This window comes from Musca autumnalis, unplaced genomic scaffold (assembly GCF_047663935.1).
Source record: "Musca autumnalis isolate F117 unplaced genomic scaffold, ASM4766393v1 scaffold_3, whole genome shotgun sequence".
Taxonomy (NCBI): domain Eukaryota; kingdom Metazoa; phylum Arthropoda; class Insecta; order Diptera; family Muscidae; genus Musca; species Musca autumnalis.
Window position 1 is genome coordinate 222914984 of NW_027411866.1, and position 144179 is coordinate 223059162.

The 144179-nt window shown below is 36.5% G+C and overlaps 4 protein-coding genes across 12 annotated transcripts; 3 read left to right on the forward strand and 1 right to left on the reverse strand.

The window, feature by feature from the left end:
* The first annotated feature begins 396 nt into the window (after positions 1–396).
* mys (position-specific antigen beta subunit myospheroid) lies at positions 397–42458 on the forward strand. Of its 2 annotated transcripts, none has more exons than XM_073976970.1 (9): positions 397–657; positions 20642–21264; positions 21339–21567; positions 28473–28557; positions 37083–37253; positions 37319–37582; positions 37655–38406; positions 40742–41216; positions 41300–42458. In XM_073976970.1, the coding sequence occupies exons 2-9, from the start codon at positions 20778–20780 to the stop codon at positions 41363–41365; spliced, it is 2529 nt and encodes an 842-aa protein (XP_073833071.1). In that variant the 5' UTR covers positions 397–657; positions 20642–20777; the 3' UTR covers positions 41366–42458. The 2 variants fall into 2 exon arrangements, with proteins under 2 accessions (XP_073833071.1, XP_073833072.1); XM_073976971.1 differs by lacking the exon at positions 28473–28557 and adding an exon at positions 29597–29681 and having other exon boundaries at positions 406–657.
* Positions 42459–47610: 5152 nt separating this feature from the next.
* Positions 47611–70239, reverse strand: Upf2 (UPF2 regulator of nonsense mediated mRNA decay). Of its 4 annotated transcripts, none has more exons than XM_073976978.1 (6): positions 70033–70239; positions 54714–55563; positions 54005–54656; positions 52795–53781; positions 48848–49163; positions 47611–48786 (listed from the first exon to the last, which is right to left on the reverse strand). In XM_073976978.1, exons 2-6 carry the CDS (start codon positions 55312–55314, stop codon positions 48091–48093), a joined length of 3252 nt encoding a protein of 1083 aa, XP_073833079.1. In that variant the 5' UTR covers positions 55315–55563; positions 70033–70239; the 3' UTR covers positions 47611–48090. The 4 variants fall into 4 exon arrangements, with proteins under 4 accessions (XP_073833079.1, XP_073833078.1, XP_073833080.1 ...); XM_073976977.1 differs by having other exon boundaries at positions 54714–55607; positions 70081–70228; XM_073976979.1 differs by having other exon boundaries at positions 54714–55545; positions 70012–70217.
* Positions 70240–71568: 1329 nt separating this feature from the next.
* On the forward strand, positions 71569–76611 carry LOC141397154 (tektin-3-like). 3 transcript variants are annotated; one of them, XM_073973103.1, is made up of 7 exons: positions 71569–71751; positions 72562–72645; positions 72725–72993; positions 73057–73432; positions 74225–74436; positions 75950–76258; positions 76333–76611. In XM_073973103.1, exons 1-7 carry the CDS (start codon positions 71644–71646, stop codon positions 76559–76561), a joined length of 1587 nt encoding a protein of 528 aa, XP_073829204.1. In that variant the 5' UTR covers positions 71569–71643; the 3' UTR covers positions 76562–76611. The 3 variants fall into 3 exon arrangements, with proteins under 3 accessions (XP_073829204.1, XP_073829203.1, XP_073829205.1); XM_073973102.1 differs by having other exon boundaries at positions 71575–71969; XM_073973104.1 differs by lacking the exon at positions 71569–71751 and having other exon boundaries at positions 72408–72645.
* A 275-nt stretch (positions 76612–76886) lies between these two features.
* GCS2alpha (glucosidase 2 subunit alpha) lies at positions 76887–84746 on the forward strand. 3 transcript variants are annotated; one of them, XM_073976973.1, is made up of 6 exons: positions 76887–77053; positions 78607–78753; positions 78980–79121; positions 79188–79282; positions 82161–84153; positions 84216–84746. In XM_073976973.1, the coding sequence occupies exons 2-6, from the start codon at positions 78653–78655 to the stop codon at positions 84642–84644; spliced, it is 2760 nt and encodes a 919-aa protein (XP_073833074.1). In that variant the 5' UTR covers positions 76887–77053; positions 78607–78652; the 3' UTR covers positions 84645–84746. The 3 variants fall into 3 exon arrangements, with proteins under 3 accessions (XP_073833074.1, XP_073833075.1, XP_073833073.1); XM_073976974.1 differs by having other exon boundaries at positions 76893–76940; XM_073976972.1 differs by lacking the exon at positions 76887–77053 and adding an exon at positions 77480–77502 and having other exon boundaries at positions 78605–78753.
* Positions 84747–144179: the final 59433 nt, after the last annotated feature.

Sequence of the window (144179 nt, forward strand, 5' to 3'; positions counted from 1 at the left end):
GACAAATAAAAACAATAAAGAGAAAATCGATTTTATCTCCGCCCTCAATCCGTCATTTTCATTTTCGCAAAATTAAATCTCGGCGCTAAGTGGGTTAAACGATAACAATTCTTATTGTGAGGTCGATTAGTGGTCTTCTATAGATCGAAAAATGCCATGTTGCTGTCCAATTCCATTCATAAACCTCGTATATTTTCATTGCTTGTAGTTGGTTCGTGAGTTACGTTGGCGAGTAACAGGTTCGTAGCAAAAAAGAAGACAAATAAAAGCAACAAATAGAAAATCGATTTTATCTCCGCCATCAATCTATCATTTTCATTTTCCCACAAAAGAATCTCGGCGCTAGGTGGGTTAAACGATAACAATTCTTATTGTGTGGTCGATTAGTCGTCTTATATAGATCGAAAAATGTCATGTTGTTGTAGTCGATTTCTAGATACCAATTCCATTCATAAACCTCGTATATTTTCAGTTGTTCATTGCTTTTAGTTGGTTCGTGAGTTGCGTTGGCGAGTAACGGGTTCGTAGCAAAAAAAGAAGACAAATAAAAACAACAAAGAGAAAATCGATTTTATCTCCGCCCTGATGGCATAAAATCGATGAAATTCTAATTAATAGTTAAAAAATTATTAATAAAACTAAATAGAAAACGAAAGTGTAAGTGTTAAAGTCAATAATTGACTACAAAATTATATAAGAAAATATGAAATTATTAAAATACTTACATATGTGAAATATTAAAAATACATACACCACGATAAAAAAAAAAAAAAACAAGAAAAAAAAGTGAAGCAATACCTCAAAGTGACGAAGATGATGGTGGTAATGGATGATTTCGATGATTTCATCGTTATTAATTTCTGACGGAGAACAAGAAATATCAGAGAAATGATGGAAAAGAAACAAAGGAATTTACTACTTTAAAAAAAATCCATAAAAAAAATTGAATTACAAGAGATAATAATTAAAAAAGGCTACTTTAAAAAAATTTATCAGAAATTGCCTTATTCCAATTGCCATTATTAAATACATGTGTGTGTGTTTCTATATTGGAAAAAAATTGAAAAAGAAGAGTGAGTGTGTATGTATACAGAGATCATTACCAGCAAACAATTGTTGTTGGCGTATTTGCTAACTTTTGTGAGAGAGTGTTGCTACTCCTTGATTTACTCGTCCGCTCACACTATTCTACATTATTGGCTGAGATGATAGCCTCAAAAACAAACAAGTTAGAACGCCCACGTTTCACCCCCCTCCTTCAGCCCGGAAAATCAACGATCACAGTTTGTTTTGTTGTTGTATTATTAGTAATCGTACTGCTGGCTGGTTGTTTTTTGATGTTGTCTTTTATGTTTTTTGGCGTACTCTTTTTTATGTTTCATATCATATGGTACGGTCCATAATGCAAATCCGCCTCCTCATTTTTTATTGTACGAGGGGTGGACTTCAATAGATGTGGAAATATTTTAAAGGATAATTAGAACAATTGTAAGGTTTGTTTTGTTTAGCTAAATCCAATTTTTGAAATGATTCATGTTACTTATTGGAATTTATTTATCTTTCTTTTCTTAGGTTGCTTGTGAGTCACGTCTTAATATGAGTTCATCATCATTATTACTTTGAGCTTAATCGAAATAATATACATATGCTGATAATTTTGTAATCTCCCCTTCGATAAGTTTTATATTGAAGTTATCAGTTTTGAGTTTTAAAGTAAATTTATCATTTTTAGCAGTAAAACAACAAATTAGCTGTTTGGTTAAAGAGACCCCCATACATAAGTCAAGTTAAGGGGCGGCTTAAGTTGAATTGGTGTTTTAAGTCCAGATTAAGCAGACTAAGAATACACACTCAGCTGGTAAAAGTGGGGTTTCAAAATATTGTGTTTATTTATTAATTTTCTCAAGGTCTGTGACTCGCAACAGCGATGGAAGAATCTAGGAACCATCAAAAAGTGAATAGTATCGTTGAAACTACCTCTGTTCCTTTACGTGCAAGAATCGTCAAGTTTTACCACTTGTTACTCGAAAAGCGTTACTTTACTTTAGACACCATACAATACGTATGGGAGCAGTTTACAACTTTTACTACTTTTGCCGGTTTTACCATTTTCAAAAGTAAAGGAACAGACCAACTGTTTCAACTGCAATCCCACGGCAGCGGGTTCTTTCGTACCGGATTGACCCGAAACCATTGTGTTTCGGCCAGCGGCTGCCAACCCAGCATCAAACCTACGGTTCTACATATGTAAGTTTTTATGCTGCTACAACAACAACAACCAACTGTTTCACTTCTACCTTTCTGAAATTGCATACTCTCCGGACAGTATAGAGATCGTAATGTATGTGGGTGATTTGCACGATCATGGGGTTGTTGTTGTAACAGTGTGGCTCTAGGTCTATTTCCCGTAACCACAGATCCATTGGAGTTAGATGAGTAGGTTTGGCAGGGCAGTTGAGAAGGTGCAGTGTGTCGTGCGGGCCCATGCCACATGCTGGGCTGGAGCCTGTGTGAACGTGCATGGGGGATGTACTCCGAGGACTTCATACACACTATAGCTGCTTATGGCCTTAGTGTGAACCCTATTTAAACCTGCTTGATATGCCTGCTGGTCTAGGGGTTGGCTGACTTTCGTATTGTCAGTTGCTTAGTATTCGTGCATGAAACTAGGGGTTCCTTAATCGAGTTCCATACTAGAGAAATGTTATGAAATTGCAGAAGTGGGGAAATCGATTTAAGAACCCCTAGTTTCATGCACGAATACAAAGCAACTGACAATACGGAAGTCGGCCGTTCTCTCCCTCCTCTAGAGCATGAATATCCTTCCAGATGTGCCTGGATGTGTCTGGCCTATCCACCAAATGGTGATTGGGATGGCTCTCACGGTAACACGGTAACACCGAGAAAGTACTGCAACGAAAGCATCTAATTGTGTTGCTGTACTGGAAGAAACTTTGCCTCCTCATGTAGGTGGTTCACTGAAGACATGAGGAGGCACCCTTTTGCTGTTTTCAGGGCGGCATTCTGACAGGTTTAAATCTTTTTCCAAATAGTACCACATAGTCTCGGGGACCAAACTGGAGCCAAATAGTTCACCACAGACCGACCTATCGCGTTATATGTGGTCAAGAAGGTTTCTTTATCTGCAACCAAGTGCTAGGCTAAGGACTTGAGGAAATTGTTCCTGCTTTTCAGTTTGTCGCATATAGCTGAGGCATGCGCGCACGACTTTGACGTAGTGTCGAATGTGGCCCCTAGCATTTTTTGGAAGTTTGTGGTCGGAATTCTGCTACCATCGACCACGTCATTCAACTCTTTTCCAAACTGCGCCGTCCATATTGTGAACAGAGTGGCCGGAGATTTAGTGAAGGAAATCTGCATATTCCTCTCGTGGAAAAGACTGTAAGATCAGTTAAATAGGCTTGGGTCTCTCACAGACGTCACCAGGGAAGGTGACGCCAGGATCGTACAATCATCCGTATTCATTACGTTCACAATACAGTCTGGAGGGGGCGGAATACAGTTCCGGAGATATCACCCCACCTTTTGAAACTCCCTATTTCATTCCACGGGGTTTGGTCTTCTGGTTCTGGTACGACTGGCGTCCACACATATAATTGACATTTGAATATTGGCCGGAGGCTTGTCTTCTCAATGTCCTCAAACAGCGTGGAGTGCCTGTATTAGAGAAAGCGCCACCATCACCGTTCTATCACACGGTGGTCTCTGGTTGAGTCCTTGACAAATATATGTAGAGATGGCGCCCAGCGTTGTTGTCGCGTTGTGCGGCTTACGGAATCCATGCCGATGATCGGTAACTGGATAGCTATTTCAGAGGCTGGGGATGACTAAGGCCTCAAGGGTCTTTGCTGCGGGCAACAAAAGCGAAATCGACATGTACGATTCACTTTTGCTGGCATCCTTGCCTGGATTCGGTAGCGGGACCACCTTGCCCATTTTCCAGGCTTCGGGAACAATGAGGGTAGTTAGCGACAAGTTGAGAACTTTAGTGAGATACTCCACTCCCGGCTCATACAGCTGTTTCAGCTTTACCATGGAGATTCCATCAGGGCCCAATACTTTGGATGATTTTTTGGTGGTTTGTCCTCGGCAGAAAGAGGTCTGATGAGACGTAGTACTCTTCTCTTCGACCTGTCACTCCCGGTGTGCTCGACAAAGTGTCGATTGAAATAACTTGCGCTCCTCTTCGGGTCAGTCAACGTAACGACGCCAAACGTGACTGAGGTCCTATCTTCCCTCTTTCCAGGGTTCGATAGTGACATAATCGTTGCCTCCAATTCACTTATTCCGGCTCTAATGTTGCAACTCTTCAGATGATTTAGCCACTTGTTCCGCCTATGCTTGCTGACCAGCCTGATAACTTCCAGAATCAGCTCCCTGACTCATTTGGATTTGCTCGAAGAAGCTTGTCCCTCTCGTTTGCTAATCCCGTCGCTTCTGCTGGGAAGTTTGGTCTCACTGCGGCCTTCTGAGGTAATAAAACGGGGTCGGGTCCTAACGGTGATGTAAACAAATGTCTATAACAGGTGTCGTTTTGAGACACCGCTCGGATCAAGTTGTCATTTTTGCTTAGGTAGACTTTGGTACCCTGATAGCAAAGATATATAGTTTTGCGGGGGAAGTCCACACCTTGCCATTACGTTGTCTAAGGGCGATTTGAAATTCAACCCGATATGAGCGATATTTAAGTGAAATGTATGTCCCGCTAACTTCCACTCTTTTCACCTCTTGAACTGCTGAGAACTAGAGGCGCTGACAAAAAATCTTGTTGCCTCTTACAAAGTTTAGGCCGGTATGTGGAAATGTTTATGCAGTCAGTGTGGTATACAAACGTTATAGCACCCCAGTAAGGAATTTCAGTTGTTCAAAAATAACTGCATCAAGAGGTCTTTGACTTCCATTTATAACTGACCTTCAATGTGACCATTGATTACGCAATGACCTAAGGATAAATTCATCAGCAATTTCTCCAATTATATGTCCATCTTGCATTCAAAGTGCTCGCTATACCCAGCATGTTTTCCAATATACTTCCTGATATACATTGATATGTGATATGAGAGTAAGTAACAATTTTTAAATCAAAAGGAAAGATAAGATTGGTATGGACCGATTTTAAAACCTATACGTTGAAACTTATTTCTAATTCTTATTAGAAAATTTAGTCCCAAAGATAACTAAAACCATTTTTCAAATAAAATTTGGCGGGCTATAGGTATCTTCAAAAGGATGATATTTCCGACGAAACTCTTTGGTATGTCGTCGTTGCCTTTACTTTTCCAATGCCTACATTTTATAAGTATTTCAAAGTAATCAAACGAATCCCTAACTGCACTTGATTTCAAATGAAAAACCTACAAATCCGTGTTATGTCTGTACATTCCAAACCCCCATATACAACCCTCGTATACTTTTATAAAAAAAACCACCAATATTTCTCATCTACTTTATTTTCAAAACGGCGACTATGATGCATGCATCCATTGAACATCAATTTATTTTATGCTTCTCTCGTATGCTATCGCCCGCACTATTATCAACATTTGTTTGGTCCAAGGCAGCAGATGTGCTTGTTTTTTTCTTCTTCTCAATTTGCGGGGGTTGCTATTTATAGAATGAATGAATGTTAACGTCACCACCTTTAGATTTATAAAGATGTTTTTTGGATAGGAAGTTTCATCAATTTTTCCATACATTTCAATATTACATTCACATATCTCATCTTTTGTTTTATACCTCGGTGGCACGTGATACGTGATGTTTGCATTGTTTACAGAGACGCTTTTTGTTTAACTAATGAACGAACACGTTACCAAATCAAGGTTTTGTACTTTCCAATGTTGATTTTTGTAGACAAAGGAAATGTGCATGGCTTAAAGTTTATTTGCCGTTGTAAGCGATTGCTTTTTTAAATAATGTGCACCACAGTGCATGTGATAGTCTAATCAGTTTGGCAATGCATTTGTGACTACGGAAGAGATTTTGTTCTTTAGTATTTGAAAAATTTGGATGAAACATGGATTGGTTTGAAATCTCAATTCCATTGTATATAGATCAAATAAATCATAATAAGGAGGTTAATCGGCAAAAAATTCGGATGTAAACATATAACAAGCTTAATCCACCTACACGTACCAAAAATTGTCTTCGAGTTTTCAGAGACAAGGTCAATGTTACAAGCCTACGACATTTGTTGTGACTACAGATGCAACAATGACCTACGACAACATCTTATATTCAGAAAATATGTCATACTAGAATGTTTTTAAACATCTTTCCTGTCAACAAGATACCTTGTCCGCAAAGATATGGTGCAAAAGATAAAGTCGTTTGATAGCAACTGGTCAAAGCCTTCAACTTGTTCTTAGAAACCATGATTTTTTCCAAACTTAGATAGTCTTCGAAAATGAGCCATATCAGCCCATCTCATTGTACATTTATGTAAAAGGTAGGATAGGTCCGTAGGATAAGTTCGCTTAACATATCCATCATGTCACCTGGCCTGACCGTAATTTGCCTTCGGTCGGCCCATCTTATTTTCATCTCCAACAATAGACTACCCGACATAACTTCATAACCTCTGAACTCCGTACTTTTCTTAAACAGGGTAAACGAAATACCTCTGGTTTTCGGTTAGCAGAGAGGAGACATCTCACTGCTCCGCCGCTCGCCATATTCCTGCTGGTCGAATAGTTGAAATAAAAGCTATTTTCCCAGAGGCGAAGGAAATAGGGAATGAGCGTAATAAGCTTCGCCGTGCGACAATAGAAGTGAGCACAAGCGGAAAAAGTGCCTAGAGTGAGCTAACATTGGAACCCGTTGTAGTAAATTGTAAACAACGGTTAAAGCGAAACCTGGTAAAAAGGATGATCGGATATCTGCTATTTTTAACGGCGTGGTTGTGACATATTCGAAGAAGTGAATTTATTGAGCACACCAATAGTGACGGGGCGTAGAGAAGGGTTATACGTCGTTTGCGAAATCTTGTAGCCGAGAAGGAACCACCACAACTTACAATAAGTAATGTTGCAGATGTTATCCGAGGCGCAAAATCATCCGAAGCGCTTGGACCTAACGGAATTTCAATAGTGATGTTAAAGCAGCTGGATGAACCAGGAGTCGAGTATCTGAGAAAGGTCCTCAACCTATCGTTAGTCACCCTTACAGTTGCCGAAGCCTGGAAAATGGGCATGGTGATTCGTTACTGAAACGTGGCAAAGATGCCAACAAGGCTGAATCTTACTGGCCGATCTCACTTTTATCGACAGTAACAAAGATTCTTAGGGGCCACCGTGGTGCAATGGTTAGCACGTCCGCCTTGCACTCAGAAGGTCTGCGGTTCGAATCCCAGGCCAAGCAACATCAAATTTTCAACGGTGGCAAAATTCCCCCTCAGTAATGCTGGCGACATTTCCTGAGTATTTAAGCCATGAAAAACTTCTCTACAAGTGGTGTCGTAAGACACGCCGTTCGGACTCGGCAATAAAAAGTAGGTCCCATATCATTGAGCCAATAAGAATCGGCGTGCACTCATTGATATGAGAGAAGTCTCCCTTGTCCCATCTGGGATGTTTGTGGAACAATTATAAACAAAGATTCTTGAGGCGTTACTCTGGAAGCAGCATAGTACTATAACAGCATTGCAAGCCACTTCCAAACATATTCGCCGAGGTCTCAACCGGAACAGACCATGCCACAGAACAGAACGTTCAGCCATGCTATGCTGGAGAGGATGTGGAGAATACTACCATCTTTGTTTGAAATGTTGGGTCAGTAACTATATGTGTGGTCGCCAATTATACATGGAATTTAGAAACAAGAAGTCCAAAGCCCGTAGAGTGTACAGGGAGTTCCTCAAGAAGGGGTGATATCTGCGGATCTGGTTAACCTCTACCTTTATGCATTTCAACGCCATCTTGACGGCATTGAGTTAATTGCGTACGCGGATGATTGTAGGACTAAGGCGTCAGGTCCCACGGTTGATAACATTTGTGTGAGGCTAAACGCCTATCTCATTGATCTTGTTGAGTTCTAAGTCAACAGCAACTAACTACCCCTGGGAGTCACAATTAACAGCTTGTAAAAGTCGTCCGCGCATACCACACCTTTCTGCAAAAAGATGAGGAGTACGAACAAGGTACTCAAGTCCCTAGCCGGCAGCACTTGGGGAACAGATAAGGAATCCCTGTTAACGACATACAACGCGATATATCTACAAAATCCTGTTGTGAACATTTTACGGCACATTTCGGATCATGTTGAAATTTGTATAGCGGGTAGTTAATGTGATAAGGATTACAATATAATACCTGATATCATAAACCTTCACTGTGGTTCAGAAATAGCTTTTTCTATTTAAAGTCTCATTTTTTGTTGTGCTTGTTGTAGCAGCATAGAAACCTGGCATAGGTTTGATGCTGTGTTGGCAGCCGCTGACCGAAACACTTGTCGTCAACCATTGTTAATTTCTATATGGTATTCGATAGTAACCACATTGAATCTAGGGAAACAAAATTGGGTCAAAATATTAGAATGTGTGGAGGTGGTGTCATTTTTGCAAATGTCTGAACGAAGAAATAGCTCTTTCTTGGAAACATAATATATATTCTGTTTATTATTTGGTCTGTTCCAGAGCTGCAAGAATCTAATAATTTTTATACCCTCAGCATTTACATATCGTCACCATAAATGCCGGAAGACGTAACCCACAAAAATAAAACTTTACAGGAGAAGCAAAAAACGTTATAAAATGAAAACGGTGTTATAAAATATCGAAAAATTTTAGTATCGTGGTTTAAGACAGAGAAGAAATATAGTTTTTGAAAAAAATTACATTTTTTTCCAGAATGTTAGAAGCTGTGTGGGTTACGTCTTTTGGTATTGTATTTTTCTGAAATACTAAAAGACGTAACCTACAATTTATTGAGTATACATTTGAAGAAACTAGTATAAATGAAAAATTATAAACAAATTAGGACTGGTTTATTGGCCTACGCGGTTAAGCGAACTTTAAACTAGCCATCTGACGGTGTTGGGTTTAATTCCCAGTCTTGACGTTGATATTTCAATGGACCACAATTAGGTGAACTGTTTATTCCAACCATCACTATAGTTACTTATAATTTCAATTGTATTAGACGATATTAAATCTGGAATATTATATTTATTGTTGTATTTAAGTCAATTTATTGACAGAATATAGTTCATATAAATTAAATGATCTGTATCAGTTTAAATGTAACTTTTAATTGTCATAAGGAATGTTGTCATAAAAGTAATGACAATCACTTGGAATTAAGCGTTTTAAGTCTTGCAGGTGTTGAAATTTCTTTCTTGAAACTTTTAGCCTTTGTGTGTACATCTGAGGAGGATTCACTGCCTCAAAATTTGTCGGACTTCTCTATGGTAGAATCTGCTACTCGTCTTTGATATCAAGTTTAAAAAAAGATTATACTGCTATGATCAAAAGCCAATGCTCGCAGTGACTGTAGGATTTCCTGTCTTTTTGTATAATCCAAACCAATACAGAAAATTTGCGTTTTGTCTGGACCTATTCGATTATTACAATCAGTTGATCTCTATTAAACCATGGGTTAGTTGACCAGACCATCTTTTGCAAATTTACAGCCTAATCGTATCCGTATTTAAAGAATACATCTTTGTACTAGAACGACGTGAATTTTGACCACTTACACGTTTTCGTATCAACGTCTCAAATTTTGAACATTTCCGTTCGTTCTTTCTCTTGCAAAAATGAACTATATCGGGACGAGCATTGCCTTCCGAATAACCACTTCCTTTTGTCCGGTTAACATATTGTTTTCCATACGTGCGTTTTAGATGTTTATTTAAATCAGGGTATAGGTCTACTGTCATCATCTTCTATTATTTCAATTATGGATTTTTTCTGTAAGACCAGTAAAAACCGTCTAAAGTCAAAGTTATGCCTTAAAAATTAACTAAAAGAATGGTCTTTGTGATTTTTGAAAAAAGCTACCATTCTTGAGATATGATAACCTAAGAGTCAAATTACACATATGGAGAAATAAGCCGAGTAAAAGACAAAACTGTTAAAGTAACTACACCATGTGATAGGTATTTCCATAAGCTTTCATACCTTACCCATTTTGTAGTAATCGGTTCAGTAGAACTGGGTCTAACCCGGTTTTGAACCTGGACTTTCGGGTCAAATAACCGGTTAACCGAATCCGCCCCGTGGAAATTATACATTAATTCAATAAGCCCTCCCTCTGGCATTATAATTGCTGCAAATATCAAAGAATACCTTGGTTTGTACTGCTGTTTAGTTTTGAAATAATGTGGGTTACGCCTTTTGTGTTCTATGAAAATTACAGTATGCTGTTACGTCTATTGGCATTTCTTGAATAGGATCGTTATTTTTAAACGTAGAAGCTTGAAATTTTGCCAGAGCATGTATTTTAGCTTAATATATCAGATTCCATCAAAAAACGAATTTCCATTTCCATGTCGGTTACGTCTTCCGGCATTTATGGTGACGATATGCTAACGAGGGTATATATATACACTTTCATACGGGCAAAATGTGCCTCATCGAAATAATGGTTTTAGACCCCAAGTACATACGTTTGGACGAAATGTGTTTCAGACAATTTGGAGTCGATTGAGCAAGGTCCGTCCGTCTGTCTGTCTGGCTGGCTGGTGTGCACGATAACTCTCGAATGGATCAAACGATTTGATCCAAAATTTGGCTTTCGTAATATTTTGTCCAAACTTAGTTTAAGTTAGAAGATAGGTTATATCGGTCCACTCCTTCCGGTACCTCCCCCACAAAAGTTCGAAAATGTTCGGAAAATTTGTACGTACGATAACTCTTGAAGGGAGTAACCGATTTGGTCCATGTTTTGCAAATCGTGAAATGTCTACCAGACTGAGATGAGGTTCCAATATGGACTCAATCGGTCCACACCTTCGGGTACCTCCCACACAGAATTTGGGATAAGTTCAGTTTAGGACCTGCTCTCGAATCGATTTGATTTTTTTTAGCAACTTGCATTCACTGCCCCCACACGACGGTACAAGTTTCATCAGGGTCAAGTCCACACTTCCCGAGAAAATAGCCTGAAAGTTGCAAAAAAAAACCCCTATGACACCGTGTGAGGTGGTTGGAGCGCAAGATAACTTTCGAACGGATTTGCCGAAAATCTTGAAGGGAGTGGCCGAATTGGTCCATACTTTACACATCCTAATATAACACACATCCTATATATAGATCAGGTCCAAATATGGCCCATATTTGTCCACTCCATCCGGTACCTCCCACACAATATTTCGGATAACCCAGATATGGCCAATGTCCTATATATAGGACACAAAAAATCTTGTTTTCCTGACATACCAGCTTTGGGGTGGGTTGTTGTTTGCTGAAAGGAGAGAAATAGAATATGATGTTGTAGAAGAAAGGGAAATATTTAGGAGGATAGAATTGAAGTAGAAGTTGGGAAAGAAAAGCTTAATTGTTCATCGTGGTACTGCCAATTCTTCTTGCTGCATCCATTTCAGACTCTTGGCATAAAGAAGAAGACTTTTTTGGTTCGGTTTCACAGAAGGATGAGAGAGACTGGATCGTGTGTTCACCCGTTATCCGTAGTCTTTTGCTAGTGAGCATTGGATAGCGGCACAGTAAATGTTCGATTGTCTGTAATTCCTCCTCATCCTCCCAAAGTCTGCAGTAGTCGGCGCCTTCGGTTCTACCCCATTGTGATTAGACCAACTGTTAGTCTGAGTTCGATCTTTTTCAATGAAAGTAAAGATGATGTTCTGCGTTTAGAAAGGAGTGGCCAGATTGCTTTGGAAACCCTATAACCAGGTTCGTTTTGCCAAATCTGGCTAGCTTTATTCCGATAGCCCTGTTCTAACAGCCGCATGAAGTAGCACAAGGGTGGCTTGACTGAGTTTTCGATTAAGATATCTTGTGACTCTGATCCGCGGCGTGCCAATTCATCCGCCATTTCATTTCCTACAATATTGCAGTTACATGGGACCCAACACAGTGTTACTGCTGTTTTTAGGTCACTTAATACTTTTATACAGTCCAAAACAACTGCAGACTTGATGGAATAGGACATTAGTGATTTGAGGGCCGCCTGACTATCGACGTATATAGTCACCGGTCCATCGATGTCCCCTTTAATGTTCTTAACTAGTTCTGCAGCTTCTTTGATTGCAAAAATCTCTGCTTGAAAAACGCTACACTCTTTATTCAACTTAAAAGAGAGTTGAAGGTTGAGAATGTGAGTTATAGGTATTTACACAAATGTAAATTTTTTAAATATATGACTTTTTATATGAGTTATACCTACATATTTATGAAAACCCATGGAGTATTTTTTTAATTTCTGAAAAAAATTTTAATTTTGTTGAAAAAAATCAACAAATTTTTTGAAAAAAAAAGTTATATTTTTTTATTTTAGTGGTTTGTTTATTGGTGTTTGATATTTTGTTAAAAATTTGAACATACATACATACCTGCATATGTATCACCTTGATGCAAAATATGAAAATACTTAAAATTTTAACTTTAACCTTGAATTCCTCTGCACCTACTGGACCGAATTTGATCGCTTTTGGTGTGTCGGAAAGATGAATGTGTTATCAGTAAAAAAAATATGAAAATATCGTCACCAAAAATGCCCGAAGACGAAACCCACACGCAAATCGAAATTCGTTTTTTGATGGGATCTGATACATAGAGTTAGAATACATCCTCTGGCTAAATTTCAAGCTTCTAGGTACGTTCAAAAACAACGATCCTATTCAAGAAATGGCATTATGGAAAATGGGATAATATTGCAGATTTTGTTGTAATGACGGATCCCAAAACCAAGCGTTTCCGCTGTTTTGGTTTCATTTATTCCTGCCATTCGTATAGGATTCATAATATCCCGAATACTCGCCCTCATAAGAATTATATTCCATAAAACAGTTTTTCATTTTATAACATTTCACTTCAGCTCGTCTATAATGGCTCATTTCACATCTTCCAGTTTCTGTTATGAAGATTCCCCATGTATTACCAATCACATCAGTTATTTCTTTCTAATATCGTCTTCTGTTTAGTAAAGTTCATCCATTACCTTCATATACCTATTTCTAATTAAGATGGTCATAAATATTCTGTATATAATATTCTAATTAATAGCCGCTTAAGTAAAAGTGCTATTTTTCTAACACCATTGCCCGTCATAGCGGCGACAGAGATATCAATTTGCTATTTGAAATTATTCAATTTCTACAATCGTTTATGGCTGTGATGTGAATTTCAAGGAATTTCTATAGAAAAGCTATTGTTTATAATATTACAAACTTATAAATATTCATTAAAACCGGAATGTATCTCTGTATTGTCGTTGTTGTTATTTAACGGAAACAATATGACCAGAACAAAGAGTGTCGAAAGAAAGGAAGATCAATGAATGAATCAATTTCATGATTCATGATGTGTGTCACACAATGCAGCAACAAACATCATATTGGAAATACATTTTTTTATTTGTTGATTTTATCCAATACCTATTGTTGTAGTGCTTTTGTGTTTTTTCAATAAGGACGACCACCTCATAAAAAGAATAACAAGATTAAATCCTCCATTGACCTGCTTCTAAATATGTATATACTTTTAATTAAGTACATTTGTTACTCCTTCATTGTCTTTAGTGCTAGAATGTTTGCCGAGATGATGTAGAAATTTGTTTGCCATATTCCAAACATTACGCCATTGTGTGTGCTTTTGGATTTATTGAAGTAATTTTCAGGTCAAATGCCTTCACCCCAACAGCCATCAACCTCAAAATGATAAAAATCACTTCAATTCAATTAAGTGTTTTTCCTTGGGCTCCACAATTTCATTACACACACCTTTGGGGGGATTGTTCTATGGGCAAATCGATGTCCGTCCGCCTGTCTGTACTCCATATTCTTCCATAGTTTTATTCACCATTCATGATTTCATTTCGGGTCATTACAATAGTATAACAAATAGATTTGGCTATTTTTTGAAGAAATTATTTTCTGCTCATCTGGTTTTTTTCGGTGCTCTGTATATTTTCTGATTTCAATGGTTGTGAATCTTTTGTGGGTCTGCCGCTGTGGCGTGTGCTCTGCCATAGATGTATGACTCATTTTGGTGGCTATACGTACATATGTGCCTTAATGTTAGTTCATACGAAATCTTGATGAGTTTACTGGCAGCAGCAGCAGCGTGCAAACAAGCAAAAGCTGAAATAAGAAAAGTAAACAGAAACAAAAAATAATTCATACGACAGAAATGAACATCAGCAGAGGTAACATTGTCCACATACGATGGCCTCGTCACTATAATGCGATAAAATAATACAAAAACATACATACAACAATATACACCTCTGGTAAACAACTCAACTCACGTAAATGTTTTAGTTTGTCTTATGTCTCTTTTTACCTTTCTTTTTACTATTTTTTTCCTTTTCAATTAGTATTAACTTTAAGTTTGGCAAAGGAAGATATTAAATAATTTTTTGCAATATTGTAGGTATTAGCATAAAATCCATAATGGGATTATACTAAAATGGAATAAGAATACAATTTTATATGTTCAAAAAGGCTATAATCGGCAAAAAGGCCTAACACTATTGGTAATTTAAATTATGGATACGATTTGTAAATAATGTTTTATGTGAAGGTTATAGACTTGCAGGAAATATGAAAACAAAATTCAGCAAAATTATGTATTTTGTACATTGATTACTGATTTACTTCTTATTAGAGTCCCAGTCAGCAACGGCACAAGGGAATAAGCGAGATGAGCTTTATATTCGAACCCTGTCACAGAGAGTAAAAAAACTGACATTGAAATCATTTGAAAGGTCGATAAACACAAGCAAAATAAGTTTCTAGAACAGTTAACTGCGGCAACGACGCTATCTAACCTTGAGAAAAAGGATGAATCGTTATGTTCCTCGACGTAAATGTGAAAGATCCGATGTCCACGTCATCGCTATTTTCTTTAACAATTTGTAGAACAACCAAACGAAGTACAACTTTTTTGACCTTCGTAATTTCTTCAAGCCAAGAAAGCATTACCAAAAGATTGCAATGGATTATGTTGAAGCACAAAATCATTTAAAACGCTTGGACCAGACGGAATGGTAATGGTGATATCACAACAGTTGGATGGACCAAGAGTTGAGTACTTGACCGAAGTCCTCAATTTGTCGTTAGCAACCCCTTTTCAATTCAAAATTGCCTTGGCCTTCTTTATTCATTTACCACAAATGACAGACCTATCTCAATTTTGTTGTTGTTGTAACAGTGTTTATTATTATGTTTGTATGTTCGTTCTTCTGTTCAATCTGGCTCTGGGTCTATCTCCAGTTCCAGGAAAGTGGCTGCTCCGATGGGATGTAACCACAAATCCACTCGAGTTAGATGAGTAGGTTTGGCTGGACAGTTGAAAAGGTGTTTTGTGTCGTGCGGCCCATGCCACATACTTGGCAGATGTCTTGCACCGCGCGGTCGATTTCCGCCCAATAAGAATTTAGGCGTCTGCAATATCCCGAGCGTAGTTGAGCCAAAACTACTCTAGTTTGTCGTGGAAGCTGACGCTCCTCAGCTGCAATAGATGGGGGATGCATTTCAATAACTTTATTCGCCTTATAATTGCTTAAGGCCTTGGCAACTGCATCCGTGTGAATACTATTTAAACCTGCTTGATATGCCTGTTGATCTAGGGGTTCACTCCTGTATGGTTGGACCTCTTCCTCTAGAGCATGGATATCCTTCCTGATCTGCCTGAATGTGCCGGTCCTACCCACAAGATGGTGATTGGGATGGCTCACACGGTAACATCCAAGCAGGTACTGCAACGAAAGCATCCGTTGCTTTACTGCAAGAATCTTTGCCTCCTCATGTAGATGGTCCACTGAAGACTTGAGGAGGCACCCTGTTGCTGTTCTCAGGGCGGCATTCTGGCAGGTTTGAATCTTTTTCCAATTCGTATCACATAATCCCGGGGACCAAACTGGCGCCGCATAGCTTACCACAGACCGACCTATCGCGTTATATGTGGTCAACAAGGTTTCTTTATCTGCACCGCAAGTGATGCCGGATAGGGACTTGAGGACCATGTTCCTACTTTTCAGGTTGTCGCAGATAGCTGTGGCGCCTAAAATTTTGGGGCAGTTTAAAGGTCGGAATTCTGCTACCGTCGACCATGACATTCAATTCTCTTCCAAACTGCGCTGTCCAGTGAATATTCCTCGAATGGAAAAAGTGGTAAGATCGGTTAAATATTTGTTTAGTCTCTCACAGATGTCATCAGGATAGGTACCTGACACCAGGATCGTGCAATCATTCGTATACGTTACGATCTCGATGCCGTCTGGAGGGGGCGGAATACAGGAGAGGTAGAGTTTAAACAGTTCCGGAGATATCACCCCATCTTGGGGAACTCCCTGTTTCACTCTACGGGGTTTGGACTTCTTGTTCCTGAATTCCACGTACGGCTGGCGTCGACACATATAATTGACTATCCAAAGTTTGAAGCTTGGCCGGAGGGTTGTCTGCTCAATGTCCTCAAATAGCGTGAGTGCCTGACTGTATTAAAGGATTTTGATAAGTCAAGTCAAGCGCCACCATCACTGTTCTATCGCACGGCCGTCTCTGGTTGAGTCCTTGACAAATATGTGTGGTAATGGCGTGCAGCGCAGTTGTCGTGCTGTGCTGCTTACGGAATTCATGCTGATAATCGGCAACTTGATAGGTATTTCTGATACTGGGGAGGACTAAGGCCTCAAGGGTCTTTGCTACGGCCGACAAAAGCGAAATCGGCCTGTACGATTCACTTTTGCTGGCATCTTTGCCGGGCTTCCGTAGTGGGACCAGACTTCGGGAACAGAGAGGGTGGATAGCGACAAGTTGAGAACTTTAGTGAGATACTCCACTCCCGGCCCATCCGGCTGCTTTAGCATTACCATGGAGATTCCATCAGGGCCCAATGCTTTGGATGATTTAGCGTTCCTGATGGCATTGGCAACATCATCCATTGTAAATTGTGGAGGGTTCTCCTCGGAAGGAAGAGATCTAATGCGACGTAATACTCTTCTCTTCGCCCTGTCACTCTCGGGGTGCTCGACAAACTGTCGATTGAAATAACTTGCGCACCTCTTCGGGTCAGTCAACGTAATGTCGCCAAACGTGACTGAAGTCCTAGCTTCCCTTCTTCTAGGGTTCGAGAGTGACTTAACCGTTGCCCACAATTCACCTATACCGGCTTCAATGTTGCAACTCTTCACATGATTTAACCACTTGTTCCGCTTATGCTCGCCGACCAGCCTGTTAACTTCCAGTGTCAGCTCCCTGACTCTGGGTTCATTGGGGTTGGTTGACGAAGCTCATCACGCTCATTTGCTAATCGGGTATTCGACCAGCATGAATATGGCGAGCGGCTGCAGCAGTGATGATGTCTCTGAACGTCCTTTCCGCTACCCGAACATCCGAAGGATTGGGTAGTTCTCTGAAGCGGTGATTGGTGAACTCTCTGAAACCCGGCCAATCAGCTTTCTTATGATTGACGAATGTGCGGCGTTCAGAGGTAATGAAATCGGGTGGTCTGCTAATGGAGACAATTATGGGGAGATGGTCTGATCCAAGGGAAATGACGGGTTGCCAGGTAATGTCATTTGTAAGACCAGGTGACACTCTCCTCTAATTCTGGTAGAGGCTTCCTCATTGACCGTGCAAAACGTAGAGCTGTCAATCTGCTCAGCCAGCGCTGTACCTATGGTCGTTTCCGAGGGCCGAATGTCACATCCGATGATGCGCATTAAAGCCCCCCCAGGACCAGACGATTATGACCTTCCAAAAGCGGTCTAATGTTAGGCACGTAATCTGAGATACAGCTATTTCTCGGCGGGATGTATACTTTCAGCAACTCTATCTCGGCAGTTCCACACCTTACTGCTACCCCCATACATTTCATGTACGGGTCATTAGAGACAGACTCAAGCGAGATAGGTCTGTATTGGACAGACTGGTGCAATAGGAAAGCTTATCCCCCACCTTCACTTCTGGTGCGATCCTTCCTTAAGGGCTGTTTACACCATATATCAATGTCATATGAGCTGTCATTTCTTTCATCCATTCGACATTCTCTATGTTTGTCAAAATTGACGTCATCCATACAACTTTCAATTTGTGCGTTCATACCTACAAGTGTTATTTTCGTATGACATAACCTATAAATATGAAAACAGCTGTTTTTGTCATTGTTTACATTTATTGTTGAGTTGCAAATTTGGGCAAAATTTAATTTTGGTTGAAGGAAAATGAATATCTAGCATGTTTGTTGTGGTAGAATAGGTTTTTGGGGTTATAGAGGCATTCATGTTTTTGCCACAAAGCAATCATTTCCAAGACTGCTTCTTTCGACCAATCGATATGAAAATAACATTATAAACACCCTTGTTTTACTTTTCTAAATATTTTAATATGCATAACTTTCCATTTTCTTTTTTAAAATATTTTGTTTTTCATTTTTTTTTTTTTGAGAATGCCAGAAAACAGCTGATAAATTTATGTTTACATACGAGAATGCCGTATCAAATAGAGCGCTCCCTAAATGAAAAATGTACATATGAGTTGCCAAATCATTTTGATAGATGAAAATTTTCATAGTGGTCACACTATGTGTACAACATTCGCAGGTAGAAAATTTGACATCTCATACGACATTGATAGATGGTGTAAACAACCCTTTAGCACGTTGTAACCATCGCAACGTTGTAAGCTACAGTTGTTGTTGAGCTTAGTTTCTTGCACCGCAGCGACCTTGATATTCTGCCGACTCATGAAATCTACTATTTCCTCGATCTTACCTCGGAGTCCATTGCAATTAAATTGCTAAAAGGATGCATTTTCCGGGATTGGGACAACAACGGCTGGTGTTAAAGGCTGCATGTGCGGTTGTTGTCGAGGGGACTTCGAGGGAGTCTCATAATCAGACGACGATGGAATTTCGTTATCCGATGACGACTCACTGGGGACTGTATTCACACAGCATGCAGCAACATAGTCCATGTCGTAGTCCCTCACGTGGACATGTCCAGAGCATCCCCTTAGATGCACCCACTCCTGACATCTATTGCATCTCACCGATGGCTGGATGTAGGTGAAGATGCGGATGTGACAAATCGAGCACAAATATATTGGTCCTGGGTTTTTCTCCGTCCCAACACGGACCAAAAAAATTCGGAGTAGACATTCCGGGATATACTGCTCCCAACACAGAAAAACGAAACAAATACAAACATATGTACACTGAGGTGGCAGCCGCTGGCCGGAACAATGATGTTGTTTAGTTCCGTGTCAATCCTGTACGAAAGAACCCGCTGCCGTGGGAATGGTCTCAATTTTGTCGTCGGTAGCGGCAATGCATCGAGGCATTACTTTTCCCCAGGGTTCACATTCGATAGTATGTAAATGACGTCAGCGCATGTCACAGCTATCTGCGACAATCTTAGGTGTAGGAACAAGGTCCTCAAGTCCCTAGCTGGGCGCAGATAAAGAAACTTTGTTGAGCACATATAGCGCGATACGTCGCTAGTATGTTCCGCGAATATAAGTGCAAAAATATTCAAACCTGTCAGAATGCCACATTGAGAACTGCGACAGGGTGCCTCCTGATCTATATAAGGAAACAAAGATTCTTGAAGTACAGCAGTATAGTATCCTTTCGTTGCAGTACTTGCTCGGATGTTACCGTACCGAGTCATCCTAATCATATGTTTATATTCCGGTATTTTTTCATCATTGGAGCGGCACTTCCAGGCTTACTGCGATAGGAGTCATGTTGCAGCTTGTTAAGCCACAACATATTCCAGCGTGTCTCCAAATTCATCGTCCAAATCATCATCGTCGTCGGAATTCGATGCCACCGCAGTTTCCTCAACGGCAATAAACAGGCTATTACGCGAACACAGCGGAAAAGTACATCATTGAGTCAATTGTGGGCAATGGTTAAAGAAGCGTGATAGAATGACTGTTACTTTCAACGGTGTGACAGAGACAGATTTGAAGATTTTTTTTATCCGGCAGTTTATAGACCTCTCCGAGAGTGACATGGCAAAGAGGAGTTACCACCAAAATTTACTATGCTCAGATGTCGTCTTAAAGACGAAATCATTCAAAGCGTTTGTCACACTAGGAACCAGAAGTTGAGTATTTGGCAAGGGTCCTCAATTTATGGCTAGCCACCCATAGTGTATCAAACACTATCCTGTTTCCAATTTATATTAATTTCGTTGATTACTCATATTACTTTTCGGTTTATATTTGTCATCAAATTATAACCTCTGCGAGTATTCCCAGAATATATTTCTTAACTTTTATTCCATACAATTTCGTTTGCAGTTTTTAAAAATTCAAACTTTATCTAAAATATGATTAATAGCATTTCTCGCCACTCCAAAAAGTCACCAATAGCAGACTGATTATGATTAAGTATAAATGACGTCATTTGTATGACTGCATATTTTCTACGAGTTTGACCATTTAATAATACAAAATTAGTAAATAATATTTCACATATATTTTTCTCTCATTTCAGTTAACGAACGATTTTAATTTAAGCAAGTTTGTTTTTTTGCAAACTATCTCCGTCGAACATAAATAATAATTTTATTTGCCAAAAACAGCAGAACACCACACTCAACGCACAGACAGCACACAAAACACATAACACAATGATCACTTCCAAACAACGCCTGCCATTGCTGGCGTTCATTGTGCTCTCATGTTTCATCTTAAAGGCTGAATGTCAATTGGCCGGCAAACTTACACAAAATCCCTGCGTTAATAAAGCCACCTGTCACGAGTGTATACAAACATTGGATTGTGCCTGGTGTTCGGAGCCAAATCATGGTGACAAACCAAGATGTTTCTTAGAATATACAAATAATTTCTGTGATCCACAATACATACAAAATCCTAAGACTGTACAAGAAATACTTTGGATGCGTGAATTAAGTCGTGGAGGTAGTGCCGCAGCTGGTGGTCAAATGTCTGCCGGAGGTTCATATTATGCTAATTACTCATCAAGTGGTTCCTACTCGGAATCACATAGTTCTTCATCAAGTTCGTCGGGATCATATGGTGCAGCGGGATCAGCCAGCAGTGCTGGTGAAATTGTACAAATTAGTCCACAAAGAGTCAGTCTTAAATTGCGTATAAGTAAGTATTTGAAAATAAAATTATGTACTTTAATGAATATTCCTTAATAATTTGAAATTTGTTTTATTTTCTAGATGAAGTCCATAATTTACAATTCCGTTATTCCCAAGCCGAAGATTATCCCGTTGATTTGTATTATCTTATGGACTTGTCTAAATCTATGGAAGATGACAAAGAAAAACTATCCGCTTTGGGTGATCTGTTATCAGAAACTATGCGTAACATTACCTCTAATTTCCGTCTAGGTTTCGGTTCTTTTGTCGATAAAGTACTGATGCCTTATGTTTCTACTATACCCAAAAAGTAAGTATTATTTTTTGCTTTATTTAAAATTGTTTTTAAATCATGAACATTTTTATTTATTTAAGATTTCAATAACGTTTTTATTAATTTGAGAGACTAGTTTAAATGAACAAAGAATTTTTTATAAATAATTTTCTTAAATTAAAAATTCAAAAATCTTCAGGATTGTTAGGCTTTTTAGGCCGTAAGTTTGGCCGAGCATAAACTATTCTACATAACGGAATAAATTATATATTTTCTAGACTAAATTTATTTATTTATTTATTTATATTTCATCTACCGAGCTTGACTCTTGATTCTTTGTTCATTTAACCTAGCTTCTCTATATTTTTTACACTTATAAACTTTATACACATATTCAATAGTTTTATGAATTTAAGATTTTTAGGTATTGTTATATGATGTTCCTAAATATTTATGTAGTATTTTTTATTGTAATTATAAGAATGTTGTTAGTTGTTATAAAATTGTTTTGTTTTAATTTTTTATAAGAAAATTTTGCATATTTTTTCCCGATTTCAATTAGCTATTTATTTTTGTTGTGTGTGATAGCGCATGTTTTGTGTTTTCCGTTTTCAGTGAAATAATGGGGGTTATCATGAATGAAATTTCCCCGTGAGTTTTGTTTTTTCCGCCGTTGCAACTTGAATGAGAAAGTGAAAAAATCACGGGGAATTGCCGTTCATGATAACCGCCAATGTGTTTTAAACTGCAGTTTAAATAAGGTTAGGGTTTAAAATCCAAATCTTTTTTGCCTCAACAATATATTACTCAAATATATTTACTATTCGTGAGAGAACGCTTTTTTATGTCAGACATTTTAGTGATGGCAGATTGAACGATAAAAGTTTGACTAGCCAAAAACTCCAATATGTTTGAGGGTACCAAGTTGCTACCCAATACCAATAGACGTTTCATGCAGTAGACCTAGCATTTTTTAAGAAAATACTAAGGTAACACTCCAAGGCCACATAGATGACTGACATTGTTGTTGTGATAGTACGACTTCCATTCCACACAAGACATGAAGAATCAGAAGACGTGAAGAATTTTCTTCTCCTGTTCCATGGAGTTGCAATTATATTTGAAGACAAAAAGGTGTCATAGTTACAAAAATGCAGCATTTATGCTAACGAGGGTATATACACTTTCATACGGGCAAAATGTGCCTCATCGAAATAATAAATGTGTTACAGACAATTTGCAGTCGATTGAGCAATGTCCGTCCGTCTGTCTGGTTGGCTGGAGCGCACGATAACTCTCGAAGGGATGAACTGATTCGGTTCAAATTTTGGCTTTCGTAATATTTTGCCCAAACTTAGTTTAAGTTCGAAGATGGGCCTCCCACACAAAAGTTCAAAAATGTTCGGAAAAATTGTGCGCACGATAACTCTTGAATTGAGTAACAGATTTGGTCCAAACTTTGCACATCGTGAATTTTCTACTAGACATAGATGAGGTTCCAATATGGACCCAATCGGTCCACTCCTTCGGGTACCTCCCACACAAAATGTCGGTAAAGTTCAGTTTAGGACCTGCTCTCGAATTGCTCTGATTTTTAGCAACTTGTATTCACTGTCCCCTATACGGGGCAAGTCCATACTTCCTGAGAAAATAACCTGGAAGTTGCAAAAAACCTCTATGACATGGTGTGTAGTGGTTGGAGCGCAAAATAACTCTCGAACAGATCTGTCGATTCGATCCAAAATTTGGCCATCGTAATATTTTGTTAAAACTTAGTCGAAGATAATACATATCGTCCACTGCTTCAGATACCTCCACCACGAAAGCTCCAAAATATTCGGACAAATTGTGCACACGATAATTCTTGATGGGGGTGACCGATTTGGTCCATACTTTACACATCCTAAAAAACATCTACCAGATATAGACCAGCTTCGAATATAGACTATATTTGTCCACTCCTTCGGATACCTTCCACACAAAATTTCGGATAAGTTCACTTTAAGACCTGCTTTCGAATCACTTTGATTTTTGTTGAAGCAACACTGCCTCATTTACGACGATAAAATATTTTTCAGGGGCAAGTCCATACTTCTTGAGAAAACAGCCCGAATGGTGTAAAAAAACCATATGGCACCATATGTAGTGGCCGGAGAGCACGATAACTCTCGAATTGATCAACCGATTTGGTCCAAATTTGGCCTTCGTCATATTTTGTCCAAACTTAGTTTCAGTTCGAAGATGGGCAATTCTGGTCCACAAACTTCCGATACTTCCTACCAAAATTTAAAAAATTTCACTAAAATGGTATGCACCTCATCTCTTGAACGGGGCAACCAATTTTGTTCAAACTTTGGATCTCCTAATGTTTTGTCCAAATTTTGTTTAAATTCTAAAATGACCCATATTGGTCATCTCCGTAGGGTACCTCCTCCACAAAATTTTTTAAGTGCATTTTAGGGTCTGTTCGAAGATCCTTTGAAAATGTATACCGATGCCACAACGAAGGTCCTGTATAAAGTTTAAATTCACACAGGCCGAGAGTTATATCTCTGTCGGCAAAGCCAACTGATACTTTTTTACTTGTTTTTATTAATATTCATTAACCAAAAGCCTAAAATAGCTCTCGAAGGGACTAACCGGATTGGTTATAGTTTCGAAAACTTTTTTGCAACAAGTTCTTCTTGTGGGCCCTTTTAATACGGCGCAATTTTTTCGGACCAAGTCCTTACTTCCAGAGATAATGACCCAAAAGCTCCATAAAAAGCCTAGGTTAGGTTAGGCTTGGGGATGAGCAGTAGAAGTAAATTTTAGAAGGGAAAACTATTTTTAAAGAAGAAAAAGTTTGATGGTAAAGACCCTGATAAAGCAGTGTCCAGTGATAACTCCCGTCAGTACTCTAACTTCAGCATTACTCAGGTTCAACAGAGATTTTGTTCTTTTGACTGACAGAGACGGCCAAATGGATGTTGACACAATGCACCTAGGTTCATTATAATTCATTGGCTCTTTCGTCAGAGAACGTTTCAATTCTTTGGAAAAAGTGAGACAAATGGGTGGTTTGAGGGAGTCAGCGATTGCTAGATCTGTAGACTGCGATGCTCGTCTAGCTAATTCGTCTGCTCTTTCATTACTCATATAGTCGCGGTGTCCTGGTACCCAGCATAGCCGATAGCCGTTAGTTAGCGTTCCTAAAGCTGTTCTACACTTGAGGACGACATCGGACTTGATGTTGCAGGATTTTATGGCTTTAAGAGCCGCTTGACTATCCACAAATATAGTCAACGGTTCAAAGATTTCTGCATCCAAACTTTTTAACAATTCCCCTGCCTTCCAAATCGCGAAGAATTCAGCTTGGAAGACACTACAGTTGCTATCTAGCCTGTAAGCGTACTCAAGAGATAGCCTTTCACAGTAGACACCAACCCCCGTTCCTTCCTCCATCTTGGAATCGTCTGTATAAAAAGGTCAGACCGTCCAGAGGGGGGTTACCGCGGTTCCAGTCGTCTCTACTAGGTATAACGACATCTATATCGTCAAATCTCAAGTCTGGTGATATATAGTCGCTCAGTTTTCCACGTTGGTTCACATTGATACCTGATTCAGTCAGGATACATCCATGCCCATAGGCACAACAGCGCCAGAAATTCTGTTCATGTAGCCTTAGGGCACTACGAGTTGCCTGACACTTAATGCTGAGGCTCAGAGGTCTTAGGTTCTCAGCATTGCGTTCAGAGCAGCTTGGGGTGTGCTCCTGGTAGCTCCAGTTATGAGAATCGCGGCAGTTCTTTGCACCTTGTCTAGTTTGCTGGATGTCGATTTTTGGCGCAGTGAGTGCCACCAAACAAGAGAACCATAGGATAAGATGGGTCTAACCACGGTGTTTTACAACCAGTGTATAATCGCTGGGTTTAGACCCCAACTTTTCCCAATAGAATTCTTGCATGAATAACGTGCAATCAATCCTCTCTTCGCCCGCTCCTTAGCATTCCTGTTCCATCGCAATTTACAGTCCAGGATTGTGTCAAGGTAAAAAGCCTACCGCACCAACTAAACTGTGTAGTACCACGGGTTCTCCCGATTTGGTCCAAATGTTGTGCATCTTATTATTTCTTACGGACTTGGATTATGTCCGAATACTGACTACATCGGACTACTCTTCCGGGTACCTCGCACACAAAATTTAGAATGAGTGAAGTTTAGGGACTAGTCTAGATAGTTTTTAATTTTTTGGCAACATGTTGTGTAAGCGTTCATAATTACGACTGTACAATTTGTTGCAGGGGCAAATCTATGCTCCCTGAGAAATTGACCCAAAAACTCAAAAACCCCCTATAGACGTCAGAAGTATGTATTGTGTTTATTTATGTCAAGTTATCTTTAGTTCTGGGTTGTGTTTTTTGATTCGAAGGCTTCAGATAATGAAAAAAATTAAGTAAAAAAGGAGATAGATAGTCTTAACTCTAACTTTTAATGTTAACTTTTTGTTTTTGAATCCCTCTATATTGTTTATTTGGCAAGGTATTTAATTTTTTTGGATAGAAAGGAAACACGAATAGTTTTTGCTTAAGCTCTCCATTATCTAATTGTATTGACAGTGATTTTTATATTTTAAGTCTTTTATTTTATTTATATTTTAAGTATTTTTTTATTCTAAAATTTTAAAAATTTTGAATAACAAAAATGCAGCTTGTATTTGGTTAAATAAAAATTTCCAAATTTATTCCATGAACACCTAATAAATTTTGGCTTAAACTCTCAACAAATTATGCGCATCAACGTTCGTCATTTATAATGTTTTGTTTGGCAATTAGTTTCTAAATTATTGATTAACAAAAGTGCAGCTTATGTTTGGTTAAATTAAAATTCACAAACATTTTTTCATAAACATTCCATCCATAGCCATCATCGCCAACACTACTACATTGTAAATTTCATAAATTTAAATAAATTTTAGTAGGAAAAAGTAAAAAAAAACTAAATTTTAAATTTTAATTTCTAAAAATTTGATTGGATACAGACCTAAAAATTGGATACAAAACACTGTGCAACACGAAAATTATTAACCATATTCTGACACCGCAGTGTGATACAACACCAAAAATGAAAAGACACGTGTTTCGCCGTTTTTCCCTATCCCATTAACTTTCTCGGTTATGGCCTCCAAAGGTTTGAGGCTTTGATGTAGAAAGCGTCATTTAGTCAGGACTATATCTTCCAAACCGTTAGGAAATTTGAATTTATCTCGGAGGCAAAGTTGAACCTCTTGTCTTAAAGAACAAAAATTTTGAATAAAGGTCAAAGGTCAAAACCGCCATGGTCAAATTTCTTTTAAAATTTTTTCTCAAGTTTTGTTTTACAGCTTTCAAACCGATTAAATTTGAAGCAAACAACCAGCCACAAAAATGTACCGCAGATCTTTATAAACATCTTTCTAGAATATACGAACTCTGTAGAAACGGATCTTAATGGTCAAAATAGCAAAACAATTGCGATTTTTATCCCTAGAAACTTGCTTGTTGAAATCTAAGGTAAATTTTTGTAGTTGACTGTCTCCTTAATTCTTGGGCGGTTGCGTATCTTTGGACCAGAGTCGGAGAATATTATAAAAATTGGATATTTTCAAAAGATTTTTGCTATTTTTACCATTAAGAACCGTTCATAGACATTTCGCATATTCCAGAAAGTTGTTTATTGAAACCTTTGCTATACTATTGTGGTTGATTGTTTTCTTGAATTTTCAACGGTTTAATATCTATGGAGCAGGTTCCGAGAAAATAGGATAAAAATCGCAATTGCTTTGCTATTTTGACATTAAGACCTGTTCCTTCAGGGTTCGAATATTCTAGAAAGATGTTTATTGAGATCTGAGGTAAATTTTTGTTGTTGGTTGTTTGCTTCAAATTTGATCGGTTTGATAGTTGTATAACAAAACTTGAGAAACATTTTAAAAGAAATTTTACCATGGCGATTTTGACCTTGCAGATGAAGTTTGATGGGTTATATGTGTTCATAATTTTTGTTCTTTAAGATAAGAGCTACAACTTTGCCTCCGAGATAAATTCAAATTTCCTAACGGTTTGGAAGATATAGTCCTGACTAAAACTTTGGAGGCCTATAACCGCGAACGTTGATGAGATAGGGAAAAACGGCGAGACACGTGTCTTCTCATTTTTGATGTTCTATCAAACTGTGTCAGAAGTCAGAATATGGTTAATAAAACATGACTCAAAAAATTACACACAGTGAAATTGAAATTTAAATTACATATTTCATTAATTAATTCCCATTATTTAAATTTAAAACCACCTTCTGTCGACTCAGACATCTATAAAAATTCATAAATTAAATTTGAAATTCTAACAATTGGATTGGATACAAGCCTAAAAATTGGATACAAAATAGTAATTTAAAATTTTTATTAATAATTAATTAAATTAATTAATTTAATTTTTTAATTAATTAATTAAATTATTATTTTTAATTCATTAATTAAGTTAATTTAATGTAATAATTCCTTTTATTTAAACAACCTTCTGTGGAACTTGAAAACAAGACAACAAACACTTTTTAAATATTGATAAAATTATAATATTAATTATAATTCGTCTTTTTATATAATTTGTAATATTTTGCATATAATTATATTTTATTTATAATTCTTTACAAAATCCCTTGTTTTTCTTGTTATATTTTTCTAATTCTAATCAAAACTTGTTTCTCTTTTATTTTTAACATGAACAAATTAAAAAAAATTACCACTAACATCAAATCAACTGAACAACAACAACTACAAAAAATATGTAAAAAATATTTTTCTACTAAAAAATTGAAAACCCCCTACTACCTCCAAATGCCACATAACAATATCATCACCAATAATTTTGTTGCACACCAAACCACCATCACCAATTAAAAATTAAAAAAAAAAACAACAACAGACTCCAACATCCCTGTGATCAATGTGAAGCTCCTTATGGCTATCGTAACCATATGCCTTTGAGTACAGATACCCCCAAATTCACTGTAAGAATCCAAAAACAACAACTTTTATTTCTTTAAACATTTATATATACTCTACATACATACATAAATGTCCTACATCTACCTACTTACATTCTACTACTCTTGTTAACATTAATTTTTTGTTGTAAATTATTTGTTGTGCTTTTGTTTACTAACGTTTAAAGCTATTTTTTTATTATTATGTTTTATTACAATTATTGTTGTATGCTTAAATTATATGTTTTTGCTTGAATGCATGTCAGAACGTGTTGCTGTTTGTCATATTTGTTTGCTTAATTATTCCTCATATATGTGTACGAATGTGTTTTAAAGTAAGGGTAAGATAACGATTTGAAATTGTCATAATTTTTTATTTGTTAAGGTCTGTCTTTCAATGTAGTTTTATATAAACGTATATGCATAAATGTTGAGTCATAAACTTGCATACATATACTTAACATTTAGATACAAATTATTTTAATTTTATATATTTTGGTCTTGCTCTATTTATCATTATTGACATATCACAACTTTGGCACAAACACAAATTTGTAAAAAAAGTTGTTTTTGTTGTTATAAAAGTAATGGTCAGATTGGTCAAATATTTGCAAGACATTGTAACCTTAGGGTAATTCATGGAATGATTTTCAAAATTTATGCGCTTTTAAATATTGTTGCAATGTCCATGCCAAGTCATCAATTGAGTTAATGGAGTAAAATTATGATCTCTCAAATTAAAATCAACGAAATATTCAAACCTAATCTGGCCATATCTCAACATGTATGTTATACCTTCTAGGTTAGTTTTATTTATTCGTTTCTTCTTTCCTATTTTTTCATTTATTTAATTTTGAAATAATTGAATATTTTGTGTTTGTCATAAATCATTTGTTATTTATTATTGTACTCTTTCTCTCTTTTCTTTCCATTATAAAAAAACTCTACACATATACGTATTTTGTGTGTTACTCTACTCTCTGCATATGCATCAATTTATATATTATATCCATATATAAAATATAAACGTATAAACCATTGATAAAAACATAAAAAATATTAGCATGATAGAACCATGTCCAGGCTGTGCTGCACCCTATGGTTATAAAAATGCCATGCCACTTAGCAGGGACACCTATCGGTTCTCAGTAAGTTTTTTGAATTGTTGTCGTAGTTAGTTTGTTTCAAAACAATTTTCAAAATTTTGGTTTGGATGTATTTTATTTTATTTTTATATTTGTGCATGCCCATTTAGAGAAAATGCTTTTAATGTCTTTGTTTTAATACTTCTTTTTTTATTTTCTGTTTAATTGACTTGGTTATTGGCTGTTTATTTACTTGCATGATCTTGTTTTATGACTATTTTGCACGTTGTTTTTTCCTCTAACACACACTCTAGTCATTGTTTCCTTAATATTTTTGTCATAATAACACGGTGCTAAAGACAAGAAATACTCGTACTCAGAAAGTGAGGTTATGATTGAAAAACACTGTGCGACAATAAAAAAATGAGTAGATTATGAAAGTAGAGCTAAAAATATGAGACACGTGTATCGGCGTTTTTAAAGTTTACGACGGAAAGTAACCAAAAAAGGCGGGACAATTTCCGCCCATTTTTAAATTTTTCGAAATATTCGAGTTTAGATATCTTGGAATCCTTGCATTTCAGGTATATAGTGTCTTTGGCGACTTTACTAAGGAGGGTGTGGGAAATATTTTTGTTAAAAATTTTAACCCTCATGTGGTTCAACAAAAGGGGTCTTTTTGTCCTTTTTTTCGAAAGTCTTTCAAAAACTCATTAAAAATGTGATCGTATCAAATCCGAATTTTCTACAAAATTGTTCACCATAAAATTTTACTATAGGTCTCAGAATACACCAAATCTGTAACTCTTCTCCAAACGCCAGGAATCTCTAAAAATGAAAAACACGTTTTAGGGTTAAAGTCGGACTTCATCTGAGTTTATTCAAAATTGTCCCACAAAACATAATTTTAGAGAGATGATGTCAGAGACAAAAATATTCTTCGTCAAATTTCACCATAGGTCACCCAAGAAATGAAATGTCTACTTACATTCTATAACATTAAAATATCAGTATCAATTTTGCTGAAAAAAAAACATGAAAATATTTCCCAATTTTTTTGATGAAAAATTTTTCCTTCTTTTTTCTGGTTGATACATGGAAGTAATATAAAACTTGTTTATAGGTGAAAAGTGTCAAAGGATGAAACATTCTACACAAAATTTCACTAAGGGTTTCAAAATAAACCATAAATCTATGTACACTATTTCCTTAAAAAAATAGATTACAAATTTATATATATTAGGATGAAATTATATGTTTTAATTTTGGACTGTTAATTTTACATAATCAAAATCTAGCAACATCCTTTACTTTTTGGGAATATTGTTAAAGAGAAAAATGTTCCAAATGAAATTTCATTATGAGTCTCTGAATAAAAGAAATCTGTAACCATAACATATAACATTCTTAGCAGCACTTGTTTTTGATATATAGGTTTTAGGGTCATATTTTCCAATTTTCATACAGATTGTCGTTGTGATTGAAAAATATAAATATCTTATTGATGGTTTTTCGTTATAAATTCATACAGAAGATGTTGTGCGTTCAATTTAAACAGCTTTAAAAACATTTTTGGTAAATATATATTTGAAAAATATAAAGAAACCCAGATCGGACCTGCCAAATTTGCGTATTTTTAATACTTTCAACTTAAATTCCATAGTTAGGATAAGCCATTGGTTACTTATATTGCATTAGAGGTCTACGGCTATGGTCCAGTGAAAATATAGGTGTCATACACAATGATGGGACTCACTCCTACTTTGGTGGCATGTAATTTTTTTTTTTAAGGAAATAGTGTACATAGATTTATGGTTTATTTCGAAACTCATAGTGAAATTTTGTGTAGAATTTTTCATCCTTTGACACTTTTCACCTATAACCAAGTTTTATATTACTTCCATGTATCAACTAGAAAAAAGAAGGAAAAAATTTTCACCAAAAAAATTGGGAAATATTTTCATGTTTTTTCAGCAAAATTGATACTGATATTTTAATGCTATAGAATGTAAATAGACATTTCATTTCTTTGGTGACCTATGGTCTCTGACATCATCTCTCTAAAATTATGTTTTGTGGGACAATTTTGAATAAACTCAGATGAAGTCCGACTTTAACCCTAAAACGTGTTTTTCATTTTTAGAGATTCCTAGCGATTAGAAAAGAGTTACAGATTTGGTGTATTCTGAGACCTATAGTAAAATTTTATGGCGAACAGTTTTGTAGAATATTCGGATTTGATACGATCACATTTTTATTGAGTTTTTGAAAGATTTTAGAAAAAAGGACAAAAAGACCCCTTTGTTGAACCGCAAGGGGGTTAAAATTTTTAACAAAAATATTTCCCACACCCTCCTTAGTAAGTTGCCAAAGACACTAATACCTGAAATGCAAGGATTCCAAGATATCTAAACTCGAATATTTCGAAAAATTTAAAAATGGGCGGAACTTGCCCCTCCTATTTTGTTTACTTTCCGACGTAAACTTTAAAAACGCCGATATACGTGTCTCATATTTTTAGCCTTACTTTCATAATGCAATCGGTTTTTCCATCATTTTGAAAAAAATTGAATTTTGTTGCACAGTGTAATTTTCATCAGAAAATGAGGGTATGACTAAAAACATTCACTAAAAAGTAAAGTTTTGAACTTTCGAAATTAACTAAAACCTTTTGAATAATAAATTAAAATTTTTTGATGTTTATTAGTCAATTGTTTATCTTCTAAATACCGAAGCTACTGAGTAAGAGTATTTTTCAAAATTCTCATAGCACCCGTGTTATTTAAGGGTACACTCTTGTCACGTTGTTTTTATTTAGCAATTAATAATTATTGTTTTTGGCTTTACTAAAGATTCTAATTCAACATTTTATATTTATTTATTATTATTAAAATCCCCTTTGCAATACAAAATTGAAACGAGTGTATCACATACCTCTTCTATATGTACGGGTATGTTTGTATTCCAATCATGTATTTATCAAATCGCCGGTCAATGTGTCTGATAAGCTTCATTTTTATACCTCAGAATTCCTCAAAAGTTTTTGATAGGGCAATACACATTAAAAACACTACTGAAATATTGATAACCACCCAATGATGAATGGTTCCCTTACAAAAAGATATCACATAGTGCCCTTGGGGAAAATGCAATTATGTTGATTTCCCCTTTCTGATAAGGGTAAAGAAGTAAACGGCAAGACAAACAAAAGTAAACGCAAGAAGAAGACAATGCTGCTACCAACAAAAAACGCTTACATTAAAAAATATGTCCACGAATACCTCCAAATGAAAAATGGGGAGGCCTCCCTACATAAAACTTTAACGTAGCCAAAAAACTCAGCTGTTGCTGAATAGTGGAATGTTGTCTAACAAAACTTTTACGCCAAACTCCCCAAAAGAAAGACTCTAAGGACTAGGTCTTGAATTTATCTGAACAAGCATATTCCTTAATTACAGTTGGGTAATCAAGTTCCTAGTTCAACGCACTAGTTCCAAAACGTATGAGTAACGTAATAAAATTAAGGTGTGCAATTACGTATACGCAGTTTGTTCTTACAAATGCTGTGGGCCATTGGAACTGGATAGTTCCATATAGTTTATTTGGCACAGATCTAGCCTCAATGGTTCCAAATACTATTCAACTATGTCAACAAACATTTCAGAGATGATCCGTTCTATGCAGAGGAAACTTCATTCAGGGGTCGTCACTTCAACAATTGTGTTTGCCTGCTCCGAGTTTTGTCCGCGCCGATATAGAAAAGAACCCCAGGCCATGCATGTGTTACGTATTCCATATCCGTATCCGCCACCTGTGTACATAGGTGAGATGTTGTATTGGTTGTAGGGAATGGATGCACTTCCGTGGCTGTTCTGGCTTTGGTCGCCTCCAAAACTACTCCGTAGGAGTTGCGTTGCTGTACCAGAATATCTCCCAGCGTGTCTTCAACTTCTTCATTGTCGTCGTCCTCGGTATACGAGACACCCATGCAGTTTCCCCAACAGAAACGCATCATCTCACACCAGATCTTCTTGTTCATTTTTGCAATTCAAATGCAACGGTCTCCGCCACAAAGCCATGCAGTTTCCCCAACAGAAACGCATCATCTCACACCAGATCTTCTTGTTCATTTTTGCAATTCAAATGCAACAGTCTCCGCCACAAAGCCAGCGAAATAGTAAACTTTATGAGTCGGAAAAACATCATGCTCACCGTGTTGCAGGAAACAAAAGCTCACCGTCACCCGTACCTTGCAACGTTGCCATGGTTACAACGTTGTGCGGAACGTATGTAGGTTCAGAAGCGGAGAAACAGGACTTGCTTCCTTATACACCAGACTACCCAGTACAGATATATATAGTTGGAGCCTGACCCTAATGACCCATACATGGAAGGTAGAGTTGCTGAACGTATACATCCCGCTGATAAATAGCGGTATTGCAGCTTTGAAGCCTAACATTAGCCCGCTTTTGGTAGGTCATAACCGAATGGTCTTGGGGTAGAGGTAGAGTTACTGAACGTATACATCCCGCTGATAAATATCTGTATTGCAGCTTTGAAGCCTAACTTTAGCCAGCTTTTGGTAGGTCATAACCGAATGGTCTTGGGGAACTTTAATGCTCATCATGAGGTGTGGCATTCGGTACTGGGAAATGACCAAAGGCGTATAATGATGGCTGATCAGATTGATAGCTCTACATTTTGCACGATCAGAGAGGACGCCCCTACCAAAAATAGCGGAGAGTGTCACAGTTCGCCAGGCATAACCATCGTAACATCTGGTCTGACAAATAACTTCAATGGCAACCCGTCGTTTCTCTGGGATTAGACCATCTCTCCATAATTATATCCATTAGCAGACCGCCCGATTTCATCACCTTTGAACGACGCACTCTCATCATTCATGGGAAGCTAATTCGCAGAGTTTTCGAGAGCTCACTAATCACCGTTTCCGAGATCTACCAATTCTTCTGACTTTCGGGTAGCGGAACGTACGTTCCGAGACATCATCACTGCTACAGCCGCACGCCATATACCTGCTGGTTGAAGACCCGAATTGCACAGCAGAGTCGACGGCGTGATGAGCTTCGTCGTGCCCAGTGACCACAGAGCTGACACTGGAAGTTAACACGTTGGTATGTGAGCATAAGCGGAACAAGTGGCTAAATCATCTGAAGAGTTGCAACATTGGGGTCCGAATAAAGCTGAAAACACATCCAACGTTTGAGTAAAGTTTTGTGTTGGGTGTTGAGAAAAAAAACAACAACAACAACAGGGCGACGCCGACACCAAAGCCAGCGCTGATATGTTCGCCGGCATATATTTCAAATGAATTTGATTTTTTCGGCATCATGCCGAACAGTGTAAAAACGGCCAAAACGACACAAAACTTTACCCAAACGTTGGATGTGTTTTCAGCTTAAGTGAATTGTGGGCAACGTTTAAGTCACTCTCGAAGAGGGATGATAGGACTTCAGCCACGTTTGGCGATGTTACACTGACTGATCCGAAGAGATGCGCAAGTTATTTTAACCAACAGTGGAGCACCCCCACAGAGACAGAGCTAGGAGAAGTGTACTAAGTCGAATTAGATCTCTACTTGTCGACGATGAACCGCCGCAATTCAAAATAGAATAGAAAGCGTTGGGCCCTGATGGTAATGCTGAACCATGAGGCGAGAGTCTAGTATCACACCAAAGTTCTCAACCTGTCGCAAGTCACCCGAAGTCATCGTTCTTGAAGTCAGCATGGTTCCGCTACTGAAGTCATGCAAAAGTATGCCAGCAAATATGAATCGAACAGGCCGATTTCGCTTTTATCGTCCGTAGCAAAGACCCTTGAGGCTTTAGTCGTCCTCCCCAGTGTCAGAAATAGCTATGCAGTTGTCGATCATCAGCATGGGTTCCGTAAGCAACACAGCACTACACGCATTCAGGGACTCAATCAGAGCAAGCCGTGCGATAGGACATTGTTGGTGGCGATCGACTTATAAAGAGCATTTGATACTGTGAAGCACGTTGAGCAGATAACCCTCTGGCCATGTTTGAAACGTTGGATAATCAATCATATGTGTGTCGTATGGGGAGTTTAGGAACAAGAAATCTAAGCCCCGTAAAGTAAAACAGTGAATTTTAAAGCGTGGGGTTATATTTCCGCAAATGTTGTACCTCTGCCTCTCTTGTATTACACCTCCTCCAGACGGCATCTAGATCGTAACGTATGCGGATGATTGTACGATCCTGGCGTCAGTTACATTTCTTCACGTCATTTGTAAAAGGCAGAACTACACGCGAGGAATATGCAATTATCCGCCACTAAATCTACGACCACTCTGTTCACCGCATGGACTGCTGAGGTGAGCACTATTCAACTCAGTGTCATGGTCGATTTTAGCAGAATTTCGACCACAAACTACCTCAAGATTGTAAGGGTTACATACGACAGCGTGTTCGTAGCTATGTATCTGCGATAAGCTGAGATGTGTGTCGTATGGGGGAGTGCAAGGTCCTCTAGTACCTAGCCGGTAGCACTTGGGGTGCAGATAAAGAAACATTGTTGACCACATATAACGGTATAGGTCGTTCTGCGGTAAGCTATGCAGTGCCAGTGTGGTCCGCAGAAATAAGTGCAACGCGATGGAAAAATATATAAACCTGTCAGAATGCCAACTACGCTCGGGATGGTTCAGCCGTCTAAATTCCCATAGATCAATGATTGATGATAACGTGCAAAATATCTGCCCAGAATGTGGCACAGGCCGAACACCATACTGTACCTTTTCAACTGCCCTGCCAAACCTACTCAAATAATTCGTAGAAGTAGAGATAGACCCAGAGCCAGGTTAAGCAGAAGAAGGAATTTACAAACATCTATGCTGTTACAACAACAACAATTACGAGTGCTTTTACACAATTAAGATCCGGACGGTGCGCGGCCTCAATTAGTATTGGACCCGAATTGTCATCACGATACCCAACCCTGCATGTATGTGGGATTAGACCTCACGATACATTGTATATGTTGTAACAGCCCTACTAAAGCCACTAACCGATCTCCTGATTCTTTATGGACACAACAAGTCCAAAAAGGCAGAGTTTTTGAATCTGGGCACAGACGAACCAGATATCTGATCACGGTACATGGACGAACATATTTACGTCGCTACAACAACAACAATTGAAACCTGTAAAACCTAACCTAGATCTTGTATTGCATTGAGGATTTTCAGTTCATTTCGCTACAAAACAACATTTTTCAAAATTTAATACATTATTTTTTTAACCTGCATACAAATTAAGGTTTTTTTGTTCAAAATTTCACACAAAAATAACAAATTTGGTTTTGAAAACAAGAGTGTACCCACAAAGTTATTTTAAAACTCTCTAATTACGCCCTTTTCATAAATTCCAAAATGATAACAATTTTTTTCTCTTAATAAATCACCCTATGCTTACCCCCCAATAGACTGAAGTAAAGAAAGCTGCTGTTTCTGGTAATTTGGATGCTCCCGAGGGTGGTTTTGATGCCATTATGCAGGCCATTGCTTGTCGTCAACAAATTGGATGGCGTGAACAGGCTCGTCGTTTGTTGGTGTTCTCAACAGATGCTGGCTTCCATTATGCTGGTGATGGCAAGGTAAGATTTTGGATTTAAATTTTTGGTATTTAATTTTTAAATTATGTTTTTTTTTATTGATTTAGCTTGGTGGCGTTATTACACCCAACGATGGCGAATGTCACTTGAACTCTGCTGGTCTCTATACCCATTCGGTTATTCAAGATTATCCCAGTATTTCCCAAATCAATCACAAGGTCAAACAAAATTCCATTAACATCATTTTTGCTGTTACCCAAAATCAACATTCGGTATATCAAAAATTATCCCAACACATTGAGGGGTCTTCCAGTGCTGTCCTATCCAATGATTCTTCCAACGTTGTCGATTTGGTTAGAGAGGAATATAGTGTAAGTTTTGCTTAGAATTTTTTTCGAAATTTGTTTCTCATTACATATTCGTTTTTTGTCCGTTTCTTACAGAAAATCTCTTCTTCCATTGAAATGAAAGACAATGCCACTAGCCATGTTAAGATTACCTATCACTCGACCTGTTTGAATGGTGATACCGAATTGGCCACCTCTAAATGTGATGGCTTGAAAGTTGGCGACATTGTTACCTTCAATGCCAAAATTGTTGTAACTTCTTGTCCCGCTGATCCCGCTGAATGGAAACAAACTATTCAAATTTACCCTGTGGGTATCAATGAAAGTTTGGTTGTTGATTTGGAAATGTTATGCTCTTGCGATTGTGAACGTCCCGGATCGGCTGGTTATGAATTGAATTCGCCACAATGTAATAACCACGGCAAGCTGATGTGTGGTATTTGTGATTGTGATGATATGCACTTTGGTCACTCGTGTGAATGTTCCAACAATGAAATACACCCGGAGAAAATCAATGATTACGGTTGTCGTGCTGATAACACTTCGGCTGTCGATTGTAGTGGTCGTGGTACATGTTTGTGTGGTGTGTGTGATTGTGAAAAACGTGCCAACCCCGAAGAGGTTATTTCGGGACGCTTCTGTGAATGTGATAACTTCTCGTGTGAACGTCATGAACAACAATTGTGTTCGGGTCCTGACCATGGTACCTGTGAGTGTGGTCAATGTGTGTGCAAACCAGGATGGTCTGGCAGCGGCTGCAATTGTAAGACATCCAATGAAAGCTGTTATCCACCCGGTGGCGGTGAAATCTGTTCGGGACGTGGTGAATGTGTGTGCGGTAAATGCGAGTAAGTAGATGATCAAAAATGTATATATTATAGATATACAACATTCACACGATTTTAACAGGCTCACGGACGCAAAAACATCCAGAGAGGTGTACAAAATATACACAATTATTTTTGGCTTTGGAATTTGAATGTCATTGCATTCACGCCCGTGATGTTGTTAAATAATGGCCCAATAATCATGAACGAATTGTTAGTGTCTGTTTTACGAGTACGAAATGGGGATTTCATGTTGTGAAACACCCTTTTCCGAGTATTAAGACGCAGTAGAAATATGTGTTGCCGGGGATTGATTTGGAGGAGAGCGTTGCTCTTCATTTTTCCGCTAAATAAAATCTTCCCTTCTTCCCATGAAATGTTTGTTTCTGCATTTAATATTTCATTATACCCTACACCACCCTGTGGTAAGGGTATTATGTGTTAGTGCATTTGTATGTAACATGCCTAAGAAAAAAAGATAGACCCATAGTTCCTTCTAGGGATATGCATAGAATCACTTTCTGAGTCGATTTATGCATGTCCGTCCGTCCGTTCGCAACGTACAGGTCGTATTTATTGTTCGATTTGGCTGAAAATTGGGGAAGATCATTTTTTTCGCCTAATGAAGAACGCTATTGCTTTTGGTGAAAATAGGTTCAGATTTGAATATAGCTCCCATATATATTTTCGGCCGATTTGAGGTATTTCATGCACCAAACACGCTGTATCTGTCCAATTTTGATGAAATTTGGATTGTGTGATGGAATTAGGTCTATAGATAAATGTTCCAAATTATATCGAAATCGCTTCAGATTTGGATATAGCTCCCATATATATTTTCAGCCGATTTGAAATATTTGATGCACCAAACACGCTGTATCTGTCCAATTTTGATGAAATTTGCAATGTGTGACGGAATTTGGTCTAGAAATAATTGTGCCAAATTATATCAAAATCGGTTCAGATTTGGATATAGCTCCCATATACATTTTCGGCCGGTTTTCGGTATTTGGTGCACGAAAGACGTTATATATGTCCGATCTCAATGAAATTTTAAATATGTGACGGAATTTGGTCTAGAAATAAGTGTGCCAAATTATATCAAAATGGGTTCAGATTTGGATATAGCTCCCATATATATTTTTGGCCGATTTTTGGTATTTGGTTCACGAAACACGTTATATATGTCCGATCTCAATGAAATATGGAATGTGTGACGGAATTTGGTCTAGAAATAAGTGTGCCAAATTTTATCGAAATCGGTTCAGATTTGGATATAGCTCCCATATATATTTTCGGCCGATTTTTGGTATTTGGTGCACGTAAAACGTTATATATGTCCGATCTCAATGAAATTTGAAATATGTGACGGAATTTGGTCTAGAAATAAGTCTGCCAAATTATATCAAAATGGGTTCAGATTTGAATATAGCTTCCATATACATATATTTTGGCCGAGTTTTGGTATTTAGTTCACGAAACACGTCATATATGTCCGATCTCAATGAAATATGGAATGTGTGACGGAATTTGGTCTAGAAATAAGTGTGCCAGATTTTATGGAAATCGGTTCGGATTTGGATATAGCTCCCATATATATTTTTGGCCGATTTTTGATATTTTGTGCACGAAACACGTTATATATGTCCGATTTCAATGAAATATGGAATGTGTGATGGAATTTGGTCTAGAAATAATTCTGCCAAATTTTATCAAAATCGGTTCCGATTTGGATATAGCTCCCATATACATTTTCGGCCGATTTTTTGTATTTGGTGGACGAAAGACGTTATATATGTCCGATCTCAATGAAATTTGAAATATGTGACGGAATTTGGTCTAGAAATAAGTGTGCCAAATTATATCAAAATGGGTTCAGATTTGAATATAGCTTCCATATATATTTTGGCCGATTTTTGGTATTTGGTGCACGAAACACGTTGTATATGTCCGATCTCAATGAAATATGGAATGTGTGACGGAATTTGGTCTAGAAATAAGTGTGCCAAATTTTATCGAAATCGGTTCGGATTTGAATATAGCTCCCATATACATATATTTTCACCCGATTTACGGTATTTGATGCACCTAAGACGCTATGTATGTCTAATTTTGATGAAATTTGGAATGTGTGACGGTGTTTGGTCCAGAAATATATGTGTCAAATTATATCATAATCTGTTCACATTTGGATTTAGCTCCCATATATATTTTACCTATTCTTCACAGTGGTGTAAGGTATCAAATAGTCGGCCCCGCCCGACTTTGATCGTTTCCTTACTGGTTTCTATTAGGAATATATCCCATCTTGATTGACATCGATTCCCTTCAAATTTTTCTTTTCTTATATTTCCAGATGTAAATCAACCGAAGAAGGTCGTTTCTCTGGTGACCATTGTGAATATTGTCCAACTTGTACCGGTCGTTGTCATGAACTTAAAGACTGTACACAATGTCAAGTCTATCGCACTGGCCCGCTGAAGGATGAAGAAGATTGTCGCACCAATTGTACCCTCTTCACCCCGATCGAAGTTGAAAAGGTGGAAATTGATGAAACCAAAAATGAATATTTGTGTATATTCTATGATGAAGATGATTGTAAATTTAAATTCAAATATCGTGAAGAGGATAACAAAATTATTGTAACCGCTCAAACAGAACGTGAATGTCCACCTAAAGTGTTCATGTTGGGCATTGTGTTGGGTGTTATTGCTGCCATTGTCTTGGTTGGTTTGGCCATTCTGTTGCTGTGGAAGCTTCTGACAACAATTCATGATCGTCGTGAATTTGCTCGCTTCGAGAAGGAACGCATGAATGCTAAATGGGATACGGTAAGTAAAGAGAAGGCGTCAAACCACTTTAAAAATGCATTCTAAACATTTTATAAAAATTAAATTTTTTCTTCTCATTCCAGGGTGAAAATCCAATCTACAAACAAGCCACATCAACCTTCAAGAATCCCATGTATGCTGGCAAATAAATTAAGGGAAACATGCCTGTATATTCCACCATATACAATTTAAGAGAACTGCGTTGGAAGCAAACTAAATAAAAACTAAGAAACACCGAATATGCCATAAAACAAATCCCAACAATGTTTCTTCTTCCTCCTCTTTTTTTCTAACCAATCAATGTCTTTGTCTAATATTCTAAACTTTTTTATTTCAAATTGTTAAAAAACAGTCTTCTTCTCTTAACTGCCATTACTAAGTCGAACTTAATGTTTATATTCTAAAAACAAATATCTACATCTTTATGCCCTCCTTGATTTATTTCTTTTTTTCATCTATAGATCTTTTTCTTAATTAGCCATTTATAAAAAACAATATTCTTGACAAAGTACTAAATATGTGCCTCAAAAAACAACATTTTTTACATACAAATATATTTTGTACTTTTTTAAATAGAAAAACAACCAGAAAAAAACGAAATTTTATTTAAAAACGATTTTTTATTTTTTAGTATTTAAGAAAAAAAAAACGTAACTTAAAAAGTAAGTCTTAAAAAATCAAACAACATACACGTATCGAACACAAAATAATGTCTTTAGACAAATTTGCATATGAAACTTAACATTTTTTTGTATAACATATACAAACCCCTCCAAAAAATTAAATTAAACGCAACATCATGCAATATAAAGCCAAAATACCCAAATAAAATGTTTGTATTATTTACGAAAATAATATTAGAAAAATCACATAAAATTTTTAATTTGTATGTTTTTTCTTTAATTTATTTTTCTTTGTCTCTCCCTTCTTTTTTGTATTAACAATTGATATATTTTATCCTAAAATTTTGTGTACGTGTCGTTTTTTGTGTAATATTTTTTTTGTTTATATTTAATTTCTTTAGTGTTCTCTACTTAAATATAAGTTGTATTTCTTTTAACATTTAAGCAGTCTTTTATATTGTGTTTTTTGTATGATTTTTTTAATTTAATTTAATGGAAAAGAAATATCTCTGTATATGTTTTTGAATTTAAGTTCATTTTTTATTTTTATTTTTTCAGTATGTAGTTGAACTGATTAATATTAACATTATTAATTAAATATACAAAAACTAAAAAAAAATCTTTAAAACCCCCAAATAATGCAATCGTTGTTTCAATAATGTTGGAGAGGGTATTTTGTGAACAATATGTTCAGATGAAAAACGCTTGACATGCATGTCGATGAATTCACAATTTCTGGCGGGGTTAAATGGTATTTGTGGAATGGAATGGAAAAAAGCTTAATGATTTGAGCGTTGAGGCTAAAATCATTGATCACTTCTTTTCGAACTTCAAGGTTGTTCTGGATGACAAAGAACTTTGGTCAATAAATGGACTCAAATCTGATCATTGAGGAGGTGAATGTATTTTAAATATCGACATCCGCAAAGAAAGCGATCCTAAAAAGGACAGAAAAAAGCGTGGATTTTTTAAATGATTTTTAGGACAATAAGCTTGGATTTTTAAAGATTCTTAGGGCAAAAAGCGTGGATTTTTTAAAGACAAACAGGGTTGTTTTTTTAGAGACAAAAAGCGTGGATTTTTTAAAGACAACAAGTAAGAAAAGCGTTAAGTTCGGTCGGGCCGAACTTTTTATACCCTCCACCACAAATTTCAGCCATTTCGGTGGATTAATGTAGCCACAACCTTCAAAATACTGAAATTCGGAAGGTACCGTTCTATGGGGCTATATGATGGCGTGGACCTATATCTACAAATTTCTGGGGGAAAGTTTTATACGCCTAGAGAAGACTAAATACCAAATTTCAGTCATATCGGTGTGATAATGAGGCTAAAACGTTCAAAATATCGAAAATCGGGAGATATTGTATTATGGGGGCTATATCAACACGTGGACCTATATAAACATTTTATGGTAGAAATGTTTCTTAGCCTCTGGAAACACAAAATACAATGTTACAACCGATTCTTTGGTCAAATGGGTCTAATACATTCAAAATATATTAAAATGACGCGTACTTTATATGGGGCCTTATATGGTGGCTATACCAAAACGTGGACCTATATAGCCCAACTTTGGTAGGAATGTTTTCTGGCCTCTGAAGACACAAAATACCAAATTACAACAAATTCTGTGGACAAATGGGTCTAATACATTCAAAATATATTAAAATGACGCGTACTTTATATGGGGCCTTATATGGGGGCTATACCAAAACGTGGACCTATATAACCCAACTTTGGTAGGAATATTTTTTGGCCTCTGGAGACACAAAGTACCAAATTACAACCAATTCGGTGGTAAAATGGGCCAAATATCTTAAAAATTCCTTAAAACGACGACGCGTCACGCGTCATTTTGTATGGGGGCTATACGAAAACGTGGACCTACATAGCCCGCTTTCAATACCAAAAGTCCTACGTAAATATAACATATTTTCCCAAAATTTCCTACGTCAATCCGTTCGGACGCTAGAGTGATTTCCACAGACGGACAGACGGACGGACATGGCTATATCGATGTAGAATTGCACGCTGATCAAGAATATATATACTTTGTGGGGTCTACAATGATTATTTCGAGTAGTTACAAACGTAGTGACAAACTTAATATACCCCCATCCTATGGTGGAGGGTATAAAAAGCGTCGATTTTTTAAAGACAAATAGCGTGGATTTTTTAAAGACAAAAAAAAAGCGTGGATTTTTTAAAGACAAAAAGCGTGGATTTTTTAAAAACAAAAAGCGTGGATTTTTTAAAGACAAAAAGCGTTAATTTTTTAAAGACAAAAAGCGTTAATTTTTTAAAGACAAAAAGCGTGGATTTTTTAAAGACAAAAAGCGTGGATTTTTTTTAAGATTTTTAGGGCAAAAAGCGTGGATTTTTTAAAGATTTTTAGGACAAAAAGCGTGGATTTTTTAAAGATTTTTAGGACAAAAAGCGTGGATTTTTTAAAGATTTTTTGGACAAAAAGCGTGGATTTTTTAAAGATTTTTAGGACAAAAAGCGTGGATTTTTTAAAGATTTTTAGGACAAAAAGCGTGGATTTTTTAAAGATTTTTAGGACAAAAAGCGTGGATTTTTTTTAAAGATTTTTAGGACAAAAAGCGTGGATTTTTTTTAAAGATTTTTAGGACAAAAAGCGTGGATTTTTTTAAAGATTTTTAGGACAAAAAGCGTGGATTTTTTAAAGATTTTTAGGACAAAAAGCGTGGATTTTTTAAAGATTTTTAGGACAAAAAGCGTGGATTTTTTAAAGATTTTTAGGACAAAAAGCGTGGATTTTTTAAAGATTTTTAGGACAAAAAGCGTGGATTTTTTAAAGATTTTTAGGACAAAAAGCGTGGATTTTTTTAAAGATTTTTAGGACAAAAAGCGTGGATTTTTTAAAGATTTTTAGGACAAAAAGCGTGGTTTTTTAAAGATTTTTAGGACAAAAAGCGTGGATTTTTTAAAGATTTTTAGGACAAAAAGCGTGGATTTTTTAAAGATTTTTAGGACAAAAAGCGTGGTTTTTTAAAGATTTTTAGGACAAAAAGCGTGGTTTTTTAAAGATTTTTAGGAGAAAAAACGTGGTTTTTTAAAGATTTTTAGGACAAAAAGCGTGGCTTTTTAAAGATTTTTAGGACAAAAAGTGTGGATATTTTAAAGATTATTATTTTTGAAGATTTTTAGGACAAAAGCGTGGATTTTTTTAAAGATTTTTAAGACAAAAGCGTGGATTTTTAGAACAAAAAGCGTGAATTTTAGGACAAAAAGCGTGAATTTTTAAAGATTTTTAGGACAACAAGCGTGGATTTTTTTTTTTAAAGATTTTTTTTTTTAAAGATTTTTAGGACAAAAAGCGTGGATTTTTTAAAGATTTTTAGGACAAAAAGCGTGGATTTTTTAAAGATTTTTAGGACAAAAAGCGTGGATTTTTTAAAGATTTTTAGGACAAAAAGCGTGGATTTTTTAAAGATTTTTAGGACAAAAAGCGTGGATTTTTTTAAAGATTTTTAGGACAAAAAGCGTGGATTTTTTAAAGATTTTTAGGACAAAAAGCGTGGTTTTTTAAAGATTTTTAGGACAAAAAGCGTGGATTTTTTAAAGATTTTTAGGACAAAAAGCGTGGATTTTTTAAAGATTTTTAGGACAAAAAGCGTGGTTTTTTAAAGATTTTTAGGACAAAAAGCGTGGTTTTTTAAAGATTTTTAGGAGAAAAAACGTGGTTTTTTAAAGATTTTTAGGACAAAAAGCGTGGCTTTTTAAAGATTTTTAGGACAAAAAGTGTGGATATTTTAAAGATTATTATTTTTGAAGATTTTTAGGACAAAAGCGTGGATTTTTTTAAAGATTTTTAAGACAAAAGCGTGGATTTTTAGAACAAAAAGCGTGAATTTTAGGACAAAAAGCGTGAATTTTTAAAGATTTTTAGGACAACAAGCGTGGATTTTTTTAAAGATTTTTAGGACAAAAAGCGTGGATTTTTTAAAGATTTTTAGGACAAAAAACGTGGTTTTTTAAAGATTTTTAGGACAAAAAGCGTGGTTTTTTAAAGATTTTTTGGACAAAAAGCGTGGTTTTTTAGAGATTTTTAGGACAAAAAGCGTGGTTTTTTAGAGATTTTTAGGACAAAAATTGTGGATATTTTAAAGATTATTATTTTTGAAGATTTTTAGGACAAAAGCGTGGATTTTTTTAAAGATTTTTAGGACAAAAGCGTGGATTTTTTAAAGATTTTTAGGACAAAAAGCGTGGATTTTTTAAAGATTTTTAGGACAAAAAGCGTGGATTTTTTAAAGATTTTTAGGACAAAAAGTGTGGATTTTTTTAAAGATTTTTAGGACAAAAAGCGTGGATTTTTTAAGGATTTTTAGGACAAAAAGCGTGGATTTTTTAAAGATTTTTAGGACAAAAAGCGTGGATTTTTTAAAGATTTTTAGGACAAAAAGCGTGGATTTTTTAAAGATTTTTAGGACAAAAAGCGTGAATTTTTTAAAGATTTTTAGGACAAAAAGCGTGAATTTTTTAAAGATTTTTAGGACAAAAAGCGTGAATTTTTTAAAGATTTTTAGGACAAAAAGCGTGAATTTTTTAAAGATTTTTAGGACAAAAAGCGTGGATTTTTTAAAGATTTTTGGGACAATAAGCGTGGTTTTTTAAAGATTTTTAGGACAAAAAGCGTGGTTTTTTAATGATTTTTAGGACAAAAAGCGCGGTTTTTTTAAAGATTTTTAGGACAAAAAGCGTGGATTTTTTAAAGATTTTTAGGACAAAAAGCGTGAATTTTTTAAAGATTTTTAGGACAAAAAGCGTGAATTTTTAAAGATTTTTAGGACAAAAAGCGTGTATTTTTAAAGATTTTTAGGACAAAAAGCGTGAATTTTTTAAAGATTTTTAGGACAAAAAGCGTGGATTTTTTAAAGATTTTTAGGACAAACAGCGTGGTTTTTTAAAGATTTTTAGGACAAAAAGTGTGGATTTTTTAAAGATTTTTAGGACAAAAAGTGTGGATTTTTTAAAGATTTTTAGGACAAAAAACGTGGATTTTTTTAAAGATTTTTAGTACAAAAAGCGTGGATTTTTTAAAGATTTTTAGGACAAGAAGCTTGGATTTTTAAAGATTTTTAGGACAAAAAGCTTGGATTTTTTAAAGATTTTTAGGACAAAAGCTTGGAATTTTTAAAGATTTTTAGGACAAAAAGCTTGGATTTTTTTAAGATTTTTAGGACAAAAAGCTTGGATTTTTTTAAAGATTTTTAGGACAAAAGGCCTGGATTTTTAAAGATTTTTTAGGACAAAAAGCTTGGATTTTTTAAAGATTTTTAGGACAAAATACGTGGATTTTTTAAAGATTTTTAGGACAAAATGCGTGGATTTTTTAAAGATTTTTGGGACAAAAAGCGTGGATTTTTTAAAGATTTTTAGGACAAAAGGTTTCGATTTTAGGACAATAAGGATCGATTTTTTAAAGATGTTTAGGACGAATAACGTGGATTTTATCAAACGTCTGGATGACGAAGAATTCTGGTCGATATATGAACTCGAATTTGATTATCGAGAACACGATTTTCTTTTAAACATCGACTGTTTAAAAGATAACTTCGTTATTTATTCTCTTCCAACTCATTAACGATGTTATTGAAATGTCCGAATTCATTGCTTTAGAGCAAACCACAACGCTCATATTCCTTTTTCGTTCTTAGCTTAGCAATAATAATTGTTTGAACTTACCTCGTCGTAACAATTTCGTTCTTATAACCCTTTTCTATAAATGATATTTCAATATATTAGTTTCTATTTTTGTTTTTTATTTGTTTCCAAAAAGTGTTTTACTTGATTGTTGTAACAAAAAATTAAAATCTCTCAATCGGAAGAACAATTTGAGAGCGAGGAGATACACACAATAATTACAATTACTTTTTACTTTTTTGTTTTTGTTTTTTTTTATATCATTCACATAAAATGATGATGGTTTCGTAAACTAACTGCAAAGTCATTCAAGGTTTGAGAGTATCAGCAATTATCCACAAGAAGCAACCACTTGATCAAATGCATCACATTACGCCCCTTGAAAGTCCATAGAAGGTGGAGTGAGTAAGAGTAACTCCCAGAGGAAAATAAAACTCAGGAGACTCACTCATTTCTGTTTCTGGTCGGTCTGGTCTCGGAAGCAACACAAATCCTTTTAGATTTAGAGAAAGAGTAACACGGTCGTTGTCATTTATACACATATTGGTATGATGTAGATATCCGAGCTCGGAGCCCTTTCAATGGAATATGGAATCAACATCTGGTGCACCCTTTTGATGTTTAAATTTCGGTTTACTTGGACGGGTATAGAGATTGGTTTGATTGCTACGTTGTGATTGCATCAGTGATTCTTGATAGTCTTCTTCTTCGATACGTTCGGTAATGTTGAGAGTTAAACGTTTCACTTTTTCCTTTTCTTCGCGTATTTTTTCTTCTTGCAGTTTCAAATTAATGGCCAACTGAGAATCCGAGGGTGCAACGAATTGTTTAAATTGTTGTTTTCCACCCTTACCACCACGTACCATGAGAACGAAATTAATGGGACCGCTTGCTGGGTTTTTGGCATCATTTGCCACCGAGGTTGAAGAAGTCGATGGCGTTGGAGTGGCACTTGAGGCAGAAGATATTTGTTCATAAGATTTCTTGTTATTGCGTACCATCATGGGTACTGGTATATCCTTGGTATTGGGTTTTATGGTTTCTTTCATTCGCTCTTGATAGGAATCTTGGGCCATCCGTTCAAACATTTGTTCAAATTCTAAGTCTTCTTTTGTTTTCTCGGGAATTTTGGGTATGTCGGGTATACAATCATCTTCCGGCATGCCTTCATTTTCTGTCCAATCTGTGGTGTTTGCTTGATTGCCAGCATCTTCATCATCTTGACACTCATCGCGAGGACGACGATCCATTTCGGAGGAGGAATCATCACTGGCCTTTGGAAGGAAATACAAAATTGTTTACAAATCAAAAGTAAATTGTTTGAATGCAACTTACCCCATCATCAAATTCACTATCCTCAGGTATGGGTTGCAAATTATTTGCCTCATCAGCATCTTGTTGTTGCTGTTGTTGAGCAGTCAATTCCTTTAGCTGGGGATATAGCTTCTCACGCAATTTTTCAATGGCTTCCTTGGCCTGCTCCAAATTTTTAAATAATTTTAATTTTGGCCTTACATTTGCCAAACAGTCACGATACATGTGATCCACAAGTATGGGGAATAAATCATGCGTATCCTGAACTCTACTAAAGATGGGATTCGATTTCTTGTACCAATAGTAATGTTGGAAGAAGATCAAAAAGTAATCTAACCTAGAAAAATAATGAGACAATAAAAAATAAGTAAAAGTAGATGCAAAGAGACAGACGATAACCGCGGATTTTGAAGATTTTAGGAGGACCTAATCTGGATTTGAAAGGCTCTAAGAAGGAATCAAGGAGGACATTAAGCGCGGATTTTTTTTAAAGATTTTTAGGAGAACCTAAAAAGGACAATGACGTGGATTGTTTTAAAGATTTTTAGGGGGACCTAAAACTGACAAATATGGTGGATTTTTTAACAAATTTTAGGGGCACCTAAACAGACAAATATCGTGGATTTTTTTTTTAAGATTTTTACGATGAATTAAAAATAACAAAAGCGTGGATTTTTTAAAGATTTTTAGGAGCACCTAAAAAAGGACAAAAAGCGTGGATTTTTTAAAGATTTTTAGGAGCACCTAAAAAGGACAAAAAGCGTGGATTTTTTAAAGATTTTTAGGAGCACCTAAAAAAGGACAAAAAGCGTGGATTTTTTAAAGATTGTTAGGAGCACCTAAAAAAGGACAAAAAGCGTGGATTTTTTAAAGATTTTTAGGAGCACCTAAAAAAGGACAAAAAGCGTGGATTTTTTAAAGATTTTTAGGAGCACCTAGAAAGGACAAAAAGCGTGGATTTTTTAAAGATTTTTAGGAGCACCTAAAAAAGGACAAAAAGCGTGGATTTTTTTAAAGATTTTTAGGAGCACCTAAAAAAGGACAAAAAGCGTGGATTTTTTTAAAGATTTTTAGGAGCACCTAAAAAAGGACAAAGAGCGTGGATTTTTTAAAGATTTATAGGAGCACCTAAAAAATGACAAAAAGCGTGGATTTTTTTAAAGATTTTTAGGAGCACCTAGAAAGGACAAAAAGCGTGGATTTTTTAAAGAAGGAGCACCTAAAAAAAGACAAAAAGCGTGGATTTTTCAAGATTTTTAGGAGCACTTAAAACAGGACAAAAAGCGTGGATTTTTTAAAGATTTTTAGGAGCACCTAAAAATGGACAAAAAGCGTGGATTTTTTTAAAGATTTTTAGGAGCACCTAAAAAAGGCCAAAAGCGTGAATTTTTTAAAGATTTTTAGGAGCACCTAAAAAAGGACAAAAAGCGTGGATTTTTTTAAGGATTTTTAGGAGCACCTAGAAAGGACAAAAAGCGTGGACTTTTTAAAGATTTTTAGGAGCACCTAAAAAAGGACAAAGAGCGTGGATTTTTTTAAACATTTTTAGGAGCACCTAAAAAAGGACAAAAAGCGTGGATTTTTTAAAGATTTTTAGGGGGAACCTAAAATGACAAAAAGCGTGGATTTTTTAACGAGTTTAGGAGGACCTAAAAAAGGACAAAAAGCGTGGATTTTTTAAAGATTTATAGGAGCGCCTAAAAAAGGACAAAAAGCATGGATTTTTTTAAAGATTTTTAGGAGCACCTAGAGAGGACAAAAAGCGTGGATTTTTTAAAGATTTTAGGAGCACCTAAAAAAGGACAAAAAGCGTGGATTTTTTAAAGATTGTTAGGAGCACCTAAAAAAGGACAAAAAGCGTGGATTTTTTAAAGATTTTTAAGAGCACCTAAAAAAGGACAAAAAGCGTGGATTTTTTAAAGATTTTAAGGAGCACCTAAAAAAGGACAAAAAGTGTGGATTTTTTAACAAAATTTTAGGGGCACCTAAACAGACAAAAAGCGTGGATTTTTTTTTAAGATTTTTACGATGAATTAAAAATAACAAAAGCGTGGATTTTTTAAAGATTTTTAGGAGCACCTAAAAAAGGACAAAAAGCGTGGATTTTTTAAAGATTTTTAGGAGCACCTAAAAAAGGACAAAAAGCGTGGATTTTTTAAAGATTGTTAGGAGCACCTAAAAAAGGACAAAAATCGTGGATTTTTTAAAGATTGTTAGGAGCACCTAAAAAAGGACAAAAATCGTGGATTTTTTAAAGATTTTTAGGAGCACCTAAAAAAGGACAAAAAGCGTGGATTTTTTAAAGATTTTTAGGAGCACCTAAAAAAGGACAAAAAGCGTGGATTTTTTAAAGATTTTTAGGAGAACCTAAAAAAGGACAAAAAGCGTGGATTTTTTAAAGATTCTTAGGAGCACCTAAAAAAGGACAAAAAGCGTGGATTTTTTAAAGATTCTTAGGAGCACCTAAAAAAGGATAAAAAGCGTGGATTTTTTAAAGATTTTTAGGAGCACCTAGAAAGGACAAAAAGCGTGGATTTTTTAAAGATTTTTAGGAGCACCTAAAAAAGGACAAAAAGCGTGGATTTTTTTAAAGATTTTTAGGAGCACCTAAAAAAGGATAAAAAGCGTGGATTTTTTAAAGATTTTTAGGAGCACCTAGAAAGGACAAAAAGCGTGGATTTTTTAAAGATTTTTAGGAGCACCTAAAAAAGGACAAAAAGCGTGGATTTTTTTAAAGATTTTTAGGAGCACCTAAAAAAGGACAAAAAGCGTGGATTTTTTTTCAAGATTTTTAGGAGCACTTAAAACAGGACAAAAAGCGTGGATTTTTTAAAGATTTTTAGGAGCACCTAAAAAAGGACAAAAAGCTTGGATTTTTTTAAAGATTTTTAGGAGCACCTAGAAAGGACAAAAAGCGTGGATTTTTTAAAGATTTTTAGGAGCACCTAAAAAAAGACAAAAAGCGTGGATTTTTCAAGATTTTTAGGAGCACTTAAAACAGGACAAAAAGCGTGGATTTTTTAAAGATTTTTAGGAGCACCTAAAAAAGGACAAAAAGCGTGGATTTTTTTAAAGATTTTTAGGAGCACCTAGAAAGGACAAAAAGCGTGGACTTTTTAAAGATTTTTAGGAGCACCTAAAAAAGGACAAAAAGCGTGGATTTTTTTAAAGATTTTTAGGAGCACCTAGAAAGGACAAAAAGCGTGGACTTTTTAAAGATTTTTAGGAGCACCTAAAAAAGGACAAAAAGCGTGGATTTTTTAAAGATTTTTAGGAGCACCTAAAAAAGGACAAAAAGCGTGGATTTTTTTAAGGATTTTTAGGAGCACCTAGAAAGGACAAAAAGCGTGGACTTTTTAAAGATTTTTAGGAGCACCTAAAAAGGGACAAAAAGCGTGGATTTTTTAAAGATTTTTAGGGGGAACCTAAAATGACAAAAAGCGTGGATTTTTTAACGAGTTTAGGAGGACCTAAAAAAGGACAAAAAGCGTGGATTTTTTAAAGATTTATAGGAGCGCCTAAAAAAGGACAAAAAGCGTTGATTTTTTTAAAGATTTTTAGGAGCACCTAGAGAGGACAAAAAGCGTGGATTTTTTAAAGATTTTTAGGAGCACCTAAAAAAGGACAAAAAGCGTGGATTTTTTAAAGATTTTTAGGAGCACCTAAAAAAGGACAAAAAGCGTGGATTTTTTAAAGATTTTTAGGAGCACCTAAAAAAGGACAAAAAGCGTGGATTTTTTAACGATTTTTAGGGGGAACGTAAAATGACAAAAAGCGTGGATTTTTTAACGATTTTAGGAGGACCTAAAAAAGGACAAAAAGCGTGGATTTTTAAAGATTTATAGGAGCACCTAAAAAAGGACAAAAAGCGTGGAATTTTTAAAGAATTTTAGGAGGACTTAAGATGGGTAAATTGTCGATTTTTGGGAGGAATATTTAAAGAGAAAAATTAAAAGAATTGTACTTACTTTTGTTTACTTGTTGAACTGGTAAAATAGGGTCCACATGTATCCAACAGAACACATGCCAATTTCAAACGGAATAAACTATCCGGAGGATCCAAAGGTGATATCACCCCCTCTTCTGTTGAAACTCCCAAAGAAATAATCGAGTAGAGAGTATTCAAAATATTTGTTGATTCCACTAATTTATAGTTGTAAAGTTCACCCAAATATTTCGCCATTGCAATACGTCTTTGGGCCAATTTTGGTGAGTGGATTTCCAAACCTGCTCTTATATCTTCAAAGACATTATCGATGACCATTGTAACGGCCCGTTCTTGATATGAACTAAGACCCGAAAGCAAATCTGCCAGGCAGCGAATTAATGGAAAACGTAATAGATATGCTTTGGACAGACATTTTATCACATAACTGCTAACGGTGGGATCATTCCAATTGATGCGTCTGAGTATTTTAATTGAACGCTCAACATTTTGTTTATTCAATTCCTCAAAGATCAAATGGCGTATATATTCATGGATAGGTGGTCGTAAAACAACATCTTGTTTCACCGTCTCTGGTGGTTTTACCAAATAATAGACATTTTCCACTTGGGCAGCATGTCTTGAATCTAAAGCTGTGGCAGTTTTCAGACGCATCATTTGATCAAGGAAAGTGTTCATCAGCCAACGAGTATCTTTGCAATTGTATAAATACACCCCGGCAACTTCAATAAAGGCACAAGCCATTTCAATTTGATGATGTTGAAAGTCACGTAGTAAAATTTTTAAGCAACTCAGAGCATCGAATTTCTTTAGCAGACCGAATTTTACCATTTCACCCATGAATCGAACCACCTTAATTTTTGATTCGATGTTTAGTTGGTTTTTCATGCGTATGTGCCATTTGAATTCTTTACGCAGTAATTCGCACAAATCCAAAGCCACATCTGTATTGCAGAGATTAATAATGGCCACAAAACGTGATAAAAATGGCAGCAAATCCAAACGATTTCTAAAAGAACAAATTTAAAAAATTAATATTAGTAAAAGTTTCTATTTGGCTAAAGGCATGTTTTGGGCATGGTTTCGTTTTGAAATCCATAGCCACATATGCAGATTACAACCTTTGTAGTGTTTATCCAAAGGTAAGAGTCACTTTTTCCCTCTCATATGATGGCCAAAGACACTACGATTTCAGAACTATCCAAACTGTTATATATTTGCACTTGTCTTACCTGTGTACTCCAAAAATCGATTTCGTCAACTTCTTGCGATTATTTTTCGTATTATAATTAAGTAAAAATTCTATGGCCGCCGAATCGATGAGCTCCTTATTAACACAATTATTAAGATTTTTCAAGAACTGGGCAAATTGTTGTTTCATCGAACCGGCTGTTTGATTATTCATACGTCCCGCCTCCATCAATGCATTACCAATTTTATCCGGTAATGACCCAATCACTGGCATATCATCATCTTTATCATCCTTGTCATTGGCAGGATCAGATGTTGTTGAGGGTGGATCATCTAAATCCATATCATTATCAATTTCGGCATCTAATGCTTCCTCTGTCATGACTGAAGTATCTTCAATTTGTTCGGGATCAATTTTGGGTGCCGAAAAATTGGGTAAAAACTGTCGCAAATCTGGCAAATCAACATAAAAACTCTTTGTTTCTTCGTCTCCCCAGGGATCAAGTTCACCCAAGGCAGCTTCATCCATCATATTTTCTATGACAGCATCAGGATTACATGTTTCAATTTCCTTGGCTAATTCTGGCAAAGGTTCATCCAACAAATCGCTTAGGGTTTGGGCTGAGGATAGCAACTTATCGAAATTTGCCTGCATTAGTTCACATTTTTCCTTTGTTTTGGTGGAAATTTCACCTGGAATGAACAAAACCATTAAAGCTTGGTGTCTACATTTCTATTTTTATTACGTACCTTTGGAAGCCATTGCCTTTTTCAAATTGTTGGTCATATTCATCAACTCCGCCTGCTCCGAAAGCAAATATTTACATAAATACTTGAAATAATCCTTCAAGAGATTCCTTAAATTCTGCTGTTTATCGGGAGCCAGAAAATCTGATTTTGGTATCGTTTGATTGCCATATTTGGCAGCCAGGTTAATCATTTTCCTTGGCACAAGTCCCGCATATTCCTCGCCACAATGGCGACAAAACGAGAGTATAATGGAAAAATTACTATGATCTTCTTTATCCTGAGATATGACATTGGTCAACACATTTCCAAGTAAACCCAAACCTTGTTTGGTATTTATCACTCCTGAACTGACCAGTTCAGCAAACAATCTCAAATCCACTCTCAGTTTACTGGCATTTCCAATTTTCTCACCCGGTTTCAACTGCAACGTTTTTTGCCATGCCTCGAAGAATTCATTATCAAAATCGGCATATGTTTGATGGAGTTTGGAACATAACATTACCACAGCCGGAACATCGGTCATTTTGATTTTAGCCTCAGACAAAGCTGAACATATTTCCGATATGTATTTACTTAAATTCAATCCCTTCATGTCCTTCATCAGAGCATCCAGTTGGGCAGCCGTAAACTGTTTCAGCTTCTTTACAAAGGCCGTATTGCGCTTAAGAGAGGAATCCAATTTAACGAAGTAGGATTCCTCGGGTAACTCAAAGTTGGTATTTTCATAGCGTAGCTGAGATTTTGCAGTAATTTTTGCTTTTATTTCGGTCAAAAATGCATTTAGCTCTTCTTTTTCTTGACGCTCCACATCGGCAGCATTTTCAACCGCAGGCTCCGTGTTTTCAGTGCCCTCTTCAACCATTTTGATGGGTTGAAAGATTTACCTTCTTATACCTCGAGATTATGTTGATATTGTCTTGGGGATAAGGAATTTTTTGAGATTTTCAAAGACTTGGAGGCAGTCTTTTTTCTTGGTGTCTCCTTAAAAAACAAATCATTGACGTTCACACATTGTGAGGAAGGAACAGCTGTTCGTATGTCGGCAATGCAGTTGCGTGTTACTTGAGTTTTGACGGTTTATGTTGTGGCAATTGTGGCCAAATAAATAAATGGCGGAGTATCGAGTATTATTGCATTTGTAAAAAGGGGAGAAGAAGAAATGGAAATTTTTTATTAAAAATTATTATAATTTATTATCCACAGATACAGTTTGTCAAGTAATTGTTTTCGAACCAAGGAAACTAAAATTTTTCTGTATAAATTTATGAAAAATGACTCATAATTATGATCAAAATGTCGGTTTTTTTGCAAAAATTAGTTAGTCGACTTATTTAAGACAAGATAGGATGTATAAATAAAAAAATTAACCGACGTAGTCCAACAAAAAATAACGAAATCCAATAACTACATGTAATGCAAGTTGTCAAATAAATGTTTTCGAAAAGTAATGGAGGTTCCAAAATACCACATATTTTCGGTAAATACTTGAAAATCATGACTTTTTATGGATTTTATTCTTAACAGGGATTAACTATTAACATGTATGAATAATATTAGGCATCGAATATCAGTACTAGGAGGGTTGCAATATGGGCCAAGGGTGTACCAGTTAATATTACATGTAAACAGGGTGCTATAGGTTTTAAACCGGAAATATCTGAAAACTAAGACTTTTTATGAGTTTGTATAGTTCACTAGGATGGACTGCTATCAACTAAAATAAATATTGTCTCCAGCATAATTATATCAGGGGGGTTGCCAGACCAACTGAAAAGGTACCAGATTATAAAAACAGCAAACGGGACCACTTGTGTCTCAAAACGGAGCACTGAAGTTTGTTGTTTCACTTAAAATTAATTAAGATATAATGACATTTCACGAAGCAATCGGAAATATCGCAGTAGGAGACAAATATTGCTTAGAAATGTATGGGATACACATTTCGACAATTTTCAGAAATTTCGACAACCTTGGTCTATTGGACACATTTCGCGTATTTTGAGTACTACTGTCGCATATCTTTAAGGGGAAAATAATGTTGACGGAAAAATAATACCTTATTGTTACCATGGAAGCCAAACAACATAGATAATTCCTTTGAACTTAAAAAAAAGTTTAAATCTGAAGCCTATTATAAAATCAATATAGACTGAAAATACCTTGCATGTGTATTTCTAAATATACAGTCAACCAAAAAAGTCTACATACACCCTATAAATCTCGGGTTTTATGGTTAAGGGATCATTTTTATGAAAATCCAAGTACATAGATCTATTTCATATCCCTAATGAACAATATTACATACAACAAAAATATATTCCATAATACAAATAACGGTAAATTCTATAAACATTAAAAAATTAATAGAGAAAAAGTGTACATACACCCAATGAAATATTAAGATTACCGTAAAATTTATGGAATAAGCAATACAAATTTTACATTTTATTGTTTTATCGAATGTCTCGGGTTGTCTATGATATATTTTAGACAAAATAGGAACATATTTGTGGATTAATTGCCGTTATTTAATGACAGACTTCGCGTTTAGCTCGTTAAGGCGGACCCTTGCAGATTTCTTTAAGTTTTTCAGACTGGTAGTTTATGAAACCCTAGGAAATACAGTGGGACTAATTATTTTGAGACCCTAAAGCGCTTTGAAGTTGTTCTTATGGATAATATATGCTCCTGAGCTTCGATAAATATGTGAATTCCTGAGTTTTTTTATAAATTTTAAAGATTTCACAACATTTTAAGGAGCAAATTACATGCAGAAGCCTTCGAATTACCTTGTAATAAGGTCTGGTACAATCCTCGAGCATGCCTTGAATCAGCAATGTAAAAGTATCCGACATTTGTTGCGCTTCAAGTGACCCTAACGGTCATAATACGAGGGCATACTAGCTAACAGTGTAAATTTCATACAAATTGCATGCATTCTTTGGTGGTGCTTTTATTTTGATGCTTTGGAAACTTTAGGAACGGGTTTGGAGAATAATGTTGTACATTTCTGATTGAGTTAAGGTCCAAAAATGTATTACAAAGTAATTCCAAGGTTCTTGCTTGTAATTTGACCCTTGGAATGCTGTGAAAACTATAAAATTTTTAAAAAAAACTCAGGGATTCGCATATTTAGCGAAGCTCAGGAGCATAAATTATCCAAAAGAACTACTTCAAAGTGCTCTAGGATCTCAAAATAATTAGTCCCACTGTATTTCCTGGGGTTTCATAAACTATCAGACTGAAAAACTCAAAGAAATCTGCAAGGGTCCGCCTTAACGAGCTATACGCGAAGTCTGACCTTAAATAACGTCAATTAAAGCACAAATATGTTCCTATTTTGTCAAAAATATATCATAGACAACCAGAGACATTCGATAAAGCAATAAAATGTAAAATTTGTATTGCTTATTCCATAATTTTTACGGTAATCTTAATATTTCATTGGGTGTATGTACACTTTTTCTCTATTAATTTTTTAATGTTTATAGAATTTACCGTTATTTGTATTATGGAATATATTTTTGTTGTATGTAATATTGTTCATTAGGGATATGAAATAGATCTATGTACTTGGATTTTCATAAAAATGTTTCCTTACCCTTAAAACTCGAGATTTATAGGGTGTATGTAGACTTTTTTGGTTGACTGTATGTTGTACTTTTATGTCATATTTTGGTTTGTTTTGGAGAATTACCGTATTCCTTAATTCAATTTGAGTTAAATAAACAAATCTTAAGCCCTTGTTATGGATTCAGGTGGTCTCATTTACTGTTTATATATCCTGGTACCTTTTTAGTAGATCTGGCAACCCTCCTGATCCAACTATGCTGGAGGCAATATTTATTTTAGTTGATGGCAATCCATCCTAATGAACTATACAAACTCATAAAACGTCTTAGTTTTTAGATATTTCCGGTTTAAGACCTATAGGACCCTGTTTACATGTAATATGACCTGGTACACCCTTGGTCATATGGTAACCCTCCTAGTACGGGTATTCGATGCCTAATATTGTTGATACTTATTAATAGTTAATCCCTGTTAAGAATAAAATCCATAAAATGTCATGATTTTCAAGTATTTACCGAAAATATGGGGTGCTTTGGAACCTCAATTACATTTCGAAAACATTTATTTGACAACTTGCATTACACGTAGTTATTGTTTTTCGTTATTTTTTGTTGGACTAAGTGGGTTATTTTTTTATTTATACATCCTATTTTGTCTTAAATGAGTCTACCAACTAATTTTTGCAAAAAACCCGACATTTTGATCATAATTATCAGTCATTTATCATAAATTTATACAAAAAAAAATTAGTTTCCTTGGTTCGAAAACAATTACTTGACAAACTGTATGTTTTATAGCATATCCGCACCACGCTGCCTTAAATTTTTTATTTGACAAAATTTAAATTTAATTTTAAATTTAATTCTTGTATGGTGTGGTGTATGTAAAATTATCTCATTCGCAAATTGTTATCCAAGCAATACGCACACGCTCCGCTCCACGCTGCCTTAAATTTTTTATTTGACAAAATTTAAATTTAATTTTAAATTTAATTCTTGTATGGTGTGGTGTATGTAAAATTATCTCATTCGCAAATTGTTATCCAAGCAATACGCACACGCTCCGCTCCACGCTGCCTTAAATTTTTTATTTGACAAAATTTAAATTTAATTTTAAATTTAATTCTTGTATGGTGTATGTAAAATTATCTCATTCGCAAATTGTTATCCAAGCAATACGCACACGCTCCGCTCCACGCTGCCTTAAATTTTTTATTTGACAAAATTTAAATTTAATTTTAAATTTAATTCTTGTATGGTGTATGTAAAATTATCTCATTCGCAAATTGTTATCCAAGCAATACGCACACGCTCCGCTCCACGCTGCCTTAAATTTTTTATTTGACAAAATTTAAATTTAATTCTTGTATGGTGTGGTGTATGTAAAATTATCTCATTCGCAAATTGTTATCCAAGCAATACGCACACGCTCCGCTCCACGCTGCCTTAAATTTTTTATTTGACAAAGTTTAAATTTAATTTTAAATTTAATTCTTGTATGGTGTGGTGTATGTAAAATTATCTCATTCGCAAATTGTTATCCAAGCAATACGCACACGCTCCGCTCCACGCTGCCTTAAATTTTTTATTTGACAAAATTTAAATTTAATTTTAAATTTAATTCTTGTATGGTGTGGTGTATGTAAAATTATCTCATTCGCAAATTGTTATCCAAGCAATACGCACACGCTCCGCTCCACGCTGCCTTAAATTTTTTATTTGACAAAATTTAAATTTAATTTTAAATTTAATTCTTGTATGGTGTGGTGTATGTAAAATTATCTCATTCGCAAATTGTTATCCAAGCAATACGCACACGCTCCGCTCCACGCTGCCTTAAATTTTTTATTTGACAAAATTTAAATTTAATTTTAAATTTAATTCTTGTATGGTGTGGTGTATGTAAAATTATCTCATTCGCAAATTGTTATCCAAGCAATACGCACACGCTCCGGCTCCACGCTGCCTTAAATTTTTTATTTGACAAAATTTAAATTTAATTTTAAATTTAATTCTTGTATGGTGTGGTGTATGTAAAATTATCTCATTCGCAAATTGTTATCCAAGCAATACGCACACGCTCCGCTCCACGCTGCCTTAAATTTTTTATTTGACAAAATTTAAATTTAATTTTAAATTTAATTCTTGTATGGTGTGGTGTATGTAAAATTATCTCATTCGCAAATTGTTATCCAAGCAATACGCACACGCTCCGCTCCACGCTGCCTTAAATTTTTTATTTGACAAAATTTAAATTTAATTTTAAATTTAATTCTTGTATGGTGTGGTGTATGTAAAATTATCTCCTTCGCAAATTGTTATCCAAGCAATACGCACACGCTCCGCTCCACGCTGCCTTAAATTTTTTATTTGACAAAATTTAAATTTAATTTTAAATTTAATTCTTGTATGGTGTGGTGTATGTAAAATTATCTCATTCGCAAATTGTTATCCAAGCAATACGCACACGCTCCGCTCCACGCTGCCTTAAATTTTTTATTTGACAAAATTTAAATTTAATTTTAAATTTAATTCTTGTATGGTGTGGTGTATGTAAAATTGTCTCATTCGCAAATTGTTATCCAAGCAATACGCACACGCTCCGCTCCACGCTGCCTTAAATTTTTTATTTGACAAAATTTAAATTTAATTTTAATTCTTGTATGGTGTGGTGTATGTAAAATTATCTCATTCGCAAATTGTTATCCAAGCAATACGCACACGCTCCGCTCCACGCTGCCTTAAATTTTTTATTTGACAAAATTTAAATTTAATTTTAAATTTAATTCTTGTATGGTGTGGTGTATGTAAAATTATCTCATTCGCAAATTGTTATCCAAGCAATACGCACACGCTCCGCTCCACGCTGCCTTAAATTTTTTATTTGACAAAATTTAAATTTAATTTTAAATTTAATTCTTGTATGGTGTGGTGTATGTAAAATTATCTCATTCGCAAATTGTTATCCAAGCAATACGCACACGCTCCGCTCCACGCTGCCTTAAATTTTTTATTTGACAAAATTTAAATTTAATTTTAAATTTAATTCTTGTATGGTGTGGTGTATGTAAAATTGTCTCATTCGCAAATTGTTATCCAAGCAATACGCACACGCTCCGCTCCACGCTGCCTTAAATTTTTTATTTGACAAAATTTAAATTTAATTTTAAATTTAATTCTTGTATGGTGTATGTAAAATTATCTCATTCGCAAATTGTTATCCAAGCAATACGCACACGCTCCGCTCCACGCTGCCTTAAATTTTTTATTTGACAAAATTTAAATTTAATTTTAAATTTAATTCTTGTATGGTGTGGTGTATGTAAAATTATCTCATTCGCAAGTTGTTCTCCAAGGAATACGCACACGCTCCGCTCCACGCTGCCTTAAATTTTTTATTTGACAAAATTTAAATTTAATTCTTGTATGGTGTGGTGTATGTAAAATTATCTCATTCGCAAATTGTTATCCAAGCAATACGCACACGCTCCGCTCCACGCTGCCTTAAATTTTTTATTTGACAAAGTTTAAATTTAATTCTTGTATGGTGTGGTGTATGTAAAACAGAGTGAGGCAGAGAACATTTTTGGGTCTCTCTTGTGCTCTCAATGAGCGTAAATTTGTTGTTGTTCACAACGTGCATGGCACAATTACCAGGTAGATGCATCAGCAAACAACTACAACAAAAACGAGTTCAGTACTGTGAAATGTCAAAAATGTTTTCCAAAAATAAAGCGATTCACACATGTTTTTCAACAAAATTTTGTTAGGCAGTTATTAATAAACACATAACAAAAATCAGTCAAAAATTCACAGTTTTTCTTTTAAAATTTTGTTTTTTAATTTTGTGTTTTCAATTACAACAACTTTTTTGACAGCTCACAGTACATCAGCTGGGCTGATGCGGGTACCTGTATGATTGTGCCATGACAACGTGTTAGCATCTACACAGGCTGTGAGCGATAACAAATTTACGCTCACTTAGAGCACATGGGCTCTCTTGTGAGTCACAATGCCTCCTCCTGATGTAAAATTATCTCATTCGCAAATTGTTATCCAAGCAATACGCACACGCTCCGCTCCACGCTGCCTTAAATTTTTTATTTGACAAAATTTAAATTTAATTTTAAATTTAATTCTTGTATGGTGTGGTGTATGTAAAATTATCTCATTCGCAAATTGTTATCCAAGCAATACGCACACGCTCCGCTCCACGCTGCCTTAAATTTTTTATTTGACAAAATTTAAATTTAATTTTAAATTTAATTCTTGTATGGTGTGGTGTATGTAAAATTATCTCATTCGCAAATTGTTATCCAAGCAATACGCACACGCTCCGCTCCACGCTGCCTTAAATTTTTTATTTGACAAAATTTAAATTTAATTTTAAATTTAATTCTTGTATGGTGTGGTGTATGTAAAATTATCTCATTCGCAAATTGTTATCCAAGCAATACGCACACGCTCCGCTCCACGCTGCCTTAAATTTTTTATTTGACAAAATTTAAATTTAATTTTAAATTTAATTCTTGTATGGTGTGGTGTATGTAAAATTATCTCATTCGCAAATTGTTATCCAAGCAATACGCACACGCTCCGGCTCCACGCTGCCTTAAATTTTTTATTTGACAAAATTTAAATTTAATTTTAAATTTAATTCTTGTATGGTGTGGTGTATGTAAAATTATCTCATTCGCAAATTGTTATCCAAGCAATACGCACACGCTCCGCTCCACGCTGCCTTAAATTTTTTATTTGACAATATTTAAATTTAATTTTAAATTTAATTCTTGTATGGTGTGGTGTATGTAAAATTATCTCATTCGCAAATTGTTATCCAAGCAATACGCACACGCTCCGCTCCACGCTGCCTTAAATTGTTTATTTGACAAAATTTAAATTTAATTTTAAATTTAATTCTTGTCTGGTGTGGTGTATGTAAAATTATGTGTGTTCGTTTACTTAAAATTTGTACGAATTTTTACTGGATGTTGTTCGTTTACTCTACAGTACAATGCAAAAGACCTTAGTCGATTACAAGAAGTTACTGGACTTTTGCAAATTTGTACAAATTGTTGAGTAAACGAACATACCTATTATCTCATTCGCAAATTGTTATCCAAGCAATACGCACACGCTCCGCTCCACGCTGCCTTAAATTTTTTATTTGACAATATTTAAATTTAATTTTAAATTTAATTCTTGTATGGTGTGGTGTATGTAAAATTATCTCATTCGCAAATTGTTATCCAAGCAATACGCACACGCTCCGCTCCACGCTGCCTTAAATTGTTTATTTGACAAAATTTAAATTTAATTTTAAATTTAATTCTTGTATGGTGTGGTGTATGTAAAATTATCTCATTCGCAAATTGTTATCCAAGCAATACGCACACGCTCCGCTCCACGCTGCCTTAAATTTTTTATTTGACAATATTTAAATTTAATTTTAAATTTAATTCTTGTATGGTGTGTATGTAAAATTATCTCATTCGCAAATTGTTATCCAAGCAATACGCACACGCTCCGCTCCACGCTGCCTTAAATTTTTTAAAGAATTAAAAAATTAAATTTATTAAATCGTTTATTTGCCTTTGATATGCCTACCAAAATTTGTGTGGTACCACAATGTGGCAACAAAGCACCTAAAGAAGGTGTCAGTTTCCATAATGCTACACCACATATTATGGCATACTTGCGAACAAGATATACCATTTCAAAAACTAAATATTTATTTATATGCTCAGAGCATTTTAGTAGAGGTCGGTATGCAACCAGTAAAGGCTGGAAATTGGTAAAAGACATATTGCCTGATGTTCAGGTTAATAATATAGATTTAGGAAATGACATGCCAATTATTGAGAATGTCGAAATTCTCCCCAACATCGATGTGGCACATATTGTCAATAATGATATTCATGATGAGGATATAATTCTTAATGAAAACCCTCAACAAAATAATGTTATTTATGATGAAGATATGTATGCTGAGGATATTATTTATGATGAGGATATTATTTATGATGAGGATGTTATTAATGAGGAAAATGGTAGTAATAATGTTGTTTTTCAACCCAATATGCCATCAACGCTGAATGAGCAAATTGAAGCTGTACTTAGTTCATTTCACGTTTATGAGTATAATAGAAATACATATAATTGGGCAATTCCTTCAGGAAAAGTTTTAATAAATAATTTTCGAAAGTTACTAGTAGGTTTCGACGATGAAACGAAAGTTATACTTAGGAATATTCTCTCCCAAGTTCCGGATGAGAAAAAAATATTTATGATAGCTTTCGACGAATTGTATATAGAAAATAACAGAAAAGCATTTGCTTTCCTTCTATTGCCAATGTTTGACATTGATATAGAACAGTTGATTTTGGGATTCGTACAATCCCCTGAAAAGTGTAATGAAACACATTTGAGAAATATGTTAATAGAGATTTTTCAAGTAACCGATGAACTTGGAATAAGTGTGTATAAATGCATATCCGATGGAAATCGAATACATAATAATATACTTCTATATACAACACTAAATAATTGTACATATGAAATTGTTCCTGGGCACATAGTTCGTCATGGATTTGATATTTACCATTGCCTATGTAATTTTGTACAAGCCATATTGGAAAAGCGCATAACCGTGAATGGTATAGCAGTAAATGGTAAATATGTAGAACGCAATACGATTGAACACCCCTGGTTACGAAAGAATTATGCTTACGAGAGATTTTCTTTTGACATGATAAAAACAATGTTTAATAACGAAGTTTTTTCACGTTTATTATCTCTACCAGGTGATGATCCACAGGAGGTTGAAGCTATGAAAGATTGCTTCAACATTATTATGCCACTTATATGAATGAATATTTATATCAATATGATGAAAAATTAATGATTTTAAGGAACACATTAGACTATATTAGAACTGTACGCACCAAAAATAATAGAAGAGCTATTTTCTTTATAAAATCATTAGAATCTTTGATTTTTGATTTGGAGATCTTCCTATAAAAAAAATTAAATACTCATAACACAATCGAAAAATTTTTCAGGGACATTAGATTACGCAATCTTTATAAAATTAATTTACCATTTGAAATATTAATAAAGGAAAGGTAGAGGTTAAACACTTCCCTGTTTCACTCTACGGGGCTTGGATTTCTTGTTCCTGAATTCCACATACTAGCGACCACACATATACACAGTCTTACATAAGTATACGTACGCCCCATAAATCTCGGGTTTTAGAAAAAGTAAGGATATTTATGAAATTCCAAGTACACAGGTTTATTTCGTCTCACTAATAAACAATATTCAATACAACAAAAGTATATTCCATAATATAAATAACGGTAAATTTTACAAAAACCAAAAAATGATACTTACAAAAGTATACATACGCCCCAAGGAAATATGAGTTTTATCGTACAATTTATGGAATTAGCAGCAAAATTTATACATTTTATTGTTTTGGCGAATGTGTCTGGGTGTCCGAGATATATTTTAAAGAAAAAAAAATAATTTTTGGGTGTTAAATGCCGTTATTTAATGCCAAACTTCTTGTATAGCTCGTTAAAGCGGACCCTTGCCGATTTCTTTCCGTTTTAGGTAATTGAGTATACAAAAGCCACAATATTAGTGTCAGATTATAGATTTTGATATCCTAGAAAGCTTTTTAGTTGACCTTGTGCATAACACACCTTCCTGGGTGTCGATAAATTCACATTTTTCCTGGGATATCTCAGGAAGTTAATATATTCCTCGGAATTCTTGGCTCAAATTACATACAGACGACCTTGAATTGTGTTTTAATATGGTGTTATATAATCCTTGGACACCAATTGAATCAGAAATGTGAACTATTCTGTTAAAAACCTGCTCCCAGAGCATCAAAATATAATCACTACCAAAAAGCATGAAATTTACACTGTGAACAACGTAGTTTTCGTATTATGACCATTACCGTCAATATAAGGTCGGAAAGTATCGGATAATTGTACATTTCTGATTCAATTGGTGTCCAAGGATTATATAACACCATATTAAAACACAATTCACGGTCGTCTGTATGTAATTTGAGCCAAGAATTCCGAGGAATCTATTAACTTCCTGAGATATCCCAGGAAAAATGTGAATTTATCGACACCCAGGAAGGTGTGTTATGCACAAGGTCAACTAAAAAGCTTTCTAGGATATCAAAATCTATAATCTGACACTAATATTGTGGCTTTTGTATACTCAATTACCTAAAACGGAAAGAAATCGGCAAGGGTCCGCTTTAACGAGCTATACAAGAAGTTTGGCATTAAATAACGGCATTTAACACCCAAAAATTATTTTTTTTTCTTTAAAATACAGTATGCAAAGTTCATATTCGTACACCCCTAAAAATGAATAAAATCGTTATTAATTCCATATTTTATGTGCAAATAATGAAATATTTGATAGGAATTGCCATAACGAAGAAAGGGTTAAGAGTAACAAAACAAAGTTTTAATTTATTCCGTCATTTAGGTATAGATGGCGCCAGCGTGGGTGGCAAAATTCGTATTCGTACACCTATAAGCACTATATATTTGGAGTTTTTAAGGATTTTCAAAGCAAAATACCGCAAATTTTTGTTTTAGTCTTCTTTTTGAATGCCTCTGCTATAGAAATATTTATAAATAACGGTAATTTTATTAAAAATTTTGCATGAATAAAAAGTCGGAGGAATATTTAAAATTCTTAAGAAAAATGTGCTAGATATGATTAGCTATTGCAATTTATTCCCGAATTTTTGACGAAAATAGCTAATAGCAGTCCTTCTGTAACAATATTCGAGGTCTAATATGAAAATAAATGTTGTCAGCGTTTGGAAATGCAAAGAAACGTAATGCGGGCATAGGTAAATTAAACACATTTTTTGTTTTTACTTGGTAAAAATCGCAAGTTTCGTTTTATATTTGACATAAAATGTATTGAAGTTTTAGAATACGGTTTCGAAAATCATTTTATGCCGAAAACTGTGAGAAATTATGAAGAAAAATGAAACTGTACAAGTTTTCATACTGTCTGCGTACGACTAAAATTCAAAAGAATGAAGTAAATTGTCCAGGAAAGAGCGTGGGGTAACCTTTTGAAGAAATACATTATTTCTGAGAAAATTTTCTTCCCTAACATTTTTTTATTCCTCGTAATTTCCGATATTTCTTGACATAAAATGATTTTCGAAACCGTATTCTAAAACTTCAATACATTTTATGTCAAATATAAAACGAAATTTGCGATTTTTACCAAGTAAAAACCAAAAATGTGTTTACTTTACCTAAGCCCGCATTACGTTTCTTTGCATTTCCAAACGCTGACAACATTTATTTTCATATTAGAGCTCGAATATTGTTTCAGAAGGACTGCTATTAGCTATTTTCGTCAAAAATTCGGGAATAAATTTGCAATAGCTAATCATATCTAGCACATTTTTCTTAAGGATTTTAAATATTCCTCCTACTTTTTATTCATGCAAAATTTTTAATAAAATTACCGTTATTTATAAATATTTCTATAGCAGAGGCATTCAAAAAGAAGACTAAAACAAAAATTTGCGGTATTTGGGTTTGAAAATCCTTAAAAACTCCAAATATATAGTGCTTATAGGTGTACGAATACGAATTTTGCCACCCACACAGGCGCCATCTATACCTAAATGACGGAATAAATTAAAAATTTGTTTTGATATTCTTAAATCTTTCTTCGTTATGGTAATTCCTATCAATTATTTCATATTTGCACATAAAATATGGAATTAATAACGGTTTTATTCATTTTTTAGGGGTGTACGAATATGAACTTTGCATACTGTATATCTCGGACACCCAGACACATTCGCCAAAACAATAAAATGTATAAATTTTGCTGCTAATTCCATAAATTGTACGATAGTACTCATATTTCCTTGGGGCGTACGTATACTTTTGTAAGTATCATTTTTTGGTTTTTGTAAATTTTACCGTTATTTATATTATGGAATATACTTTTGTTGTATTAAATATTGTTTATTAGTGAGACGAAATAAAGCTGTGTACTTGGAATTTCATAAATATCATTACTTTTTCTAAAACCCGAGATTTATGGGGCGTACGTATACTTATGTAAGACTGTGTAGTTCATAGCCGACCAAGAAGAGCGAGCACTTAAATTGTTTATGTGTGGGTAAAATTACACTGACAGAACAGAACAGGGTGATGATTTTCATAATGAGTATGAAATGAGAAACACAGGAAAAAAGTTGTCACGGCGTGTTAGCGTTCAGAGCCAAACATAGTGGTGGGTGTGTGGGTTCGAATCGTTGGCTTTCCTTTTTCATTTGCATTATAGATCATAAAAAAGCTCGATTAATAAATTAAAAAATAAAATTGATACTAAAAATGATCTTCGCCTAAAAAGGCAAAATTTTCAAATAGAAAAAATATATTGTTGGCGCGTTCGCTTTGTATGACTAAAATTAAAAATAATATGCAGTGAATCACAGTCAAAAGTATCCACTTCAGTTTCTTTTATAAAAACTGCGATTGCTAAGAGTTGATTAATGATAGCGATTTCGTTCTTTTTATATTTGTACTTAAATATAATAAAATAAAATTAACGAAATTCGGGTAAATTTAGATAAAAAATAAAAATTGTTAAACAACATCGATTTCTACCTCACAGTGAAAATTATCCACTCATATTTTTTTTCGCACATTTCTCGTCATTAAATGATATTTTGTATGCGTATTATAATGACGCCTAAGGTAAGATGGATATACATTTTTTTATTGTTGCATTGCAGACGAGGCATTCTGCGTCATTAAAAATATTAATACAAAACAAAAAATCATTTTCAAATTCTTCCCTCCACATATTTGCTGTACAACTGGAAAATCTTTTCAGTGTACCCAAAAAAAAAAAAAAAAAAATAAAGCGGCATTAACCTGCTTGCATGAAATTCAGTACAAGACTGAAGTAAAAAAATCAAAACATTTGCTCTCTTACTTTGCGTTCGGGTCGCGTGTGTGTGATTTGCCGAAAAACTTCGTTACCAAATCAATACCCACGAACGGGTTTGGTGTAGTTGATTATCCAACGTTAATTTTTGTTTTTATTTCGGTCAAGAATGCATTTAGCTCTTCTCTTTCTTGGCTTTCCACATCGGCAGCAGCATTGTCTGTGTCAAGGCATATTTATAGAAGGTAGAAGTGACAATCAGCTGTATTCTTACTTTTTTTGTAATTTTAATTTTCAAAATGTAATAGGGTCTACTCAAGAAATTTGAAACATCGAAATTTGTTGCCGTAAAATACTGTTTCTCTTCCTAAACCTGTAATAAAAATTACCTACGAAAGTTCTGAATGCTTTATATTTACATTGTAATTCAAATTTGTTCTATTTTGGAGGATTTTCAAAATGTATTTATGTTTTTGCTGAGAAATTTTTTGGAACGACCCTATTATTCAATATTTTCTTTGACAATTAATTTTCAATAACAACCATGTTGTTTTTGTAAATTTTTTAGTTGTTGTAATTCATGCATATACCTCATGGTACAATAATACAGGTAGCATTATCATGCCAGCTGATGGTAACATAATGTGTCAACTGCATTGAATTGATGTCAAATTTTGACACCTTATGTTACCAACAATTGCCGATGCGGCTACCTGTGTATTTGTACCATGATATACCTTCTATAAATTTACCTTGGTCTGTGTTTTCAGTGCCTTTTTCTTCAACCATTTTGATGGGTTGAAAGATTTACCTTTTTATACCTCGAGATTATGTTGATATTGTCCTGGGGGCAAGGAATTTTTTTAATTTTTTGAGATTTTCAAAGACTTGGAGGCAGTCTTTTTTCTTGGTGTCTCCTTAAAAAACAAATCATTGACGTTCACACATTGTGAGGAAGGAACAGCTGTTAGTATGTCGGCAATGCAGTTGCGTGTTACTTGAGTTTTGACGGTTTATTTTGTGGCAAATGCGGCCCACCAAATTAATAAATGGCGGAGTACCTATCGAGTATTATTGCATTTGTAAAAAGGGGAGGAGAATGTCCAATTTACATTAGCAACTTCTTCGTCATTTAGAGCTGTTTCGTCATTTATTTGCTAAAACAGGCAAAATTTTGCGTCATTTACCATACAAAAATAAATGACGATAGCTGCGTATTTATTCTAAACAACGCACGAAAACACCATACTATTTATTATATGCAACCCAGCTTTTTCGCCATAAACTACCAAAAAATGCAACTGTTTTATGATGTCTTTGTTTGTTTGTGTGTGTTGTAGAAAAACAAAAATACTCAAACGATGACAAAAGTGAAAATAAATGTTTAAAAAACTTGCAAAAATTATGTTTTTTGTTCTTAGAATTATTTCAAGTTGTTTGATACACATTTGTGCTGTGAAATTCCTATTTCTCTGAATAAATATATTGTGTGCGTGTGTTTGTGTTATTGTAAAAGTGTGTATGTGCGATTGTGTGCGTAAGCAAATGACGCAAAAAAACAGATGTAAATACACTTCATTTGATTCTAGGATTTCGTAAAACGAAATCATTTAATGTGCATATGTAAATTGGACTGAAGAAATGGAAAATTATTATTAAAAAATATTATAATTTGTTATCCCCAGATACGTTTTATAGTACATTTATATATCAATCTATACTCCAAATAAAGAAGGTTAACTCGGAAAAAAGTATAAATATAAGCAGTTTCTTTTATCGAAACTAATGTCATGTTTACACTTACGTTTATTATGAAGGTAACTGATCTATCATTTGACGTTTGATGTAAATGCGTCCTAATATGTGGGGCATATATGTCGATAATACAGTTCCAATTATTGTTGAATTGGTAGGTTTTCCCTTTAATGAAAAGGAAGGAAAAGGAATATTCAATATTGCGAAAACAGGAAATGAAAATAGTCTGGCTCAACCCAGCCAACCTACAATCAAATAATGAATTGTTTTTATCAAAAAAGGAAAGGAGCAGACTAATGATGGCAACAAAATAATGTCAAGGTTAAATTAATAATTTACATGTTGTCTATGGTTGTCACCCCAAACAACAGAAATTCAAATGAAAAACTGCATATAACCGTTTATTTCACATTGACATAGTCCTCCTTCCTCCACACGCAACAAAATAACAAACTGTTACCATGTTTGCCACACAAATAAAAGTTTTATCAATATGGGGTTTCCTGAAGGATAACCAATAACAACATTTACTTTACAGGAAATTCCATAACACAGAAATTAGTCGTCAATAAACATTCAGTTGGAACACTAAATTTCCGCTTTTTTGTGTCGCGTGGGTGTGTGTGCAAATGATTTGTTGGCAAAATGAAGATAAATTTCTTCAGCAACGTTATCCGCCAGTGTATCCAAAAACAGAAACATTAAAAGATTTATTATTAAAATCAAGTGTACCCATAGTGAGTTTTTAATAAGAGGCCAAAAAGGAAATATTTCAAACACTCATAAAAAGTTTATCAGCTGATGTTCCATAATGAAATTTTTCAAAGATGTCTATATTGAAAATCGTCTATTCGATCATCGTTTGGTTAAAAATGATCTCATTGATCAGTGGCCCACCGAAAAGGGCAATAAATATGTGGAACGCAAGGATCATCGGAATTTAATGGAGTCATATGTATTCATCTGTTTCACTCACTCATTCCATTAGAGATATACAAAATGCACACGAATATTTGTAGTAGAGCACCGTAAAATATAAAGCTGAGACACATACGGAACAAGGTTTTCTCGCTTAAGAAATGGGAAGGGTTCAAATGCAAAAGAATAAAGAGTTGACATATGTAGTTACATTTGGCCTGCCCCCAGGACAAAAGTTAATGCTAATAATACTTATTATGTGTCTCAGCATTTACTTTGAAGTACAGTTGAATACGGTCATAATCGGGACTCCTCCTTTCTTTATGATGATTTATTTGACGTATACCCAATGCAATTGACATTTGAAACCCAGTGGGTGTACTAACTAAATCCGGTTATATGTAAACGTACTATAAGGCAGGCGAAGGCACCAATAACAGTTCCTCATTATGTTTGAGCCTTTAGTCGGAGTTGATTTTAACCCTGTTTAACTGTATAGATATTGTCAGTTGTTGTTTGTCATTTTGAAAATTCTATTTGGAAGATTTTATTTTTCGGTTTTGAATTTGATTTAAATTGAAAAAATGGGTACGAAATTTGAAGAAACTGTTATGTATTCTCAATTACAGCCATGGAGTACGGCCGGAGCACCACCATGTATGGAACCAGTATCCGGCCCATCTGTGCCACCTCGTGTTGGAACTTCATATCAGGTATGTGGAAATTTTTTATTTTCAATGCAAAAAACCTGCTGAACATGCCTTCCGTTGCTATGCTATTTGTTTTTTACAGACAGCACATCCACATCCATGGAGACCAACGTTAAGCTATGAAATGATTGAGGTTAAAAATCTTGCTGAACAACCGGTAACCAATCAATTAGTTAAACCAACATTTGCACCAGCCAATATGACAACGGAACCATTGACATTTCCAAATTTGGTAACCGGGTTTCATCGAAACCCTCAACATGCTGCGAGGGCGGCCTTGTATACTCGTTATACCCCAGGAGAATGGGCCAATAATAACTTGTCGAAATATGCAGAGTCAAATATTAATCGGTATGGGGGACGTGATCTTGAATAGCTAAAACAAATTTAAAAATTGTCTCCTTCCTGTTTTAGCAATCAATCGGAACGTTTGCGCAATGATGCTGTACGTCTTATGCGTGAAACCGATGAGAAAACTGCCCAGGGTCAAAGAGATGCTGGAAGACGATTGGGTGAACGTATAACTGATGTTACTTTTTGGCGTAATGAATTGAATACAGAAATGGAAAAGCTGGTCAGTGAATCGTCAGCATTTTCTGAACTAAAGCGAAAGTGTGGTAAAGCTATGTTGGATTTGGAGGCTCCGCTGCATATAGCCCAAGAGTGTCTATATCATCGTGAGGGTCGTGCCGGCGTTGAAAAAGTACATGATTGTGTTGAGAAAGCTCTTCTGCTGGAAATAGATAATCTACGGAATTCTCGCGATAAACTTAAGGAGTTACATGAAAGGGTGATTATTTTGTTTTCACGCAGATACGATTGAATCTAATTTATTTATAAAGTTTTTAACTGAATTTTAATCAAGCTAACATGACCATTTTCTCAAACGATTCTAGACAAAGACACTAGGTTGACTTGATAAGTAAAAAGTCTTCAAAAATACTTCATATCAGCACATTTGTAATAATAAGTTTTTAAAATTTTTACCACTTTTACACATTTTACCCGAAAAATCGTTCCCGTACACAAAAAAGTTGTAAAATGTTCACTTCTCTTTAAACAAAAATGACACTGAATGACGCTCTCTTTAAAAACTTTTTACTCGAAGAATTTGAGCGTATAAAAAATAATGTGGTTGCCGGGGTCTGATTGGCTTATACGCTGACTTTGACATTTGTTCCAGTTTTTTTGACGTATTTTCCATTTTTCCGTTCTCCAACTATTTCAAAAAACTTTTATGTGAGAATAATTTTTTACAGTCCTCTCTTTTACGAGTTTTACTATTAAAAAGTACGGGAACAAAGCTAATGTTTGTATAAATAGAAGTCATCAAAATCAGCCTTTGTCTTTTAGCTATTCACATTCAATATGCCTGATGAGCTGAATTAAACCACCAGCGAAAAGATCGTAGCATATTGGTTGAGTGTGTGGAACTTCGCTAGAATTCACTTTTTCAATACAAAACTTCTTAGGTGATGTTAGCTCGATTAAAATTCAATTAATTAAAAACTTTCATAAATAATCCCCTTCTTCCTAATAAGACAACAATAAATAACTAATTTATTTATGTTTTCATTTCCAGATTACCAATCAAGCTCATGATTGTCGTGCTGCCCAACATCTTTTGGAAGAAGATGTTTCCGGTAAGGAATCGACCTTGGGTATTGATTCGGTGTGCCATCAATTGAATAATTATAGCCGAGGTTTAGCTTACTATGGTGGTATTGAGAAATACGATCCTTCGGTGAGCACTCAAGAATCTTGGGCCGAAGCTAGTAGTCAACGTGTTAGTAGGTGAGTAAAATATTCTTAAAATAAAGTTCATAGTCCCTCAATAAATATTCTTAAAAAATCCACCCTTAGAAAGTTCATAGCTCTTCAAAAATATTTTTAAATAATCCACACTTATAAAGCTCAAAGTTTCTCAAAAAATATTCTTAAAAAATCCACGTTTGTAATTTCTTGAAAAAACATTCTTAAAAAATCCATGCTTATAAAGGCCATAGTTCCTTGAAAAAATATTCTTAAAAATCCAAGCTCAAAAAGAAATCTTAAAAAATCCAAGCTCAAAAAAATATTCTTAAAAAATCCACACTCATCAAGCTCATAGTCCCTCAAAAAATATTTTTAAAAAGTCCACGCCCATTGTCCCTCAAAAAATATTTTTAAAAAGTCCACTCTCATGAAGCTCATTGTCCCCAAAAAATTCACGCTTATAATGTTAAAAAAATTCTTAAAACATTCACGCTAAAAAGCTCATAGTCCCTCAAAAAATATTTTTAAAAAATGTACGCTTATAAAGCTCAAGGTCCCTCAATAAATATTCTTAAAAAAATCCACGCTTATAAAGCTAAAGCTGAAAATACATACAACGTTTGGGTAAAGTTTTGCACTGTTGGGCCGAAAAATTCAAATTCATTTGAATTGAATTGAAATATAGGCCGACAAACAGATCAACGCTGGACTTTGGTGTCGGCTTCGCCCTGTTGTTGTTGTTTTCTCAACGCCCAACACAAAACTTTACTCAAACGTTGGATGTGTTTTCGGCTTAAGAGTCCTTCAAAATATATTTTTAAAAAAATCCACACTTAAAAAGCTCATGGTCCCTCAAAAATATTCTTATAAAAACCCACTCTTATAAAGATCAAAGACCCTCAATAAATATTCTTTAAAATCCACCAAGCTCCAAGACCCTCAATAAATATTCTTAAAAATCCACCCCTATAAAGCTCAATGTCAATCCCTTAAAAAACCACGCTTATAAAACTCAAAGTCCCTCAATAAATATTCTCAAAAAATCCACTCTTATAAATCTCAAAGACCCTCAATAAATATTCTTACAAAATCCACTCTTATAAACTTCAAAGTCCCACAGTAAATATTCTTAAAAAAATCCAAGCTTATAAAACTCAAAGTCCCTTAATAGATATTATTAAAAAATCAACGCTTAGGAAGCTCAAAGTTCCTCAATGTATATTCTTAAAAAATCCAAGCTCATAAAGCTCATATTCCCGCCAAAAGTATTCTTCAAAAATCCACACATATAAATCGAATTGTCCCTAAAAAATATTATTAAAAAATCCACGCTTATGCTCAGTCTCAAAAAAATTCTTAAAAAATCTTCAAAAATATTAAGGTAATTATTTTATGTAAATCTTATAATCATTCAAAAAATATTTTTAAAAAATCCACACATATAAAGCAAATTGTCCCTAAAAAATATTATTAAAAAAATCCACGCTACTCTTGTGAAATATATGAATTTATATGTATTTCTATTACTATTCTCAATATTAATTCTCTTTAGATCACAAGCCGAGAGGGCTAAACTCTCCCAACTACGTAGTGATGCCGAGGCTACCGTCAATGCCATTGCCACTTCTGTATGGGATCATTGGAATAATACAAATAATGCTTTTGATCGTCGTTCCCAGGAGATGGCTGAATCGAAAAATAAAATCCAGTTACATTTACACAAAACTCAACAAGAATTATTCGATTTGGAAAAACACATTTTCCTATTGCAAAAAGCCATACAAGATAAATCGAATCCATTGAAAGTTGCACAAACACGTTTGGAGGCTAGATCTCATCGTCCGGGTGTGGAATTGTGCAAGTAAGTAGTATATTATAATATTAAAATTAAGAAATTAGACTTATTGAATATTGCTTTTCTTTTTTAATTAATAGGGATTATGCCCAATTGCGTTTAACCCAAGAGGTTGAGGACATCAAAGGTGTGGTTAATAATTTGCATCACAAACTTCAGGAAGCCGAGGCCCAACATCAGAGTTTGCTAAAGACTCGTGCCAGTTTGGAAAGTGATTTGCGTAATAAAGTCAATGCTTTGTTTATTGATCGTGAGAAATGTATGGGTTTGAGACGTTCATTCCCCGTTGATAATATGATAAAATATTAGTGGATAAATAATTCAATAAATTAATTGTAATATGTGTTCATTGTAACAAATTATTGGTGTATTTTTATTAACACATATTAGAATTTGGGGTATTAGTTTTGATTTATTTTTAATATTTAAATATAAACTTAAGTCAAATTCATTAAAAGATAGCTTTAACAACTCACACAGTCAAAATTTTTTTTAAAAATTCCCTTGCATAACGTCTGAAATCATTAAACTGTTTTATCGACCGAGCACTCTATTATCAACTAGATGAAGCAATTCTGTCATGGTGATATCTGTTTTATCGACCTTTTTCGGCGGCGCGGCCAATTTTGTCGGCGGCGGCTGAATTTCGTCGGCTTGTCATTCGCCTCGTACAAAGAAAGTTGACTGGGTAAGTTTTTTGCACAAAAAAGCCGGTGACATTACAATTATTACAAATATTATAAAAAATACATAAAACTTTTAATTATTTGTGCAATATAAAGTATTTAGGTATAAGAAAAGGTAACATTTCGTCAATTATTTGTTAAGTTAGTGCTCAAGACTATCAATAACATAAAAAACAGTGCAGTGTAATGTTGTTGTCTTTTTGGTGCAAGAAATTTTTTGCACGGTAACATGTAAATATCGAAGATAGGAAAAAAGAAAAATTGTTAAATTAGTTTGCAAATTGTTAATAAGTTTAAAATTGTCCTCAATTTAGTATTTATAATAGTTTTGTAATTAAATTAACTCAGAGTGGCACTAATAATTGCTGATTAACACTGTGACGTGTACTTAGGGAATTGTTTTTTACAAGTGTTTTGTTTTTGTTAATAGTTATTATTGCTAGTTTTTTTTTATTAAGAGAATGACTACCAAGATAACGGAGCCTTCTTTGAGATGAAATCATATTAGGCCATGAACTTGAAGAATTTCGTCCAGAAGATATGCTGAAGGCAGATGTGTGGATAAGTAGCGAAGGTGCAAATTAAATAGTCTAGCCGAGATCCAACAAAAAGTTATTAACGGGTCAGGGACGGCATCTGAGTGAACGCTATTAAGTCATGCCTGATAGGATAGGAGTCTCTCTTGTAATGTTGGACCTCTATATCTCTGAAGATCCTTTTATCATACCGACCAAAGCGCTGCGGATAAATAAACCTTATCTAGGGACATGAGAACCTTCTAAGCTTGTCGCAGATAGATGTAACATAGGCGCACCAATTAAACATGTTATCGACTGTAACCCCAAGGATCCTGGGCATAAATTGAATACTCTACCAGCTGGCGGAAATATCTGAAATGTCTACCACAGGTAGATCTTTACGTCCTGATTACAAAAATATTAAGTTTGTTGGGGGGAAATTCATACTTCCCGAGATATGAACCTCTGAAGTTCCGAAAATTCCCTTGTTAAAGCAAGAAAAAAATTTGAATTAAAAAAAATGTTGTTCCCGAGCCATAAATTGGCTCCTGTCCATAGGGGAAAGTCTCAAATCCCCGGCCGAATGCCGGCTACATAGAAAAAACTTACAATTTAAAAAAAAATCAGATTTTTTCCGCCAGCTGGTAGAGTATTCAATTTGTTCCGTTAATGTGATAAACAGTGTGACCGTAGGGTCAGTTCAGTGTCATATTTTTCCTAGACGCGAACTTGACATGGCAGTCTATTATCAGAATTCTTAAATTCTCTTTGCTCTCCACTAGCAACTGAAAAATTTAAGTTAGAAAGAAATGTTCAAGATCCTAAAAGCCATAACTGGACGGACGGACTTCAGATGTTAATATGAAGGTAATCAAGACCGTCAGCTAATTTTTGATAGTGAACACCATAAAATCAGGTGACATTCCAAGCTATACATATCAATATTTGCAAGCCCTCAATCAACCATCCTACTGCAGTTCGGGCCAATTACATTTCATTCGGTCACTACTTGAATTCTTTACAACATCGAACCCAAGTTTTAAAACATTTTTTACTTAAGCATCATCTAATTATTTTATATACATATAAAATCTTCCACAATCATTCAATTTATATCTAAAAATACTTGTTTCGTTTTCTTTATTTGCAGTGACGCCAAACAGAAACCTAAAAAAATATTGTGTATAATAGACACAATGCGTTTGGCAATATTTTTATTAATATTTTGCATATTCGAATATGCTGTTGGAGTCGATCCAACAAATTTTAAAACATGTGAACAGAGCAGTTTTTGCAGGTGAGTGAAAAGTGATTGATTTTTAAATGTTTACATTTGATAAGATGTGCAGTTGTTTAGAAAACAATAAACAATTCTTGTAATAAACAATTCTTGGCTATTCTTGTAAAACATATGTAGATACATACGTACATACATATGTATATTGTTTTAAGCATGGTGTTAAGTTCGCCTTGGTTTTAAGTAATAGCAAATTGTTTAATTATTAATTTCAATTTACTTTCAGGCGTAGCCGCAAAATCCAACCCGGTAATTCCAAATTTGCTTTGGTACCCGGTTCCATGAACACCTATGCCAATTCAATAACTGCAGACATAGTAAATAAGGAGACTCAACATTTGTATATTTTAAAATTGGAAGCTTTGGTGGTAAGTTTTGTAAAATAGTTCGAACAAGTATATCTTGATAATATTTGACCACTTGTTTATTTCTAGAATAATAAATTCCGACTTTTGATTGATGAGAAAACCCCACTAAAGCCCAGATATAAAGTAGAACATGTGCTGATTGGAGAACCCCAAACAGAACCGTACGTTTTTGAAACGAGTTTTACTTGCCGCCTTTATTATAAGTTTCTTTTTTAATGAGTGTATCTATCGAACACTTGCAAGTTGTGCAAGAAACAGTACTTGATTTAGCCCTGTCTGTCCGTCTGGCTGGTGCACGAAAGGCCCCTATCGGATTAACATTAATACAATTTGAGTGGTAAAGGTTTGAAATCCATCGGAGAAACACTTTACGTTTCCAGGTTGCTTCGAACCAGCAACATCAAGCTCTTGATGATGGTAACAGGCTCTATGGTTGAATAGAAGGTTAAACTTGGGGAAAAGTGGACATCTATGATGCCATGACGCTAGCATTGAACAGGGACATTAGAGATGTTCTATCGTTTCAGTCTTAAGTGGCGCTTGACTATCTACAAATATAGCAAAACGACTCTATCAATAATGTTGCCTTAAAGCTTGGAATGCACTACTACTACTCGCTGTTCAAGACCTAGACACTCACAGTAGACGCCACACCAGTACCTTCTTCCATCTTAAAGCCATCTGTATAGAAGACCAGACTGATAGGTCTAGAAGTAACCCCCCGGTTCTAGCCATCTCAACTTGGAATAACGCACGATCTTCAAAGCTCAAGACTAGTGATATAGAGTCTGGTGAAATATATCCCTAGAGAATGCACTTTCAAGTTTGCTCCTAATTCGTTAGAATACATCCGTTCTCATATATGCTGTCGCGATGCCTGGTATTTACTGTTGAGTGTCATTGGCCGGAATTTCAGGACTTCATTTGGATCTCTCGTTATTAGGGTCTATACTGCTCTTTACACCATTACCAGTCCAATGTGTCATACAGTCTTACCACAATGTTATGCATAAAGTGTTTGTGTTTTTTCATCATTGTCTACCTTCTTAGTCCGGGGTTTTGTCTCCTTGACTTTCTGGTCAATGACAGTTGCATATGATGTCAATGGACTGACTGCTGAGAAACTATCGTCATCTTGAGCAAAGACTGAGGTTTTTCGAAAGAGCGAACCCGTTTCACAGTTTTTACTGCGGAGCTTTGTTGGTCTTCTCAGATGATGATTACAAAGGCGACCCAACCATCTTGACCTCCTGTTGACTTTCCTAGAACCGAATATCCCTCCGCTTTACCCTTGCCTTTAGAATTTGAGTCAGGCTTAAAAGCATACCCCTTCGTCCGTTGATCTTCTTTACAGATGTAGTTTGGTAAAGGAGTAGGACTTTTACCTTCTTCATTCCTTTGTGGTTTGGGTTCGGCTTCGGAACATAATTTGACTCCATTACGTTGCTTGCGGCAGCAGGTTTCGTCTTCTCCAGTTCTTTGCTTGTGGCCGCAGCTCGTTTAGAGGATTTGTCCTGAGCAGCTACGGGATCTGGAAGGAAGATCTTTCTACATGAAGATTTCATCGAAGTTTACATCTTTACAGATGTAGTTTGGTTAAGGACTAGGGGCTTTTACCTTCTTCGTTTGTGGTTTGGGTTCGGCTTCGGAACACAATTTGACTCCATTACGTTGCTTGCGGCAGCAGGTTTCGTCTTCTCCAGTTCTTTGCTTCTGGCCGCAGCTCCTTTATAGGATTTGGCTTGAGCAGCTACGGGATCAGGAAGGAAGATCTGTCTACCTGAAGATCGCGTCGAAGTTTACATCTAATGAAGGAGATTTCCTTTTTATAATGTAAATTCGGATCTCGTCCCACGAATTTGCGAAGATACATCACAGCACTTTTGTAGTGCTTCATATTTGTAATTCCTTGGGCAAATCTTTCTCTAGCAAATCTACTCGTAAGTCAATGTCCCTATGGTATTCTGCGTCCGAAGTTTATTACCGGTATGTGCCGATATAGAACCCTCTCATCCTCCTTAGTAGACTTGACCGGGGTGATCGCTGTATCCAGTTCGCCGTCGGCCAGGATAAGCTTAAGTAACATCTGACATTTGTTTCCAATTGGTCGATGAGTTTTCTAAGCTATCTTCTCTAGTCTTAGGAGTCTCGTGTAGGTTGTCCCCTCATGCAATTGTAGCAAGTACAGCCGGATCACAATCAATTGTCCTCGACGACACATGACTTGTGGTCTCGCCAACACTTGCAGCCACTTGTCCTACACCGTAACTTTTTCTTCCCTATGTTAGTTGTTTATTTTAGGGGAACAAACTCGATCCATTTCTGGTCCACGTGGAATCTGAAGAACCCGTAGAAATTATTCTCTGTTAGATGCAACTTTTCTAACCCCAGCATATACCAAGGGTTGTTCCTGTAGCATCATGAAACCTACGTAGAAGTATAGGTTTGATGCTGTGTTGCCAGCCGCTGGCCGAAACACTATGATTTCGGTTCAATCCGGTACGAAAGAACCCTCTGGCGTGGGATTTTGCATACCAAGGGTCCAAGATATCCCCAATGTTAAAGGGACAGTCAAAAAATCCCTTCTAATCCGTCACCCAGGAAGGGGCTCCGAGTAGGAAAATAGAATCTGCCTTGAAATTGTTATCACCGTTAAGTAATGTGATGTTATTTTCAAGGACAATTAATCATACTGATCATTCCACCACCGTGCACCTGATTGCAAAGGTTTGTCTTCAGGAAAATATCAAGGGTTTTAGTAGCTCCTCTTTGAGGTGTAACCTCGCTTTTGTGTTGATAAATTAGGGATGTATTGACAAATTTTATTCTGGTTTTTAGAAAGGATTTTCTGTAGTCTGGGACCCTTATTCAGATAAGGAGGTGTACCGACCCAGCGAATAAATTCCCTTTAAGCTTTTAAGCTCTCATAGAGGAATTTCTTTATTCTCAATAGTGGAGGAAAATATCGTGGTCTAGCAGAAATAAGGCTCCCATGTTCTTATATTAAAAATTATACATAAAATTTTCCTTTCCTTTTAGCCTCGTAGTTGAGAAGGAAGATAAAACGGAGATTGTACTAACTTCGGGCACAAATAAAGCCGTCATTGTTGCTGATCCCTTCCGTGTGGATTTCTATGAAAATGGTGCCCTCGTTGTATCGGCCAACGCTAAGGGTTTAATGAATTTCGAGCATATTCGCAATAAACCACAAACAAATCCTGATGGTAGTCAAAATGAAGGAGGAGAAGGTGGAGAAGCTGCCACAACGCCGCAGACTCCAGAAGACAGTGATCCAGGAGCTTGGGAAGAAAACTTTAAATCACATCATGACTCGAAACCAAATGGTCCAGAAGCAATTGCCTTAGACTTCTCTTTCCCCGAGGCTGATGTCTTATTTGGCATACCTGAACATGCTGATAGTTTCATTTTGAAATCAACATCTGGTTCGGATCCTTACCGCCTGTATAACTTGGATGTATTCGAGTATATAATTGATAGTAAAATGGCTTTGTATGGTTCTGTGCCGGTTCTTTATGGTCACGGACCACAACGTACGGCTGGTGTTTTCTGGCAAAATGCCGCCGAAACTTGGGTAGATATTTATTTGACGGAACAAAATGTGGTGTCTTCGATTGTGAAATTGGTGTCGGGATCACGTAAAGTGGATCCACCAGCTGCCCACTTCATTTCCGAATCTGGTATTATTGACGCCTTTATTTTATTGGGTCCCACTCCCATGGATGCCTTCAAACAATATACCTCCTTGACAGGTGTGGCCAATTTACCTCAAATGTTCTCTTTGGCCTATCACCAATGTCGCTGGAATTACAATGATGAGAAGGATGTTGAGACAGTTTCAACTAAATTCGATGAATACGATATTCCCATGGACATCATGTGGTTGGATATTGAATATACAGATGGCAAGAGATACTTTACATGGGATCAATTTAAATTTCCCAATCCTTTGAGCATGATTAAGAATCTCACCGATGTGGGACGGCACTTGGTTGTTATCATTGACCCCCATATTAAACGTGATAATGGCTACTTCTTCCACAATGACTGCACCGAGAAGGGTTACTACACCAAGACAAGCGATGGTAAAGATTATGAGGGTTGGTGTTGGCCAGGATCAGCTAGTTATCCCGATTTCTTCCGTCAGGATGTACGCGATTACTATTCCGATCAATATCTGTTGTCCAATTTCAAGACGGTAACCTCGGATGTTATGATTTGGAATGACATGAATGAACCTTCAGTATTCAATGGACCTGAGGTGACAATGCCCAAGGATTTGATACACCATGGCGGTTGGGAGCATCGTGATGTCCACAACTTGTATGGTCATATGCATATTATGGGTACCTATGAAGGTTTACTTAGACGTGATCCACAACAGAGGCCTTTCATTTTGACACGTGCCCACTTTGCTGGCTCCCAACGTTATGCAGCCATTTGGACTGGTGATAATATGGCCGACTGGGGTCATTTGCAACATTCAATTAAGATGTGTCTTTCGGAAGCTGTGGCAGGATTCTCTTTCTGTGGTGCTGATGTTGGTGGTTTCTTTGGTAATCCCGATGCTGAATTGTTTGAAAGATGGTATCAGACAGGTGCCTTCTTGCCATTCTTCCGTTCCCATGCCCACATTGATACAAAACGTCGTGAACCTTGGCTCTTCCCTGAGAAGACACGTTTAATTATTCGCGATGCCATACGCAAGAGATATTCCTATTTGCCATTGTGGTATACCATGTTTTATGAACATGAAGTTGATGGCAGCCCGGTTATACTTCCCTTGTTGGCCCATTATCCCAAGGATAAGGATGCTTTTAGCATTGATAATGAATTTTTGTTGCAAGATCGCATCTTGGTTCGACCTGTTATGCAGCATGGTGTCAGTAAAGTGGATGTTTACTTCCCAGCTTTGGATGAAAAGAAAACTGTGGGAGATGTTTGGTATGACGCAGACAACTATCAGAAATATGAACGTGTTGGCAAGGAATCTATTGCCGTTAATGAATACAAGGTAAGGGATGTTTATATTACACCAAAGAAATTCTAATACATATTTATATGATTTGCTTTTAGATCCCTGTTTTCCAACGTGGTGGCTCTATTGTACCCAAGAAGGAACGTATACGCCGCTCCTCACCTCTAATGAAGAATGACCCCTACACATTGATTGTGTGCCTGGATCGTAATGGCAAAGCTGAAGGTACCCTATATTTGGATGATGAAAAGTCATTCGATTATCGCCAAGGCAAATTTATCTACATCAACTATAAATTTGAGAATGGCAAGATGACAAACAACTTCATCAAACCACCAAATTATGATTCAAAATCATGGATTGAACGCATTGTCATTGCCGGCCTGGAACGTCAACCCAAATCAGCTACAATTACCATTAATGGGGTCACCGAGCAGCTGGATGTTATTCCCCATGAAAAGGCCTACGCCATACGCAAACCTGGTGTGGCCATAAACAAAGATTTTGAAATTAAACTCAACTATTAGATTTATTAAACAATTTTAGTTCATATTCATACATAGAGATTGGTATTGGTTTTAAACCAAATGCCAAATGGAAATAAAATGAAAATTACATCCCGCCCTCTCTCACTATTTTAACTATTATTTGTGGTCTCTAGCTAAAGACATTCTTCGTCAAAATTCCAATTTTATGTATTTTTTAACATTTTTTATTTTTTTGGTTTATTTTGTGATTTTAGTAAAAAGAACCCACTGTATTATGGGATGTATTATTATAAAGAATGAAACAACAAAAATAGAATTTAAACTCATCTCATCTGGAAAAAAAACCGTTCAACAAGTGTTTTATTTCTCCCACCGCCAACTTCTTAACATTTTTGTCTTAGCTGTTTTTTCGTGGGTTCATTTTTCAATGGATGAACCAACTTGTAAAACCGCAGACTCATAATAAGGCACACCCCTCCAATGGCTGGTTTGTATGGTAACAATGTTACAGTTTTTATTGGTAATATTCCCGTTTTTAGCTGATGGTTGTTGGGTGGCAAATAACTTGTCTACGATGGCTGGGTGGATTTCACAGTTCATTTCTATTATTTATGAGTGGGTATTTGTGGGTGCTATTCCACTAAATCGTACGACGAAGACAACAACAATAACAACTAATATAATATTGTTATGACTTGTATTAAAGTTTGCCAGTGTTATTAGGTCATGCGCAGTTGAACGGAAAAAGTTTATCCGTTTTAGAGGTAGGTTTATCTCTCTGTGTTAGATGTTTTAGTCTGCCAGAGATGCTTAGATAACATTGAGGCATTAGGATGCACGTTACGGAATTAATATTAACATTTACGTAATTAGATTGTTGATTGTTTATAGGATAGTATTAGGAGCTTATGCAATATTGGACGGGTAGATAAGCTGGATTTAAGCACAGGGTAAACAGCAACACGCACGTGTTGAAGCAAAATCAAGCAAAATCGATCTACATGGGGTAATGGTTTTTATTGGAACAGAAAATGGAGGACTCAAACTACACATTAGCAGCATTTCTTGACAGATTTCAATAATGTGGGTGCAACCATTCGACTTTAGATAAGACCTCTCCATCATCAATTCAAATACATAAAATATGTATTTCAGTAAAATAATCTGTCATCAGTGGTCACGGTTATTTCATCGTCTCTGCAGTGCCAGCTGGTGGTTGATGGGATACTCAGGGAGATCAAAAAAACATGTATGGTTGCCACTGCACACTGTATTTCCGGTTTCGATTCGCAGGCCTGACATCACCAGCCCTATTCTGAACACTATCCATGGAAGCCGTTTCCCATGGGACCAAAATCTCCCATACCCACGCTTTTCATATTCTCAAGGACGTGGGAGCAGTAAAACATGGGAGAATAAATTTCGAAATTCGAAATTAATTACACCAAGTTAGTATAGCATACCTTTGGGGGCTGTTATTTTGTTTTATAATACCAAATACATTTTTGGATTGAATTCACGGTTTTTGAATTAGGTACAACTCATCTAATTTAACAACCGTGCATTAGTTTATGGCTTTTTAAGTGAATGGTGTCAGACGTTGTGTGGTGTTGTACTAATAAGCACATTTTCTTCAACAAGGTTTCTGTGCGGTGGAAAATTCCTTTTGGAGATGAAAGCCCTTAGTGAGTATATTAAGAACCCAAAAGGAAATTTTCCCCATAGGTCAAGTTTCTGAGATATCGCGCGATGAATTTTTTGAATTTTCGCCTATGATGCTTGATAAAATAGCCTTATATCTCTGTTTGCCGTTATTGTAGCTTCGTTTTGAGATTACATGTCTTCAGTCAAATCGAATGGCGAATCTTTTTGTAGAACATGTCATTCTCCTAACTCAATTCCTTTCATTCCGTTTCGTCCTTTCTTTCTTGATCCGTAGTAAAAGTACCAAAAGATGAGATTTTACAGCATCCAAATATTCCACAAAAATATTGCTCATTGAATATTGATCAGAGCCGCACCTGTACAGACCCCAAAAAAATTCTGCGTGGGGTGTCCTTAGGGTAGACCTTTTTCGCCTTGTGGAGGTCTCTAACCACACATAAAAACATTAATTCCCATAAAAGGCAGTGGGAAAGATCGAGGATATACAGAAATCCACCACCCTGGAGCATTCTTTAGTTACCCATGCTCCAGAATGTGGTTGTGTGGTGGCAAACATTTGTCACATGTTGGCGGGGTGTCGCAATGCGACACATTCATAAGTTTATAAGGGCTGGGTTGTATGCTAAGAACCCAAACCATTGGCTCGTGCTTGGGAAAGTAAAATAATTGTTTTCATTCCTTTACATTCATTCATACTGCGATTACATTATGGAACGTCGAAAGCTACCCAATACACCGCGTATTAATGAACAAATTAGAGAATACTGCGAAAAATTTGGCGGAGATCGGAATTTAGAACAATTTTTACGTATATACTCACCATCCGCCAATAGTAGTGGTGGTAGCTGTGAAGCTATAGTAGCAGTGGCAAATCCGTTGGGAGTGGGTTGTTGCAAAAGTATGCCGAACATACATGAAAAGGATAAGGTGGTACAGTTTGACAGTGGAGCATCAATTAAGATATTCTTGTTGATATTAACATATGTAGTCTTTCCATAGAAGACCAAATAGACTTCTTATAAAAGATCAAATAGTCTTCCCATAAACGACCAAATAGTCTTCCCAAAGACGACCAAATAGTCTTCCCATATAAGACCAAATGGTCTTCCCTTAGAAGATCAAGCGCTCTTCCTCTATAACACTAAACAGTCTTCCCATAGAAGACCAAGTAGTCTTCTCATAGAAGACCAAATAGTCTTCCTATGGAAGACGAAATAGTCTTCCTATGGAAGGCGAAATAGTCTTCCTATGGAAGAGCAAATAGTCTTCCCATAGATGACCAAATAGTCTTGCCATTGAAGACCAAATAGTCTTCCTATAGAAGACCAAAGACGCTTCCCATAGAAGACCCACGAGTCTTTTCATAGAAGACTAAATAGTTTTTCCATAGAAGTCCAAATAGTCTTCCTATAGTAGACCTAAGAGCCTTCCCATAGAAGGCCAATTAGTCTTCACAAAGAAGACCAAATGGCCTTCCCATAGAAGACCAAATAGTCTTCCCATTGAAGACCAAATAGTCTTCCCATAGAAGACCAAAGAGTCTTCCCATAGAAGACCAAATATTCTTCCCATAGAAGGTCAAATAGTTTTCCAATAGAAGACCAAATAATCTTCCCATAGAAGACCAAATCGTCTTCCGATAGAAGACCAAATAGTCTTCCCCTATAACACCAAATAGTCTTCCCACAGAAGACCAAGTGGTCTTCACATGGGAGACCAAATAGTCTTCCCATAGAAGACCAAATAGTCATAGAAAACCAAAGAGTCTTCCTATAGAAGACCAAATAGTCTTCCTATAGAAGACAGAATAGTCTTCCCATGGAAGACCAAACGGTCTTCCCATTGAAGACCAAATAGTCTTCCCATAGAAGACGAAAGTGTCTTCCCATAGAAGACCAAATATTCTTCCCATAGAGGACCAAATAGTCTTCGCATAGAAGGTCAAATAGTTTTCCAATAGAAGACCAAATAATCTTCCCATAGAAGACCAAAAAGTCTTTCCCTATAACACCAAATAGTCTTCCCATAGAAGATTAAATAGTCTTCCCAAAGAAGACCAAATAGTCTTCCTATAGAAGATCAAATAGCCTTCCTATAGAAGACCAAATAGTCTTCCCATAGACGACCAAATAGTCTTCCCATAGACAACCAAATAGTCTTCCCATAGAAGACAAAATAGTTTTCCTATAGAAGACAGACTAGTCTTCCCATATAAGACAAAATAGTCTTCCCATTGACGACAAACTAGTCTTCCCATAGACGACAAACTAGTCTTCCCATAGAAGACCAAACAGTCTTCCCATAGAAGACCAAACAGTCTTCCCGTAGAAGACCAAATAGTCTTCCCATAGAAAACCAAATGCTCTTCCCAAAGTCGACCAAATAGTCTTCCCATAGAAGACCAAATGGTCTTCCCATAGAAGACCAAATAGTCTTCCCATAGAAGACCAAATAGACTTCACAAAGAAGACAAAATGGCCTTCCCATAGAAGACCAAATAGTCTTCCCATAGAAGACCAAATGGTCTTCCCATAGAAGATCATATAGTCTTCCCATAGAAGACCAAATAGTCTTCCCATAAAAGACCAAATGGTCTTCCCATAGAAGACAAAATAGTCCTCCCATAGAAGACCAAGTAGACTTCCCATAGAAGACCAAATAGTCTTCCCCTATAACACCAAATAGTCTTCCCATAGAAGACCAAATGGTCTTACCATAGAAGACCAAATGGTCTTCCCATAGAAGACCAAATGGTCTTACCATAGAAGGCCAAATAGTCTTCCCATAAAAGACCAAATAGTCTTCCCATAGAAGACCAAAACGTCTTCCCATAAAAGATCAAATATTTTTCCCTAGAAGACCAAATAGTCTTCCCATAGAAGAAAAAATAGTCTTCCCATAGACGACAAACTAGTCTTCCCATAGAAGACAAAATAGTCTTCCCATAGAAGACCAAATAGTCTTGCCATGAAGACCAACTAGTCTTCCCGTAGAACACCAAATAGTCTTTCCATAGAACACCAAATAGTCTTTTCAAAGAAGACCAAATAATCTTCCCATATTAGACCAAATGGTCCTCCTATAGAACACTAAGAAGTCTTCCCATAGAAGACCAAATATTCTTCACATAGAAGACCAAATAGTCTTCCCATGGAAGATCACATAATCTTCCCATAGAAGACCAAATGGTCTCCCATAGAAGACCAAATATTCTTCCCATAGAAGACCAAATAGTCTTCCCAAAAAATCAAAATATTCGTCCCATAAAAGACCAAAAATTCTTCCCATAGAAATCGGCTTTCCTTAGAAGACCAAATAGTCATTCCTTAGAGCACCAAATAGTCTTCCCATAGAAGACCAAATGGTCTTCTCATAGAAGACCTAGTAGTCTTTCCAAAGAAGAACAAATAGTCTTCCCATACCAAATGGTCTTCTCATAGAAGACCAAATGGTCTTCCCATAGAAGACCAAATAGTCTTCCCATAGAAAACCAAATAGTCTTCCAATAGAAGAAAAAATAGTCTTCCCATAGAAGACCAAATAGTCTTCCCATAGAAGACCAAATAGTCTTCCCATTGAAGAGCAAGTGGTCTTCACATAGAAGACCAAATAGTCTTCCAATAGAAGAAAAAATAGTCTTCCCATAGAAGACCAAATAGTCTTCCCATAGAAGACCAAATAGTCTTCCCATAGAAAACCAAATAGTCTTCCAATAGAAGAAAAAATAGTCTTCCCATAGAAGACCAAATAGTCTTCCCATAGAAAACCAAATAGTCTTCCAATAGAAGAAAAAATAGTCTTCCCATAGAAGACCAAATAGTCTTCCCATAAAAGACCAAAAAGTCTTCCCATTGAAGAGCAAGTGGTCTTCCCATAGAAGACCAAATAGTCTTTCCGTAGAAGACCAAATAATCTTCCCATAGAAGACCAAATAGTCTTCCCATAGAAGACCAAATAGTCTTCCCATAGAAGACCAAATAGTCTTGCCATGAAGACCAACTAGTCTTCCCGTAGAACACCAAATAGTCTTTCCATAGAACACCAAATAGTCTTTTCAAAGAAGACCAAATAATCTTCCCATATTAGACCAAATGGTCCTCCTATAGAACACTAAGAAGTCTTCCCATAGAAGACCAAATATTCTTCACATAGAAGACCAAATAGTCTTCCCATGGAAGATCACATAATCTTCCCATAGAAGACCAAATGGTCTCCCATAGAAGACCAAATATTCTTCCCATAGAAGACCAAATAGTCTTCCCAAAAAATCAAAATATTCGTCCCATAAAAGACCAAAAATTCTTCCCATAGAAATCGGCTTTCCTTAGAAGACCAAATAGTCATTCCTTAGAGCACCAAATAGTCTTCCCATAGAAGACCAAATGGTCTTCTCATAGAAGACCTAGTAGTCTTTCCAAAGAAGAACAAATAGTCTTCCCATACCAAATGGTCTTCTCATAGAAGACCAAATGGTCTTCCCATAGAAGACCAAATAGTCTTCCCATAGAAAACCAAATAGTCTTCCAATAGAAGAAAAAATAGTCTTCCCATAGAAGACCAAATAGTCTTCCCATAGAAGACCAAATAGTCTTCCCATAGAAAACCAAATAGTCTTCCAATAGAAGAAAAAATAGTCTTCCCATAGAAGACCAAATAGTCTTCCCATAGAAAACCAAATAGTCTTCCAATAGAAGAAAAAATAGTCTTCCCATAGAAGACCAAATAGTCTTCCCATAAAAGACCAAATAGTCTTCCCATTGAAGAGCAAGTGGTCTTCACATAGAAGACCAAATAGTCTTCCAATAGAAGAAAAAATAGTCTTCCCATAGAAGACCAAATAGTCTTCCCATAGAAAACCAAATAGTCTTCCAATAGAAGAAAAAATAGTCTTCCCATAGAAGACCAAATAGTCTTCCCATAAAAGACCAAAAAGTCTTCCCATTGAAGAGCAAGTGGTCTTCCCATAGAAGACCAAATAGTCTTTCCGTAGAAGACCAAATAATCTTCCCATAGAAGACCAAATAGTCTTCCCATAGAAGACCAAATAGTCTTCCCATAGAAAACCAAATAGTCTTCCAATAGAAGAAAAAATAGTCTTCCCATAGAAGACCAAATAGTCTTCCCATAGAAAACCAAATAGTCTTCCAATAGAAGAAAAAATAGTCTTCCCATAGAAGACCAAATAGTCTTCCCATAGAAAACCAAATAGTCTTCCAATAGAAGAAAAAATAGTCTCCTCATAGAAGACTAAAGAGTCTTCCCATAGAAGAACAAATGGTCTTCCCATAGAAGACCAAATGGTCTTCCCATAGAAGACCAAATAGTGTTGCCATAGAATACCAAATAGTCTTCCCATAGAAGACCAAATGGTCTTCCCACAGAAGACCAAAGAGTCTTCCCAAAGAAGACCAAAGAGCCTTCCGAAAGAAGACCAAAAGGTCTTCCCATTGAATACCAAATTGTCTTCCCATAGAAGACCAAATGGTGTTCCCATAGAAGACAAATGGTCTTCCCATAGAAGACCAAATGGTCTTCCCATAGAAGACCAAATGGTCTTCCCTTAGAAGACAAATAGTCTCCCCATAGAAGACAACATGGTCTTCCCATAGAAGACCAAATGGTCTTCCCTTAGAAGACAAATAGTCTCCCCATAGAAGACAACATGGTCTTCCCATAGAAGACCAAATGGTCTTCCCTTAGAAGACCAAATAGTCTTCCCATAAAAGACTAAATTGTCTTCCATAGAAGACCAAATAGTCTTCTCATAGAATAACAAATAGTCTTCTCATAGAATACCAAATGGTCTTCCCATAGAAGACTAAATAGTCTTCCCATAGAAGACCAAATAGTCTCCCCATAGAAGACAACATGGTCTTCCCATAGAAGACCAAATGGTCTTCCCTTAGAAGACCAAATAGTCTCCCCATAGAAGACCAAATAGTCTTCTCATAGAAGACCAAATAGTCTTCCCATAGAAGACCAAATAGTCTTCTCATAGAAGACCAAATAGTCTTCCCATAGAAGACCAAATAGTCTTCCCATAGAAGACCAAATATTCTTCCCATAGAAGACCAAATAGTCTTCCCATAGAAGACTAAATATTCTTCCCATAGAAGACCAAATAGTCTTCTCATAGAAGACCAAATAGTCTTCTCTTAGAAGACCAAATAGTCTTCCCATAGAAGACCAAATAGTCTTCTCATAGAAGACCAAATAGTCTTCCCATAGAAGACCAAATAGTCTTCCCATAGAAGATCAAATAGTCTTCTCATAGAAGACCAAATAGTCTTCCCATAGAAGACCAAATAGTCTTCTCATAGAAGACCAAATAGTCTTCCCATAGAAGACCAAATAGTCTTCCCATAGAAGACCAAATAGTCTTCTCATAGAAGACCAAATAGTCTTCTCATAGAAGACCAAATAGTCTTCTCATAGAAGACCAAATAGTCTTCCCATAGAAGACCAAATAGTCTTCTCATAGAAGACCAAATAGTCTTCCCATAGAAGACCAAATAGTCTTCTCATAGAAGACCAAATAGTCTTTCCATAGAATACCAAATAGTCTTCCCATAGAAGACCAAATAGTCTTCCCATAGAAGACCAAATAGTCTTCCCATAGAAGACCAAATAGTCTTCCCATAGAAGACCAAATAGTCTTCCCATAGAAGACCAAATAGTCTTCCAATAGAAGACCAAATAGTCTTCTCATAGAAGACCAAATAGTCTTCCCATAGAAGACCAAATAGTCTTCCCATAGAAGACCAAATAGTCTTCCCATAGAAGACCAAATAGTCTTCTCATAGAAGACCAAATAGTCTTCCCATAGAAGACCAAATAGTCTTCCCATAGAAGACCAAATAGTCTTCCCATAGAAGACCAAATAGTCTTCCCATAGAAGACCAAATAGTCTTCCCATAGAAGACCAAATAGTCTTCCCATAGAAGACCAAATGGTCTTCCCCTATAACAGAAAATAGTCTTACCATAGCAGACCAAGTAGTCTTCCCATAGAAGACCAAATAGTCTTCCCACAGGAGACTTAATGATCTCGCTATAGAAGTCCAAAAGGTCTTCTCATAGAAGGGAGGAAGATTCATACTGAAAATATCTATAACATGTTTCGAAGTTAGATATCGAAGAAATGTTAACTTGCTAATGTGCACACTTTGTTATAATATTATCAATTAACTTTTATAATATGTATTGCATTAATGTAAATTTCTTTCGAAATCAATTATTTCACTAATAGAAGATATTAGTGATGATACTGCCTTCCATTCATATACCTGCATAATAATTGATTTTAAACAATGGAATATTAAAAATAAATGCCATTAAGGATACTTTCTCATTTGTCGGTCTACGTGCGTGTGTGTGTGCGGTACGGCTATAATGTCATTAGAAATACATTAATAATTTTTGTCTATAAAAATTAACATCAATTATAATGGCTCACCAACAATAAAGCGGAATAGCAACAACATCAGCAGCAGTAACGGCAAAAATAATGATGAGATGATATTGTATTGAAATTTTATTATATTACAAAATTTACATGTGTGTGTGGAATATGTTTGTATGGTGGGTGCACTTAGTGCATTGTATCTGTATATGTACATGTATAGTATGTGGATGTGTGTTTGTGTTCGTATTTTTGATTCAGCAAAAATGTATGTTTTTGGCTTAATTATTATGTGGCATTGTTGGTTATTTTCAATTAAATTTCCATTAAGCAATAAATATGGAAACCAACAATACCAAATGACAAAAACAACAACAACAAGTAGAACTATAATACACATATACTATAACCACTACTACTAATAGTAGTTTTGTATAGAAAACTAAAAACAACAAAAACATGAAAGCCAGTACTAATAGTTTTCATCATTCATTTATACATCCGTGATGGTGTGCGTGTGCATGTGCGTTGTATGTTTGGTTGGCGGTGAGATGAAGTTGAAAAGAAAGTTAATGACAGTTGGTTTTGAACACGGTTGAGAGTGTGTGTGTGTTGATGGAGTAGATCATCATACAAACATATGGCATGGAAAATTGGATGTTAATGCGATGTGTGAAAATGGAAATTATCCCGGGAATTTTTCTGGCACTAGCAAATCTGGTGGGAATGTATTAGGTCGATATGATGTTCGAGATTTTTTATTAGGAATATTTTTACAACGACCATTATCTTCATAAGCGGGGATTTTTTAAGAATATTTTTTACAACGACCATCACCTTCATAGGCGTGGATTTTATAAGAATATTTTTTACAACGGATTTTTGTATTTTTTCGGTTAAGACTAATGTCATTTCATGTTAAATAATAATTTAAAATTTGTTTCGCACACCCCACTTGTATTCTAAACACTAACACGTTGCCACATTGAAACAAGTGAACATAATCAGCGATGGTTTCATTTTTTTGTTGACCCCATACACAGTTTGTTTTTAATATGTCAAATTTGTATTAAATAAAACAATAATAAAAGTGAGAATGTACAAAACAAAAAACGAATTAAATAATTATCTCAGATTATTGTTGAACATTGATTTAAATTAAAATTTCGACTGAAATAATAACAATTTGTATTGAATTGATTTATGAAATCGTAATATTTAAATCTTTATTTAATTAAATTAATTTAGAAAAAACCGGCAATAACAATGTAAATGAGTAAATAAATTAGCGGATGAACGGATAATTGATATAAATAGAAAAATATAAATTATACGCATCGATGTCCAGGAAATGTAGCAAAACATTTGATAATGCTCATAGAAGAAAAATGTTTGAAATAATTATTTTAATGTATTTTTTTGGTTTCAAATCAAATGGGAAAGTAATTTGATTTGTTGGTCAGTGAAATGTATTGGTAAAAAAGGGAAAGGATCGGCATTACTAACTGAATTAATATTAAAGATGAAGAAGATAATAATTATTATTATATGCTCTAAAATGAATAAAAAAGAAAAGAAAGACAATTTGTAAAATTAAATCAAGACGTCATGATTTTCCCCTGAAAAGTCAAAATAAGAAATTAAAAGAAAATCTATTATAAAATAGATCCATAGAATATTAAACCTTTAAAATATGGCGGTCATTAAGACAAATTTTATTCACATGTACATAACTATAACAAAATTCAGTCAAATGTTAAAAAAACAAGTAATAACGGCCTTAAGTTCGGCCGGGCCGAACTTGTTATACCCTCCACCACAAGTTGTATTGAAGTAAAATGGAATAATTAGTTTCCTTTCGTGTATGAAGAAGACTTAATACTAAATTTCAGCAATTTCGGTAAAACAATGTGAAGCACCATTCTATGGGGGCTATTTCAAAACGTCGATCTATACCGACAAATTTCTGACGGAAGGTTTTTAGGCTCAAAGAAGACTAAATACCAAATTTCCTATATTTCGGTAAGAGAATGTGGTTAAAACTTAAAAAATACCGAAAATCAAGAAGTACGCTTCTATGGGGATATAGGAAGACGTGGACCTATACTGATTATAATCTTCTGGAATATTTTATAACTCTTGGAAGACGAAATAACGAATTTCAGCCATTTCGGTTGGATATTGACGTCCCAATCTTCAGTATTACGAATATCGGGAGGTACCGTTCTATGGGGGATATATCGAAACGTGGACCTATACCGACGAATTTTAGTCAGAAATGGGGCAATATGAAAGCGTGGACCTGTACAGACATATTTCTGGCGAACCTTAAAAATACGAAAAATCGGGAGGTAGCTTCCCATGGGGGCAATATGAAGGCGTGGACCTATACCGACAAATTTAAAGGGGAAGTTTGAGTACCCCCAACGAAGTCTAAATACCAAATTTCAGCCATTTCGGTGGAATATTGAGGCCACAACGTTTAAAATACCGAAAATCGGGAGGTACCGTTCTATGGGGGCTATATAAAGGTGTGGACCGATACCGAAAAAATTCTGGGGGAAAGTTTTATACCACCAACGTAGACTAAGTACCAAATTTCAGTCATTTCGGTGTGATAATGAAGCTAAAACCTTAAAAATACCGAAAATCGGGAGGTACTCTTCTATGGGGGCTATATGACACCGACAAAATTCTGGGGGAAAGTTTTATACCCCCAAAGAAGACTACGTACCAAATTTCAGCCATTTTGGTAGGATAATGAAGCAAAAACCTTAAATATACCGAAAATCGGGAGGTACCGTCCTATGGGGGCAATATGAAGGTGTGGACCGATACCGATATAATTCTGGGGGAAAGTTGTATACCCCTAAAGAAGACTACGTACCAAATTTCAGCCATTTTGGTAGGGTAATGAAGCTAAAACCTTAAAAATACCGAAAATCGGGAGGTACCGTTCTATGGAGGCTATATCAAAACGTGGACCGATATATCCCATTTTCAATACCAACCATCCTGCAAGTAATAAAAACTTCTGTACCAAATTTTGACTCTCTATATATAAAATTGCGAGCTGTATCTTGATTTCAACAGACAGACGGACGGATGGACGGACAGATGGACATAGTCAAATCGACATAGAATTTTATGCTGATCAATAATATATATACTTTATAGGGTCACCGACGAATATTTCGATGTGTTACAAACGGAATGACAAATTTAATTATACCCTCCATATGGTGGACGGTATAACAAGTAAAAAAGTATCAGTCGGCTTTGCCGACAGATATATACCCTCAGTCTGTGCAAATTGAAACACTTTTTTCACAAAAAACTTATGTATTTAGGGGGTTTCAAAATGCTGGTCGTATGAACCGACAAAAATGTTGATTAGGATTAAAGTTCAAAAATTTTGCGGAAAAGGTACTTAAAGGAATGGACCGACATAGACCATAGGGGTGCCATAGGGGGTTTTTACACCCTTCGGGCTGTTTTCTCAAGAAGAATGGACTTGCCCCTGAAACAACTTTTACCATCGTAATTGAGGCAGCGAATGTAAGTTGCTTCAACAAAAATCAAAGTGATTCGAGAGCAGGTCTTAAAGTGAACTTATCCAAAATTTTGTGTGGGAGGTACGGGATGGAGTGGACAAGTATAGTTCATATTCGAACCTGATCTACATATATCTGGTAGATATTATGAGAAAGTGTAAAGTATGGACCAAATCGGTCACTCCCATCAAGAGTTATCGTGCGCACAATTTTTCCAAATATTTTTGAACTTTTGTGGGGTAGGTACCTGAAGGAGTGGACCGATTGAGTCCATATTGGTAGAAATTACACGTTGTGCTAAGTATGGACCAAATCGGTTATTCCCTACAAGAGTTATCGTGCGCACAAGTTTTGCGACAATTTTTGAACATTTGTGGGGGAGGTACCTGAAGGAGTGGACCTATATGGCCCATCTTCGAACTTAAATCGAATCTGGACAGAATATTTCGATACCCAAATTTTGAACCGAATCGCTTGATCCGTTCGAGAGTTATCGTGCGCACCAGCCTGCCTGCCAGACAGACAGACGGACGGACTTTGCTAGATCTACTCAAAATTGTCTGAAACGGATATCGTACAAACATACTTGGGTTCTCGAACTTTTTAAATCATTAAAATGGAAAAATTTACCAATATTTGAAAAATATTTTTATTTATCGATATTTCAAATTGAATTGCATCATCCTTAAAATAATAATGAAACAAAAATACAAAACAAAAAATAATTAAAAAACAAGTACAAGAGGACTAAAGTCGGACGGGTCCGACCATGTGATAACCTACCCCACAACCCTTGGGCATTACCAGTTTTCCACGGAGTCTATAGATTTTTGCTGTCCGATAATAAATACATGTTGTTGTTGTAACAGTGTTTGTTATTATGTTTATATGTTCTTTCTTCTGTTCAATCTGGCTCTGGGTTGGATGTAACCACAGATCCACTGGAGTTAGATGAGTAGGTTTGGCTGGGCAGTTGAAAAGGTGTTTTGTGTCACATACTGGGCAGATGTCTTGCGCGTCGCGGTCGATTTCCGCCCAATAAGAATTTAGGCGACTGCAATATCCCGAGCGTAGTTGAGCCAAAACTACTCTAGTTTGTCGTGGCAGCTGACGCTCCTCAGCTGCAATAGATGGGGGATGTATTTCGAGGACTTTATTCACACTATAATTGCTTAAGGCCTTGGCAACTGTATCCGTGTGAATACTACTTAAACCTGCTTGATATGCTTGTTGATCTAGAGGTTCTCTTATGTATCGCTGGACCTCTCCCTCTAGAGCATGGATATCCTTCCTGATCTGCTGGTATGTGCCGTGCCTACCCACAAGATGGTGATTGGGATGGCTCACACGGTAAAATCCAAGCAGGTACTGCAACGAAAGCATCTCATTGTGTTGCTTTACTGGAAGAATATTTGCTTCCTCATGTAGATGGTTCACTGTAGATTTGAGGAGGCACCCTTTTGATGTTCTTAGGGCGGCATTCTGGCAAGTTTGAATCTTTTTCCAGTTCGAATCACCTAATCTCGGGGAGCAGACTGGAGCCGTATAGATAACCACAGACCGACATATCGCGTTATATGTGGTCAACAAGGTTTGCTTTATCTGCACTCCAAGTGCTTCCGGCTAGGGACTTGAGGACCTTGTTCCTACTTTTCAGTTTGTCGCAGATAGCTGTGGCGTGCGCGCACGACGTGAAAGTAGTGTCGAATGTGACCCCTAAAATTCTGGGGCAGTTTGTGGTCGGAATTCTGCTACCATCGACCACGACATTCAATTCTCTTCCACACTGCGCTGTCCATGTGGTGAACAGAGTGGATGTTGATTTTGTGGCGGAAATCTGCATATTCCTCGAATAAAAAAAGGTGGTGAGATCGGTTAAATAGTTGTTCAATCTCTCACAGATGCCATCAGGATAGGTACCCGACGCCAGGAGATATCACCTCACCTTGGGGAACTCCCTGTTTCACTCTACGGGGTTTGGACTTCTTGTTCCTGAATTCCACGTACGACTGGCGTCCACACATATAATTGACTACCCAACGTTTCAAGCTTGGCCGAAGGGTTGTCTGCTCAATGTCCTCAAACAGCGTGGAGTTCCTGACTGTATCAAAGGCTTCTGATAAGTCAAGCGCCATCATCACTGTTCTATGACACGACCGTCTCTGGTTGAGGCCTTGACAAATATGTGTGGTAATGGCGTGCTGCGCAGTTGTCGTGCTGTGCTGCTTACGGAATCCATGCTGATGATCGGCAACTTGATAGCTATTTCTGATACTGGGGAGGACTAAGGCCTCAAGGGTCTTTGCTACGGGCAAAAAAAGCGAAATCGGCCTGTACGATTCACTTTTGCTGGCATCCTTGCCGGGCTTCCGTTGTGGGACCACCCTGTCAATTTTCCAGACTTCGGGAGCAATGAGGGTGGATAGCGACAAGTTGAGAACTTAAGTGAGATACTCTACTCCCGACTTATCTAGCTGCTTCAGCATTACCATGGAGATTCCGTCAGGGCCCAACGCTTTGGATGATTTAGCGTGCCTGATGGCACTGGCAACATCATCCATTGTAAACTGTGGCGGTTCCTCCTCGGCAGGAAGAGATCTGATGCGACGTAGTACTCTTCTCTTCACTCTGTGACTCTCGGGGTGATCGACAAACTGTCGATTGACATAGCTTGCGCACCTCTTCGGGTCAGTCAACGTAACGTCGCCAAACGTGACTGAGATCCTATCTTCCCTTCTTCCAGGGTTCGAGAGTGACTTAATCGTTGCCCACAATTCACCTATACCGGCTCCAATATTGCAACTCTTCAGATGATTTAACCACTTGTTCCGCTTATGCTAGCTGACCAGCCTGTTAACTTCCAGTGTCAGCTCCCTGACTCTGGGGTCATTGGGGTTGGTTCGGCGAAGCTCATCACGCTCATTTGCTAATCCCGTCGTTTCTGCTGGGAAGTTTGGTCTTACTTCGGGTATTCGACCAGCAGGGGTATGGCGAGCGGCTGCAGCTGTGATGATGTCTCGGAACGTCCTTTCCGCTACCCGAACATCAGAAGGATTGGGCAATTCTCTGAAGCGGTGATTGGTGAACTCTCTGAAACCCGGCCAATCAGCTTTCTTATGATTGTTGAATGTGCGGCGTTCAGAGGTAATGAAATCGGGTGGTCTGCTATTGGAGACAATTATGGGGAGATGGTCTGATCCAAGGGATATGACGGGTTGACAGGTAACGTCATTTGTCAGACCAGGTGAGACATGGTTATGTCTGGCGAGCTGTAACACTCACCTCTAATTCTGGTAGGAACGTCCTCATTGACCGTGCAAAACGTAGAGCTGTCATTCTGCTCAGCCAGCGCTGTACCTCTCTGGTCGTTTCCGAGGGCCGAATGCCACATCGCATGATGCGCATTAAAATCCCCCAAGACCAGACGATTATGTCCTTCTAAAAGCGTGCTAATGTTAGGCATGTAATCTGAGATACGGCTATTTCTCGGCGGGATGTATACGTTCAGCAACTCTATTTCGACACCACACCTGACTGCTACCCCCATACATTCCATGTACGGGTCATTAGAGACAGGCTCAAGCGAGATAGGTCTGTATTGGACAGACTGGTGCAATAGGAAAACTAATCGCCCACCTCCACTTCTGGTGCGATCCTTCCTTAGCCCGTTGTAACCATCGCAACGTTGTAAGCTACAGTTGTTGTTAAGCTTGGTTTCTTGTACCGCAGCGACCTTGATATTCCTCCGACTCATGAAATCTACTATTTCCTCGATCTTACCTCGGAGTCCATTGCAATTAAATTGCTAAAAGGATGCATTTTCCGGGATTGGGACAACAACGGCTGGTGTTAAAGGCTGCATGTGCGGTTGTTGTCGAGGGGACTGCGGGGGAGTCTCATAATCACACGACGAGGGAGTTTCGTAATCCGATGGCGACTCACTGGGGACTGTATTCACACAGCATGCAGCAACATAGTCCCTCGCGTGGACAAGTCCAGAGCAACCCCTTAGATGCACCCACTCCTGACATCTATTGCATCTCACCGAAGGCTGGATGTGGGTGAAGAAGCGGATATATTGGTCCTGGGTTTTCCTCCGTCCCGGCACGGACCAAAAGAATTCGGAGCAGGCATTCCGGAATATGCTGCTCCCAACACAGAAAAACGAAACAAATACAAATCTATGTACATAGGTTGATATACATGATGACATCTCAGAAATATTGCACATACATACACCGTCATTACTGGAAAAGTTAGGTGTACTTTTCCTTATTTTATAATGGACAGCCGGACCTTTTAGTATTAAAAAGCAAAAAATATCTAAAGGCATTTAGAAATAGTTTTTGGGCGATTTTGACCGACCACTACTTCTTACCAAAGTTCAAAACCTTCAAGGCCCCGTACGGCGTTGTAATTTGTAACAACTTAAAAAATTTGGAATTTCTCTAACATGATTTGAAAGCTCTTCTATCATGATTCCGACATTTTGTATCATGGAAGGTAAATGTAGTTCTTTACAAACAAAACAAGACGATAAAGCAGCTCACTTATATCGACACCTCCAAATAATAGTATGCTAAGTCTAAAAAGTGAGTTTTGCAGGAGAAGCTCTCAAAGTGTGGAAATTTTTTTGAACTTCAGTACTATGCTAAGTCAATATTTGTTTATAACTTCTGTTCGGATTGACCGATCATTACCAAAATTTGACAGAATTTAAGTTAAAGGACTTTCGACACCTCCAAATAATAGTTTGCTAATTCTGAACAGTGAGTTTTGCAGGACAAGCTCTAAAAGTTTGGAAATTTCTTTGACCTTCAGTACTATGCTAAGTAAATATTTGTTTATAACTTCTGTTCGGATTGTCCGATTATTACCAAAATTTGACAGAATTTAAGTTAAAGGACGTTAAATATAAAAATGTAAAGAACTTGAAAACATGCTAAGTCGACTTAGCATACTATTGTTTGGAGGCGTCGATATGTTAGACAGTAGTTTCGTATTTTAACTGCTACATTGATATATGTAATTAGCATCAAAGGAGAGGTAAACAGTTGGTTTTTAAGTTTTGTTTCCGTAATTTGACGGAATATGCCCCAGAATTTAAAAAGTGGACCAAATTATTTAATTTTGGATATTATTCCCACACAATTTATGGTTAATCTCGCCCGCTAAATATACCCAATCGTTATCCAAAAATATTGGAATTTTCCTTGACTTTCCTTGACTCTTACCTCATGAAAAATTTTGTTCAGTATTGAACGATACCTGCGACCCCTAGCGTGATTATGCCGATACTACACACAATTAAAACTGTGGACTGCTTGTATATTCACGTACATCAAAATAATTGACATCAATGGAAAGGTCAAAGGTTCCTCTTCTAAATATAATACTCGTGGGCGGAATGTGTCTTCCAGAAATAAAAATATAAGATAAGATACATATTAGAAATTTTACCAAATATTCGATAAAAATAAAATAACAATCAATTTTGGTTTTTATACCCTATACCACAATGTGGAAAAGGGTATAATAAGTTTGTTTTCCCAAAAATTCATGTAACGCCGCGAAATATTCGTCGTAGACCCCTCATGTGGTATACCAAACTTCATATCTCGACGAGATAAAGCGATTTAGCGATGTGTGTCCGTCCGTCCGTCCGTCCGTCTGTCCGTCCATTAAAAATTGTAATCAAGCTAGAGGCCGCAATTATGGACCGATTGTCACGAAATTTAGTATGGAGGTCGGGTTTGGACCAGAATAGAACTGATTAGTTTTTGGCGATGATCGTGAAATGTTAAAGGGATGAAATGGACCAAAAACAAAATTTTTGCTCGATTTTGTAGCCGCTCTGTAGGTCGCAATAATAGTCCGATCGGCGCGAAATTTTAAACGTAGTTTTGGTTTGAGATGAAGAAGTAGCGTGCAAGTCAACGGTATGATCGGATAATATTTAGCGGGTTAAATTGATCAAAACTTTTGTGTGAAAATTGGTAAAATTTCTAATGCACATCTTATAACAGCTAGCCCGGAAAGCTAGTGCACAGGGATAGTGGTATAGGGTATCACATGGTCGGCCCCGTCCGACTATAGTCTGTTCTTACTTGTTTTATTATACCCTACACCACTATGTGGGGAGGGTATTATAAGTTGGTTTTGGCCAAAAAGTTTGTAACGCATCGAAATAATGGTCGTAGACCCATACTTATATATACCAAATTGAATGTCTCGACGAGCTGAGTCGATCTGGCTATGTGTGTCCGTCAGTCCGTCCGTCCGTCTGTCTGTCTGTCCATCTAAACCTTGTAATCACGCTACAGGTCGCAATTTTGATCGGATCGTCACCAAATTTTGGGTGTTGATGAGGATCCCGGAGGGGAAGAAGCCTCTTGATTTTGGTGATGGTCGGATAATATTCAGGGGTCGGAATGGGCAAAAAACTTATTTGGGGAAAAAGTCAACGTTTTATTTCATTTGATGTTGCGATCTCTGTATATTCTTTGTTTTGTTGATTATTCCTCTGTAGCTTAAAGCGCTATTGTCGATGTCGGTCTTTAAGCTACAGAGGAATAATCAACAAAACAAAGAATATACAGAGATCGCAATATCAAAGAAACCAACAGTGCAATGTTTACAGCCGATGACGATGGTAGTGATGCTACTCTAGTTTTAAATGAATATTTTTTGTTAGTTTTTTACGTATTTATGCGAAACTGGTACGTTGTTTGTTTTTGTTTTTTACTTATACCTCTGTGATAATATATTATTGTGTATCAAAATGTTTATTATAGATAATCCTGATGATGCAATTCAATGTAATTGCGAAATATCGATAAATAAAGATATTTTATCAAATCTAGACCTCGAGCTTGATCAATTTATTTCATTTCAAATCATAAAATAACAATTTTACAACAAAAACATCAACAGCTTTTTAATAACCTTAAGCCAAACGATCATCAACAACAATTTTACCAATTTGCATACAAAAGTTTTGGTCCGTTTAACCGGCTTAATATTATGTGATTATCATCTTAAATTGAAATCTCCTTCTTTTTCATAAACACAAATACTACTCAAAACTTCGTGCCGATCGGTTTATAATTTCGAGTCTCTACAAAATCAGGTAACAATTTTGTTTTTGGTCCATTTCACCCACTAAATATTTTGTGATCTATTTTAGTCCGAGCCCGACCTCCATGCAAAATTTCGTGAGGATTGGTCCATAATTGCGGCCTGTAGTTTGATTAAAATTTTTAAAGACGGAGGGACACACATCTCAAAATAGCCTTATCTTGTCGAGATATGAATTTTGGTATACCACATTGGGGTTCTACAATGAATATTTCACGGTGTTACATGAATTCGGAAAAACAAACTTATAATACCCTTTCCACATTGTGGTGTAGGGTATAAATAGTATCCAGAGGAAGTGGTATGGGGTATCACATGGTCGGCCCCGTCCGTAGGGACGGACGGAATGAATGAAATAAAAAACTCAAATAAATAAAAAAACTTTTTTAAAAAAAAAACACTGTCAGCTTATGAAGCTAATTAGTGGTGAGTCGGCAAGTTGGATATCGCCGCTGACTAGAATGTTTTTAAACAAATTTGCGCGATTTTTATAAAAATATTTTCTCATTTTAAGAAAACGTAAAGCGTCGCATGCAAAAATATTTTCAATATTTAAGAAAATAAAAAGCTGTTGCAAAACTATGCAAATACTTTCTTATATACAAAAAGAGCAGCATGTGAAAATATGTTTGAAAAAGTCGCGCAATTTTTTTACCCATTTACGAATATATTTTTTTAAATATGCAAATACTTTCTGAAATGCGAAAGGCGCCGCAGTAGAAAATATTTTTGTACAAATCGATTTTCTTTAAAAATATTTTCTCAATTCCACCCCCTCCAAACGGTATTGAGATAGTCTGGTATGCGGCTGATGTGGCTCTAGTGTTATTTGTGAAAATTTTGACTCCTATTTCAGGAATATGCAAATATTAGCCAATAAGTCTACAGTACTCTATTCACTACATAGACTGTGGAGATGACAACAGAGTCGAATATCTTGGTCGATGGTAACAGAATTCCGACCACTATGGAAGAAATCTTGTTGATCACATAGAACGCGATGTGGTCAATGTGGTCCGCAAACATAAGTACAACATGATGGAATAGTATTCAAAGTATTGAACTGGAGAGAGGTCCTACGATATAAGAGAGAACCCCTAGATCCGCAAGCCTATCATGCAGGTTTGAATATCATTCACACAGATGCTCTCGCAAGTGCTATAAATGCGGTTTTGGGAGTACATAACCCATCTTTCGCAGCTGAAGAACGTCAGCTGCCACGACAAACTAGAGTAGTTTTGGCTCAACTATGCTCGGCATGGTACATCCGTCTAAATTCCTATAGGGCATGGATTAATGACACCATGCAAAACATCTGCCTAGCATGCACTGGGAGCCCGCACGACATACTGTACATATTTATATTCCAAATGTCAGAATTTAAGCTTTACATTTTAGCTAACACAATATTTTTGCACACATCCGGAAGGGTTCCTTGGTGTTAGTCACTTGTACTCAAGTACAGATTATTGTACGGAGAAGGCAATAAAATGCCAAATGCAACGCGGGGCTTATCCTATATGGTGATGTTAGTCCGCTTTATCCGCTGCGACGTTCAATCGGACCTTTAACACACTCGATGAGTGTTTTCTATCTTTCACGAAATGAGCAATTTAGATTTTTCTTTGCTGCCGCGATAGCTATCCTCTTCTGTGTCCTCTTTCCATTGTCGGATGTGGTACTGTGGAGGTTAAAATTCACGGCAGTTGGAAAATCGGGCATCGATTATATTTTCGTTCTTCATGCTTTCGATGATCGTCCTTGTAAGAATTAAGCTTTTATCCGAATTGTGGTTTGTCTTTCATGACTGTAACCGCCAGTGCGTAAACTGCATCTTCTGATTACAGATCATGGTTCGTTAAAACCTTCTCGGAGGATCTTTCATATTTTTATATGTTTGTAGGCAAGGTATTTTTTTAAGAATAAGTTACAAAACTTATGCTAAAGCACAAGTTTTTACAGCTCTATAGCTTTCGAAATGACATTGTGGAGAGAACAGTGGCCAGAGGAGCCAATTTCGATCAGAACCAATACTTGATGAATTTCATTACCTACGTCAATCTTTCACAGTGTTTACATATTCCTAACAAATGACCTCTACACACACCTTGGATTAGATTCAAAAATATATAAAAAAAATTTGTATCATTCTTGCTTCTAATTTGACCAGCAGTAATTCTTTCAATTCCTACCAATTTCAAATGAAACCAACAATTTGCACAATTGTTGTATAAATCGTCTAACAACAACAATAAGAACATAGTAAAAAAAAAGACTTCAGAAAAACACATATACAAATAATAGAGTGACAACAACAATGGCTTGGGTTTAGATCATTGTTAACATAAACGGACAACATAAAACATGACAACAACAATAAAAAGCAGCAACAACACCAAACAAAATGAAACAGAAAACCTACCAACAAAACAAACTGCATACAAGACCGAACAGCCGTCCAAACGAGCGAACGAACGACCAGAAAGCACAAAGACCACAAAATGTTTTTAATCCCGCAAACAATATTACGAACAATTAAATGTTACAGAAAAAAAAACAAAAACAACAGATGCCCTCCTCGCCACAAGTCCGAAACAAGTGAAAGAGATACTCGGTACTCAGTCAGTCGAATGGTTGTTGAATGAGTTTTGTATTTTGCAAACAGCAACATCAACAAGGACGACGAACAACAATGGGGAGGATGCATTTTTTAAAAGTGTGTGTATGTGAATGTTTTGTTTAGATGGATTTATTTGTACACACACATCCCAGAGAATTGTTTGTGACTTAATGGTCTTTGAAAAATGTCGCTTAAACAGTTCAAGCCCATGAAGCTGCTGGTCCTTGAAAAATGTTGCTTAAAATGTCCAATCCTACCAAGCTGCTGGTCCTTGAAAAAAATTGCTTAGAAAGTCCAGGCCTATGCAGCTGTTGGTCCGTGAAAAATGTTGCTTAAGAAGTCCACGCCTATGAAATTGCTGGTCCTTAAAAAATGTTGCTTAAAAGGTCCGCACTTTGATGCTGCTGATTCTTAAATAATGTTACTTAAAAGGTCCACACCTTTGATGCTGCTGGTCCTTGAAAAATGTTGCTTAAAAAGTCCACACCTTTGATGCTGCTGGTCCTTGAAAAATGTTGCTTAAGAAGTCCACGCCTATAAAGTGTGATGGTCCTTGAAAAATGTTGCTTAAAAAGTCCACGCCTATGAAGTGTGATGGTCCTTTGAAAATTGTTGCTTAAAAAGTCCACGCCTATAAAGTGTGATGGTCCTTGAAAAATGTTGCTTAAAAAGTCCACGCCTATGAAGTGTGATGGTCCTTTGAAAATTGTTGCTTAAAAAGTCCACGCCTATAAAGTGTGATGGTCCTTGAAAAATGTTGCTTAAAAAGTCCACGCCTATAAAGTGTGATGGTCCTTGAAAAATGTTGCTTAAAAAGTCCACGCCTATAAAGTGTGATGGTACTTGAAAAATAATGCTTAAAAAGTCCACGCCTAAGAAGTGTGATGGTCCTTTGAAAATTGTTGCTTAAAAAGTCCACGCCTATAAAGTGTGATGGTCCTTGAAAAATGTTGCTTAAAAAGTCCACGCCTATGAAGTGTGATGGTCCTTTGAAAATTGTTGCTTAAAAAGTCCACGCCTATAAAGTGTGATGGTACTTGAAAAATAATGCTTAAAAAGTCCACGCCTAAGAAGTGTGATGGTCCTTTGAAAATTGTTGCTTAAAAAGTCCACGCCTATAAAGTGTGATGGTCCTTGAAAAATGTTGCTTAAAAAGTCCGCGCCTATAAAGTGTGATGGTCCTTGAAAAATGTTGCTTACAAAAGTCCGCGCCTATAAAGTGTGATGGTCCTTGAAAAATGTTGCTTAAAAAGTCCGCGCCTATAAAGTGTGATGGTCCTTGAAAAATGTTGCTTAAAAAGTCCGCGCCTATAAAGTGTGATGGCCCTTGAAAAGTGTTGCTTAAAAGTCCACGCCTATAAAGTGTGATGGTCCTTGAAAAATGTTGCTTAAAAAGTCCACGCCTATAAAGTGTGATGGTCCTTGAAAAATGTTGCTTAAAAAGTCCACGCCTATGAAGCTGCTGGTCCTTGAAAAATGTTGCTTAAAAAGTCCACGCCTATGAAGCTGCTGGTCCTTGAAAAATGTTGCTTAAAAAGTCCACGCCTATGAAGCTGCTGGTCCTTGAAAAATGTTGCTTAAAAAGTCCACGCCTATGAAGCTGCTGGTCCTTGAAAAATGTTGCTTAAAAAGTCCACGCCTATGAAGCTGCTGGTCCTTGAAAAATGTTGCTTAAAAAGTCCACGCCTATGAAGCTGCTGGTCCTTGAAAAATGTTGCTTAAAAAGTCCACGCCTATGAAGCTGCTGGTCCTTGAAAAATGTTGCTTAAAAAGTCCACGCCTATGAAGCTGCTGGTCCTTGAAAAATGTTGCTTAAAAAGTCCACGCCTATGAAGCTGCTGGTCCTTGAAAAATGTTGCTTAAAAAGTCCACGCCTTTGAAGCTGCTGGTCCTTGAAAAATGTTGCTTAAAAAGTCCACGCCTATGAAGCTGCTGGTCCTTGAAAAATGTTGCTTAAAAAGTCCAGGCCTATGAAGCTGCTGGTCCTTGAAAAATTTTGCTTAAAAAGTCCACGCCTATGAAGCTGCTGGTCCTTGAAAAATGTTGCCTAAAAAGTCCACGCCAATAAAGTGTGATGGTCCTTGAAAAATGTTGCTTAAAAAGTCCACGCCTATTAAGCTGCTGGTCCTTGAAAAATGTTGCTTAAAAAGTCCACGCCTATTAAGCTGCTGGTCCTTGAAAAATGTTGCTTAAAAAGTCCACGCCTATAAAGTGTGATGGTCCTTGAAAAATGTTGCTTAAAAAGTCCACGCCTATAAAGTGTGATGGTCCTTGAAAAATGTTGCTTAAAAAGTCCACGCCTATAAAGTGTGATGGTCCTTGAAAAATGTTGCTTAAAAAGTCCACGCCTATAAAGTGTGATGGTCCTTGAAAAATGTTGCTTAAAAAGTCCACGCCTATAAAGTGTGATGGTCCTTGAAAAATGTTGCTTAAAAAGTCCACGCCTATAAAGTGTGATGGTCCTTGAAAAATGTTGCTTAAAAAGTCCACGCCTATAAAGTGTGATGGTCCTTGAAAAATGTTGCTTAAAAAGTCCACGCCTATAAAGTGTGATGGTCCTTGAAAAATGTTGCTTAAAAAGTCCACGCCTATAAAGTGTGATGGTCCTTGAAAAATGTTGCTTAAAAAGTCCACGCCTATAAAGTGTGATGGTCCTTGAAAAATGTTGCTTAAAAAGTTCACGCCTATGAAGTGTGATGGTCCTTGAAAAATGTTGCTTAAAAAGTTCACGCCTATGAAGTGTGATGGTCCTTGAAAAATGTTGCTTAAAAAGTCCACGCCTATGAAGCTGATGGTGGTCCTTGAAAAATGTTGCTTAAAAAGTCCACGCCTATGAAGCTGATGGTGGTCCTTGAAAAATGTTACTTAAAACGTCCACGCCTATAAAGTGTGATGGTCCTTGAAAAATGTTGCTTAAAAAGTCCACGCCTATGAAGCTGATGGTGGTCCTTGAAAAATGTTACTTAAAACGTCCACGCCTATAAAGTGTGATGGTCCTTGAAAAATGTTGCTTAAAAAGTCCACGCCTATAAAGTGTGATGGTCCTTGAAAAATGTTGCTTAAAAAGTCCACGCCTATGAAGCTGATGGTGGTCCTTGAAAAATGTTGCTTAAAACGTCCACGCCAATAAAGTGTGATGGTCCTTGAAAAATGTTGCTTAAAAAGTCCACGCCTATGAAGCTGATGGTGGTCCTTGAAAAATGTTGCTTAAAAAGTTCACGCCTATGAAGTGTGATGGTCCTTGAAAAATGTTGCTTAAAAAGTCCACGCCTATGAAGTGTGATGGTCCTTGAAAAATGTTGCTTAAAAAGTCCACGCCTATGAAGTGGTATGGTCCTTGAAAAATGTTGCTTAAAAAGTCCACGCCTATGAAGTGGTATGGTCCTTGAAAAATGTTGCTTAAAAAGTCCACGCCTATGAAGTGTGATGGTCCTTGAAAAATGTTGCTTAAAAAGTCCATGCCTATTAAGCTGCCGGTCCTTGAAAAATGTTGCTTAAAAAGTCCACGCCTATTAAGCTGCCTGTCCTTGAAAAATGTTGCTTAAAAAGTCCACGCCTATTAAGCTGCCTGTCCTTGAAAAATGTTGCTTAAAAAGTTCACGCCTATGAAGGGTGATGGTCCTTTAAAAATGTTGCTTAAAAAGTCCACGCCTATGAAGTGTGATGGTCCTTGAAAAATGTTGCTTAAAAAGTCCAAGCCTATGAAGTGTGATGGTCCTTTAAAAATGTTGCTTAAAAAGTCCACGCCTATGAAGTGTGATGGTCCTTGAAAAATGTTGCTTAAAAAGTCCACGTCCATAAAGAGTGGTTCTCCTTACGGGATATTGGTATGCCTAGATGTTATGCTGGGTAATGGATATTACTTTCTGCTTAGAGTTCAACTAGTAACTGCATGGGGGCAAAGGATTCAAACGTTATGCTATCCTGCCAACATGAAAGCTTTTGTAGTAACATAACTTGCTGTTGTTATGTGAAATTGTTGTCGGCGAAGTTCTTGCTGCCTTAAATGCTGGGGCAGCAGCTGCAACTTTGAGGGTTACCAACATAATACAATTTGAAATAAGCTTCCTTATAATTATTAACGCCTTCGGAAGAGAATGGGAGCTCGAACTTTGGTAACCCTGGTTATGTTTGTTACAATTATTATTTTCAGCTACTACTTCAGCTAGTAGTTTCGTAGGATGGCCAATGCTGTCATTGTCGAGTTTGGTGTTGTTTGGGTCTTCTATGAAGTAATTGCAGTTCTGAACAAAAAAAGTGGGAAGTAAAGAGCGAAACCAGCTCAAACACAACTAACAAGGATTGAAGTGAACAGCTTAAACAGTGAAGTGAAGAAAAATGCGAAAAAGGATTGTAAACCGGGGCAACAACATATTTTTGCTAATTAATTGCTACTGTTTTTCATCACAGCTGCAACAAAAGAAAACAAAAACAAGAGCAACATCGTTACAAACAACGCATGGAAGCAAACGTTGAAAGATGGGGTCGTTTATGCGGCATGTTTTCTTCCTCTTTTTTATATGCAGCGACTTTTTTACATTGTTGGATTAAGCCCTTATACCAGGTTATTGTTGCTTTATGTTCTCCTTCTGTTCGATGCTTTTACATTGGCATTTCATGGTCACATGACAGCATCTTCTTTGTGTGTGTGGCTTAATATGAATATCATCATCAGCATCGTCATCGTCACTATCATTGTCAGATTTACACACACTCGCTTTCTTTTGGTGTTGTACCTTTGTCTGTTCGGATTTTTTATATCCTCTTCGGAGTATGTTTGGTTATATCATCCAGCATGAAAGAGACATGAGTAGTTCGTGTCACAGACATAAAGAATTTCCATAGCGTTTTTTGTATCAACTTATGTTGTTTTTATTCTTCTTTTGTTTTTTTTCTAGTATCTAAACAAAAACCCGCCATAGAATCTTGGTGTTAGTGGATCGCAGTGCTGTTTTTTAAGCCGGACATGTAAGCACCTTGCATCATGCCAAGGGATTAAATTGCCTCAACAACCATAGACCTAATGGATGAAATGATGAAGGTTTAGAAAGGATGCATCGATTGTGCTGTTGCATGTGTAGATTTTAAATTCAGGAGATAGGTTTGAACAACTTTGATAATTGTTGTTGTATCAGCAAATATATTTTCGTTCGTATATTATTTCAGTTATCAGGTTCTGGTTTCTCAACCTGGACTGGTTGCAGCCATAAAGAATCAGGAGACAGGTGAGTGGGGTTAGCTGGGCAGCTAAACAAATACAGTGTGTCGTGTGGTCCCAATCCACATGCCGGGTATGTGTTGGATATCGTGGCCATCAAGTCAGGCCCAATACGAATTGAGGTGACTGCATCGTCCGGATCTTAACTTGACTAAAACCACTCGTGTTTGCCTTGGCAGCTGGCGTTCTTCTGCTGCGATGGATGGGGCCGGACCCCAAGTACGACATTCACGCTGTATCTCTGTACTGGCTGTGCCAACATGTTAGCGTAATGCTATCTAAGCCTACCTAAACGCTCGTTGGTCTAGAGGTTCTCTTTTATACCTTTGGACCTATCACTCAAGATTGTGAAGATCTCTTCTGACGTGCCTGGGTAGGGGAAGCCTGCCCATTAAATCGTAACAGGGATGCTCACTGTGATAACACCATTATGTGTTTGTGTTCGTGAATTTTTTTCATAATGGGAGCGGCAATTTATCCCGGTATGCCTGCTCCGATAATGTCCTCAGAATATGGAAAGAACATTTTTCAAACCTGTTGGTATCCGATAGTAGCGAAGAAGGCGAAGATACCACAGATCCAATCCTAGAAGATGGTATTGAATGTCAAGATGAGGTAAAGACAGTAATAATCCGACTGAAGAGTAATAAGGTAGCAGGAGCCGATGGCTTACCAGCCGAGCTGTTTAAAACCGGAGGCGACACGCGGATAAAGTGTATTCATCGGTTAGTTAGCACCATCTGGCAGGAGGAACGAGCCATACTTGGCTACCAGAGACCTCCACCGAGGCATCCATGGTATGGCCAGGAGTTTTGTGCTGCTACCGAAGAGAAAAATTCAGCATATAAGGCTACTCTACAATCAGTAGCAACGTAGCGTACGAGAGAGGTATCGGGAGGAAAGGAGAGAGGAGAAACGTCTTTTCCGCAGGAAAAAGGGAGAAATGGAAAAGCGAGCGAAAATCGAGATGTACAGGAGCCAGAATGAAGTGCGAAAGTTGTACCAAATAGTAAAACGTCAAACTGATGGCTTTAGTACGGGCACATCCTCCTTTAGAGACCAGGAAGGTAATTTGGTAACTGATACAGATATTGTGCTCAGGATATAGAAAGAACATTTTTCCAAACTGTTGGTATGCGATAGTAGCGAAGAAGGCGAAGATACCACAGATCCAATCCTAAAAGATGGTATTGTATGTATACCAACCGGCCAAGATGAGGTAAAGACAGCAATAAACTGTCTAAAGAATAATAAGGCAGCAGTAGCCGATGGATTAACAGCCGAGCTGTTCAAAACCGGAGGTGACACGCTGATAAGGTCTATTCATCGGCTAGTTAGCACCATCTGGCAGGAGGAACTAGTAGGCGACGATTGGTACCTGAGTATCCTGTGCCCCGTCCACAAAAAAGAAGATAAGACTGTATGCTCTAACTATAGGGTCATAAGGCTACTCCCGATTGCCTACAAAATCGTGTCAGGGATATTGTGCGAACGACTAAAGCCTACGGTCAACGAGATAATTGGGCCATACCAATGCGGCTTTAGACCTGGCAAGTCCACCATTGACCAGATATTTACCCTGCGGCAAATCCTGGAAAATACCCAAGAGATCCAGATCGACACCTACCACCTTTTTGCCGATTATAAAGCAGTCTTCGACAGCCCACTACGTTCAAAGGTATTCCAAGCCATGTCTGAATTTGGTATCCCCGCAAAGCTCAATCGCCTTTGTAAAATGACTCTAACTGACACAAGATCTTCAGTTAAAATAGGAGAGAACCTCTACGAAGAGTTTTGTACCAAAAGAGGTTTCAGGCAAGGAGACAGCCTTTCGTGTGATATTTTCAACATCCTGCTAGAAAAGGTTATTCGAGTGGCAAACGTCAAAAGAAGTGGCACAATATACGCCAATAGCCACATGTTACTTGCTTAGACTGATGATATAGAAATCATGGGACGATCAGTAAAAGAAGTGACTGATACCTTTATGAAGGTCGATGGAGACCGCTAAAGTGGGTCTGGTGGTAAACGGCGGGAAGACCAACTTGATGTTGTCGACGTGCCATGCGTCCATTGAGCTCGGACCAAAAGTTGATTGCTATTATTTTGAGGTAGTAAAATGCTTCGTCTACCTCGTTACCGCCGTAAAGACATCAGTTTAGAAATAAAAAGAAGAATAGATTGGCCAACAGATGCTACTTTGGCTTAAGTAATATATATATATATATATATATATATATATATATATATATATATATATATATATAATTGTTCCACAAACATCCCATAAGGGACAAGGGAGACTTCTCTCATATCAATGAGTGCACCCCGATTCATTTTTAGCTCAATGATATGGGACCTACAGTTTATTGCAGAGTCCGAACGGCGTGTCTAAGACACCACTTTTGTAGAGAAGTTTTACATGGTTGAAATACTCAGGAAATGTCGCCAACATTACTGAGGGGTATTTTGCCATCGTTGAAAAGTGTTTTGATGTTGCCTGGTCGGGGAATCGAACCCACGACCTTATGCGTACAAGGCGGGTGTGCATACCATTGCACCACGGTGGCACCCACCGTGGCTTAAGTAAGCAGTTTAAAATCAAAGCCACATCTCGTGAAACAAAAATAACGCTTTACAAAACACGGATACTACCCGTGCTGATGTATGATGTATGGTTCCGATGCCGGGGTACTTGCGCAAGCAGACATGGCGGTGTTTGGTGTGTTTGAGAGAAAAATTCTTCGAAAGATCTACGGACCAATCTTTGTTGACGGTGAATATCGACGTCGCATGAACCACGAGCTGTATCTGCTATACAACTACATCAATATAGTTAAACGTATCGAGCTGCAACGATTGCGTTGGCTAGGACATATCATAAGAATGAGCGATGATGAACCCGCTAAAAAGGCGCCGGCGCTTGGCGGTGCACACAGAATTGGCAGGGCAAGGAATAGATGGCGCAAACAAGTGGATGAAGAGATGAAAAGGAGCGGTATTCCAGAAAGCAAAGCAATAAACAGAGAGAAATTGAGATATTTTATTAGTTCGGCCGTAAGTAAGTAAGCCTGCTCCGAGCTCTTTTGGTCCGTGCCGGGAAAGAGAGCCAGTCTGGGTCTGTTCCGTTTGCCATCGTTTGTATCGGTGAGATATAATAGATGTAGGGAATGTGTGAATTTCCGAGGGACAGCCAACGCAACCGACTAAGGACAGTCGGACCCGGGATGACGGCGATAGGCATGTTACTGTTTGCTGTGCCAGAACATCGCCCAGTGTGTCTTCAACTTCGTCGTCGGAATACGAGACCCCCCACAACAATAACAAACGCAGCATCTAACACCGCAAGTTTTTGTTCAACGGCCCGGAAATGCATTATTCCTGCAATTCAATTACAACGGTCTCCTGAATAAGGTAAGCGAAATTGTGAACTTTACGAGTCGGATAAACATCATGGTCTCTGCGATCTAGGACACAAAGGTCACCGTCACCTGTAGTTTGCAATGTTGTGATGGTTACAACGTTTTGCGGAAGGATCGCAACAGGAAGTGGAGGAGGACTTGCCTTCCTAATATACCAGTTTGTCCAATACAGACATACATATATCGCTTGATCTTGGCTCTAGTGACACATACATGGAATGAATGCGTGTAGCTGTAAAGTGTGGTACTGCCGAGATAGAGCTGCTTAATGTGTACATACCCCGATGAATAGTTGTGTTCGGCGTTAGATGCCCGATATTAGTTCGCTTTTAGAAAGCAATAACCGTCTGGCTCTAGGTGACTTCAATACACATCATGAACTTTGGCACTCCGTCCTACGTAATGACCAGAGGGGTACAGCGCTGGCCGAGCAAATTGATAGGTCCACGTTTTGCACGGTGAATGAAGACGGTCCAACGAGGTTTTGAGGTGATTGTCACAGCTCGCCAGATTTCATTTTGTGACACCAGGTCAGATAAATGACGTATTCTGGCAATCCGTAATTTCCCTTGCCGCGGACCACCTCCCTATCATCGTCACCGTAAATAGACCACACGATTTCATGGTAAAGCCGGTTGGCAAGGGGTCCGAGATCCTCAGGTAGCTGAGAGAACTTTCCGGAGCATCATCACTGCAGCAGTCGATCGCTAAAACTTCGACAATGGGTGTAACGGCTGTATTTTGAAAGTAAAAGTTCAACTTTACCAACTTATAGGAAGAGAAATTGAATGGGATGGGCATTACAGTAACAGCTAAGGGTGTCGTACTGTAGCCGTATTCCTGCCATGGAATTAGGCAAGTTTGGCTGATGGCTTGTAGTTAGCCGATTACATGGAAAGCCTCTGATCTTCTCTTACGCCCTGATGGGTGTAAAGCTAACAACAAATTTGATAAAAGCTAAAAATACGCCCATGTAAGGCCCTGTGTTGCTGAATACTCTTCCAATGCATTGCAATTGTATGCGCGAATCTAACTATTGCCGTATAACTTACCACAGACAGCTCTATCGCGCTATAAATGGTTTACAAGGTCTCTTTGTCGGCTTCCCAAGTACCTTCGGTTAGAAACTTGTTCATATTTCCCAGCTGATAGGATCAATAAATATCTTTTTAGTTTTTCACGATTTTGCTTTGAAACCGCAACCTATCGAAATGGACCTAAAGAAAATGTTGTAGCTATGAAAACTCTCTATGAGATTGATTTCTATGATATCTTCGTAGTTTTTACCGTTATTGAGATATAGAAGTTCAAATTAGGACAATGGAATGACTGTATTGCCTCCTTATGTTACAATGTTATGCACAGTGCACCTTAACTAACCAGGGAATTTTTGCGGATTCTGCAGCAATGTCAATAGATGAGAAAAATCCAAGAACAAGAAAAAATCGTGGGTGGATTCTTAATAAATCGCGATCAAAATTCACTTTTGTTTTTTTTTTTTTCAAAATAGTCTGGCTTAATCCCATTGTTGTTGTTTTAATATTTTAAAACAACTAGTTTATTAGTGGAAAAGATATTGCATTGTTCGCCAAGGGGTAAGGCAGGGAATACTATAGTTTCGATCCACGCCACTGGATCTCATCAGTTCCTTGTTTCTTGTTTGTGGATATTCTCCACCGAAGTTATTTTTCAATAATTCTTCAACAAGAAACTTTTTATACCCAAACATCAATCGTCAGCTCGAAGTATAAAGGTAAGCAAAGAAAAAAGTTCAATGAGAAGTTTTTCCTTGGCAACCTCATACAACTCCGACGAAAGTGTCGACAATTCAAACCTCTTCCACTAGTATGTGTCGTCGAATTTCAACGAATGCACACACCAAAATTTGGTTGGTCTGCTTTTAGGTTTTCACGATTTTGCTTATAAACTGCATGTCCTATCCTATCGAAAAAGAAAATATTGCAGCAGTGAAAATTCTGTACAATATTGGCTTTCGTAATTATTTCCTAGGTTTTACCATTTTTGAGATATAGAGGTTAAGATCAAACTCTCAGATTTTTTTCCTAGGGTTCCAGGATTTAGCTTGAAAACTGCAAGCCCTTCTGAAATGAGACTAAAGAATATGTTGTAGCTGTGAAAGTTCTTTACAAGATTGACTTTCGTAATATTTATACCCTCAGCATTTATGCTAACGAGGGTATGTACACTTTCATACTGGCAAAATGTGCCTCATCAAAATAATGGTTTTAGACCCCAAGTATGTTTGGACGAAATGTGTTTCAGACAATTTCGATAACTCTCGAACGTATCAACCGATTCGGCTTTCGTAATATTTGCCCAAACTTAGTTTAATTTCGAAGATGGCTTATATCGGTCCACTCCTTCCGGTACCTCCCCCACAAAAGTTCGGAAATGTTCGGAAAATGTGTGCGCACGATAACCCTTAAAGCAAGAAAATGATTTGGTCCATACTAGGGATACGTAAAATCGGTTTCGGTTAATCGATTAATCGGTTATTAGCCGTAAAATTTCTAAAAGTCGTAGTCGACTAGAATGTGCGAAAACCGGATAATCGTATATTCCATCTCGACTTTCGGAAGGCGGAGTCAACTATAATTTGTAGTCAACCATCAGTCGTATTCTATTATTGTTCGTAGTGTTAGTTGACTATTAGTCGTAGTTGACTATTGGGTGTGCTAAAACCGCGTAATCAACGAAACTTTTTTATACATATAACCACCACGGATCGCATCAACGAAAATGGCCGATTATATTCGATTATAACGATTAATCGAAAGTCGACTTTTTCAACACTTTCGAATAATCGACTAACCAAAAATCGAGTTGTAGTTTTTTCACAAAAACCGAATGATCGAAAAACGGATTATAGCATTTCTCTGTGTATCCCTAGTCCATACTTTGCACATCGTGAAATTTCTACCAGACATAGATGAGGTTCCAATATGGACTCAATCGGTCCACTCCTTTGGGTACCTCCCACACAAAATTTCGGAAAAGTTCATTTTAGGGCCTGTTCTCGTGACGCTTTGATTTTTGTTGTAGCAACTTGTATTCACTGCCCCCAAAACGACGCTATAAGTTTCATCAGGGGCAAGTCCATACTTCCTGAAAAAAATAGCCTGAAAGCTACAAAAAAACCCTATGACACCGTGTGTAGTGGTTGGAGCGCAAGATAACTCTCGAACGGATCTGTCGAATCGGTCCAAAATGTGGCCATCGTAATATTTTGTGCAAACTTAGTTCAAGTTCAAAGATGGATTATATCGGTCCACTCCTTCCGGTACCTCCCCCACAGAAGTTCGAAAATGTTCGGAAAATTACGTACGATAACTCTTGAAGGGAGTGACCGATTTGGTCCATACTTTACACATTTTCATAATATCGACCAGATATAGATCAGGTTCGAATATGGACCATATTTGTCCACTCCATCCCGTACCTCCCACACAAAATTTTGGATAAGTTCACTTTAAGACCTGCTATTGAATCACTTTGATTTTTGTTGAAGCATTCGCTGCCTCAATTACGATAGTAAAAGTTGTTTCAGGGGCAAGTCCATACTTCTTGAGAAAACAGCCCGAAGGGTGTAAAAACCCCCTATGGCACCCCCATGGTCTATGTCGGTCCATTCCTTTAAGTACCTTTTCAGCAAAATTTTTGAACTTTAATCCTAATCAACATTTTTGTCGGTTCATGCGAGACCAAAATTTTGAAACCCCCTAAATACATAAGTTTATTGTGAAAAAAGTGATTCAATTTGCACAGGCTGAGGGTATATCTCTGTCGGCAAAGCCGACTGATACTTTTTTACTTGTTCAATGTAAGATTCGGCAGAAACAATATTGATATGTTCGAATGTATTCGAACGAATGTCCTTTCTAATGAATATGTAAGGAAAAACTAACTCATTAGCATATAAAGGCCAAAATATATGAACAATTTAACAATTTGTGCAAATTTTATTCATTTTTAGTGGTATAGGATTTCACTCTCGAAGTCGACCCGGAGTCGGAGCCGGAGTCGTGAAAAAAACTCGTCTGGAGTCGGAGACGGAGTCGAGCTGTGAGACATGTTCACGTTTACCAAGGCCATAGACATAACGCACTATACTATTAAATGCAATATTTAATTTCCGTCTACTCGAGGAGTCACAATTGGCGAAAAGCTCGCAACCATATATTAGACCAGGCACCAAAAATGTCTTTGCCAAAAGTGATCTGATGTGAAGAGGTGTGAAGGAATGAGTGAGCCATAAGGTACGCAGTTTGGCGTAGGTTTGTCCAACTACAACATTGATATGATTTGTCCAAGTTAATGTGGAGTTAAAAATTATGCCCAAGTTTCTGGCCGTGGTGACAAATTCAATTTTTTCCCCATTTAGAATTATATCTAAGTTTGGAATAAGATATTTGGAATAAGATATTTTTCTGTACGTCATCGGCATACATATGTAATTTACTGTGTTCTAATTGGAGAGGAAGATCATTGGCGAACATGGTAAAGAGGAGAGGGCCTATTATGGACCCTTGAGGTACTCCCTTATCAACTCTTAATGGTTTAGATATACCACTTCCCGAATAAACAGATTGAGATCTGTACTTTGTACTTTGGTTGTGTATTTTTGTACCGGGCTAATTCGGTCAAGCGTTTATGAAGTAAATAAAACTAATTCAGGAGCTTTTATTGAAAATCCAGAGATCTGACACTGGAAGTTAAGAGGTTGGTCAGAGAGCATAAGCGAAACAAGTGGTTAAACATCTGAAGATGTTCTGAAGATTGGAGCCGGAAATTCCTCAGGCACGTTTGGCGACGTTACGGTAGTGATCCGAAGAGGTGCGCAAGTTATTTCAGTAGAAAGGAGTAATAGAAGCACCCTTTCTTTCAGAAAGAATCGATACAAGCACCCTTTCTGTCAGAAAGAATCGAAGGAAGCACCCTTTTTTAAGAAAGGGTTAATACAAGAACCCTTTCTTTCAGAAAAGATCGATAGAACCACCCTTTTTAAGAAAGGGTTAATAGAAGCATCATTCTTTATGAAAGTGTCAATAGAAGCACCCTTTCTTTCAGAAAGGATCGATAGAAGCGCTATTGCCTTAAGAAAGTGTCAATAAAAGCACACTTTCCTTAAGACATGTCGAAGACTCAACCACAACAAGCCGTGCGAATGGGACGTGTTGGTGGCGCACGATTTATCAAAAGCCTTTCAGCAGAGCATCGAGCAGACTTCCAGCCAAAATTGAAACGGTGGATAATCAATTATATGTGTGGACGATAGTCTTACGTTGAATTCCTGAAAAAGAAGTCGATGTCCCGTATATCGAAACAAGGAGTTCTCCAAGACCGGACCTGTTTAACCTTTACCTTTTCTTTATTTCACCTCCTTTAAACTGCATTGAGAGTGTTAAGCATGCCGGTAATTGGACGATCTTGACGTCGTTCGCCACATGGACTGCGGGGATGAGCATTTGATTGTATGTCCTAGTCGATGATAATAAAATTTTGACCACTAACTACCCCCAAGGTTCTTGAGGTAATATTCGATATTATGTTTGTATTTGCCATAAGCTAAAATGTAGGAACAACGTTGTCTAATCTCTAGCCGGCAGTACTTGGGATTCAGGCAAAGACACCTTGTTGACCACATAGAGAACTTACTATCTTAGATGTGTCCACTCTGATCTCGTATAATTTTTCGACAATTTTTATTAGATTTTATGGTTTGATTTTTGTCAGCGGATATCTGGCACATAACACCACATAGAAAATGTTTAAAATTTCGATGTGACTGATGTCTTTCTGAACCTAAACAAAATCCCCCTTCCATATAATAAATCACACAAACCACTAACCATTATATATTTCGAAAAGTATCACTTTCTACACCATCAATACTTTTTTAATTAAAAAAAATGTCACACACAATTTCCTTTCATTGGACTCTCATTTTCCGCTTCAAAATAAAAAAATCTTAAAAAGCTTTTCTTATTACACACCCCCTTACAAAACAAGACATAATAACAACAAGAAAAAAAAAAAAAAAAAACAAAAATTGGAATTGGAAACTAAAAAATCAAACGACCAAAAAATCATTGAAATTAAAATGTCCATCACTCTATCTCTCTCTCCATCTCCATCATCACTTCATATGTTGCCATGTCGTCAAACCAAACCAAGCAACACAAGGCGTTGAATAAACAGGAAACTTTGTATTCGAGGACCATAACTTTGAAGGATGTGATCATTGGTTGGATGGTTGGTTGGCTGGTGATGATGATGACTGTGATGGTGTTGTGTCCACCATCCGAAATGATTTCATGTTAAGAGTTTTTGTTGTAGTTGTTGTTGTCATACAAAACCACTTTTATTCCCTTAACACATAATGACTTTATTTGCGCCTAGAGGGCTATTTTATAGCAATTTCCTCTCGTTCTCTGTTCGTTTTTTGTTTGCTGTTCGTCGTCTATCTCCACAATAGCCTGACTAATATTTGGTCCTTGCGCTGCTAGTTTGTCAATGTGGAGGATTTTTTGTGCAGTTATTGCTTTGTCAAACTCGCTATCAACACTTTATCATCAAGTTTTTATACCCTACACCACTATGTGGGGAGGGTATTATAAGTTGGTTTTGGCCAAAAAGTTTGTAACGCATCGAAATAATGGTCGTAGACCCATACTTATATATACCAAAATGAATGTCTCGACGAGCTGAGTCGATCTGGCTATGTGTGTCCGTCCGTCAGTCCGTCCGTCCGTCCGTCTGTCCGTCTGTCCGTCTGTCCATCTAAACCTTGTAATCACGCTACAGGTCGCAATTTTGATCGGATCGTCACGAAATTTTGGAAGTTGATGGGGGTCCCGGAGGGGAAGAAGCCTATTGATTTTGGTGATGGTCGGATAATATTTAGGGGTCGGAATGGGCAAAAAACTTATGTGGATAAAAAGACAACGTTTTTTTCCAAAGCGAGTATCTCAGCTTCTATACGGGTTATACCAAAAGCAAAACCTGACAATAAAAGTAGAAAATATCACCTTTCTAATGATGTAAAGTAGGTTCTCGTAGGTGATCAAACAACGAAGATATCACAATAGTCGCAAATAAAACCCAAATTTTCATTTTTGCGATTTTAATTATAATGACGATTATCACAGCTTTGGTTGGGGACTTTCCAAAAGCAAAGCCTGGCTATGAAAGTAGAAGATCCCATCTTTACAATAATGTAAACTAGTCGGCGTAGGTGACCAAATAACGGAGATTTCGCAATAGTCGGTAATACATCCCATTTTTCCACTTTTTTAGAAATCACGCTACAGGTCGCAATTTTGATCGGATCGTCACGAAATTTTGAGGGTTAATGGGGGTCACACAGATGAAGACGCCTATTGATTTTGGTGATGGTCGGATAATATTTAGGGGTCGTAATGGGCAAAAAACTTATTTGGAGAAAAAGACAACTTTTTTTCCTAAGCAAATATCTCAGCATCAGTATGGGGTATACCAAAAGCAGAACCTGGCCATGAAAGTAGAAAATATCGCCTTTCTAATGATGTAAAGTAGGTTCTCGTAGGTGATCAAACAACGAATATATCGCAATAGCCGCTAATAGAACCCAACTTTTTGCTTATTCGATTTTAATAATAATGAAGAATATCACAGCTTCGGTTGGGGATCTTCCAAAAACAAAGTCCGACTATGAAAGTGGAAAATCCCATCTTTACAGTGATGCAAAGAAGGTTGGCGTAGGTGGCCACATAACGGAGATATCACAATAGTCGGTAATACATCCCATTTTTCCTTTTTTTTTTTTTTTGTAATCACGCTACAGGTCGCAATTTTGATCGGATTGTCACGAAATGTTGGGGGTTAATGGGGATCCTACAGAGAAAGAAGCCTATTGATTTTTGTGATGGTCGGATAATATGCAGAGGTCGGAATGGGAAAAAATTTATTTGGAGAAAAAATCAACGTTTTATTTCAAAGCTAATATCTCCGCTTCTAAAAGGGGTATATCAAAAGCAGTGAAAGTAGAAAATATCACCTTTGCAACGATGTTACGTAGGTTGTCGTAGATGGTCAAACAACGAAGATATCGCAATAGCCGCTAATAGAACACAACTTTTCATTTTTGCGATTTTAATAATAATGACGAATTATCACAGCTTTGGTTCGGGACCTTCCAAAAGCAATGAAAGTAAAAAATCCCATCATTACAATGATGTAAAGCAGGTTGGCGTGGGTATCCAAATAACGGAGATATCGCAATAGTCGGTAGTACATCCCATTTTTCCACTTTTTTGGAAATCACGAAATTTTGGGTGTTATTGGGGGTCCCACAGAGGAAAAAACCTTTTGATTTTTGATAATGGTCGGATATTATTCGGGGGTCGGAATGTGAAAAAAAAAATATTTGGAAAAAAGACCAACGTTTTATTTCAAAGTTAATATCTCCCTTCAGTAGGAGGTATATCGAAAGCAAAACCTGGCAAGGAAAGTAGAAAATATCTCCTTTACAACGATGTGAAGTAGGTTGTCATAGGTGGTCAAACAACAGAGATATCGCAATAGTCGGTAATGCATCCCTTTTTCTATTTTTGTGCAATCACACTACGAAATTTTAATATTTTGAATTTTATTAGTCAAAAGCTTATGAACAAGGGTAGTGGTGTAGGGTATCACATAGTCGGCCCCGACCCGACTATAGCCTTGGCTCACTTGTTTTATCTTGTAGCTGTTGTTATATCCCTAACAGCTATGTATTCTGAAGTCCACTCCAAGCGTTGTTATATCCCGAGAAAAAAAACGGTTGAATGGGAAAAAAAAGTCCTGCTACCCAAAAATACCAATGATTGACTAACTGAGTGACAGACTTACTATGGCTATCCTTTTTGTCCTTTATTTGGTATTGTTGTTTTTTGTTGTAGTTTTTTGTTATCATAACAATTCCGCTGTGTAAGCGTGTCATAGTTTTTGTTGCTGTTGTTCTTCTATGCTCCTGTTTTTTGTAGTAACTTTTCGAAGAAATAACTTTGTCAACCATGAATTGTATGTGTTCAACATTTAGTTTGTCATTTAGTTGTCCTCTTCATTGCACTTTATTTAGTTTGGCGGTTGAAAGCTATTTTAGATTTGTGGGAGTGATGAAACTTAAAAGTGAGAGTCAAATTGAAAGAAAAAATGAAAACCAGAAATAACTATTCTTTCCACGGTTCGAGAGAGAACCGTTGCCCACAATTCACTTATTCCGGCTCCAATGTTGGAACTCTTTACATGATTTAACCACTTGTTTCGCTTAGCTTACCGATAAACCTCTCAACTTCCAGTTGCTGTCCAGCACCCATGCAATGCAATTGCAGGAGGATAAGCACTTTCCTTATAAGCCAGGCTTTGGGATTTATGGAGTTAGATGTAAAGTGTGGGAATGCTAAGGTAGCAATTTCGGAGTGATATTGAGGCCTCAATCTACAAAATACCGAAAATCGGGGGAAACCGTTCTATGGGGGCCACATGAAGACGTGGACCTATAGCGACAGATTTCAGTTGGATTTATTTATACCCCCAAGGAAGACTTAATACCAAATTTCAGCCATTTCGGGGGGATATTGAGGCCACAACCATCAAAATGCCGGAAATTAGGAGGTACCGTTATATGGGGGCTATATGAAGACGTGGACCTTACCGACAAATTTCAGATGGGTTGTTTTATACCCTCAAGAAAGACTTAGTACCAAATTTCAGTCATTTCGGAGGGATATTGAGGTCACAACCATAAAAATACCGGAAATCAGGAGGTACCGTTGTATGGGGCTATATGAAGACGTGGACCTATACCGACAAATTTCAGATGGATTGTTTTATACCATCAAGGAAGACTAAATAAAAAATTTCAGCCATTTCGGAGTCATATTGAGGCCACAAGCTTCAAAATACCGAAACTCGGAGGATACCGTTCTATGGGGGCCATATGAAGACGTGGACCTATAGCGACAGATTTCAGTTGGATTGTTTTATACCCTCAAGGAAGACTTAATACCAAATTTCAGCCATTTCGGAGGGATATTGAGGTCACAACCATTAAAATACCAAAAATCGGGAGGTACCGTTGTATGGGGGCTATATGAAGACGTGGACCTATACCGACATATTTCAGACGGATTGTTTTATACCCTCAAGGAGGACTTAATACCAAATTTCAGCCATTTTGGAGTGCAATTGAGGCCACAACCTTCAAAATACCGAAAATTGGGGGTACCGTTCTATGGGGGCTAGATGAAGACGTGGACCTATACCGAAAAATTTCAACTAGAAGATTTTATACCCCCAACGAAGACTTTATACCAAATTTCAGCCATTTCGGAGGGATAGTGAGGTCACAACCGTCAAAATACCGGAAATCGGGAGGTACCGTTGTATGGGGGCTATATGAAGACGTGGACCTATACCGACAAATTTCAGATGGATTGTTTTATACTCTCAAGGAAGACTTAGTACCATGTTTCGGAGGGATATTGAGGCTAAGACCATACAAATACCGTTGTATGGGGGCTATGCGAAAACGTTTCAGATGGACTGTTTTATAACCTCAAGGCAGTCTTAATAACAAATTTGAGCCATTTCGGAGTGATATTGAGACCACAACCTTCAAAATACCGAAAATCGGGGGGTACCGTTGTTTGGGGGCTATATGAAAACGTGGATCTGTACCGACAAATTTCAGATGGACTGTTTTATAACCTCAAGGAAGTCTTAATACCAAATTTCAGCCATTTAGGAGGGACATTGAGGCCACAACCATAAAAATACCGGAAATCGGGAGGTACCGTTGTCTGGGGGCTATATGAAAACGTGGATCTGTACCGACAAATTTCAGATGGACTGTTTTATAACCTCAAGGAAGTCGTGATACCAAATTTCAGCCATTTCGGAGTGGTATTGAGGCCACAACCTTCAAAACACCGAAAGTCGGGGGGTACCGTTGTATGGGGGCTATATGAAGACGTGGACCTATACCGACAAATTTCAGATTAATTGTTTTATACCCTCAAGGAAGACTTAATACCAAATTTCAGCCATTTGGGAGTGATATTGAGGCTTCAACCATCAAAATACACAACTTTCAAAATACCGGAAATCGGGAGGTACCGTTCTATCTGGGCTATATGAAGACGTGGACCTATACCGACAATTTTCAGACGGATTGTTTTATACCCTCAAAGAGGACTTAATACCAAATTTCAGACATTTCGGAGTGTTATTAAGGCCTCAACCTTCAAAATGCCGAAAATCGGAGGATACCGTTTTATGGGGGCCATATGAAGACTTGGACCAATAGCGACAGATTTCAGTTGGATTGTTTTATACCCCCAAGGCAGACTTAATACCAAATTTCAGCGATTTCGGAGTGATATTGAGGCCTCAACCTTCAAAATACCGAAAATCGGGGGTAGCGTTCAATGGGGGCTATATGAAGACGTGGAGCTATACCGACAAAATTCAACTGGAACGTTTTATACCCCCAACGAAGACTTAATACTAAATTTCATCCATTTCGGAGGGATAGTGAGGCCACGACCATCAAAATACCGGAAATCGGGAGGTACCGTTCTATGGGGACCATATGAACCCTTGGACCTATAGCGACAGATTTCAGTTGGATTGTTTTATACCCCCAAGGAAGACTTAATACCAAATTTCAGCCATTTCGGAGTGACATTGAGGCCACAACCTTCACAAACCGAAAATCGGGGGTACCGTTGTATGGGGGCTATATGAAGACGTGGACCTATACCGAAAAATTTCAGATTAATTGTTTTATACCCTCAAGGAAGACTTAATACCAAATTTCAGCCATTTTGGAGTGATATTGAGGCCTCTACCATCAAAATCCACAACCTTCAAAATACCGGAAATCGGGAGGTACCGTTCTATGTGGGCTATATGAAGACGTGGACCTATACCGACAAATTTCAAACGAATTGTTTTATACCCTTAAGGAGGACTTAATACCAAATTTCAGACTTTTCGGAGTGTTATTAAGGCCTCAACCTTCAAAATGCCGAAAATCGGAGGATACCGTTTTATTGAGGCCATATGAAGACGTGGACCAATAGCGACAGATTTCAGTTGGATTGTTTTATAACCCCAAACTTTGTACTAAATTTCAGCGATTTCGGAGTGATATTGAGGCCTCAACCTGCAAAATACCGAAAATAGGGGGTAGCGTTCTATGGGGGCTATATGAAGACGTGGTCCTATTTCAACTGGAAGGTTTTATACCCCCAACGAAGACTTAATACCAAATTTCATCCGTTTCGGAGGGATAGTGAGGCCACAACCATCAAAATACCGGAAATCGGGAGGTACCGTTGTATGGGGGCTATATGAAGACGTGGACCTATAGCGGCAGATTTGAGTTGGAATTTTTTATACCCCCAAGAAAGACTTAATACCAAATTTCAACCATTTCGGAGGGATATTGAGGCCACAACCATCAAAATACCGAAAATCGCAGGTACCGTATTATGAGGGTTATATGAAGTGGTCCTGTACCCACAAATTTAAGGTGGAAGAATGTATGCTCCCAACGACGATTTAATACCAAATTTCAGACATTTCAGCATCCCACCGAGACCACATGTCCTTGAATATGCCCGTTTTATGCAAATATGTCAAAATATTCAAACATTTCTGGGCCTAGTTCGTTTTATTTTGTGATAAAACGAGTTTCTGTCTAATCAGATTTTCTCTACGACCATCCTAACTATATATGAATTTGCATAGGATTCCGCTGTCTACTGATATAGTACAGTTCTACCACTTGGACTGCTGAAATGTGGATTCCCTTGGGTATACTAGTCGATTGTGTTTTGACTCTAAGCCAAGTGCCCTAAGTCTGGATATTTGGTGTAACGTTCGACGGTTGATTGGAGTTAAAATAAGTTTAGAAGTCGTAATTTTTTTTGCAAGTCACGGCCTGCAGCACTTTGGCCTATGATAGAGGAAGAGGAAGTTGGGCATTTATAAAGCGATAGGCAGGTCTTTGGTAAATTATGTATGTATGCAAATGTAAGGGCTACGCAGGGTAAGAATATTCAAATTTGCCAGAATGCTGCTCTGAGGACTACACTCTAATGGGATCATTTTTACAACAAGTCAAAGGCTTTAGATGCTATCGCATCAATCATGTTAAGTTCCCCAACATAGTCGCGCCAGGAGAGATCTTCATGATCTTGAAAGGTACCACTAATGGTGCAAACGCGAACTCCTAGATCAATGAACCTATTAGGCAGACTTTAATACCATGGAAACTGATACATTTGCGCAGGCAGTACACTGTGAATGCAGTATTTGGAGACCACCCCCATCCACCACAGCAGAAAAACATCACCTCCCAAGGCGAACGCGATTAAAATCAAAACTGCACAATCGCCCTAAGTCTTCTACTTGGTGAAAAATTATTAAAATATTTGTCATCCAAAAAAAAGATCCTCTTATTACTCACAACTCCCACCATCACCACTTCTTAGTGTTAAAAATCACACATTTTGCACTTTATTTGCCATCATCGAGTAGCGATTCTCTTATTACTTTTCTCAATTCACAAATAGCTTGTGTTGTTGTAATGAAAAGTTATTTTTAAGAAAAACTACAAGAACAGCAACCCAAATAAATAAGAATGTGATGAACGAAACGAAACAAATTGAAAAGTGTGTTGTTTTGTTACTTTTTGATGTGTCCCCAGATGAAGATGCTGTTACTCCACCTCCACCCAAGTTGGTGATGATAATAAAGATGATGACGATGGATGATCCATAGATTTTCTTTTTTTTTTTGGTTCAGCAGCAATCCCTTATTCATCCATCTATGAAATGATTACACATTCTTTAGCTCAACAACAAATACTTTATTTTCGATGATGAACAACTTTGTTCACTTATAATGTTGTTGTTGTAATTGCTGGCCAAGTTATTACTTGGGGAATAATGAAGACCAAAATGAGGAAGGAAAGGCAAAATTCTATGTTTTTTTGTAGTAGACAAGAAGGGAACAATTTTCCAAGAAATTAAATTGTTTATGTGGGAGTAATAAGAAACAAATAGCAGGTTATGGGATAGGTTATCCTAGTCCGTTTTGATTAACCTCACAGTGTTCATTAGATAGAGGACGAATGGAAGATGAATTAAAAAGTAGAGTTAATGTATGAAATATTTGCTCATATATTTGAATTGAAGGTAATTATGTAGATCTCCCTCTGAAACGTGCTTCCCCGACTGTTATCGCTTTTAAATGTTTAATTTTAAATTGAATCAATTACAGTCTAAGCTATCATAAATTCAAGTTCACAATAACTGTTAAGTTTTTTCCATTGAATAGTCACCATATTTTATTCAACAGTTTGCATACAAATCCATACCCTCTCCTTTTCCTGCTCCCACTAATATTCATCATATTATGATGTAGTGACCAGAAGGACTTACGAGTATGTACATAAATCCGAATTTATTTCAGAATATTTTTGTTTGTTTTCAATGACCGGTGGCGAACAGCAAATCTGTTAAATTGACGGTGTTAATTTTTATGGAGCGTTTTAAATATTGTTTCAAACTGTTTGGGGGATTGTTGTCGTCGTAGCGCATCGAATAAACTTCATAAATATGAGACGAGATGTGCGAATGAGACCGTTACTGTGTACATAACTATGTTTTCACATGCAAACACATACATACATATGTATCGTGGATGGCATCTATGTGAAATATATTGCTCAGCATATGAAATTCAAATGAAATCAATCATTTAAAAGTGAAATGGGATGAATATTTAGTTTATGACAGTCATAAATAAATTGTTGTGAATATTTTTGCTGTTTGGAGAGTTGCAATCATTGGAGAATAGCTGGCAATGAGAATGTTGAATAAAAGGTATACACGTAGATGAAATATTGAATTCAAGGTATAAACAATAAACACGATATGTCATTTTATGTATATTAGGTCTCTGTATTTTTTTAGTTATTCTAAAATCTGCCGGTGGTAACATATGGGACTTGGCAAACCCCTTTAATCCATTCTTGTACTTTATCTGCAGGGGATCTTATGCTTTGAATCTATATACATAGAATATTGAAATTAGAAATAATCAATGAGATGTTTTCTTTCCGGAGCCGCAAACCCACGACCCTTAATATACAAAGCGGATATGTTTAACATTGTACACCAGCCAGGCGACATTACCGAACCATCTCAACAACGTATGTTAGAGTCCAGCTTGTTCTTGTTTCCCATCAACGGAATTCTATTGTGCCAAATTAGTTCGTATGTCCTCATCCGGCTCAACAAGAACAAATAAGAAATCGTTAAGTTTGGTCGGGCCGAACTTTTTATACCCTCCACCACAAATTTCAGCCATTTCGGTGGATTAATGTGGCCACAACCTTCAAAATACCGAAATTCGGAAGGTACCGTTCTATGGGGCTATATGATGGCGTGGACCTATACCTACAAATTTCTGGGGGAAAATTTTATACGCCTAAAGAAGACTAAATACCAAATTTCAGCCATCTCGGTGTGATAATGAGGCTAAAACGTTCAAAGTATCGAAAATCGTATTGTATTGAATTGGGGGGGCTATATCAACACGTGGACCTACATAAACATTTTATGGTAGAAATGTTTCTTAGCCTCTGGAAACACAAAATACAAAGTTACAACCGATTCTTTGGTCAAATGGGTCTAATACATTCAACATATATTAAAATGACGCGTACTTTATGAGGGACCTTATGTGGGGGGCTATACCAAAACGTGGACCTATATAACCCAACTTTGGTAGGAATATTTTCTGGCCTTTGAAAACACAAAATACCAAATTACAACCAATTATGTGGTCAAATGGTTCTAATACATTCAAAATATAATAAAATGGCGCGTGCTTTATATGGGGGCTATACCAAAACGTGGACCTATATAACCCAACTTTGGTAGGACTATTTTTTGGCCTCTGGAGACACAAAGTACCAAATTACAACTAATTCTTACCACCGAATGGGCCAAATATCTTAAAAATTCCTTAAAACGACGACGCGTCACGCGTCATTTTGTATGGGGGCTATACGGAATCGTGGACCAACATAGCCCGCTTTCAATACCAAAAGTCCTACGTAAATATTACATATTTTCCCAAAATTTCATCAATCTACGTCAATCCGTTCGGACGCTAGAGTGATTTCCACAGACGGACAGGCGGACGGACCTCGCTATATCGATGTAGAATTGCACGCTGATCAAGAATATATATACTTAGTGGGGTCTACAATGATTATTTCGAGTAGTTACAAACGTAGTGACAAACATAATATACCCCCATCCTATGGTGGAGGGTATAAAAAGGTCACAGGATTAGAGTAGGCAAACAACGACTGTCGTTTTGATTGCTGTTGAAAAATAATGTTTACGTCGAACAGTGGTTCAGGAATCGATTTTCCTGACCAAAACCCCGATTTTTTTGTCGTCGCCAATTGTTAATTTCTATATGGGATTCGATATTAAACATACTGAAACTAAGGATACCAAAATATTAGGTCAAAATATTAGAAGCTCTGGTCGTGGCATGCTACTAAAAACGACCTTTGTTCGCAATTTCGGAAAATCCGTAATTTTTGCAAATTTCTGGAGAAAGAAATATCTATTTTTCGGAAGGTAGAATTGTTGTCATTAAGAACCATTTCAATAAATTACCGTTGCGTTTAGAAGAAGTACCAATCCCTTTCCGTCCGTTAAACACTTTTCAAAGTTTTTAAAATGACTTTGACCCGTTTCCGATATATATTATAGATTTTTAACGAAAATTTAAAAATTTTTAATTTTAATATATGAGTTTTTTAAAGAGTTGTATGACTTTTGTGAAAATCCAAGGAGTATTTTTTTAATTTTGAAAACAGAATTAAATTTCTTAAAAACAAATTCTTGAAAAAAAATCAAAAAAAAAAATTTTTTTCAAAAAAATTTGTTTTATTTTTTTGTATTTTTATGGTCTGTTTATTGGTTAAATAGTTAGAACATTTGACAAGTTCATATTTTGATGCAAAATTTGAAAAAAACTCAAATTTTTAACCTTGACCTTGAATTCCTCTGCAACTAATAGACCGAATCGAATGTTTTTAATGCATCGGAAAGCTGAACAAAAAACGTATGAAAATATATCTATCGTTGAAAAGTTACAGATTTTTGACATGGAACAACGATTCTGTACCACTGTGCGTCGGCCACCAGAATATTTTTTGTGTATTTTGTTGCAAATTATTCAAAATAATTGGTTTGGAATCAGCTATAAATAATGCTTTACGACAGCGATCAAAACGATGGATAGACTATCGATAGTTTGCCGGCTCCACACGATAAATTGCCAACTTTTCTGAAACATCGTTTAGAAATCTCAAAGAATTAAGGAAGAGGATGATATAAATTGGCTATGAGGGATATTCAGCGACACAACACCACCATCAGGCGACACTAACGGAAAGTATAAATTGCAATATTCCACACAGAGATGGCACTACAGCTGATTTAAGAAGGAGTTATAGCCAAAGAAAAAAATCCTGAAATTAGGGAATCGTAGTCATGAACATGCTAAAGACTCAAAGGTATTAATTAGCCTTTCAGTATTTTTGCCTAAACTGATCGAAAGACTAATCGAGGTGCATATTGGAGAATAGATGGATATTTCAAACAACATATCTTCCAGTCAACATGAGCATTCTCGACAGACACAACCCTAAACGAAGGCGTTAATTATTGAGAAGTCCTTAGAGCACAAACAATACACCTTAACCGCCTTTCTGGATTTAGAAGGCGCCTTCAACAGCGTTAGCTCCTCAGCAGTGGAACAACCTCTACATAACTTTGGTGAGGAACAATTCATTAATAATAATAATAATTTGGGTGCCATCGAGGTGCAATGGTATGCACACCCGCCTTGCACGCTGAAGGTCGTGGGTTCGATTCCCCGGCCAAGCAACATCAAACCATTTTCAACGGTGGCAAAATACCCCTCAGTAATGTTGGCGACATTTCCTGAGTATTTCAGCCATGTAAAACTTCTCTACAAGTGGTGTCTCAAGACACGCCGTTCGGACTCGGCGATAAACTGTAGGTCCCATATCAATGAGCCAATATGAATCGGGGTGCACTCATTGATATGAGAGAAGTCTCCCTTGTCCCATCTGGGATGTTTGTGGAACAATTATATATTATACTAATACTAATACTAATACTAATACTAATACTAATACTAATACTAATACTAATACTAATACTAATACTAATACTAATACTAATACTAATACTAATACTAATACTAATACTAATACTAATACTAATACTAATACTAATACTAATACTAATACTAATACTAATACTAATACTAATACTAATACTAATACTAATACTAATACTAATACTAATACTAATACTAATACTAATACTAATACTAATACTAATACTAATACTAATACTAATACTAATACTAATACTAATACTAATACTAATACTAATACTAATACTAATACTAATACTAATACTAATACTAATACTAATACTAATACTAATACTAATACTAATACTAATACTAATACTAATACTAATACTAATACTAATACTAATACTAATACTAATACTAATACTAATACTAATACTAATACTAATACTAATACTAATACTAATACTAATACTAATACTAATACTAATACTAATACTAATACTAATACTAATACTAATACTAATACTAATACTAATACTAATACTAATACTAATACTAATACTAATACTAATACTAATACTAATACTAATACTAATACTAATACTAATACTAATACTAATACTAATACTAATACTAATACTAATACTAATACTAATACTAATACTAATACTAATACTAATACTAATACTAATACTAATACTAATACTAATACTAATACTAATACTAATACTAATACTAATACTAATACTAATACTAATACTAATACTAATACTAATACTAATACTAATACTAATACTAATACTAATACTAATACTAATACTAATACTAATACTAATACTAATACTAATACTAATACTAATACTAATACTAATACTAATACTAATACTAATACTAATACTAATACTAATACTAATACTAATACTAATACTAATACTAATACTAATACTAATACTAATACTAATACTAATACTAATACTAATACTAATACTAATACTAATACTAATACTAATACTAATACTAATACTAATACTAATACTAATACTAATACTAATACTAATACTAATACTAATACTAATACTAATACTAATACTAATACTAATACTAATACTAATACTAATACTAATACTAATACTAATACTAATACTAATACTAATACTAATACTAATACTAATACTAATACTAATACTAATACTAATACTATACATACTATTCTTCCTTTCCGGGGTGCTCTACAAACGGTCGTTTAAAATTCCTTTATTCCAGCCGCAACCCTTCAGATGATTTAGTCACTTATTGCGCTTATGCTCACCGACCAACTTCTTGATGTTAGCTGACGTTGTTTGTCAAACCAGGTGAAAGGATGATTATGTCTGGCGAACTGTTGCAATCTCCACATTTTCTGGTTGCGGAGTCCTTATTTACCATGTACATCTGGGCAATACCTTGGACAATTCATGGTGACCATTAAAGTACCCTAAGACCAGTCGGTTATGACCTACCAAAAGCTGGTTAATGTTAGACCTATAACCTGAAGTACGACTATTAATCAGCTGGATGAATACGTTAAGCAACTTTACCATGGCGGTTCCACTACTGATTGAGCTTTTGCTACGGGTGTTAAATGCGAAAACTGTCTGTATAATCCACCCTTGCTGTCATCCGTGTAGTTAGTACTCTTCTCTTCGTTCTGTTACTGGGTAGGGGCGTCAACATTGCAAAGCGTATAGGTATTAATCTTTCCAACAAGCGATATATGTCTCTGGTCATTACTTAGAGTCGAATGTCACAACTCATGATGAGCATTAAGGGGTTATCCTTAGTTGTGCTGACCAAAAAATCAATTTTTTTGTTGTTGAAAAATTTTGCACAGTTTTGTGTTAAATGGCTACCTGCGAAACCCATTTTTTGTAAAAGCGTTTTGCGGTGCCAACGCTTGCTCGAAAACGAATGGGCCGATCTTTCGTTGCTATTTTGATTAAAGCATCTTTCGAGTAAAGAATCTTTACTTAGATAGTTGTATATAGGTCTAATAACATCCAAAACATTTGATGGAAGTGGTCTGTAATGGGGTATGAACACCTCTTTTCTTGCCCGAGCCCGTTGATATGAAAACCACGAGTCTTCACCGGTTGGACATCTCTCGTGACGTGGATTTCTATCGATTTCTATCGTAAATTGAATTCGAATGGCGTCGAATTGCAAGTCCATAGTAGACAGTGAGCTTGTCAATCAATTTTCCTGTCAACATTCCTTTGCCTCCAAGATTTTTGTTACTTTTTACTAAATTTCGAAGGCGGGACCCCATACGCTTTTGGACGTGTCCGATATATTTCTTCTTTATGAATTCTACCTCGCCATATGGATTAGAATTTATTAGAATTCATTTCAGGGAATTCCCAACAGGTAGCCATTGTAAGGTACATTTAAATTTGCAAAAATAAGTGGTATAATAAACGAGTACGCCTAAACACACAAACCACTACGGGTTCTCCACTTTGGAAGGTAGGCAATTTTGCGCCCATCGACTTGAATGTTTTGCGGCACACTCTATACTACTTGTAATTCAAAGTAAGCCAGTAATTTTTTTTCGATTTTTTGAAATTGACAAGTAGGGATAACCCCTTAAAGTCCCCTAAGGCCAATAATCAGAAACGGTATATGGTGGGCCTATAACCTGGAGTACAGTTATTTAACACCAACTCTACCTCGGCTATTCCACACATGACTGCTCCATGTACAGTGCCAGTCTCATGCGATATAGTTCTGTATTGAACAGACTAGTGCAATAGGAAAGTTATTCTCAGTACACTGTAACCATCACGACGCTGTAAGCTGTAGTTTTTGTTAGGCTTTGTTTTTTGGTTCGACCCGCACTGAGTTTACGAAGCATGCAGCAACATAGTCCCTCACATAGACGAGTCCCAGAGCAACCCCTGAGATGTTACCACTCCCACTATTGATATATCACCGAAGCCTGAGTGTGGTGGATGTGGATGTAACAAACCGAGGATATCCATATTGGTCCTGATCGAGAACCACAAACCATCGACTTCTACCATTTAACGATGATTATGATGAAGTTCTTGAATTCGGCTCATGATAATTACGAACGGCGATATAATGAAGTTCGGGGATTGACATGACGATACGTGTATGGACATTTTATATATACTTTTTTTTTATATAAACAGTTTCTTCTTATATAGATCTTAAATTGCCCACCGCCATTTAACCTACATTTTAAACAATTTCCTTTTCGCTTTTACAACATTATTTTCAATTTTTCCTCAAAATTCCTTTAAAGTTCATGTGACGCAACCTGCATTATGGCAAACACAAAATAAGGTAACAAAAACGGAATGTGGTTGAGCTGTTGCAGATACCGGTGTAAACACGAATGTGACTGCATGAAATATGATAATTTCTATCCATTTGGAAGGTTTTTTCTTTCATTTTTTTTAATATGGAACACTGAACACGAACCGTGTGTAGTAAGGACGAGGAGAACGACTTACCCATAACAAACAAACAAACAGCAACGCCAAAATCTCAGCGATATCCTTGACAATGATTCTATAATGTTTGTGTTTTTTCACACAGACACACACCGCCGTCTAGGTATAGCAGTGTATGATAGTGGCCATATCATATTCACATTTTCTCATTTTTGCGTGCTGTAGTTTTTTTCTCGTTGATTTTTTTCACATTTGTAAGGTAATAAATTATGTGTGACGGTGTAAGAAATCGGAGTGAAACAACAGCAACAACAGCAACACATTCACATCTCCTGACAGCAGTCAGATTTTATGTTCTCTAGGATATCATGTACCTTCTTGCTTGGTCGCCAACCATTATCGGGTTCAGTGATTTTTTGGCTATGCCCCATCATCATCACATCATATAATTCAGGTGTCTACGTTAAGTTTGGAAATATACCATGAGGTTAATGTATTCTTTACGTTCGCCTTAAGCGAAATGTTTGTGTATAAACGAATCAGCAAGAAGATTGATTGTATAGCCATGTTAACAAACAAGTGAAATATCATTACAAAGTTGATATTAAATTAGTTCTTAACGGTGAATGATGTTTAAACGATTATACGAGTATGTCTTCGGTAATCGTCTTGTTAAGATACAATTACCTAAGTCTGTGAGTTGAGCTCTGGGCATTCCCGGACTTTAAGCTACACTGTGCGACACGAAAATTATTAACCGTATTCTGACACCACAGCGGGATAGAAGACCAAAAATAAGAGGATACGAGTCCCGGCGTTTTTCTCTATCACTTCAACTTTCGCGGTTATGGGCCCCCAAAGACCTGAGCCCTTGATGTCAAAAGGGATAATTTTGTCAGGCACATATCTTCTGAACCGCAAAGAATTCGGGTTTACTCGTAGAAGAAAAGTTGTAGCGCTTTTCTTAAAGAACACATAAAATCCATTCAACCTCACCTTTAAGGTCAAAATCGTTATCGAACCGCCCAAAAATTAAGGATACAGTCAACTACAAGATGTACCTAAGATTTCAATAAAAAACTAACAACTACAAAAATGTACCTAAGATTTCAATAAACAACTCTCTAGAACATAAAAAGATTTTAGGATTAGATTTTAGCTTGAAGAACCAAGCTAAAATTCACAAAAAATTAAATAATTTTTAACGTTTCCCCACCTCATGTCTGGAAATAACATATTGTTCAAAACTCAAGGAATTTTTAAAGGTTTCTTATTTACGGACCTGAACAGGAAATAATGATCTAAAATAATCAAATTTTGAGCTTGAAGAAACGTTCCTAGAATCTTTTTATGTTCTAGAAAGTTGTTTATTGAAACCTTAGGTACATTTTTGTAGTTGACTGTATCCTTAATTTTTGGGCGGTTCGGTGTCTGTGGACCGGAATCGAAGAAAAAAGTATAAAAATCGAATATTTTCAAAAGTTATTGGCTATTTTCACATTTAAGAAACGGTCATTTAAGAAACATTTCGTATGCTCCAGAAAGTTGTTTGCTGGTATGTTTGCCACATTATTGTGGTCCTTTGTTTTCTTGAATTTTTAACGGTTTACTATCTATGGAGCAGGAACCGAGAAAGGATGATAAAAAATGCATTTGATTTGCTATTTTGACAATTAAGAACCATTTCTACAGAGTTCGTTTGTTCTAGAAAGTTGTTAACTAAGTTCTAAGCTACATTTTTCTAGTTGGTTGTTTGCTTCATTTTTGATCGGTTTGATATCTGTAGACTAAAATTCGAGAAAAAATTAAAAGGAAAATTTGACCTTAACGATTTTGACCTTAAAGGTGAGGTTGAATGTATTTTATGTGTTTACAAGTATTATTCTTTAAGACGAGAGCTAGAACTTTTCTTCTACGAGTAAACCCAAATTCTTTGCGGTTTAGAAGAAATGTGCCTGACAAAATGATTCCTTTTCACATCAAGGCCTCAGGTCTGTGGGGGCCCATAACCACGAAAGTTGAAGTGATAGGGAAAACACAGGGACACGTATCTTCTTATTTTTGGTCTTTTATCACTCTGCGGTGTTAGAATATAGTTAATAAACCATGACTCAAAAAATTACACACAGTGTAATAAAAAAGTTCCAGTTATTTCTATTAAAAATCTGTGTGACAATTTATTGATCTCCTGGACAGTGCCGGGACGTAGAAATATACTAAACCAATATGGATGTTTGTCAAATCCAAGTTCACCACACGCAAACTTCGGTGAGATACAAAAGATGTATGCTCAGGCCTATCCCATTTGAGACACCAACGCGATAGGCATCATTCTGCGCTAACATAGCTAAACAATAATTTTAGTTAACAGCATGTGATAGCATTATGAACGTTCTGATGAAAGATCTCGCCAGAAGTAGAGGTAGTGTATAGTCATTCAACGTCAACTATCGTTGAAATTTTTATTATAATAAAAAATTACAATAAAATATTATATATAATACAGCCGGGCGGGCCGACCATGTGATACCCTACGCCACTAGCCCTGGGAATTAGATTTTCACAAATCAAAAGTTCTTTATGGAACGAATGAACTTATTGTAAGAAATAACTGTGGATTCTGGTACCGTATCACACCAAACTTAAATAATAACAAGTAAAAAAGTGACAGTCGACTTTGCTGACAGAGATATACCCTCAGCCAAAGTGAAGTGAATCTTTCATCTACGTACAGATCGAATGTATTGTAGGGTCTCTTCAGAATTGTGCGGCCCTTTTTGAATACTTGAACTTGCCGACAAAAATTTGAATTAGGAATTAACTACACTAAGACACAAATGTTGAACTTTTGTGGGGGAGGTACCCTTAGGGAGGACCGATATGGGTAATTTTAGAAGTTAAACAAAGTTTTGACAAAATATTAGGAGATCCAAAGTTTGAATCAAATTGGTTGCCCCATTCAAGTGATATCGTCCTAGCATTTTAGTGACATTTTTTAAATATTGGGGATAAAGTTGTGGACCGGTATAGACCTTTGAAACTAAGGTTGGATAAAATATGACGAAGACCAAATGTTGGACCAAATCGGAGGCATAGGGTTTTTACGCCTTTCGGGATGTTTTCCCAAGAAATATGGACTTGCCTTTGAAAAAACTTTTACTGTCGTAATGGAATTAGCGAATGCAAATTGCTTCAACAAAAATCAAAGTGATTCGAGAGCAGGTCATAAAGTGAACTCATCTAAACTTTTGTCAGGGAGGTTAAATCAAAACGATTCGAGAGCAGGTCCTAAACTGAACTTTTCCGAAATTTTGTGTGGGAGGTACCCGAAGGCATGGACCACTTGAGTCCATATTGGATCCTGATCTAAGTTTGGCTGAAATTTTACGATGTGCAAAGTATGGACCAAATCGGTTACTCCCTTCAAGAGTTATCGTGCGCACAAATTTTCCGAACATTTTCGAACTTTTGTGGGCGAGGTACCGGAAGGAGTGTACCCCTATATCCCATCTTCGCACTTAAACTGGACAAGTTTGGACAAAATATTCCGAAAGCCAAATTTTGGACCAAAACGGTTTATCCGTTCGAGAGTTATCGTGCGCACCAACCATCCAGAAAGACGGATGAGGTCTTGATCTTGTTTTGATGCCAAACGTATCGTAGAATCTGAAGAACGATCTGTCCCGAAAAGAATCATGCGTGGCTTCAAGAAAATCGTAACTATGAAATTGTCATTGGTGCTGGACCCCTGTAAGGTGTCCTATAGGAACGTCACTGGTATCATTTTGGCTACAGTAGAAGCTATCGGAGAGGATCCCTACAAATATAAGATCTCTAGAAGCCTTATCTTTGAACAGCGGAGAATAACTGTGAAAAATACACGCAACAACTACATAGAACGGGGTTATTTGCGTGCACTGGACAAAACAGAGCAGAAAGAACGGGTTGCTGTTCTGGTTTCACATGGGGGTAAAGAACATCTCCTCTCCTAGGCGTTCCTGAAAGTGACAGTAGCTCAGGGGAGAAACAAGACGTAGCAGCGTACAAATGCCTAGAATAATGGGGTCTCACCAGCTCGAGCAGATATTAGGTCGATAGCTTCTGCACCACCGTACAGACTTATTAGAACAATTGTTGAGAGGGATTTTTGACTGCAAGTTTGGAAGCACATCCGGACATCAACCAAACATATTCAAGCGATTTCTATAAGAATTGTCTCCGGTTCACAATCCAAGTTCGAAGTAGGCGAGAATGTTTTAAAACTACTGCCCAGCTCACTTCCCAAGAACAAGAGGCCGTAGAAGCGTCTTGCGTTTAAATCGTTCGAGACTGGTTTAACGCCCCCAGAATGTTTTTTGTTTTATTTTTTATATAGATATAATACAGGATATATTGGGTAAACATTATCAATAGGTTGAAAAGAAATAGGGACAATAGAATGGGTTTAATACAAAAAAATAGTGAAAACGATATTCAGAAATATTGTTTAGGTCCAAAACAAGACCTGAACCACATTGAAGATTTACTTAATACTAAAGGGATTCACAAACAAATATCAGATAAAGGAAATAACAAAATAATAAATCATATGTGGTATCTCAGTCCTGAACTTATTGGCCTGGCATTGTTTGATCTGATAGTGCAAAACACCGTAGAGAACCAAAAGACGACAAAAATCTTAACAAAGCAAAGATAGAAATTTCCCCAGAAATATTCGATCCAAACTTACAAGAAATCAACTGCCGAAATTCCTAGAAAAAGGTTTACCAGACATAATTACAAGCGAGACTTAATTGTTGTTCAAGAGATTAAACATTAACTTCGAATTTCTTGAAAAAGATCCTGCAACTTGTCCACAGAACATCAATTACCAAGGGGTAAATGATGGTAAACAACTTGAAAATTGTGAGCGACATAGCAAGGAGTCGAGTTCATCACCAAGTTGTCATCTGTAACCAGATGGATCCAAAACCACATTATGTCAGTCTCTTAAGTAAATTTAAATATGTATGAACAAAATGTAAGTGTTTGTCATTGAAGCCATACAATGAATGTACAAATGTCCATCTTTGTAAAAACAAAATTGCTTTTGAAAAAGGAATTGTATGATGATAGGCCGATATGTCTGATGAGCCTCTAAAAAAGGCGAAACATGCCACATAACGGAGGTTGTGTGCATTGGAATCTTCGGCTTTCCTCTTTCACTTGCAAAAATCATCGGTCTCGACTCCAACGAGAAATTTATTGATAATATAGGAAGAAAAATGTTTTTTACAATAGACTAAATTTTTGCTGTTGTTCAGCAAGAAATGTTAAGAACAGAATGGCTTTTAATTGAATGCATAATACGGGCAAATAGCTTTAACCGTTCACATATATGGGTCGTCGAAGTCGCAAAGTAGCAAAAAATTGAGATTTTCATAACTTCGAGGCCCTAGTAGCACGTGTTAACATATTCCAAATGTGCTCAAACTTTGGCAATCTTAAAATCTAACAATACTAAAAGGTTTATGCGGCTCCCGGTTAAAAAAAATCTGAGATCGATTTGTTCCTTTGAGTTAAAACCAGCCCAATGCACTATAGGTAATTTGCCCAGTTTTTGAGGCAAAAAGTCGATTTTGCAACTTTTAATAATAATAATTTTTTAGTTGGCATAGAAAAAAGAACTTGTCAAAATTTATTAATATGAAGGATATTTTTCAAAATAGCGCCATTATCGCGGTTTAAATTGCCGTCAAAGTGAGAATTTCGAAGAAAAACTAAAAACAAAATATTTTATAATGCATTTTTCATTGTAGTTAAAACCTCGGAAAAATAAACCAAATATAAATTTATATAAAATGGAATAGATTGGCAATTGCGAGATGTATAATATATATGTATAATATAGCTTAAACATTTTGGGTAGCGACCAAAAAACACAAAAACGTCAGAAATAAATATTTTATTTTTTTAAACTCATTTCATATAGACTTATACTAAATTGGCCGTGTTTGTCCGTGATTTTGACAGCTAGAACACATTTCTGAAAGTCTTCTGCATTGGTATTACTAGGTTTCAAACCCCAATTTGGCCCGTTTTTTGATATATATCAGATTTTATAAGGTAACTTATCAAAAAAAAAAAAGAAACGTACCGGTCAACTTGGCATTAAATATAATTAAAAGCAAATGGATACGCATTGAAAAACATACTAATATTAGTTTGAACCTTTTTATCGAAAGTTTAACACTCTGCATTAAAGATTCGAGGTACTTCATATAAAAAGACAAAGTTTATGAACAGCAAAAGGGAATGCCTATGGGGTCGCCGATTTCACCAATTGTAGCGGACATTGTAATGGAAGAACTTCTCAATGAAACAATGGAAACATTAAAGGAAAAGCCAAGATTATTAACGAAATACGTTGATGATATTTTCTGTATTATTAAGAAAGACCAGGTGGAAAATACATTAGCAGCCTTAAATAACTTCAACAAGCAAATCAAATTCACAATAGAATGTGAAACAAACAAACAGTTGCCATACCTAGACGCAGTAGTACAGAGACATGGAAAACGTCTTCTTGTAGATTGGTATCAAAAACCTACGTCCTCGGGAAGAATCATTAATTTTAACTCAAAACATCCAAGAAGAATAAGGATAAATACGGCGACAAACTTTATAAACAGAGTTTTCAATATTAGTGATCATAAATTTCATGCCAAAAATGAGAAAAAGATTCGGAAAATTCTGCAAATGAATGATTTCCCAATACATACCATTAATCAACTAATAAAACAATCAAAAACAAAAAAGCCTGACAAAATAGAAAGAGAGGCAAAACCATGTT

What these genes read in the sequence shown, in the direction of transcription:
- GCS2alpha (XM_073976973.1), top strand. Translation starts at nt 78,653, where the DNA reads ATGCGTTTGGCAATATTTTTATTAATATTTTGCATATTCGAATATGCT. An exon ending in TAAAATTGGAAGCTTTGGTG is followed by an intron (nt 79,122 to 79,187) that starts GTAAGTTTTGTA and finishes GTTTATTTCTAG; the next exon opens with AATAATAAATTCCGACTTTT. An exon ending in TTGCCGTTAATGAATACAAG is followed by an intron (nt 84,154 to 84,215) that starts GTAAGGGATGTT and finishes ATTTGCTTTTAG; the next exon opens with ATCCCTGTTTTCCAACGTGG.
- Upf2 (XM_073976977.1), bottom strand. Translation starts at nt 55,575, where the DNA reads ATGGTTGAAGAGGGCACTGAAAACACGGAGCCTGCGGTTGAAAATGCT. An exon ending in AAAGGCAATGGCTTCCAAAG is followed by an intron (nt 54,657 to 54,713) that starts GTACGTAATAAA and finishes TGTTCATTCCAG; the next exon opens with GTGAAATTTCCACCAAAACA. An exon ending in AGTTCAACAAGTAAACAAAA is followed by an intron (nt 49,164 to 52,794) that starts GTAAGTACAATT and finishes TTATTTTTCTAG; the next exon opens with GTTAGATTACTTTTTGATCT.
- mys (XM_073976970.1), top strand. Translation starts at nt 20,778, where the DNA reads ATGATCACTTCCAAACAACGCCTGCCATTGCTGGCGTTCATTGTGCTC. An exon ending in CAGTCTTAAATTGCGTATAA is followed by an intron (nt 21,265 to 21,338) that starts GTAAGTATTTGA and finishes TTTATTTTCTAG; the next exon opens with ATGAAGTCCATAATTTACAA. An exon ending in TGTGTGTGCGGTAAATGCGA is followed by an intron (nt 38,407 to 40,741) that starts GTAAGTAGATGA and finishes TTATATTTCCAG; the next exon opens with ATGTAAATCAACCGAAGAAG.
- LOC141397154 (XM_073973102.1), top strand. Translation starts at nt 71,826, where the DNA reads ATGAAATTTTTCAAAGATGTCTATATTGAAAATCGTCTATTCGATCAT. An exon ending in GCAGAGTCAAATATTAATCG is followed by an intron (nt 72,994 to 73,056) that starts GTATGGGGGACG and finishes TTCCTGTTTTAG; the next exon opens with CAATCAATCGGAACGTTTGC. An exon ending in TTAAGGAGTTACATGAAAGG is followed by an intron (nt 73,433 to 74,224) that starts GTGATTATTTTG and finishes TTTCATTTCCAG; the next exon opens with ATTACCAATCAAGCTCATGA.